The sequence below is a fragment of the Marmota flaviventris genome, chromosome 6, assembly GCF_047511675.1.
Source record: "Marmota flaviventris isolate mMarFla1 chromosome 6, mMarFla1.hap1, whole genome shotgun sequence".
Classification (NCBI taxonomy): Eukaryota; Metazoa; Chordata; class Mammalia; order Rodentia; family Sciuridae; genus Marmota; species Marmota flaviventris.
Genome location: NC_092503.1, coordinates 87,557,032 through 87,701,210, shown reverse-complemented (window position 1 = coordinate 87,701,210; position 144,179 = coordinate 87,557,032). Strand labels below are relative to the sequence as shown.

Sequence of the window (144,179 nt, the reverse complement as noted above, 5' to 3'; positions counted from 1 at the left end):
GAGAGAGAGAGAGAGAGAGAGAGAGAGAGTCAGTCAGTCAGTCCTAGGAGAAATGAAGTACATTACCTATGAGATAGTATTGTCTAAATTAATAAATGAATAAATAAATTCAACTATATCTGATCAAGACTTTAGGTTTAGGACTTTTTCAGGAAGTACAAAGGGAGAGAAGGAATGTAGATCAAGCTATGTGAACACAAATAACAAAATTGGATCACAGGAAAATCTAGGAAGGTAACCTAACTTATTTAACATATTTCTTTTAAAAATCTTTTTAAATTTTAATTTGTTATATATGACAGCAGAATGCATTACAATTTACACATATAGAGCATAATTTTTTTTATATATCTGGTTGTACACAAAGTAGAGTCACACCATTTGTGTCTTCATACATGTACTTGGGTACATTCCAAGTACATTCCACTGTCATTCCTACCCCCATTCAACATATTTCTTTAAAATAGGAAAATAAAAGAGATGGAAGGAGAAATAGAGATTAAGTAATTAAATTACCTTAAATTTATAATTACCTTGAATTTAAACTTTATTTAGATACTTAATTCTTCAAAGTAAAAATAAATTATAAAATTAGAGAAATGGGAATCTTGGGTATTTTATATTAAAGATTAATTTTTGATTTTTTAAAATATAACAATGATGTTATATTTGTGTTAACAGAAGAGCAATTTAATATCATCTGTGATAGTACTGGTGGAGATGGGGATAGGACTGTTTGGGAGGAATGAATAAGGTCTAGACATGGAATGATTGGTTGTATATTAGTAAATATTGAATCTGAGCTCTATGGTATAGTACTTGTCTAGCATGTGGGAGGCCCTGGGTTCAATCCCCAGCCTTCCAAAACAAACAAACAAACAACAAAAAACAAGGCAAAATAAATACAAAACAAGGGGGAAAACCCCTAAATCGTCCCCATTTCATGTAGTGATAGAAAGAGTACAAAAATTAATTATTCCATTTACTATCACAAGGAGTCTGATGTAACTCACACTTAATTTATTTATTTATTTGCTTGTTTTTGTTTGATTCTGGGTATTGAACCAGGGGTGCTTAATCACTGAGCCTCATGCCCAGCCTGATTCATTTATTTAAAAGCCTTAATCATAAATAAAGGAAATGATAGGAAAATGTAAAAAATTCAGTAAAATAAAAGGTATCATACATGCTAAAATACTTTACATTTATCAATAATAAAAAATAGTTTAAAAATTTTATGGAAGAATAAAAAGCCCAAGATTATAAAGGAAATTTTAAAATTAAGGGAAGAGAAAGTGCTTTATCAATTTGGAGCTCTTTTAGTAAACTACACTGAGTCAATGTAGAATTAGTGAAGGACAGACAAGATAGTGGAACAGAATAAGTGAAGCAATCAACCCATATGTTTTAATATATGATAAAGGTGGCACTGTGGATCATTAAAGGAATGATGGACTTTTTGATACAAGATTGACTATTAAATAAATTATCAATTTAGAAAAATAAAATCAGATATCAGATCCCTATGTCATACCATAAACAAAAGTAAAGCCCAAGTGAATATTTGAAATGTCTATAATATAATCTGATATAATGTAATGTAAATAACATAATTTAAGAAAATATAAAAATACGTATATGATAGTTTCTACATAAGAAAGGTTGAAGATTTAAAAGACACAAGACAAAAAGGAGAAAGATTGATTAGGTTTGACATTGATGTTTTTAATCAAAGTGACAGGAGATTATATTTATGCCAAGATTTGGGTGTTGAGTGTCTCCCAAAGGTTCATGTATAAAGGAGGTGGTGGTATTGGTAGGTACTGTGAATTTTTAAAAGGTCAAGTAGAAGTTCCTTAAGTCATTAGAAGCACAGTTTTGGAACCCTAGTTTTTTTCTCCCTATGCCTCTCTGTCTTTCCTCCATTATAAAGTGTGACTGCTGAATCCCATATACACTTCTGCTGTGAAGTGCTGTCATCCATGACCACTATCAAGGCCAAATAAAAGAGACTGCCTGATGTTAAACTTGAACATCCAAAACTGTGAGCTAAATAAACCTCTTCTCCTTATAAGTTAGCTTCCCCAGGTGTTTCATTATACTAAAACAAAACTGACTAATATAATTTACAACACACATTAGTAATAAAATCAATATGAATAAAATCAAAATGAATCAATAAAATTGACAACTTATCAATAAAAAAACAATTACATATAAGTAAATGAATCAGCAACTGACAGGAATCAAAATGAAATGGCCAATAAACATTAAAACAAAAACCTCAAAAATAATCAAGGAAATTAAAAATAATTTTATACATATCAGATGATATCTCATTAATTTATTTTATCTACACATATCATATTAGCAAAAATTAAGAAAGGCTGCAATTCCAAATGTCAGTGAAGATACTGAACAACACTGACCAGAAATCTACTTCTAGTCATAACCTATGTAAAGAAACTCTATCAGATGTATGAAGAACATGCACAATATTAGAAACAAATGTCCATCACAAGCAAAACTAATAAAAATTGTGTATAGTCACAATAGACTATTAGCAAGCAATGAAAATTACATTCACAAATGTCAACATGGATAATTCTTATAAACATAGTATTAAGGAAGAACACCAAATCACAGGAAAAAACTTACATCATGATAATATGTATATCAAGTTTTAAAAATTTCACAAATATATATAACAAAATTGCTAACTATAAAATATGGCCTCACATTGCTAGACATAAGATTCAGAGTAGTTATAAGTTGGGAAGAAGTGTGCATGTTCATAACAGGTTATAAATATTTTGATAGTATTTTGTTTCTTTGTGTGATGGATACATCATATAATATTTTCTTATGTATCAAATATTATATAGTGAATAAAATCATTAAGAAATGCAGGTAGAAAAATATAAGTACATGCATTGAATTTCTTAAAAGTTCTGTGTGCCATGTCACATACTAGAAAGGAACACCATGTTGAAAAAGAAAGCCTAGGAAAAAAGTTCTTAGCTTTACAGACCTTGAAACCTATCTGGAGAAATAGACATTAAATCAATCCTTAACCACTCTTTGGATGATTAGTTATTCTTCCTTCTTTCTTCCCCTCTCTTTCTCTGTCTCTCCCCCCACCCCTTTGTGTGTGTGTGTGTGTGTGTGTGTGTGTGTGTGTGTGAATTCCTATTTTTCATGAGCTTTCCTGCTTATCTCTTGACCATCTTCTACCAAATAGGTCTCAGATTATACTTTTCCTTGTTGTTTCCTGGAAGGTTGAACTTGCCTTTCTCTCAGATATGAACATACCCTGCCCCTTTCTACTTTCGTAATTGCAATTATTAGTTCACTGTTTTGTCTTTGACAAAATCTATGAGCTCCTTAAAAGTAAGAACTACATACTACCTAGTCAACATCATGGCACATGAAAAGCAGATAACAAATGTTGAAAAGCTGTGTGAACATATAAAAAGTGAAGTGCTGAGGCAATTATGTAGTTAACACAAAATTCAAAGGAAAGCAATATCCACAAATCTTTTGCCTCAGAAATGAAAATATTGATGGGTAAAAGTTATATAGACATGGAAAATATAAGCACATCACAGTTACCATTAAAGAATATTTTTTGATGTAACAGAAAAGAACCCAATTCATTTTAGTCTATTATCTCTCTCTCTCTCTCTCTTTTTTTTTTTTTGAATCTTCTTTGTGGAATTATTAACTTTCCTCTGTGCATGGAACTTTATGTTCCATTAAAATAAGGAGGTAAATTTACTGGAGAATTCAGAAATTTTTGATGAAAATATTGTTTTTCAAGGACATGTTTTCGATTATGAATTTTGTTCTTATTGGCCAATTTGCCTGGAGAAAATACTTTTCTTTCATTTCAGTAAGCAAAACCATTAGTATTTTATGAGTTAGTGTTTCCCTCCTCAATTTGATACAACATAAGAACTTCTCTTAGAGTTGCTTCATGTATATGAACATTTATATCTTTTTATAGCATGTTTTAATTAAGAATTTGGTTATTAGGATAAAGTGCTACTTAAGCTTAACTTTTTTTTCACCAAACTACCTTGACAGATTAAGTCTTACTAAATAAAAATTTCAGAAAATCTATTCAATACATATCCTGGGTAACCAGTGATTAAAAAGACCCCAATACAATATTACGTTCATTTGTATGCGAAAGCAACTGATAATTGAGGTGATAGTCTTAGTGCAATATGTATTTTACCAAAACATAATTAAATTCTCTGCTGCTCTGTGACTAATTTTTTTCAATTTACCCTTCACTAAATAATCTCCAGTCACATACACATTTAAGAAGAAACTGAATCAAATACATTAAAACTATAAAAACATAAATTTAGTTTATATTACCCCACCAGTAACTAGAATCTGGCTTTTGCTCTAAGATTTGTTCTCACAAAGGTATGTCCTATTTCTATTACCAGGACTTCGACAGCTTTTATTAGGCTACCTCATCAACACAGAGAGTGGAAGATGGCAATTTGGTACATGTAATTCAAAAGAATTTCTTCAAGACTTCTTTGAGGTAATATAAGGAAGTTCCTTTGATTTCTACCTTAAAAGAAAATTGGATCTTAAATTTAACTCTGCAGAAACACATCTTTTGGAGTATTTCAAATAAAACAGGCTTCCTGCCTGGGGACACTTGCCTATTGTTCTAGCAGATTACTCTCACCATTCTGTGGAAAATGAAACACTACTATATCTCTGTTTCAAAGATTGCCCCAAGAAGGATACCTGCTATCTCCACTATTATTTTGTGTTAAATTGGGATTATTGGACAATGCATTCAGACAAAGAAGTAGGGCATCAGAATTGAGAAAAGTGAAGAAGTAAAACTATCCGTATATGCTTTGGATGAGAGAGTATTCTTGGAAAACTTGAAAGAATTGATAATGAAATGATCATACATAAATACTGTGGGGTAACAAGATATGATTATAATGTACAAAAATCAGTAATCTGATAGACATATACAAGCAGTTTGAAGATATAATAAAAGAAAAACTCCAGTTATAATAACAAAATATTAAATATTCATAATAAGGCAGTGAGCAAAATTTATATAAGGAAATCTTCAAAATATAACTGAAAAGTACAAAAGTAGATTTTTAACTAATGTAAAGAAATTATTGATTGTTGGACAGAATGATTCAACATAGAAGGTTAATTTGGAGATTCATCACGGCAAATTAGAGGGACCCGGTACTTGCTTCTTCTCAACAAGATAGAATCAAAACAATAGGAGTGTAGCTTATAGTAGAGGTGGGTGACTGGGAGAGTACTGGAATACAACGGTGGAGAGAGAGACTTTCAGAAACCCAGAGTTTTTGAATAGTGGAAGGTTAGGGACCAATTGCAGGGGAATGTGGAAGAGAGAGGAAAAATCCTCCTTAGGATAGGGATGTAGGTGGAAGAGGAAGAGTCCCAGTGAGCTCCACTTAATGCAGGATTCAGGACCCCACAGACACATAATTTAAACTAAAAAGACACCTGAAGTCTGTATAGTGAATTAGCTCTGGAGAAATTCTTCACACTTCCTAGCGTATTCTCATGGTGCTGTCACTGGGAGCCATCTTGAGAAGATTCTTATGGTTTAAGCTTGCTGCTCAGGGAGTCAAAGGCCCTGTATTTCCCTATCTCCCAGACCTCTGAGGAAATATCACTGCATTGGTCCAGCAAAAGACGGCTCTGAGAGTCAGTTTGGCTCTGAGTATAGACTCTTGAAAAAAACCCACTGAGAACTCTACATGGTAGGAAACAGAGTCCCTAATTGGAGGCCAATGGGGGCCTTCCCTTTAAAATAGAAAGAAGTCCAGCTGTCTGAGTCTGGGAGAGTGAACATTCAAATAATTTTTCATGAGAGCCATGTCTGGGATCTTCAGAATTGTGGGGAGTGGATTCCATGATCCAGTTGACTCCCTCCTGATCAGTTCTTTTGTGACTCCATTACCTCTCTCTGCCCTCAGGGGCATCCAGAGATAGACCTCAGAGCCAGGGTTAGCCTCATTCTCAGAGAGCACAACCCCAAATCTTTGGGGAGTTCTGCCTTCTGCACTAGCTTGCTGACAAGCTGCACGGCATTGGGGTTAGCCCCACCCTTGAATTACACAGCCTAGAAAAGCTCTGAAGAGAATAATTGCTAGTGAATTCGACATTCCATGTTAGATGATTATCATGCTGCAACACTGGCATTTTCTCTACCCTTGGAGTGTGTAGCCCAAAGAGTTCCACTTTCCATACTAACTCATCCCAGAAGGCAGAGCAGCCTAGAGGGATTCTAACTTGCTTCAGCTATAACACACTCCCACTTGTCATGAGGCAAATATTACAAAGGAAAGAAGAGTGGGGGGAGTCAATAACCTCCAGCCTTTTTGCTCTATTTATGGGGTACACAGCCCAAGGCTCAGAGAGAATCTTTGATCAGCACAGGTTGTGAGATCCACTCTTGTCCCTTCATTTGAGTACCTTGACGGGGAGAAGATTTTTATTTTCTTTTAATACTTTTTTGGTTGTTGCTGTTTTTATGTGGTTTCTTTCTTTCTCTCACCTTTTTAACTTTTAATACCTTTCCATTTTCACCTGCTTTCCTCTTTTTTCTTTTTATTTCTCCCTCTTCCCTTTCCTCCTATATTTAATTTTAACTGTTTTTTTTTTTTCTGTAGAAAGTAAAGTCACTGAGATAATAATAGAACATTTCTCAAACCTTGGGAAAGACATGAATATCCATGTACTGGAGGCATTTAGAACCCCAAATGAGGGAGATGTAGAAGGCCTTAGGCATTCGGGGCAAGATGGTGAGTGAGAAGATCAGGGGCAGAGCCAAACAAAGGAGTACGGCAAGGGTCTTCTGGCCCCAATCAGACAGATACTTTCATACTCATGCTCCTAATCAGGGGATCCAAGAGAAAAACTAAATCAGATGTGTGAACAGAGGGAGCATCAATCAATAATAGTGAGGAGAATATGAACAGGGGAGAAGATAAGAAAAGGAGGAAATTCCAGAGACCATAAAAAGAAAAGGCCAAAACTCCCCACTGGATTCCAGTACTGTGGCCCCGTCTCTCTGGAGAAGTCTATCTCTGTTGCTTTTGCAATAAAGCTCCTTCTTGCTTGCTGTAACTGTGTCCTGTTCTTCAATTCTTAGCTGAATGAAGACAACAAACCCAGCACCCCTAGATGGTAACACAAATAGACAAGACTAGGAAAGAATCACTCCACAACATTTTCTAGTTTTATTGCCCAAAGTAAAGAACAAAAGATAGAATATATTTTAAAATGGCAAGAGAAGTGCCAAATCATATTTAAAGGCAAACCAATGGGAGATGGGGCGGTGGAGCGGATTTCTCAGCAGAAACTCTAAAGGCCAGGAGGGCATGAAATAGCTGTCAACCATGATTACTACATCCAGCAAGTTTATTCTTTAAAATTGAAGGGAAAATAAAGATCTTCCAAGATAAGCAGTTTATCTTATCTTGAAGGTAATTTATGATCTGTAGACCAGCTTTACAGAAGATACTTGAGGAAACCCTACACCCAGAAGAAAAAGAAAGACTCTCATAATCATGAGAGCATGGGAAAGAATAAATCTCACTAGGAGAGTAGCCATGCAAATGATAAGAGGAAAGAATCAAATATCATCAATACAGACAAACCATCAAATGTCTAAGATGAATAAGAGAGTGTTATGACTTGGATCTGGACTGTTCTCTAAAGACTCCTTGTGTTGAAGGATTGACCCCCAATGTAGTAATATTCAGAGGCTTTTGGGGAGATGATTGGATCATGAGAGCACTAACTCCCTCAAAGGATTAATCTACTGATGAGATGATAGCTAAATGTTCTATTAGGAAATGGGGCCAAGTTGGAGGTCACTAGGGGCATGCCTTTGAAAGGTATAATTTGTTCCTGAAACCCGCCCCCCACCCCCATGCTGTGATATTCAACTAAGGTGAGCAGCTTTGCTCCACCATGCCCTTCTGTCATGATGTTCTGCCTCACTACTGGCCTGAATTAATGGGGCCAAGCAACTATGGACTAGAACTTCTGAAACTGTGAGCAAAAATAAATCTTTTCTCCTTTAAGTTGTTTTTAAAAAAGTATTTTGTCACAACAACAAAAAGCGGACTAACACAAAGAAATGAACATGATATTCAAAACCACCAGAAGAAAATCAGCAAAATGACAGGAAAAATCACATATCTTTCAATAATAACTTTGAATGTAAATGGTCTTAGTATACCAATCAAAAGATGCCAACTGGCTGATCGGCTTGAAAAGCAAGACTCAACAGTATGCTGCCTGCTAGAAACTCACCTCACCTGAATAGACATGCACAGATGGAAAGTAAAAGGATGATAAAAGATATTTCAAGCAACTGGATGCCAAAACCAAGCAGGAATAACCATACTTATAACCAATAAAATAAACTTCATTACAAAATGAGTTAGAAAAGATAAGGAAAAGCATTACATATTAATCAATGGAATAATTTAGCAAGATGATATAATGATTATAAATATATTTTCATTAAACGTCAGAGCACCCAATTTTATAAAAAAACACAACATGACATTAAGTTAGAGGTAGGACCCAATATAATAATAGCGGGTGACTTCAAATATAACACTTCATCAATGGATAAAAAAGTGAAGAAATATCAGAATTAAATTATATCATATATTAATTGGACTTAAACAGACATCTACAGGACATTCTATCCAACAGTTGCAAAATACACATTCTTTTCATTAGCACATGGAACTTTTCCCAAAATAAACCATATATTAGGCCATAGCAAGTGGCCACAATTTTTTAAGTGAAATAATTCTTGCACTTTATCAATGGAATGAAACTAGACATCAATAGCAAGAGAAACTATAGAAATTATATTAATGCATTGAGAACAAACAACACACTTTTGAATGAATAATGGGTCATAAAGATTAAAACAGAGACTAAAATAGAGACTAAAAGTATAATATAAAGGATCCATGAAAAAATAGTTAATTCTTTAAAAAGATGAGCAAAATTGACAAACCTGTAGCTAAACTAACCAAGCAAGAGGAAAAAAATTAATAAATTAGAAATGGAAGAGAAATAGTCAACAGATACCACTGACAATCAAAGGATCATTAGGGAATATTTTGAAAAATCATATTCCAATAAGTTGGGAAATCTAGAAGAAATGAATAAACTTCTGGACATGTCTGACCTACTAAATGAATGAAAAGTATATTAAAAACCTAAATAGATCAATAACAACTAATGAGATTGAAGCAATCATAAAAATGTCTCCCAACAAAGAAAAATCCACAACCAGATGGTTTCACTGCCAGACTTTACCAGACTTTTAAGGAACTTACACCAGTGCTCCTCAAAATATTCCATAAAATGGAATAGGAAGGAACTTACCATTCTTTGAAGCCAGTATTACCCTGCTACCAAAACCTGAAAAAAATACAAAAAAAAAAAAAAAAAGAAAAAAGAAAGAAAACTATAGTCAAATAGCTCTAAACTAAATGCAATCATCCTCAATAAAATACTTGCAAATTAAAATCAAGAGCACAATGAAAAGATCATAGACTATGATCAAGTTATTTTCATTTCAGGAATTCAAGAATAATTCAACATACATGAATCAATGAATGTAATACAATACATAAATAAAATCAAGAATAAAAATCACAAAAACATTTCAATAGATGTACAAAAAGCCTTTGATGAAGTTCAATATGCCTTCTTGATAAAAGCTCTGAATGAATTTAGGTGGAGAAGGCTCATAATCCAACACCATAAGGGCTATTTATGACAAATCCATAGCAAGTAAGCATCATACTGGATTGGAAAAAAAAACTGTAAGTATTCCCTCTAAGAAATGTGTCTACTCTTACCATTCTTATTCAACAGACTACTATAAATTTAGTCAGAGTAATTATGGAACAGAAAGAAATAGAGGGGACATGTGTAACCTACATAAAATTTTAAAAAATGAAGCATAAACATGAAAATAAGAATATGAAAATAAGAATATGAAAGACCTTTACAATGAAAATTACAAAACTGTGAAGAAATAAGTTGAAGACACAGGAATTCAGAAAGACCTTTCATGTTCTTGGATTAGAAGAACCCTAATGTGTTAATATTGTTAAAACTCTAAGTGATCTGCACGTTCAATGCAATCTCCACCAAAATATCAATGAATATCTTCACAGAACTTTAAAAAAATCCTAAAATTCATATGGCAGAAAAAAGATCCCCAAATATTCAAAGCAATCTTGAGCAAAAAGAGTAATCCTGAAGACATCGTAATACACTTATTTCAAAATATATAACAGAACCACAGCAATCAGAGCAGCATGGTATTGGCATATAAAGACACACATAGACCAATGAAACAAAATAGAGAATCCAGAAGTAAATCCATGCATCTGCAGCCTATTGATTCTCAACAAAGTTGCCAAAAATATAAATGGAGGAAAAACAGCCTCTTCTCCAAATGGTGCTGGGGAAAATTTCCGTATGTAGAAGATTGAAGCTAGACCCTTTCTCTCACCCTGTACAAAAATCAACTCAATAGTCAAAGACCTGCAACTCTGCACACATCAAGATATTGGCACAAGGAACTTTAATAGCTCAGGAAACAAAAGAATTGAAAATGGGATTACATCAAATTTAAAAGCTTCTGCACAACAAAGGAAACACCAATAGAGTGAAGAGACAGCCTACAGAGTTGAAGAAAATCTTTGCCAGCTATTCTGTCTGACAGAAGATTAATATCCTGATATTTAAAGAACTGAAAACTTAACAGTAGGTTATGTAATCTAATAAAAAATGGGCAAATTATCTGAACAAACACTTCTCAAAGAAGTACAAATAGCCAAAAAATACATGAAAAAAAGCTTCATATCTTTAGTGATCAGAGAAATGCAAATGAATGCTACCTTGAGATTTTATCTCACCCCAGTCAGAATGGTTATTATAAATAAATAAACACACTGGCAAGGATTGTGGTGGGGGACCCTTATACACTGTTGGTGGGAATATAAATTGTCTTGCCAACTATAGAAAACAGTGTGGAGGTTCTTAAAAAGAAAAACTAAAAATAGAACTGCCATATGATCCAGTTACACTATTTCTGGGTAAATACCCAAAGGAAATGAAGTCAGCATACAAAAGAGATAATTGTGTACCCATGTTTATTTTGACATAAACAATAGCTAAGATTTGGAATCAACCTAGGTGTCCATCATCAGATGAATGAATAAAGAAAATATGGTGTATATACACAATGGAGCATTATTCAGCCATGAAGATTAATAAAAACATGTTGTTTGAAGAAAACAAAAATGAATGGAACTGTAAGGCATCATGTTAAGTGAAATAAATCAGACATGGAGAGTCATGTGTTTTCTCTTATATGTAGAAACTAGAAAAATAATGTCCTGGAAGTAGAAAGGGGGCTATCGGGGAATTGGAAGGGGACCAGGTGAGGGAGAGAGAAGAGGGGAAAAGAGTAAAAAGGAGGATGAACAAAATTAAGGCTTAAGATATATACATGTATGGAAATGTCAGAGTGAAACCCATTAACTTGTGCAAATAATATGTTAATAGTTTTACAAGATAAAGAACATGAGAAAAATAATTTAAAAATAAAAAAGATAACATTAATTCTCAAGTTAATATATGAATTAAGTTCAGTCCAGCAAGTTTTATTTCTAGAGATATACAGGTTGATTCTAAAGTTGCAAAACAGATACACAAGAATAGCTGGGGAAATTCATTCTGAAACAGAAGAGTAATTAATTTTGCCAATTATGAAATACATACAAACTTCTGTGATTAAAATAGAGGGTAATAGTGCATGAAAAGACACCTTAGTAAAAGCAACAGTGTAGTAATTTTAGAAATATAACAAAGTATATAAAGATATTTTATATATGATAAAAATGACATCTCAAATCATCTCAGAGCAAAATGTGGGATTTTTAATAAACTATCTTGGAATAATTGGAAAGGGCTTTTGTACATAGAGTTATGAGGAACAAATTCTCAAGTATTTTTGACAGGAATGCAAAGTGCTACAACCTCTATGGAGGTAATTTGGCATTCTCCTGCAAAATTACATATTCACTTATCCTTGACACAACTGCAGTTCTTACTTGTGAGAAGTTAACCTAAAGATACACTTCCACAAATGTGGGGAAAAACAATAACATATGCAGAAGGTATTCACTGAAGCGTTATTTGTAATAACAAATTATTGGAAACAATCCAAATGCCCAATCACAGGAAATTGGTAGGATAAATTATGCTAAAAGAATAAATTATGGTGCATTCACACATGGAAAGCTATTCACTATTAAAAAAATTTTTAAAAACCCATGAAGAACTCAATCTATTGATAGAAAGGAATTTCCAAGATGTATTGTAATTTGAAAAAAAACTACCCAAATATATTTAATATACTACCTTTAGTGTAAGAAAATGAAACGAGACTGTATATACACATTAGATGATAGCTTGAAAGATAAGGGTGTGTGCATGTGTGTGTGTGTGCACATGTGTGTGTGCACGTGTGTGTGTGTGTGAATGCATGCTTGTGCATGAGTGCACATTGCAAAACAAATACTGGAATGGTAAACCAAAAGCTAATAAAAGTTATTACCCAAAAAGTGTGTAGGAATAAGGGGAAGGGACAATATTGGGAGTAAGAACACTTGGATCATACCTTTTTGTATAGTTTTAAAGTTTTTAATAATAGAAATGCTTTGCACATTCAGAAATAAAATTAAATTAAAAATAATTTAATAATTTAAGACAACCCTATAATATTGTATAAATGAAAACAAATGAACTTAATTGCTTATAAAATTGGTAAAATCTTATAGTAAAGAAAAAAATCATTTAAGTAAATTTCCAAGAGTACCCTAACTGTATAGCATTAGTATTTTTTTTCCTAAGTAAACCTTGCAATTTATTGCTAGTTTTGTTAATGATGTTAGTATTGATGTAGTGGTCCTGGACCTGCATTGTAGAGAGAGAAAATTCATGAATACACTGCTGTTGGTAACCACTGCTTTTGCTGTAAGACATAAAGAGTAATCAGAGATTCTATGGAAATGGTTCTGAGAAGGGATTGGGAAAATGTTAGGTGAGCCTGGGACATCTTTTGCCAGAAGTATGGGGACCTGACAAAAGCACCCAATAGCTGTCCTAAATGGATCTCAGTTGCCAAACTGGGGATAATTAGTACATCAAAAAGAACAATGTAGATAGTGGATTACTACACAATGAACAAAGTAACCATAATGATGCTCATAAAAAAGGCAGAAGATTATGAAAAGTACTTATTTTCAAAAGAATGCCAGCCATTGAATGTCAAAATAATAGAATCAGCAATTTTTATTTATTTTATTTATTTTTTTAAAGAGAGAGGTGAGAGAGAGATAAAGAGAGAATTTTTTGATATTTATTTTTTAGTTTTCAGCAGACACAACATCTTTGTTTGTATGTGGTGCTGAGGATAGAACCCGGGCCGCACGCATGCCAGGCGAGTGTGCTACCGCTTGAGCCACATCCCCAGCCCCCAATTTTTATTTTCCAAACACCAATATAATAATTTATTCAGGCAAAACTCATCAAAGAATGATAAATCCTTGTGATGAAAAGTTGTTGAGGGTGGAATATTTGCATGCATTCCTCCAAAGTATTCTCCAAAGATGACATATTAGTTTCTGAGTGCAAAGCATTCTTTTACAAGGGTGAGACCCGGGAGGCACAATCATCACCAAATGATCCATGTCAGCATTATCAATAATCAGACAAATGCATTCTATATTTCCTGATGAGAAGCAGTGGAAAGCATACCTATGTGGTATTCTTGCCAAAAATTTATTAAAGTGAATTAATCATGATGAAATGGACAAATTGAAATGTGACAGTCTATTAAAGACCTGATACACACACACACACACGCACACACACACACACACACACACACACACACACACACACATATATATATATAGTCAATGTAATGAAAAAAGCAAAGGGGATATTCCAGATTAAAGACCAAGGAAAAATGAACACAATTGAATTGAAAGGTTTCTTATTAAGTCATGAACAAACAAAATGATATGAGTTACATTAGAATAATTAAAGAAACCTTTAAATTTGATAGTATGATTATATTAGTGTGAACTTCCTGGTGAGTCACAGTCCTGTGGTCTTGCGGTTAGGAAGGAAAATGTCTTTGTTTTTAGGTGACACATGCCAAAATGCTCAGTGCAGAAAGATCATGATGTCTGCAACATATTTTCAAATGATTCAGCAGAAGAAAAAAAAAATAAAGGAAAGTAAATGGGAAGCAGCAAACATGGCAAAATGCTTGCAACTGGTGAATCTAGGTGAAGAGTATATAGGTATTTATTATACTATGCTTTCAACATTTTTCGTCAGTTTTAATTTTTAAAATTAAAAATTGAAGAGAAATAAACCATCCTGCAACTCCTCTCTCCCCACACCAAAGGTGTTTCTACTCCATAGAGCATCTGAAGACAATTTTACACCATTTACATTCAAGTTGGATGTAATTCTGAAACTTTACAGCAACTTTCCCTTAGGAACTACAGTTAGTTGGCCAAATTAAAGGAGCAGAAGCTCTTATTTTTCTTCTTCATCTACAACAACACCCTCTTCAACTTTAAATGCCTGTGTCTACCTGAGGAGGAAAACTCCTAAAATCACAGAGGCTTTGTGTCATGCTTCCTAAAGATTTTATGTCAACAACACTGAGGAAATGATCATTGAAAAAACAGAGAAATATGACTCAGAGTGGGAAAGATATTTTTGAGTGGGTCAAGCTCTTCTCAGGTGCCTTAAAAGAAAATACCTAAATTTAGAAAAAAACAACAACACTTTTGACTCATAACACTGATATTGATTTAATTATACTTGTCTCTTTGATGCACATTATTTCTTATAGATAAGGTGCAATTAAAGGTGACTAGAGAAGTCGTTTGCTCTTGAGAAAATCATGAGCTGCTCCATGGTGAATTATGGTCCCTGGGTATCTATATTGTCTTCCTAACTTTATTTCTCCAGCCATTTTTCTTAAATGCACTCATTATTTCTCCAAATGGTGAATATGTGACTTGAGGTATCAAAACCTATCCAAACCTACATAATTTATGACCAAGGCCAAATTTGTGAATGTGAAGAGAAGCAATTGTAATTAGTGACCACTAGCTTGGCCAGTTAGGTCCACTACCAGGAGATACACCACCCTTCAAAATGTTCTCTTGCCCTGATCTTCTGTGAGTCAATTTTGATCATTTTTCTTGTGAAAATTTAGACAAAATGCAAAGCATCATTACTTCAGAACAGTTACTTTTATTCCTTCTAAGTTCAAAGTTTCCATTTGTGTAAATAAACCAGAGTCTCAAAGCCTGGTAGGGAATGGGGAGAAAATATCTTCTATTTTCCCTTTTAATTTTGCTCAGGATTATGGTAACTTCAAATTAGAAGAATGTCTGTCCAGGTTCATGGAGCTGTGCAGTCACCAAGAACACTCAGATTTTCTAGAGCTTTAAATTTACATCAGGTACAAATATGAATATTTACTTTGGATCACAAAGAAGGCACATTTTACAACTTTTAAGATCTAATAATTACCATAAATAGAAAAATCCTAAAAAAATAATATATATTTTACCATTCAACTGTCTACTGAATGTTTTTATTTTTTTGCCTGTAATCTCTTGATTACCCTTTCATAAAACATTGATTTTGTAATATTTTATATAAAGACAAAGGAAAGGTAATTTAATCTTTCCTCAAGCATGGTTAATGAAAATTCATAGAATTCAATTGCTCAGAAACTCTCTGCTTCAACATCTTGTTTTTGGTAATGTCATGAAATTTTAGGGATTGTTGCCAAATTTGGAAAAATCTCTACCAACTGTCTTTCATATAATATTGCAGGCTGTTACTGTATTTAGGATAGAAAAGAATTTGGTTCTGACCAAGAATCCATAAAGGCCAAACTCTCACAATTATATGCATCTGATGATTAGAAGACTCAAAGATGACCTTAGGTTTCCAGATAGTCAAATCTTATTTCTCCCTCACCATGCACATAATTCTGGGGCTAGGAATTGTGGGTACCTTTTTGTGACATGCTGGGTGAATTGTCATAGGAGATGGGAGGAGGTTTACTGGAAGCAAATTCTATGCAAGGTAGTGAGCAGTGATTTTGCTATATGTGGAGATGAGGAAACCGTCTATGTATATTACACTGAAACAACCCTCTCCACAGTTGCTCCAGGACTTCCAAGCAAGGGAGAAAGTACAGTGGGACAAATCACCATAGAAATGACAATAGTGTGAACTGATTACAATGAAACCATTTTACTTCAGCAAATTTTATGAAAGCATATACCCACATGAACACCTTATTGAGGATTAATCTTCATTTGTTTCATAGCTCAGCAACAGTGAGGTGCTAAGTAATTCAATGAGACCCTGTCTCTAAATAAAATAAAAAACAGGGCTGGGGATGTGGCTCAGTGGTTGAGTGCCCCCGAGTTCAATTCCTGGTACCAAACAAACAAACAAGAGGAAATATGTGTTCACTTTTCTGTTAGTACATCTTTATATGCATTTGCCCACATGCAGCAGTAGGGATGAAAGAAACTAACAAGGTTCTTGGGGTGTAGTGGTAATGGTCATGTAGCCTAATAGAATATTGGGTAGCCTTCAATAGCAAATTACTGGGTGTCTCATAATTCTTCAGAAAAATAGTTATAAGAATGTTTTCCAAAGTAATAAAAGTTTAAAATTCAACCAAAAAATTATTGGGTGGAAGGGATTAATTGTGATATTAAAGTGGAAAGGATTTAATATAATGTCCACAAAGGTGAAATAATGCATAATGGTACAAAATCCAACAGAAGGATTTATAACAAATAAGGGTAAATATCCCTCTGTAACTTTTCCCTTCCTCCTGGGGAAGAAGTTATGTAAAATAGAAAATCTAATGGGATATTTCCTTAATGAAGGACATGGCAGGTGGCTGCTTTTTGGAGTATGAAAAAAAAGTAGAATCATTTGGTTGTAATACTGAAAATAATTAATCAAATGACAAAAACAAAGTTGAGAACAATTTTCTCCATCTCTTGGAAATTTGGGAGGCATAAATTTAGGAAGGTACTAGAATGGGAGGTGATAAACTGCATCTCTAAGAAATAATAATTGCTAACATAAAAGAGATGAATTGCTGTATTTAATAATAGAGACAGTGAAAAGATTTTTGTCTTTAAAAACATGTTCAACATAGATTCCTTCATTAGCAGTTAATTACCTGTGTCTATAAAAATGATTTATACATAGATCTTCAGAAGCACATCACATACAATATTAAAATATATACTTATAGCCCAAAGAAACTGACAAAGACCACTTTTCAAACTGATATTTGTTAAAAGTCTGATAAATAAATCCAAATCCTTTCTGATTTCTTTATGTGTGTGTGTATGGGGATTTTAAATCAATAGATTAAGAATCTGAAAACTTGTGTTTGATTTAAAATATTTAAAACTATTTTACCCAACCTTAGTTTTGTCATCAGTATTGTGAAGATTGGGATATATAATATCTAAAAAAATTTTTGAGTTACAACATTTTATGAGACTCTACATGTCTGATTCAATATTATTGCTCTTTTACTTAGAGAATAGATTGGGCAGAATCTATGTTGCTTAAAAATGATTATAAAGCAAAATCAGGTATGATTAAGATTACTGATTTTGTAAGAAGCTAGTTAATGAGTATTAGCCCCCAAGAGTATTTTAGGTTTTCACTGAATGCTCTCATCATCTCTGTCAATCATAACTTTCTGCCCCTTTTCTTTCCTCCCTCTCAGCAGATGATCTTGTCTCCTAATGTACTGAAAAAAAAAAACAAAAAACAAAAAACAACAAAAAACAAAAAACCAAACCATCAGACCTTGTCTTTCAACACCGAGGCTACAAAAAATATTTGCACTTGCAACACTTGTCTTCTTCTTTCCTCTTGTTCTGATGAATGAAATGTCCCTTCTCCAATAAAGAGAAAATCCTTCTACCTGGGCTTTTAGCCCCTTCTCTCTTGCCTCAACCACCTCAGTGATCCTTAGTGAAATAGCTTCATACATCCTGACAGCTTTACAGCCCATCTATTTGATGACAAATGGCAAATTTATATATCTAGCATGGTCTTTTCTGTTCTAGTCTATGTAAGAAACTAACTGTATGATTATTACTTATGTTTCTCATACATTCAAACTTAGTCTATATAAAGCCAAACTCTCCATCCTACCACAAGCCTCTCTTAACTTGGATACAACACACTCTGAGGCTATATGCTCAAGTGAAAAACCTGAACTTAAGTCCAAACCTGAGCTCAAGTGAGAAAACTGAGTTTCATCCTGATTCCTCCTATACCTACCACCAATGATAGTTAAAGCCAGTCAGTCCTTCTTCCAAATTATGGCATGGACCAAGCCACTGGTCCAGTGTAAGCATCCTAGTACACACCAGTGTTTTTCTTCACTTGGGCTTGTGTAATCATTTAGTGGCCTTCTTGCTTCCAATTTTGTCTATTTATATCTCTTTTCCCTGCCAGGATTCAGAATATACAATAATAATGTTAATGTTGAAAAGTGACATAAAAGTATAACTTATTCGCGAAATACAGAAAAATACAAAGAACAATGTAAAAACTCCTTAACTTCCAACTTGGAAAACTTCCAATACCTGAAAATATTAGATGGATTTTTAAAATAAACCTTTCCCTAATACATTTCTTTAGATTGGTGGATAGACAGCAAAAATTATTTGATAAAAGGAGATGTTATTTAGTATCATAATATTTTTCTAATAGCCGTTTCTTTAAAACGTATCTTGATATATGCATGTATAGTTATAACAAAATTTTGTCAAAACAAGGGGAAGACTGTACAAAGAACAAAAAACACAGAGGGCTTTCTATGAAAAGCAACAGATATTTTCACATTCCCTCTCTTTCTCAGTCTATCATTTTACTTAATGTGTTCTATTTTTAGGTTTAAGATTCTATCTTGATATCACGATGTTTTTGATTACCTATTTTAAACATTCTTTTCCTGCCATGGAAAATTAGAATTTAACTCTCTTCTACTTCTTTAGATGCTCCTCTCTTTCCTCTTCCAGCAACTATTTTACTACTTTTAGCTCCTATTTTGGTTATATATTTCTCTTTATTTCTTCCTTCCTTAGTTAGAGACAATCTATTTAGACTCTCTACCTTGTAGGGTGCACCCTCAATCCCTCACTCCTTTCATTTCCTTACTTTACAAGATTTGTTTTTGCTTTTGTATTAACCAAAAAAAAAAAAAGAAAAGAAAAGAAAAAAAATAAATAATAACCCATAATAAAACAAAACAACCACCCAGATCTTCTGTTGTGTGACTATAGTTAAATTTTTCATTCTTTGTGTTTGGATTTTAAAAGTGAAAAGTCATCAAGCATCCTTGCATTATCTGTGTAAATGTGGCTTGTTACTGAGCCAAGCTGTGATTCATGATAATAAGATTTTGTGTACAGGGCCCCTTCCCCACAACTTTCTACTTGTCTTTTTTTCTGTAGCCAATCCTCAGGCTTGTTTTGAGGTTTTCAGGATATTGTCAAATGGATGGAATCTCCCTCACCCACCCACTGCCCTGACCTTTTTCTTTCAATGCCTCTTTACTTCTGAACCTACTTTGGGATTGACTTCACTGCATCAGTTACCCTGGATCTTCCTGGTTATTATGATGCCAGGTTGGTTTCTGTTTCCAACATCTTCCTCATTCTTAGTTACTTTCTTGTTTTCTCTGACCCATCTTAAGTAACCTCATAAAAAGGCATGCATGGGAGATAAATTTTCTGAGCCTCTAAATGTTTGAAAATATACTATATCATGCTTGATGAACCCTCTGGATAAATGAAGACGGTAAAGTTCAGAATCAGTTTTCATCAGATTTTTGAAGGTAATGCTCCTTGCATACCGTCAGTGTTGTCAACTTTTCTCTCTGAAAGCTTTATGTTCTTTTTAATCTCAGTGTTTGCAAATCTCTATATTATATTTCAGAGGGAGTGTTTATTATACTCATTGTGCTGGGCATTTCCTGGGTCCTTGTGATCTGCAAATCTGTAACTATATCAGCTGTAGAAGATTCTTGTCTATTATTCTTGACTTGCTCTTTGGGCTGAGTGGATGAGGGATATGGGATGTGGGGTGATTTTCATCTTCATTTTTGTGGTGCTGAGAGTGAAACCCAGGGCCTCACACATGCTAAGCAAACAGTGCCATTGAGCCACATCCTCAGCCCATATCTTCACACATGTAATAAATACTTTTTGTTTTTATTGACCTGAGGGCTATTTTTCAACCCCAATAACTGGCTTCTTTGTGTACTGGAAATACTCTGTATATACTTCCATTCTTCTGTCTGCTTTTTGGACTTCCAGAAACCTTATCCTGTTCTCTTTGATTTTTTTTTTCTTTCTTTTTTTTTTTTTTTAACAGTACTGGGCATTGAACTCAGGGGCACTCAACCACTGAGCCACATTCCCAGCTGTATTTGTATTTTATTTAGAAACGAGGTCTCACTGAGTTGCTGAGTGCCTTGCTGTTGCTGAGGCTGGCTTTGAACTCACAATCCTCCTGCCTCAACCTCCTGGGCTATGGGGATTATAGGCCTGCACTACCACACCTAGCTCTCTTTTATCTTTTTATACTTTTACTATTACTTTAATCTGGATTTTGTAGAAATAAGTGATCAACATATGTACTCAGTCTGTCAACTAGAACCACCCTCAGAGTCTATGTTCCATTTTTAGTAAAAAACAATAAACTGAATTTTACTTAAGAAAATACTCAAACATTTAAAAATTTTAAGACAGTTTTATTATGTTTTGTAACCATTATTCTCACTGTTTTCTTAGATCTATATTTAAACGTAGTGCTTATTATCGAATTTTCAAAACTATATCTTCATTCTTAAGTTCTAAATTTTGATTCTCCTTTTGTTATATGGATTTTATTTCAAGCAGTTTATGAAAAATACTTTGTAAATGCAGTATTCCCCAAGTTATTTCATGCCTGAGCAGATTGTGTGTCTTTTGCCTTTCAATCTGAAGGACCACTTGGCTGTTGTGGAATACTTGGGTCACATTTGCTCCCTTTAGAGCTGTGACATTAGTGTCTTTAAATATTCAGTATAGCAGGAGCCACCCTTTACCATGGTGTCTCTTATCACTGAACTAAATAGATTGCTCCTTGATCTCTCTCAAGAAAGCAAATATATGCTACAAAATCTTAGCATTTTTTTTCATATTTAAGAAAACCTGCTTGTGGTTTTTACACTTGAGTGGAAACTTGGCTGGATATATGTTTCTGGGTCACATTTCTTGTTCTTTAGAGTTTGTTAGGCTTTGCTGCATTGTCTTGTGGTCTAGAATGCTCCTCCAAAAAAGACTCAGGTCAGTCGGCTTTAGTTTCCAATTATGAGAGACTATTTGTCTCTGAGTAACAGTATTTTTCTTTTATCCTTGAAATTTAGTAACAACAAGAATATAATTTAGAATTGATAGTGTTGGATATATTTTTGTCTTGGAGTACGATATGTACTTTTGAGTTGCAATGACTTATTCCTCCATTTCAGGATTATTTTTCCACTTTCTATTGTGATGCCTTTTCTGATTCAGTTATTGGTTTTTCAATTCAGGGACACCTATATTCATTACCCCTTGTATAAAGTCATTTTTGTCACTTCTTCATACCTATTATCTTCTCTGTTTCCATTAATCTGTTAATCTTTTCCTTTGATTTTGGTGTGCCTATCCCAAGCCTTTCTCTGCCTAAGTAATTTATTTTTCAACCATTCAATTCCTTTCTGCATTTAATTTATTTATTAGTTCTATAATGGTTTTATTTTAGTTTCAAATTGTTTCCTTACATTTTCAATTTTCATCTTTACCTCAGTCTGTGTGGTTATCATCGTACATTTGCGCTCATAAATTTTTAAGAAGCTTTGTTGTGGTGTGAAACATTGGTGAGATGTTCCTGGGATCTTTAGGCCCTGGTTGTACTGCATTTCTTTCATGCTTATTTTCTTTTCTGCTTGCATAGTTCGCATGTCATTATTTTTCCATCTTGTTCATACTGGCAAAGGACTGTACATCCTGATTTTGTTTTGTATTCTGGTAAAGGATGAGTGAATTCTCCTTAAGTCCTTTCCCATATTCCCTGTGTCTGAGGGTCTTTCCCTACAAGATACAGCTTTAGGGATCGTTATTGATTTCTGTTCTCTTCTGAGTAGCCTGAGGATTTCGGTTTGTGTATTGTCAGTTAGGTAGGAGCAGGGAGGGGGTTAAGCTGGGACTGAGTACAAGCTAGTAGTTCAAATAGTCCACATACTTCTAGCTTTTTCTATTTGATCTGTTTCTTATTGAACTCTTAACATCTTTTTCTATAGTTCTGGAATTGTCAGGTTTTTTTTTTTTTTTTTTTTTTTTGTAATTGTGTCAGTTTGCTTTGTCTAGTGCAATGGTATGTTTAGATGCATACAAATCAAAAGTTATTTTATTTTCTTGAGAAAAATTCTTTATTACTTTGTAATGCATTGCTCTAAAAACTACTTAGCTTTTTAAAACTTTATGTTGAAATTTTCTTTTTGGTTTGGTATTAGGGGTGCCTTTTATAACCTGAATATAGCTGAATTTACCTTATTGTTATTCCATCTGATACTCTTTCAATAGGTGGAGCTTTACCTACTTACATTCACTCTGTTATCTTACATATTTGAGCTTAGAGCTTATGTGTGCCATCTCATTTTGCATTTTCTGTTTACCATTCTTTTTAAAATTTTTTATTCCTTTCTTTCTTCTTCCTACTCTTCTTCCTTCAAAAACTCCTATCCTTCCTCTCTCTCATTCATCTGGTGGTTTGGATGATATCAAAACAATTTCTATTTACATATTGGTTATCCTAAGGTTTGTCTTTATTTTTCTCTTATACATAGCAAATATATAGAAATTAGCATATTTATAAGTGTACATTTTAATGAATTTTCATGAAGTAACTACACCTTTGTAACTATAACCCAGATCAAGAAATAGAATATTACCAGTCCCCTAAATCCCCCTCATGCTTTAAATCCTTCTCAGTCTTTCATCTTCCCTTCCTTGGGTTAACCTCATTCTGTCTTCTTTACCATACAGTAGCTTTGCCTGTTTTGAATTTTATGTAAGTGAAATAATGCAATATGAAATTTTTGTCTAGCTCCTCTCAATGTTGGCTGTTAGACACATGCTGTTGATTGAACTGGTGACCCATTTACTTTAATGGATTGCAGAATCCCACTGTATAATTATACCACAATTACTTATTTTTCCATTCTTCACTTGCTGGACATTTTTATTCTAGTGTCCAGTGATTATAAATAAAGCTGTTTTGAACATTCTTTCATTTATTTCCTTCTTTGAGTCTGTCTTCTACTCACATTTCATTCACATTTGTGTTTGGATATATAACAAGGAGTGAAGTATTCTAATTATTGGATTTCAGGATACACATATGTTCAGCTTTCATACTTATTACCGGTTTTCTGAGGTGACTGTACCAAATTAATATTTCCATGTATAGTTCATGAAAGTTACAGTTGCTCCATGTCCTCATCTTATCCTTACCTTTAGCAAAACAGTGCTTGTTTCTTTAGATTTTACCTGTTATGTGTACATAGTTTTAAATTTCCCAATGAATAATAATGTCGAGCACATAATATGCTTATCATACTTTTATGTGTTCTCTCTCATGAATTACCTATTTAGTGTTCAGGTTTCTGTCAATTTTTCTATGGCTTATCTCTATTGCATATGGCTTCATAGGAACATTGTATATATTTTGGGGTAATAATCTTTGGTCAGGTAAAAATATTGACAGTGTCAGCTTCAGCTTGTGGGTTTTTTTATTCTTTTACTGAAGTCTTTTGATGGACATAGTTCTTAATTTTAATTATGTCCCATTTTTATTAATATTTTTCTTTAGAAACTCATTGCTAATGAATATATTGATATTTCCATGTATAGTTCATGAAAGTTCCAGTTGCTCCACGTCCTCATCTCATCCTTACCTCTAGCAAGACAGTGCTGTTATCATCTTGATGTTTCATTGTTATTTTTCTCATAGGTATATTATACTCTTGTCCCTGAATTTGTCTGTTTGTCTGGCCTTGTGCTCATGCCGAACTGTCTTAACTATTGTAGTTTTGCAGTTCATCTGATAATTCTTAGAGCAGGTCTTTCAATTTTGTTTTTCAAAACTGTCTTCTCTTGTTTTGGTCCTTTATCTTTCTTAAATAGATATATTATATTCAATTTGTTTATTTCCACAAAAGTACTTTTAAGTTTTTAACATACAAAGGTATAAATTGTAAATTAATTATAAACTATAATTTTAAAATATCTGAAATTATCTAGTATTTTAATTCTCCTCTCAAATATAACAACATAAATATACATTCATTATGGGTGAAATAGCTACTTTCCAGCATCTTGTTTTTGTTGCCTGATTATACAGGTATAATGTTCTAAATGTCCAGTTCCTCTGACTACACAGAATATATTTCTTTTTTGTTTAATGGCATCTGTACTTACTGGTGAGAAATACACTTGATTTAATGTTTTATTACTAGTCCTTGCTTATCATCTTTCTCCTGGTCTGGTAAGACTCTTTCCTAATTCTTAATATATTCCAGTTTTCCTATGGTGAGTCTAGATGTGAATATATTTTTCTAGATCTCTCTTGGTTCTTACAGTTCACTTTCAATTTGTGGAGCTGTGTCTTCATTCAATTTTGGAAAATTCACAGTTCTTTTCAAGTGGTGATTCTTTTCTACCCTTTCCCAGAGACAGTACTGTTTGTCTTTCAGCCTGTTCTATATATGTTTCTTAACACTTGGATGATCATATAATTTATTATTTAAACTGAGATGAATTTGGAAGTTAAAAGAAGTTCCTCTAATAATTACATTTTTAAAAAAGATGTAAATTGGAACTTTTCAGACATATTGGGATGTACAATCTCTCTACTTAGTAGTCTTTTTCTATTTTATTCTATCATCTGTAGTTTGGGTGAATCCCTCAGTAGTATTTTTCATTTTTTTTAATCTTTTATTGTCTCTGATTCAAAATGTAGCCCATGTTTTGAATTTTTTTCTTCAATTGGTAGGTTTTTAACCTGTAGTGTATTTAGTCATTGTGTTTTTTAATTTACTTGACTTGTTTCATTTATGTTTTTCACACATATCTTTTAATCACATAATTTTTCTTTTCTTTTTTCTTTAAGCATTCAAATCACACCTATTCTAAAGTTTTGGCTAGAACAGTTGCATAAAATTTTACTGGGAGTGAAATTATGTTCCAACTGTTGCCTTCTTTCAGAATTATTTTAACACCGTTAGAATTCTTCATGTGTTTTGAAATTTTGTTTCTCAGTCTCATTCTGAACTTTCCCTTCTCTTTTCTCTTTTTTCACACTTCTGTCTAGTGCTTTTGCATCTTTCTTCTCTTGGATCCTGAACATCATCTTCCTTCTCTCAGTTTCCGAATTCCCTCCTCCTAACCAAGTATTGTTAGTCATTGCAGAGCACCTGCCCTTGGACTCAGCAGGCATATGTCATTGTGCTTCTGGCCAGGGCACTTAGCCCAACTCCTCAAAGGTGAGGTATGTTTAGTTTTCTGGTTTCTGAAGCAGCCTATAAACCCTAGTCCTAAGGACTGATGACTATAGAGTTTCAACATCCTTTCACCAGAAGCAGCCCCCTAGTCAGTTTTCAAATCAGACACCAGTCTGCTAATTTCCATGGAGCATCCTTAATTCTTCCAGCTGCCACTGCCTACTTCAGGACAGGAGCCCAAGGTGGATGCAACCTTAGCTATATTCAACCTCACATTTTTTCTTGTTTCTGGTACATAGGGATACAATGGATTTTAAACCCAAACATGTATTTTGGGTCTTTCCTTTTCCATTTTATATATTTTTGTTATGTGTTGGATCAGTGGAGGTACACTAAAGTATAAAATGACTGCTCTAGTTTGATCAGCGTACATAAAATGAAGAAGCAAATTGTATTTATCTTAAATGATTTTAAAATATCCAGATTTACAAAATTTGGAGTTCATTCGGCAACAGATTTTCTCTGCTCAGATGTCTGAAATATTTTTGTAAATGCACAATATAGTGGTAGTACTAATGGAGAGGATGGAAACTTTTGTCCATAAGATCATTTAAAATATTTTCTTTTTGCCAATCTGCAATTATTGCTCATCTCTAAATTACTTTTAAAAAGGAAATATTCTGTGAAGCACTTTTTTGTTTCTATATAACATTGTGTCTTGGCTGTTTTGAATTGTACCCAATTTAAAAGACAAAAAGATTAAATTTTCCATGTAAAAATAATTGTGTAATCTGAAAAAGAAATAGGGTGGGGAGAAAAACAAAGAAAGGCATACTTACTCAAGTAGTTTGAATAGTGTTTGTCCCTTAGTAAATATTTTTGGAAAAATAAATGAATAAGTATCTGAACCACACTTCATTGCTGGTTAACACCCTTGGAGCAAAGGGAAGTATAATAGAGCATATTGTGGGTGGGGGGAAAGTATCAAGGCTCAGAGATACTGGGTAACAAACAAGGTGAGATTGAGAAGTAAAGGACAGAGTTAGTATAATTTTCAGGGTGTTTGTTGTTTTATAACCTGGTTGTAAAAAACAGTACTTTTTAAATTTTGACATTTTTATGTGGTTTTGAGTTTTCCGAATCACATCAAAGCCATTATGTCAGCTCAGCCATGTCTAAACGTCTTGCTTCCCATTTTGAGCCTATTACTCAGTTCTACCTGCCACTCAGAGATGGGAAGAGACAGGCTACAGAGTGAGGTTATGTGTGGATGTCCCCTACACTATGAAGTGAGCCGGTTTGAAGGAAAGAAGTACTTGAACCATCCCTCTGGTATAGTTTTGATTGTGAGTCTTAAAGAGAGTGTCTGTTCAAGGCTGAGAATGGATAGTTGTGTTCCCAGCACATACAGATTTATCTCATCCAAGTCCCCAGAGGAGAAAGAGGGAGTAATGTTGGGTGTTAATGAATAAAACAATGTGACTGTGGTCACGTTCCATAGCCTCAGCCTGCATTCTGCTCCATACCAGCCCCTGAACATCCAAGCAGGGAACCTTCCTTTTCTAAACTGCTCTATGGAAAGCAAGAATCTTTTAGATTGCTTATTCCTAAAATCTAGTTGAATAACCATTGACTCAACTGCTTGGCCATATTAAAGAACATTTCATAGGGGGAAAGAAATATTGTGATGAGTAGGTCTCACTCGGCAGTTTTCTCTGAGTAACCATACACTCCAAGCACAGCCACTCCATAGCTGAATGTTTCCTTTAATTCCTCTTCACTGATTTGCATTCACTTGCATGTTATCATTAACCAAAGATGCAATGATAATAAAGAGAACTTTGAGAAATCTCTTGAATAGGTGACTAGGTGAAAAACCTGTTCCAGAAGGTTCAGGTGACTCCTATATCTTCGAAGGTGTTTAGGGACTGGAAATATTGTGTAAAGAAGCTAGCCAAGACTAAGACTCCATAGAAGAAGGACAGGGAGAGGAGTTGCATTCCAACACATAATTTCTGTTGGTCTATTGCTTTAGCATTAGTTTTGAAATGGGTCACAGTTGCTTCTTTTATTTCCATGCCTTTGAAAATGATTTTCTAGGGAAATAATTTCTTATTCTTTGTGATTCATATGTTTCCAACAGGGAGGAAGTGAACTTACTTTGACTTAGTCCCTTGGGCATGAAATTTTCCTTATCTCATGAATACTCTTGAGATACAACTTACCTTCTTTTACATATAAGTAAACTCTAGATCTGAGTTAAGTAACTTGGCCAGTGTCATCTTCTGTAAGTGAGAGAGCTGAATTGAAACTCATGAAACCCACAGAGTATAATAGATAAGAGGGTGAATGGCTAAACCCAGCTCCTAGTTTCATCTCTTAACAGTGCAGCTTTTATTAAGTTGCTTAACCTATCTGTGCCTCTCTTGACTCAGTTTCAAATTGGGAATAATACAACAGCAAAAGAAGTAGAAGGCAAGAAATAATTAAAATCAGAGCTGAAATTAATGAAATCGAAACAAAAGAAACAATTGAAAAAATTGACAAAACTAAAAGTTGGTTCTTTGAAAAAAATAATAATTATTCCTTCTCCTAAGGTTGTTATATGTTAGCTAAAGTATTTAGAATCCAGTTTAACACATAGCCATTTTTATTTGTTACATGGGAATATAGCTTAACCCTGTTTAGGATGGAGTTTAGTATTTTGGGTAAATTTTTAAATGTGTCTTTCCTTTGATCCAGTAATATCAATTTGGAATCTTTTCCTCTAGATATAGCTACACGTATGTACAAAAATACTTATAAAAGATGTTCTTTTTAACATCTTAATAATAGTGGAGGCTGGGAACATTAATAGAAATGTCAGTGGGAAAGAAGTTAACTTAGTTAAGATCCATAAAATGCAATGTACTACCTCTAAGACATATTGTTAAATGAAAGAAAAGATGGTGCAAGATGTGTATGTACTATACGGCCATGTGTGTATCATACAAGCATTGAGTTGTGTTTGCATTGTGTATATCTTGAATTATACACAAGGAACTGTTCAACATTGGCAGCCTTTGGAGAAGGGGAGAGACTTTGGGACTGAGGTCAGAAGGAGAATTACTTTCCATTGTACTGTTTATTATTATTATTATTATTATTATTATTATTATTATTATTATTATTATTATTTTGCTTTTTTTTGCACAAACAAAAAATTTTTAATATAAAAGAAGTGATTTTGAAAATAGCACAAGATAACTGGAGTATAACTCAGTGATATACCACTTGCCTAAAATGTGTGAAGCCTGGGTTCAATCCCTGGTACCCCAGAAAACACTATACAACATTGAATTATTGAATTGAAGAGACTCAGTACTGACTCATATGCAGTGCAGAAGGGTTGAGATAGTCCCTCATTCCTAGCTTGCAGGACCCTTTTAGTGCCATCTGGGGGCTTGTGAAAATGGAGCTGCCCAGTGAGGGTGTCCTGAAGTTAGTCACCTCTGAGATTGAGGGCACACTTTCCTTGCGTGGAAGGAAGACTTGGACTTATACACTTCCATCAGTAGCACATTTGGGATCTAAAACACAGTTTTGTATTTCTTTCGTTTTCTAAATCTCACCATTTTTTCAGTCCCATTTCTAACTTTCATTTGAGATAGAATGTTTGTAGACCTTATTAATGTTTATAGATATTAACTGTATTATCAGCTTGTTGATTTCTAAAATTTTATGAAATTTTCTTGTTTAGCCAACCAAATGCGTCCCTGTGTTTCTTCTATGGAGTCTGTAAGTCTTGGCTAGCTTCTTTACACAATACTTCTAGCCCCTAAACACCTTTGAAGATAAAGGAGTCACCTGAACCTTCTGGAACAGGTTTTCTCACCTAGTCACCTATTCAAGAGATTTCTCAAAGTTCTCCTTATTATCATAGTACATAGTCTTAAACCTCCTGCTTTGTCTTAAACCTTTAGGTCTGGCAGAGAGGTAGTTAGGAAAGATTATCTTGGGTCATATGTCTACTCATTCCTATGTACTCCAATTCTCTCCTTAATGAGTTCTCCTCAGAGAGACCTTCCGGAATAATTTAAACAGGAAGCACCCCACTCTTACGCCTTTAACTATCAATGACAGTGTTAACATTCTTTCTAAGCATCTATCACAATTTGTCATAATGATTTTTTTACGTATTTTTTTTCTTGATTTTATTACTTTTCTGCCAAAATCTAAGCTCTATGTGGACAAGAACGGTGGCTATTTTGTTGTTCACAAATGTGTCCTGGAACCCAGCACAAGCACCCTTCAATATGAATCATCATCCTTGGACCAAGTAACAACACAAGAAGGCTGTGCATTTGGACAACAACATCTTTGTCTGCTTTTATAGAGCTGTCTCTCAATTTTTAGCCTTTTTAAAAAAAATCTTAGGTTGCTCTCAAAACTAGACATGCAAATTTACCTCATCAATATTTAGAATATTACTAATAATATCTCTTTCCCTCTATTGTCACACAGGGACTGTTTTTACCTGGGAAAATTTATTCTGCCAAATATTTAGTAAGTATCTTAAATTAAGATAATGATATAAATGTCTCATAATTTATGAAGAAGGAGGAAGCTTCAGGTTCCTTGCATGACCATAGCCACTTGACTGATCCTTATGATTAGCAGGTCTTGCCCCTTCCCTGTTTGATTCTATGTTGTTAATCTTGTTGCAAACATCAAATACATTTTGATAAGATATGATATGCATACATTAAATTACAAAAACAAATGCCACTCTTTTCTATTTGTGTTATTATTTTTTTATTTCTCTTGGTCTCTTCAGCTAAGATTTGAGTCCCTGACATATTTTGGGTTTTGGCTCAATACAATCACCATCTGGTCTCTCTCTGCCCTTAATCCTTTTCCTATTTTCTCCTGTTCCCTCCTACCAAAATGCTGTCACCAAATACATCTTCCTTTCCCATTATGCTACTCATGCTGCTGCCTCCTGCCATCACTCACTGTCCCCAAGACTGTGCACTGTGCCATCAGCCGCTACCCCGTTGGCTTCTGCCTACTGCGCTTCCTCTTCTTGTCCTACTTATCGCATCTTCTTGGCCTCATCTTTTACTTCACAGTGTCTCTGATGCTCCTGTAACACAAACTATTAACAATATAAAATCCCATGTCATTTGTTTCCCTTTAATAATCCTTAAAAGACATTTACTTTTAAAAATTCTTTTAAGCCTCAGCAGTAATATTCATCCATCACTACCCAGAGTTTCTGAATTTGTAAATTGTGTCATAATTATAGTGCATTATTTCATTTGTTGTATTGGTAAGTGATTCTAAGTAGCTGTAAATACTTCATCAAAGCTAGTCTCTTAATCCTTTCTGCCCAAACAAAAAATATGATTAGATAATTGATTGTGTGTACGTGTATGTGTGTGTGAGTATACCTTTTTCAGAGTCCTTCCAGGATGATGTAATATAATAAATTTAGCAAAAGAGAATATCAGAAAGTGAAAAGCAATTAGAAAACTGGAAAAAAAAAACCCAGCACTAATGGGGCCAGTGATTAACTACTTTTCTGTTGACTAAAGAATGATAAGTAAAGAATCAAGTCAGAGAGGAACTAAGTCTGAATCTTTGGCATTAAATTTCCTCAAATTTGCAGGTATTAGAATGAATTATAACTGGGCATAGTGTTCCAAATTTATTACTTAGTATAGAACACAGCAGCTACTAAATGGAACTGATGAAACCAAAGGAGATATTATTAGGAAAATAAAGTAGAGTCTTGTAAAATTAAAGACCCAGTTTTTCATATAAATTGTTTAGCAGAAGCTGTTTGACTAAGAGTGTGGAAGAAAATTAGGAAGTCCCTTTGCCTTAGAAATGGTTGTATTCACTGACATGCTTCAACCTGGCAATAAATCAGCCTGGGAACATTTTACATAGAGATGGCACTATAAATTAGCTTTCTCGTTTCTATCTTAAGTAGTATCATCATAAAATATTTAATCAAGACACTAAAACTGTCAAAGGAGGTGAATAATTTGAGTCCTGAAGTTTAAAAAAAATCCATTTCTTTCATGTGTAGTTTTTTTTCTTTGTATATAATTTTGATCTGTGAATTTATCCAAACCTGCTCTATAATCAATAGATAATTTGTTCACAGATTATAACTATCACAAATGTTGGCAATCACAGATGCTAATTAAATACTTTGGCTAGAAACTAACTAATGAGAAACTAACACCAAAATGCTTTGTTCTATTTTGTTCTGCCACAAAAAGTAAAATATTCTCACTGTGAAGTTATTTCTTTTCCCAGAAATTTAAAGGGTTCGTTCCATATATTTCTCAATTACATAACAAGTTTTAGTAATTATAATAATAACAATATGTTAGAATCACATAAGAATGAATTTAATGTTTTCATATCCTTATTGGTCAAGGAGAGCAGGAAACAGATAAAGAAGCTGAAGCCTAGGCAGGTCACCAAGTGTCACTTTGGCCCTGGATTCTCACACTTCAGAAGGCAGCAAGAGCTCATCTTCTTGGCTCTCTCCCAAGAATACCATCTTGCTGGCCTCTTCTTGGTAGCAGGTCCTTGTTTTCATTTTTACAGGCTCTTTGACCTACAGATTGTACCAGTTAACTCTTGCCTGCCTCGGGGTTTTCTTGCGTTGGTGACTGGGTTAGCATTTCCAATTCTGACCATGGGTTTCACTGTTTGCTTGCCACCTCAGGCATGATAAAGGCCTTTAGAGCTGTCCTGCCTTCTGCCACATCTCCCAAGGCCACTTGAGCCAGTCCAGCTCTGTTCAGTCTCTCACCTTGAGAGAGAGAACAGACCCCCAGCAAGAAAGTAGTGAAGTCCAAATGATAGCTCAAGTGAAAATACTTTTTAAAGATATCATTCAAATTGCCCAAAATGACAGCCTTCACAAATTCCTGACAGTTATCAGTTATTTTCAGGCTGACTACATTGATTAAGAAAATACGGTTACAGTGAAGTCACGCCTCTGAATTTCTCTTCCTTTTTAAAATCGGAGTAATAAATTCCCCAGGTGTAGACTTCAAACAGCATCTGTTGACTTAATTAGAGTGAATGCTTCAAGGATGAATTCTTTTCCTAAACTCCGTTGTCTTTTTCGACAGATGATACAACTGAAACAATAGGTGGGGAGCAGCTGTGTGGTGGTCTGAGTGTTGACTTGCATTTGACAAAACTCTGACTACAGAGTGAAGCCATTAGAGATGTTGTCAGTGAGATTGATGATGCTATGCATTTTGAAATTGTCCTTGACAAATTATATGAAATGTATAATTCTTCTCCAAAGACACATCATAAGTTGTTGCAAAATGCAGCACATAAAATACCCCTTTTCAGGGGCAAGGATTTTATTGGTTCAGTGAGGCACATCCAGATTGAATTAAGACAGGTCTTTGAAACAATTTCACTGAAATGTGTCATTATAAACAGTTTAAGGAGTCAAGTACAAAGAGAAGCATGATTGAGCTGACAGAAAGCTGTTTAAATAATATCATGAACTTTTCCTTTTGTTAGATTTACTCATTTTATATGGGGTAGGGACTTAGTGTGTTGGAGAAAGGTGGCCTTGCCGAAATATGTTCCCAGGCTTATAAGAAGACCATGGATAATAAACCCAAATCCAGTGCCAGTCCAAGGGAGAGACTTGGGCTTCTTAAACTAGAGTGTTTTTGCTCCATGCATAGGAAGAAACCAGAGAAACATTTGCCTAGGTAGATTGGCCAAGATCTTCATCCCCTGGTAACTGATAATTTAAAATATTATTTTATATTAAAACAGGTATAATATGAAGTACAGTTTTTTATTCTACTATGTTTTTCTTAAAGAGAGAAAGAGAGAGAGAGAGAGAGAATCTTTTTTTGTAGATGGACACAACATAATGCCTTTATTTTTTTTTTAATGTGGTGCTGAGAATCGAATCCGGGTCCTGCCCACGCTAGGTGAGTGCTCTACCACTGAGCCACAATCCCGGTCCTCTACTATGTTTTTAAGATGAAGAATAAAATTCAGAGCAATCTGTGTTTGCATTGCTTAGCTACCCCTCTAGTTACTGGTAGGGATCTACCTGCCTTCAACTTAAGGATACTAATCTAAGCATGGTAGACCACAAAGTAGGTATCAGGGTGGTGCTAGCTAGGCTGGATCAGCAGAAGTACACACTTAGAAATTTTGGAGCAATTCCGGAGACCAAGGCTGAAATCCATGTAAGGTTGAATAAATATGTCAGGTCTCTTTTTATTCCTTCCCTGTCTTCTTTGTTCCCATAGAACTAAGGCAGAGAATGACTGAGTTTCAGAGTTCAGAGGAATATTTTTAGAACCACCAAGTCCAATTGTGTTATATAAAAAATTCCACAGGAGTCTTAAGAAGTGAGTGTCAAGTGTCTTCTGGACTGCTTTCAATGACAGGAAACTCATCACTTTGTCAGGAAGCTCTTTCTACCTTCTAAGAAAGGGAGTTGTGAGGAAATGTGCACTCGGTATGAACCATGGTTTCTAAAGTCCCATTGTAAGAAGGAAAGTCATCCTTAGAAACTTACTGATTTTTAATTTTCATTCACTGCTCTTTTCTTAAACGTTAGTAGATATTCTTGATTTTAAAGTGACCAGGAAACTGGCTTGGTACAACTCTATGAAGGAAGTCCAAATTCAAGCCAGGGAGGAAAGAGCAAGTGATTTCACAGTGAGTTGTGAAATCTAACTCAGAGGGGAAATATGCAAAGCTAGTAACCTCCCAGGACAGGGACAGGAAGTTCTTACTCCACTTTTAGATCACAGGACTTGTTTACTGAAGAATATTTCCTCCTTTCTTGCTCGTCTTCCCTTCCCAGGTTCCAGAATTTGCAGATGGCCCAGATACACCATTAGGTCAGGGAGAAACAATTTAAAAATCCATTTTTCTACTCAGCCAGATCAAAGAAGCTATAATAAATATCACAATGGAACATATTATCCATTTGACTCCCTGGAAGGAAGAATGAAAAATACAGGAAAAATAAAAGGCAAATACCTTTGGATATTATCTCAACCACATCCTTTCCTAAATGAATGTCTTATGTCCTAACAAACAAAATGTACTTTTTCATAAATGCTACTTCTGCCAGCTCCTGTACACCCAGCCTCTATCTCTCATCCCCTCAGCATTTGAGGAGTAGGATCATCTTCTCCAGTCTCCCTAAGGCTTAGGTAGGTGAGCCAAACATGGCAAACTTTTCTCCTTACCATCTGTCACAATGGCAAAAGACTCGACTTACGCAGTCAAGGGGGAGAAATAAAGAATGTCCACGTGCTTCTGCCTTTGTCAATGCTGTATTCACTCAAATCACTCAATACAATTTCACTCTTTAGGTTCTTAATCAAGAAAATGATAATCCTTATTGCTAGGCACTGCAATAGACATAATCAATTCACAGCAAACAATTCTAGATTAATTAATTCACAGCAAACAATTCTAGATTAATTCTAAGCACTGCAAACACATTTAATCATGACAGGCTCATGACATTCCCTCTGCATGCTAAGTCAAGTGTCAGATCAAAAGTCTCAAGCCTTAGGCTTTAAGTCCCAATAGATTCACACTCACTCAGACCGTGGTGATCAGATCAGGAACCAAGGCAGGCTTTTCACCAAAGTCAAGAGGCTGCTGTAGAGTTTGAGAGCAGTGAGAACAACGCAGGGGATCAGGCAGATGAGAAGAGTTGGAATGTCAGTCCAGGTCCTCATCAGGCTCTCAGGCTTTGTGTGTCAGTGTCAGCTGGCTGAATGTCTGTTCATTTGCCCCATCATTTATACTAAATTTGGGGGCTTTTGACCACCCTTTCAATCCCTATAAGCTGCCACTGGGTCTCTCAGTGACATCATTTACCCTGGGGTTAAAGCACCTGGTCTGGTGGTTCCCACCCCGATTTTCTTGCCTTTCCCCCTTATCGGCAAGAGGACAACCAGACAGAGACTTCACTCTAAGTTTGTCAGGGTGAGGAGAAGTGACTTGTTTGTGCCTGAGAGCCATACTGGAGGGCTCTGTTAGGCATGCCTGGTGAGACTGCAGGTTTCACACTGGAGTTTTAAAATGGAGTTGTTTAGGCTCAGGCCTAAGGCCATCCTCACACCATTGCATGCTAGTGTGGGCACATGTGTGTTGGTGATAGAGGGGAGCCATGTGACCCCACTTTTGAGATTCTTCTCCCTAACAGCACATAGAATAGGTCACAGGCTCAGGAAGCCCTGATGCAGGCTGTGCTTAATTCTTGTGGATCCTGAAAAACTGAGTGTAGAGCAGCTGTTTTTGGCAAGAAGCCTCATCAGATTAGTCAGGGAAGGGAGATGGCTCCACAACCCAAGTGGCTTCTTCCTCCTCAGAATAGCCGTCTCCCTCCAGCTCAACTTTGTTTCTGTGACAAGGAAGAATTGCAGTAAGTGAAGAAAGATTTGCCCTTCTCCGTTTGCCACCCTACCAAAGGCACCCGGAGTCCCTGTAGCTTTCCCCTGGGTTCTTTGAAAAATTCACTGGGTATCATAGGAGCAAATTCTTGATTGACTACTATTCCTGGACTATATTCCTCTTGTCCAGACCACCCCATTTCCTCAAAGTCTTACAACAATTTAAAGACTTCTGGATTCAAAGAAAATTTATCCATATTCTCCGCGATCTCTTATAATATGTCTCATGAAATAAAATGCATGTTTAATACTCAGTTAATCCACTACTAAGTTCAAAAGGGCTAGGCATCAGAAGACTAAATGTTGTAGCTCAGATATTTGGTTATTATTGGATTTTATTAGCATATAAGAAGAATATTTTTAAGTGATAGCACTCAATTGCCAGATAATTCACACCAATACTTTAAAGGCAGAAAAATATGGTTTACAGTTAAAACTAAAGAGAGGGAAAGATGAAAAAAATCTTACACAACTATACCCTGACCTCCTCTTCCAAAACTTCTACATTAATTTAAATACTGCTGTGAGAACTATCAATTTCAGACTTTCTTTTTATTCATGTTCTTTCTAGATATACACTAAAATAGAGTGTATTTTGACATATTATGGATACATGAACCATATTTTATTCTAATTAGGATCCCATTCTTGTGGTTGTAGTTAATGTGGAGATTCACTGTGGTGTGTTCATATATGAACATAGGAAAGTTGTGTCTGATTGAATCCACTGTCTTTCCTATTCCAATACCCCTTCCATTCCCTTTATTCCCCTTTGTCTAATACACTAAACCTTAACTCTTCTGCCACCCTTGTTGTATGTTAGCATCCACATATCAGAGAGAACATTCAGCCTTTGGTTTTGAGGGATTGGTTTATTTAACTTAGCATGATAGTCTCCAGTTCCCTCCATTTACCATCAAATGTCATAATTTTATTTATATTTATGGTGGAGTAAATATTCCATTGTTTATATATACCACATTTTCTTTATCCATTCATCTGTTGAAAGGCACTAGGTTAATTCCATAGCTTAGCTAATATGAAGTGATCTGCTATAAACAATGATGTGCCTATATCACTGTAGTATGCTAATTTTAACTCCTTTGGACATATACCAAGGAGTGGTATAACCAGATCAAATGGTGGTTCCATTCCTAGTTTTATTGATGAAACTCCATTCTGCTTTCCAGAGTGGTTGTATCAATTTGCAGTCCTACCAGCAATGTATGAGTATATACTTCTCCCCACATCCTTGCCAACATTTATTGTTATTTTTGTTATTGATAATTGCCATTATGATTGGGGTGAAATGGAATCTCAATGTAGTTTTAATTTGTATTTCTCTAATTGTTGAACATCATTTTTTCATATATTTGTTGACCTTTTGTATTTCTTCTTCTATGAAGTGCCTGTTTATTGATTGGGTTATTTGTTTTTTTTTTTTTTTTTTTTTGAGCACTTCATATATCCTAGAGATTAATGATCTTTCAGAGGTTCAGGTGGCAAAGATTTTCTCCCATTCTGTAGGCTCTCTCTTCAACTCTTGATTCTTTCCTTTTCTGTGACACTTTTTATTTTGATGCCATCTCATTTATTGATTTTTTATTTTATTTGTTGCACTTTAAGAGTCTTGTTAAAGAAGTCAGTTCCTAAGCTGACATGATGGAGAGTGGGGCCTACATTTTGTTTTAGTAGGCACAGGGTCTCTGATCTAATTCCTATGTCCTTTATCCACTTTGAGTTAAATCTTGTGCATGGTGAGAGATAGGGGTTCAATTTCATTTTGCTACATATGATGTTTCAGTTTTCCCAGCACAACTTGTTGAAGAGGCTATCTTTTCTTCAATGTATGTTTATGGCACCTATGTCTAGGATGAGATAACTGTATGTATGTGGGCTTGTCTCTATGTTTTCTATTCTGTTCCATTGGTCTCCATGTCTGTTTTGGTGCCAATAACATGCTGTTTTTGCTACTATACTCCTGTAGTATAATTTGAGGTCTGGTATTGTGATGCCTCCTACTTCACTTTTCTCGCTAAATATTACTTTGGCTCTTTTGTACCTCTTATTTTTCCAAATGAATTCTATGACTAATTTTTCTATATCTATGAAGAATATTTTTGGAATTTTAATAAGAATTACATTATATCTATATATTGCTTTAGGTAGTATGGCCATTTTGACAATATTAATTCTACTTATCCAAGGACATAGGAGATCTTTCCATCTTCTAAGGTCTTCAATTTCTTTCTTTAGTATTCTGTTGTTTTCATTATAGAGATCTTTAACCTCTTTTTCTAGATTCATTTTATTTTTTTTTTTTGAGCCTTTTGTGAATGGGACAGTTTTCCTAATTTCTCTTTCAGTTTATTCATCATTGGTGTGTAGGAATGAAATTAATTTATGGGTGTTAATTTTATATGCTGCTACTTTGCTGAGTTTGTGTATGAGTTCTAGAAGCTTTCTGGTGGAATTTTTTGGGTCTTCTAAATATAGAGTCATGTTGTTGGAAAATAGTGACAGTTTGAACTCTTCTTTTCCTATTTGGGTCCCTTTAATTTCTTTTGCCTAATTGCTCTGGCTAGAGTTGCAAAGACTATCTTTTTAACATGTTTGGTGAACTATCTTTTTAATATGTTTTTGTATGTGATTTTACAATATTTTATTAAGAAGTGTTGAGCTGGGCATGGTGGCACATGCCTATGATCCCAGCAGTTTGGGAGGCTGAGGCAGGAGGATTGTGAGTTTAAAGCCAGACTCAGCAAATTAGTGAGGCCCTAAGTAACTCAATGGGACCCTGTATATAAATAAAATACAAAAAAGGTCTGGGGATGTGGATCAGTGGTTAAGTGTGCCTGGATTCACTCCCCAGTACCAAAAAAAAAAAAAAAAGAATTTTTGCATCTATGTTCATCAGGGATATTTGCCTGAAGCTTTTTTCCTTGAGGTGTCTTTGTCTAATTTTGATACCAGAGTTATACTATGTTCATAGAATGAGTTTGGAAGGGTTCCTTCCTTTTCTATTTAATAGAATATCTTGAGGAGGATTGGTGTCAATTCTTCTCTAAAAGTCCAGTAGAACTAAGCTGAGAATCCATCTGGTTCTGGGCTTTTCTTTGCCAGTAGGATTTGATGGCATCTTCAATATCGTTGCTTGACACTGATCTGTTCAAATTTTCTGTGTGCTCTTGATTAAATTTGCCTAGGTCATATGTCTCTGAAAATTTGTCAGTATCTTCAAAATTTTCTATTTTATTATATAAATTCTCAGAATGGTTTCTGGTTATTTTGTGTATTTCAGTAGTGTCCATGGTGATATTTCTTTTTTCATCATAAATTTTGGTAATTTGAGTTTTCTCTTTCTCTTTGTTAGCTTGGCTAAGAGTTTATAAATTTTATTTACCTTATCAAACAACCATCTTTTTCTTTCACTGATTTTTTAATTGTTTTTTTTTTCATTTGTTTGTTTTAATTTCATTGATTTGGGCTCTGATTTTAATTATTTCCTGTCTTATACTGGTGTTGATTTGTTCTTCTTTTTGGGGGGCCTTGAGATGTAAAGTTAGATAATTTATTTGGTAACATTCAATTCTTTTAGTGAATGAACTAAATGCAATGAATTTTTCTCTTAAAACCACCTTCACAATGTTCCAGAGATTTTGATATATTGTATCATTATTTTCATTTATCTCTAAGTATTTTTAGCTTCACCCCTGGTTTCTTCTGCTGTCTATTGGTCATTTAATAGTGTATTATTTAGTCTCCAGGAGTTAGAGGGCTTCTATTTTTTATTTTATTGTAATATTCTAATTTTATTCCATTATGATCTTATAGAATGCAAGTATTATCTCTATTTTTTTTTTTTTGTATTTGCTAGGAGTTGCTTTGTGGCCTAAATATGGTCTATTTTAGAAAATGATCCATGTGCTACTGAGAAAAAGTGTATTCAGTCATTGATGAATGAAATATTCTATATATGTGTTAAGTCTAAATTATTAATTATATTGTTTAGATCTATAACTTCTTTAGTTAGTTTTTATTTGGAGGGTCTATCCAGTAGTGAGAGAGGCATGTTAAAATCCCCAGAATAATTGTGTTTTGACCTACTTGATTCTTGAAATTGAGAAGGATTTATTAGATGTACATAGATGCTCCATAATTTGGGGCATAAATATTTACAATTTTTATGTCTTGTTGATATATAATTCCCCTAAGCAGTATGAAATGACCTTCTTTGTTCCTTCTTATTAACTTTGTCTTGAAGGCTACTTTGTCTTATATAGAATAAGAACCCCTGCTTGTTTATGATATCCATGCTAATGATATGTTTTTTTCTCCTCCTTCAGTCTGAGGATGTCTTTGTCTATGAGGTGAGTCTCTTGGAGACATGATATTGTTGGGTCCTGTTTTTTAATCCAATCTGCCAGTCTAAGTCTTTTGATCCATCAATTTAAGCCATTTACATATAATGTTATTATTGAGAAATGATATTTATTCCGTGTCATTTTTATTTTTATTTTTTGGCTTTTAGTTTGAATTAGTTTCTCCTATTCTTTCAGGGTAGCTCCTCCTTTACTGGTTTGTAGTTTTATTTTTCATTTCTAATGCATGAAATATTTTATTGAATATGTTTTGTAGGGCAGGATTTCTGCTGTGAATTCTTTTAACTTTTATCATGGGAAAGTTTTTATTTTATCATCAATTCTGAAGCTTAATTTTCTTGAGTGTGATATTCTTGGCTGGCATTCATTTTCTTTCAGAGCTTGGTATATATTATTCCAAAACCTCCTAGCTTTGAGGGTCTGTGCTGAGAAATCAGCTGAGATTTGGATTAGTTAACCTCTAAATGTAACATGGCATTTTTCTATAACAGTCTTTAAAATTGTATCCTTTTCCCGTATGTTAGGAATTTTCATAACAATGTGCCTTGATATGGGCCTATTGTAGTTTTGTATAATTTGAGTACTGTTAACTTCCTGTATTTAATTTTTCCACTTCATTTTTAAGGTTTGGGAAATTTTCTGATATTATTTCATTGAAAAGTTTGTGTATTCCTTTGGTTTGTGTCTCCACACCTTCATCTATCCTGAAAAATCTTATATTTGCTCTTTTCATGTTATCCCATATTTCTTGAAAGTTCTGTTCATGGTCTTTTAACATCTTTTTCCCATGGCCAACTTTATTTTTAAGATAATATATTTTGTCTTGGTTGCCCTAAAGTCCTTCTTCCAAGTGGTCTAGTCCATTGGTGATGCTTTTCATTGAATTTTAAATTTGGTTTATTGATTTTTGATTTTTTTTCAGAATATTTGTTTATTAAATTGATCTTTAATAAATAATAAGTTTATTAAACTTCCTGTATTTTCTCTGTGATTTTACTCCTTATATCTTCCTTTACCTCACAGATCAGGTTAACTATAAACTTTTGAAACACCTTCTCTGACATTTCTTCTACTGTTATGTCAATGGATTCTGTTATTAAAGTATTAAAGTATTTTGGTTCATTTGGTAGAGACTGTTTCCTTCCTTTTTCATGTTGTTTATATGTCTACCCATCTAACAGTATGTATCTGAAGCAGTAGAGTTTCTGCCCTATGGACTTGTAGTGTCCCTGAAAATTGCCAATACCTCACTAAGGCAAACAATTTACAGCATTTAGCCAAATAGTTCAATAAATAGTTCAACCAAATAGTTCCTGCTGTGGTAAATTCTCACAATAACCAGAAATGATATGACATTGCCACAGTATAAACAGTAAGTTTGCAAATGTTTTACAATTTCCAATGGTGAAAGGGAGAAAACAGAAGAGATGTAGGATGATGATTATGAGGGAGGAGGAGAGATAATAGAAGTAAAAAATTAAATGAAGATTGAAAGAGAGAAAATAAATTTTGGATATTAGCAGAAGAGAAAGAGAATCAAGGGAAACAGATAAGTGTGAGACAAATATATTAAAAATATAAAAAAAAAAGAATACCAAACAAAACCAAAATAACTAATCAAGCATCCTAGCCCTCTAAAGATTGAGCCATTAAAAATACCTGCCTGCAAAAAAATGCTAGAAATGAGAAAAAAAAAAAGAGACAAATATGTACATGAATAAGTATTCATGAACCATTCAGCTCACAATTAAACAAAGAAAAGAAAAAAGTTTTTGATGAAATGTTAAAGAATTATTTCCACTGGAGTTCAAAAAATTCAAATCTTCCCTTCTCAGCAGTGTTAGATGGGATGGGCAGGAGTTCGACGTCTGCTCCGCCCTCAGGGTGGGGTTGCTGGAGTGTGAGAGGAGATCCCGAAGCCAGAGCTCCTGGAGGCAGGGTTTAGGCCTAGGAAGGTTCCAGGTTCTTCCTTGAATGGTGAATTTTCTGAAGATTTAAAATCAGCACACCTTCAGGGCCCAGCAGTTGCCAGTCCATGGCTGGGAGACTGCACCCAGGAATCTCCTCTGGGTTCCACTTTTGTAGAACAGGGGTCAATCTTTGTCCTCTCTGTCACCTGCAGACCCTGTGTTTGCTGGTCTCTTGGGTTTAGTCTCCAAAGTCAGTCACTCCCCACTCCTGCTCTTTTGAATTCTCATCTGGTGCATCTCTCCCAGCTGATCCTGTGAGCCACTAGCCTCAAGGGGGAGGGCAGAGTGGGGTGGGGTTTTCCATGACCTGTATTCCCCTGGGTAAATCCCTCTCAGTGTCTAATTTTCTCCTGGTCACTTGAGCATGCTCTATGTCATGCAGTGTGGGTTTGCCAGGCCTGTATTCTGGGCCCAGCAAGGTTTTGACAGGAATCAGCTCCCATGGCTGCTGGCCCCTGTGGTATGGTTGAAAAAATGGCTCCTTCCTATATCCTCTGCTAGCTACCAGGAAAGATGTGGCCACTTTCTCACACAAGGATAGATGCAGCAAACCTTTCAGGTTAGTTGAGCAGTATCTTTGATCTCTGATTTCTCCAAACCCAGATGTACCACAGGCCTCCTAAAAATGTGGGTTCCTTTAATTCCCTTGTTCCTCCACTTTGCTCATGGGGGACCGCTGCGGTTGGTGGTGGTGGCAGTGATGGTGGCACAAGGCATTTCTACCTTATTTTATTATATCTAAACTCCTGAGTCCTCAATCTGCTCTGAATATTGTGTATTAATTCCCAGTAAATTCCCCCGCCACCCCCCCACCACTTTATTATTATTTTTTTTAATCTATCTTGCAGAAAAGCTGCCTGTCTCCTTTCTTGGTTTCCTGCCATAGAGCAGCCAGGAAAGTGACCTTCCCTATTCTGGTATCTTGACTTCCCTCTCAATTATAAACTTCCTTAACCGAAACCACTTGTAAAGTATAGTGAAGTTACCTCAAGGGAGGAGGATAAAGTTTACAACATTTCCTCTAATACTAAAAAGAATGTTAAAGACATTAAAACACACACACACACACACACACACACACACACACACAGTGATTCTAGAATTACCATGAATTTTAATGAGTCAACTGCACATGTAACTTTAAAAATTTCTAGGACATTATTTCAAAGTGATTAAAACGTTTCATTCAATTAAGCAATTAATTCTTCTCTCTTATCAAGGGAAGAACTTCTGAAAAGATTTTATTTGTATTTTATAATTTCTTTTAATTATACTTACCACTCTAGTATACTATCACCACCACCCCCATTTAATGCCATATTAACTGAAAATCTATTTTAAAAAAAAGAAAAGAAAAAGAAAATGTTGTGTATAAAAGCCATCCATATTTGGGAATCCACAGTTTGACACTCAGTTTCTACTCATTAGTCCCTAAAGTGAAGGTTTGTTGTGAATGTGCCCCATTCTGGCAATGTGCATGAAGTCCTCAGTCAAAACCTTTCTCATTAGAGAAAACTAGGAGGGAAATAATTCTCCTTATACAATAGCAGAGGAAACCCTTCTGACTTAAACCTTTTAAAATATGGATGGACAACCAAGGATCAGGAGGAATGTCAAAAATACAGCCGCATTAGAGAGAATTTTAAAAACTTACTTGAAAAAGTAGACATAATGATCTGAGCTATAGACTGTTTAAATATAATGAGTTCAATCATTATAACAGCTGAATAAAGTAAGTACTGTTTTATTCCACTTTACAGATGTAGGAATTAAGTCACAGTTTCCCCTGTCCCCACACCTTTGCTCAAAACCAGGCCCAGAACTGTGGATCAGGGAACAATATCCCCAGGGAATGAGACCTTTTCCAAAGACTCATTGCCAACAGATGCCCAGGCCTGCTTTGTCCAAGTAGTCTAAATTCTCTGGAAGGAAAGATGGCACCCTCATGTTGAGCACAGCACAGAAGGGCTGTTTTAGAACTTCAGGTGGCATTCGATCTTTTCAATCTCAAAACTGGAAGTGTGACAGCTGGTAAGATTATGAAAGCAAAGTTCATGTATACATTAGAAATAATTAAGAATCAAGTTATCAAACAGTCATGTCTACAACTAAGAAGAAAACCCCTTCAAAATACATAATGATATAAAAAGATGTTAGCATATACTCCTGATTTTGTTAAAGAACTCTAAGAAATGATGGAAGCCACTGAAAATTCAATAAACACTTTAGAGGAAGAATAGAGGGTGATATGTGAAAATCTTAATAAAGACCCTCCTGTCTGCCCCCTCAAGTAAGACTGATAATGAGTCAAGAGTTGTATCTAGAAAAATTGACACATGGGTTTTGGAACGCCTGGAAACAGTTTTCAGAGAAATGCCAAGCCAAGCTCCTGTATACAGAGGACTACCAAGAAAATGGCAGTTTGAAAACTTCCTTCAGCAAACAGAATGGTGTCCAGAACTGGATAATTATGATCACCAGAACTTTGTAAAAGTGAGAAACAAACATAAAGAAGGCCAGTTCGTATGGTGGAAATTTTGGAACACTATCCTAGAAAAGCACAGGATAAAATACAACAGTATGAGAATCTGAACCAAATTTCTGACTCTAGAAGAAAGAGAAAAAATTTAAAAACAATAAAAAGAAGAAAAATTTCAAGTTACAGACACATGTAACTGTGCCCTTTCATAATAAGCAGAAATATGATCAAAAGAAAAAATTAAAGAAAGACCAATGAGCAGTTTAGGCTTTGGAAAAAACAGAAAAGCATATATAGTATTTTCTCCTTATCCAATGTTTCACTTTCCATGGCTCCAGTTATGTGCAGTCAATTGTAGCCCCAAATTATTAAAATTTTTAATTAAAAATAATTAAATATTAATATTTAAAATTAAATATTTAATAATTAAAATTATTAAATGAAAAATCACAGAAATAAGCAATTGAATAATGGAAATCTCATGCCAGCCTACTCGAAGCGACCTTGGATGTGAATCACCACTGTTCAGCATATCCACACTGTATATGTTACCTTCTCATTAGTGCTAGTACCCATCTCAGTTATTAGATCAACAGTATTGGTATCAGGATGCTTGTGTTGATGTAACCCTTATTTTACTTAATAATAGTTCAAAAGTGAAAAAGTAGTAGATGACAATTTGGCTTTGACAAAGAAAAGCTACAAAATGCTTTTTTGAGTGAAAAGGTGAATGTTCTTGACTGAATATGTAAAGAAAAAAAAACTTAACTTGCTTAAAAAATTATTAAAATGAGATGTTTTTAATAAGAGAAACAACCTTTATATAACTTTTATTGTAGCATATATTTATAACTATTTTATTTTATTATTAGTTGTTAAAATCTTACTATACTTGATTTATAAATTAAACTCTATCATATGTATTAGGAGGAAACATAGTATATGTGGAGTTCACTACTGTAAGCCAATGAAATATGTTTACATTTAAAAGTAAAGGAAGAGAAAGAAAAAGCATCAGAAAGAGCATGAATGTCAATTCAAAATGAAATTACCATCAGAAAATTATACCCAGAAGAAAAAAGAACTGAATTTTTGAGGCCTGAAAAGAAGATAAAAAGCAGAAAAGAAGAAAATGAAAAACTGCTGTGGATGAAATTTCCAGGTTTCAACAAAGAAGTTTACATATACTGGAATTGAAAATTTGAGATAGATAGGCAAAGAAAGATGAAAGGCAGAATAATAAATGAGACTGGCAAAAAAATCAAAAGACCGAAGACTACATTAGCAGACATGCCTCTAGGCTCTACCAAAGGTTGGGAGATATTGGAAATTGAACCAGCAAGTTCTGGGCCACTTCTGCACAACCCACCCAGGGCTGTTCTAACCTGAAGACAAGAACATAAAGAGTAAGAAATAATAAAATTGGTATTTAGTTAATGAGAATGCAAGTATTTTCAATTATTCTGGGAGTCATAGTGACTAACCATGTTCTTTAAATGTCATTAATATAGTCACATTGATTTTAATTATATTGTTATGTGAACTGACATTTCCATGCTTGTTTTAGTATTTCCTATTTATACTAAGAGAGTTTTTAATGTATATGTTGTTTCTTACTGATATAAAACCTATTTAAATTTAAAGGTTTGTTCTACATACCTTTAAAGGTTTTTTATAACTTTATTTAAACATGAATGCATAACCAAGGATAAGGAGGAATGTGAAAGATACAGATACATTAAAGAGAATTTTAAAAACTGACTTGAAAAAGTAGATATAATGATCTGAGTCATAAACTGTTTACATATAATGAGTTCAATCATTATAATGGCTGAATAAACATAATAATCTTTGTCAAATTATAAAAAATTGAGGCAGAGTGATATTTTTAATAGCAGCTCAATGCACAATAGCTAAACTATGGAACCAACCTAGGTGTCCTTCAATAGATGAATAGATAAAGAAAATGTGATATATATATTCAATGGAATATTACTCAGCTTTAAAGAAGAATGAAATTATGGCATTTGCCAGTAAATGGATGGAGTTGGAGAATATCATGCTAAGCAAAATAAGCCAATCCCCCCAAACCAAAGGCTGAATGTTTTCTCTAATATGCAGATGCTAATTCAAAATAAGAGGAGTGGGGCACTAGAAAAGAATAGAGTTAACTTAGATTAGGAATAGGGAAGTAAAGGGAGGGTTGGGAAGAGGATATGGGGATAGGAAGGATTGTAGAATGATACAGACATTATGTGACTGCATGACCAATGTGATTGTACAACATGTACACTCAGAAAAATGAGAAATTACATCCCATCTATGTGTGATATATCAAAGTGCATAAATGCAGTCTACTGTCATGTATAACTAATTAAAATAAATATAATTTTTTTAATAATTGCAATTCATACACCTTAGAGTTAAGTTAAAGTAACAAAAAACGTGAAGATTTTTCAGTTATAAATTTGGTAAATTTAATAAATTAATATTTTTACATTTTTTGCGTAATAACCAAATTGTATATGTGTGAAGCAAAAAAGGAAGAAAGGGAAAAGAAAGGAAGAAAGGGAAAAGAAAGGAAGGAAAGAGGGAAGGAGGGGTAAAGCAAAAAGCAAGCCTAAACTAAAATCAAAACAAGAAGGGGGGTTGAGAGGGAGAGAGAGATGAAGAAACAAGAAAAGAAGCTGTTAAGGTGGAAAAATATATTTTTCTTCTACCTATGGCTGGAAATCCTGTAACCAAAAGACAGATTAGCAAGAGAAAGCATACAATTTTATGTCAAATACATTTCATGAAAAAATGAAGAACCAAACAAGCAGTTACACAGAAGCCTTTCTATAACAGGTTTGATGAAAAGCAGATGGTTGTGGAGAAACATGGTAGACAAACAGTACGAGGTGAGTGAGATGAACGGGGAACTTGGCCAGGCCTGTTTGCTTCAATTCTTGTCTGTGTCGCTTCATCTTCAGAAGGAAGGATGCTTTTTTCCTCCAAGTACAGGATGGCATTTCTCACCACATGAGGGTCTTATGACCTCCTTCAGGGACAGGTCAGAAAAATCCTTCCTTCATGCCGCAGTCTGGCTGGGCACAAAATCACGAGCCACCACACAGCTTGTAGATTCAAACAGCAACTCTTTATTCCCGAACTCACACCAGCCGTCTACAATCACGTTCTGGGGAAATCCACGTTCTCTGCCCAAATCCACCTCCACTGGGCTTCTCTCTCCCAAAAAATACTGTCTGAATCCCGTGAGAACTCAAGGGGAACTCAGGCAGCAGGATACGCCCTATTCCCAGCAGGAATAATCTTAAACCTTAAACCTGGAACCTAAACTGGGAACGCCCTAAACCCAATTATCTTAAACCAGGAACACCCTAATCCGCCCTGGTCCTTGAGCAAGGTCACCTACATTCAATGTCACTGCAAAATGTCAGCAACATGGGGTACACTGGCAAGGAAATTGTCATACCTACTTGGCTAATGGCTCCCAGCACCTTCATGGTCTGCTTCAAGGTAAAAAGGCAAGGGAAGATCAGAGGAAACTTCTTGCTGTCCCCTACCCCCCCACACCACCACCCCCCCTTCCCTCCCGTCCACTCCCCTTCCTTCCTTTTCCTTCTCAGGGTTGGGGATTAAACTCAGGGCCCCACACATTCCAGGCAAGTGCTCTACCACTGAGTCACATCCCTAGCCCTTGATTCTACGGTTTTCTTCATCAGTACACTAAGATGTTATAGTTTTGTGTACTGTGTCCTAAACTCCATCAAACTAGGTCCCAGACAAGTTCCCCAAGGTCATAAAACCACCGCAGAGCTGAGACTCAAATCTGGGATGCCTGGCTCCAGACACACCATCTTAACTATACCAACCATCTCCTGATAGAAGAAAACTTTGAAAATCTAATATTCTATGGGTGTCTGATAAAGTTTTATGGCCTAAATGAACAATAGGATGTTTAGGAAAGTAATAAACATAGACTAAGAAAGAGCTCTTAGAGAGCTCGGAAAATGTGAATGAGCAAAATAAAACAATAGAAGAACCAGAAGACAATTTCCCAAAGCTGTCACGGAATTTGGTTTATCCACCTACACAGGTCTGCGGTGATTGCTGAATCTATGGACGACAGGCACTGTTCCTATGGCTATGGAGTCAGGTTGCTTCTTCTGCTGATGATTCTTCAAAGAGGCCTGTGCTGGCAGCTGCCTTTGGTCCCTCGTGCCACCCAACCTGACAGCATCTTGCGCTCTGCCCCATAACATCTTTTGCCTCTGACCCTGGGGATTCTTTATTGTTGCTGAGGACCTTTTTGCATCAATCAATATGCAGCCAACAAATGTACAGAAGTTAACCATGGAGCAATCTTTAACCTAAAGTATCTCCAAAAGGAAATGGGACTGGGCATTACAATACTCTTTTCCCTTCAGAAGAACTCTGGAGAGACACAGTTTTAAACTTCTTATCAATGCCCTGCAAGGCCTAGCAATCATCTTTCCATGAAGATGTGACCTTCTCAGTAATTCTTTTCCTTCTTCTTTGCTTCACTCTCCCTTTCTCTCACTCCCATTTCTCTTTCATTATACAAATCTCCCTCCAATAAGCTTTTACCTCAGGTGATGTTTACTGGAAACCAAGTCTTAGAAAATTGCCTTCAGGTTGGAAGGGTTCACTGTGTACCCAGGAACTGAAAGGAAAAGGCCCATCCCTAGACAAAGCAGCATCAAGTTTCAATCACCAAATAAAGAAAAGAGATTCAATGAAGAAAAATAATATAGCATTATACAAAGGAGATATAGTCAGTCTGACATCAGTATCCCTGAGGCTAGATAGAAGCCAGGGGAAAAAGGCCTTCAAAGTTTATAATCAGCCAAACTCAGAACCAAGAGTGAAAGTAAAACAAAACAAAAATTCAGATGTATATAGAATCAGACCATTTGCCTCACACACATCATTTGAAAAGAAGTTTGCCTGGAGAGTGTATTCCAGGAAAACAAGAACATATCCATGAAAAACAAAAAAAAATTGCAGACAAAACCAGGAGACAGTAATGTCCACCTGGAAGAAAAGCTCTAAGATAACAGGCATGCAGAAGCTAAAGACAAAGCCGAAGAGACTGGCCAGGAGAATGGAGGTGTGGGGGTAAAAAGGGACTTCATGGAGGACTATGATGAAGAATCTGAAAATGACAAGAAAATGGTAAAAGCAAATGACAGGACTAAAGAAAGGAAACATTTTAGGTAAAACCTTATTAGAAATTTTGTGCAAAAGTATATAAGTAATTCATTATTTAAGAATGATGAAATTGCATAACTCTAAGTAATCGGGGAGTATAAGAAAAGGTAAAAAAGGAAATCCATTTGATCTTGATGCTCAGAATCATCCAGCAGGGGAAAGGGGCCATGAATTTGAGGAGAAAGTGTTATTTCATCTCATTGTTTGTCCCATAGTGACAAACAATGAGATGAAATAACATTATTTCAATGTAATAGCAATATAAATTCTGTTTTTATTTAATAAGAGTAATAGCAATGCTATTTTTTGTTTCTATCTTTTAGTGTGACTTCTATATGAAACAAAATATTTGGTTGTGGCAGGAAGGTAGAAATAATAATGAAGTACAAGTAGTTGACAACATGTAGGAGGCATAAAGACAGGAAGGTAGTCTTAGCATAAGAAACAGGAAATTTATTTGAAAGTTAATGAAAAAAATAGTGATTTAATTTTTATTATTTAAAGCTACAACGATAACATAAAGTGATACAAATTGTAGATACTAGAGGGGAAATAGGGAATATGTGTCCCTCACCTTTCATGTTGTGAGGTCAGTGGACATTGCCTACGTCCACTATTGGACTTTTGGTTAGGGTTAGGGTTAGGGTTAGGCTTAGATTCAGGCTTGGGGAGGAGTATAAGCACTTGAAGCTTATACTGAAGGAGATTAAGCACACTACTTAGAGTTATGGAAATAAACAATATGAATGAAGATAGCAGTGCTTACAAGAGGGTGCTTCTGGTGTGTGAGGCTCTGGGTAGAGAAGACTTATGCAAGAGAGCACAGATCTTTTTTTTTTTTTTTTTTAAATAAACCTTCTGAGGTCTGATTTGTTTACTATGCATGCCTCACTTTTATAAACCTTAATATAAAATCATCTTAAATATTATCAGCATGCAAATTAAAGAAAAAAGAATCGACTGAACTACCTAGAAATAGAATGTAGTGATACCTAGGAATAGGTTCAGAAGGAATATTAAAAGGTCCGTGTGGCAGAAAGGGCTCATAGAGGTACAAAAAGGGAAGCAGGAGAGCAAAACTGCAAGGTGTGATAAGGAACCTGGGGAAGAGGATGTGCTCAAGTGTATCAAACCCTGCTGCAAGAAGGAGAAAGTTGCTGAGGACCAGAAGCTATGAAAGCTTGCACTCCAGAGCCCAGTGGCCAGATCTGCAGAAATCAACCCTTCCTTCCCCCTTCACAGTGGCAGAAGGCTGGGGCAGTGCCTGGGCAGGTGGACACATGACATGATTTGTAGAAATTCCTGTCCAAAAGCTTCTAATTCTTCTGTGAAGGAAGAGGCCCCTGTTGAAAAAAAAAAAAAAAAACAAGTAGACTAGAGCTAGTTTTATTGTGTGTTTGTTTTTCACTACTAAGCAGGGAGGCAAGACAAGCAGAGAGCTGGATTCAGCCAAGATTGGAGTTTTGCCAGGTAGGTGCAAAAGTTAAGTAGATATTTTCTAGAAACACAAGGGAAAGAAGGCAGAGGAAAGGCAGTTAGCAAAAGGTGAATTTGTCAAAAGCCAATTCTATAAATAATGAAAAGAATTTCAATTATGTAATGAGCAATCTTTTTTATTTTTACTGCAAAACAGCACACAAAAGGGTTGTATGGTACAGTTCAGATAACTAACACAGCACAAGTTGTATTTATTTTCAGGATTTATTAACTTAACTCAGGCTAGAGGAGAGCCCCAAATACCCCATACGAAAGCTGAAGCAATTGAGATTCCATAATGTAGGGATTCTCTCCCACCAAAACTCAGTCTGAATGGAGAAGAGAGAAGCATCCTAGAGAAATAAGGTAGGCATAAAAGATGAGTCCATTTAGTGAAGAAGCTTCATATTTAGCTGCCAATTAGGATGGAAAACTTGGTTGCAAAGTATTGTGGAACTACCCCATTGTGGTGGGAATGATACATAAGAGAGCATGGATTATTCTGGGAAAAGTTTGAAATTCCTGGAAGCAGCCAACTGGACACGTGCACACCTAGCCTCAGCTCTGCTCAGCTTTTCTGGGATGGACATTTGGCAACTCAGCTCCCTTCCACAGTCATAGGTAGGACTAAGGCCATGATACTTCATCAAGAATAGGACCTTCCCAGGTAATGGTAAACTGTGGTCTGAGGTCACTATCTTTTTGCATTAATTCCAAAAGCTACTTTTGATTGAGCTCCTCCAAGAAGACCTGACAGTTGGAGTCTGTGGCATGAAAACAAAGAGCTGCCCATATGTTGGGGGATACAAGGAGTTTGGGCTGTATAATGGCGACCACTACTGCCCTACACAGCATAAATAGACCTAACCAAAGTACGCTTAGTATTGGAAACTAACTCTGGCCTCTTCTCTTTGCTGCTGCTGCCAACAAGCTCAGGAACAGTACTTAAGGATGTAATGACTCATGCTTTGTGTGCTAGAGGTGGAGCTGAGATGAGAAGGGGACAGGATCTGTGTGACTCTGGGCTGACAGAACCCCCAGAGGAGACTGTACCACAGCTTCAACTGTGTCTTGGTAGCTACTAGGATAATGGCTTGGTTATGGACTGTGTCTTTGCTCCTTTGAACTGACAACCACAGAGATAGTTTTTCCTTTGTTTGCCCTTTATTAATTTGTTCACTTTAATATTTGTTTAGGATTTTTATGTGCCATGCACTGTGCTAGATAAAAAAGATGCAATATTTAATAAAGACAAGGTCCTTATTCATGAAAGCCAGGGTTCTACTTACTTTTATCCAAATCCCACAGATAAATGTAATCTGTATCTCCCTTGAGATTTTTCTCTTCACTTTGAACCATTGTAATTTATCTAAATGTCATCTCTTGCCTTATATTTTTGTCCAGAATTTGCAAAATGATCATGGTGAGTAGATTTGATATACATTTTTTTTCTTTTTCCTTCAGAGAGAACTTAAAGAAAACAAACAAACTAGAATTAGTTATTACGTATTAAAAAAACCAAAAAGTCCTCACATAAAAATATGGATGTCTGACTTCTTTTAAAATATCAAAATATCTGTAACAAGGTGCAAGTTCTCTTATCCATATAAACTCAGTAGAAGCTATCTGTTTCAGACCAAGCATGACCTTTCTAGTATACCTGTGTCAGTTAGCTTTTCATTATTATCATAAATGCTCAAGATGAATCAACTTGAAAAGAGGATAGCTTTGTTTGGGCTCACAGGTTTGGAGGTTTCAGTCCTTGGTCTGTTGGCCCATTGCTTTTGGACTGGCGGCAAGGGGGTACATTATGGTGGGGGAAGCATGATGAAGCAAGCCTATAGTCTGATGGCAGCCGGTAGCACATAAGATAGGAAGCAGCAAGGGTCTCAATATCTCCCAAGGGCATATCCCCAGTGACCAAAAAAATTCTCAGTAGGCTCTAACTGTAAATAAAATTTCACCACTTCCCAATAGTGCCACAGGTTAGGAGCCAAACTTTCAACACACAGGACTTTGGGGGCTGCATCCAAACCATGGAACACCTCAGTTCTCACCCAATGGCGTTGTCCATTTAGGATGATTTTATTGCCCCTGGAAGCCTTCAGACTGATTAGGAGAACAGGATTGGCGAGTAAATGTGAATCAGTAAGCACATGGACTACTCTAAGTTGTGGTTGAGAATAAACACAAAGAGAGGAACACAAGAGAGAAAATATAAGGAAGACTTTCCAAGATTTAGTGAAGAATCGGACATGGCCTGACAAGAATCGCAGTTATGACCCTGTGTGGTCAGAGGAGTGATGGTGTTTGTAGGAGGCATGGTTTGTAGCCAGCCAGTGCCTTTTACCAGGTGGAGCATACTTCCCCTAGATGCTTTGAGAGTTGCTGATAGTGGCTCACAGTGGCTCCCTTCTTCTGAAAATTACCATCCACTGAAAGAATGGGAGCAAAACCGTGGGGGAGATGGTATACAGCATGTGCCAGGGAGACAGGCATCTACCCTCAGTGGTTAATTGACATGAAGTACCAAAGGCAATCCTTCTTGTCTCAGGGTGGGGCCAACTCAGTGGCACAGTTTATGTTCCAGAGCTGCCGGTGGAAACAGGCTAAAGCTGAACTCCAGTGGGGACCACAGCCTTATTTAGTTTCTTCCCCTGCCCTTGCTTGCTGACCTTGTTCCTTTTATCCTGAGAGCTCTCTCAATAAATCGTGCACAATGGTGTCTCAATAAATCACATGCTTCTTTGCCTATCTAGCTTTAGATAGTTTTATAACAGAATTAGGTAGTTTAAAACTTGAGCAATGGTTAATGGAAGGGAGACAAGATCTGGGAGCTCCTCCGGGTAGGCTTCCTTTCATGATTATTATTTTAACTCTAGCTCAGCAGCACAGAACCTGGTATACACAAAGTGTGCAGAAAATTGTATTTTCTTTGACAAATGAATTTGACTTGGAGACTATTGACTGTGAGGAAATAGCAAGACATACAGTATGGAACATGGGTACTAGAAAACGGCTGAGAATTATGTCTTTCACAAGGAAGGGAACAATTCAAGGAAGAGGCAGTAATTAGTGTCAAGCGCAAATAAAATCTTGAGTCTTTTAATGTAAAGCAGCCAACATATGTCTTCACCTCAATTAGGTACATAACTCTAATTACTTTCAATCAATGACTTACCATCTTTTTAGTAATGTTTAGGCAAAATTCCAATTAGTGAGTTTTGCTCACTGCTAGTAAGTGTGGTGAAAAAGAAGAACTTTAGGTTGGAGAAGTATTTATAGACTTCTGTAATTCTCTTGCCAAATGATTAAATGATCTTCCTGTGGATCTCTTAGAATAAGGAAGTGTGCAAAACAAATAAATTAATTGATTTTTATTGTACCTACACAGAAGAGATTTATGTTTATTTCTCTTCATTAAATTGATTATATTTTCTAAAAAATAGAAAGTGGATAAGCACACATAAGCATTCAAGTCTTCCAAAGGTTACTTATCTTTTCAAATACAGGTCTTCATTATCCCAAGGAAAGTGGTTTTGAATGCTTTAAACCTTGGTTGTCTAATTTCATCCCATAAACTGTAATTATAGCTCTTTATAGCATGCTAAATAATTCCTCCTCCTACTGGATGTTTATACCTTTCAAATATTTATGGGCTGTCATCATTCCTTAGTCATCTCTTCACAAAGTTGCACATATTTTGCTCCTGTAATATTTTTCGTAAATCAGTTTCCTTAATACTAAGCTGCTTTTCTTAGTTCTCTATTCAATTTGTCTCCATCTTCTGATATAGTGCTAATCAAAGTAAATGAGATATTTCAGGCACAATTTATCCTAAGGTTGTTTGAAAGAGCTTAAAATTTCCTCTTACTGGTTAGAATCCCTCATTTATATGTAGCTCAGAATAGTGCTGAATTTATTGGTGTTTTTGGCATTTTACTTTGAAAATTCATAATTAATTTCCCATGTAATGGCATTCAAAAATCTCTATGCCATTACTGTTTCTTCAGCATCATGGAATATGTGGGAATTAAATGAGTTCAGAATATGTTTCTGTAATTTGTTTCTTTTAATGCAATATTTAAACTACACTTTCATGTTATTTACATCCATCCATAAACTATTATTTCTCAGCATCCTTTCAATATTTGGAAACTTAAAAAAGATACTATTTTTACTCTAGGGTGTTCAAAGAGATATTGTTTCCTGCAAATTCATTTTTAGTCTTTCAACATAATTTCTAACAAATTTTCAGTTGGTCAGGCTACATCATTATTATGACAAGTGGTTAAGATGATTCCTTTTTTATTATGCATTGAGCATCCCATTTGATACCTTTATTATGTATAAACCCCAAGTGTCACAGATATTGTATACAAAGGTATGAAATGTTCAATGTTTTCTTCCTCAAATAAGATTGCTCAACAAGTATACCCTATATTTATACACAATGTTTTAAAATATTTTCACATCCCTTCTTAATTAAAAAGCCTCATTGGGCTCACTGGTGACATAAAGGATAATAATGTAGGTCTGACCTCTGAAGGTCCCACTCAATCTGACCCCACTCAACCGCTCTAGGCTTGGCTATTTTTACTGAGCTCCACAATGTCTATGCTTCGTTGCATTTTTTTTTCTTTTTGTCTGTGAAGCCGTTTGAAGGATCCCCACAGAATTAATTGTTCCCTCCTCGCAGTTCTTACTGTTTAATTTGTACCTCTATAACAGCACTTGTTTCACTCCAAGATTTACTGTTATTTGTACATCACTGTCTCCCACTCATCATTACATGAGTTTGTTTTCCATCTGCCTAGTGCCTCACAAGAGTGATATTTAATTACTAACTGTTGAGCAGTGGCAAGTGAGGATTTTACATAGGATTTAGGGTGAGAGTCCAGTCAGAAACTAGGAGACTAATCCTGACACTGGATACATTGGCGGATCAAGCATGTGGCCTTACTTGGATTGTTTATTTGGGGTGGCTTTGAGTGAATTGAGAGAGATCATGAGGGGCAATCAAAAGAGGAAGGAATCAAAAACAGGACTAAAATGATAAAATGATGCACAAAGGTCACCCCATCAGTGATTGGAAATTAGAATCCTGGGCTCTTGTTTTCATTCATGCTACTGTTCCCATGATTCATTATTCCATTTTGTTCTGGGTGTTTCTCTTAGTATTCACTTCTTCATTCATATCTACATTGGACAGAGAAGATGACTGTTTTCACTTTGATGCAATCTTTTTGAAAGAAAGAAACACCTCTTCTCACCCTGATCCCATATCAATCAGTGTTCACTCAGGAAAACAGAAAACTACTCCAGGTATTTTAAACATAGGGGATTTCACACAAGGAATTGATTTCAAAAGCACTGGAAGGACTGAAGGATAAAATGGTGTACGGACCTTTAACCAGCAACTACCAGAAGTTCTTACCAGTCCTTACAGCAGATCCTACTAGAGGCAGAAGCTACACCAGTGCCCATCTTGCTGACAGAGTCTCTGCAGCAGTGAGAGCCTTGGAGGGTACAGCTGGCTGGCTTCATTGCTGCTTTTCTGCTTCTGGTGACTGGGGATGGTGTTGGAGCCAGAGAAAATCAGTGAAGCCTGAGGCTGCCTACTGCTGTCAGAAGCATTTAGAATTTTTTTTTTTTAAATGAATTTTTCCTTTTCTTTCATCTTTCCAATATCCTGCTATTGCCTCTTTGTGGGAGACTCCTTATTCAGAAGTCATTTGGTTGAGATATTTGGGAAATTTAATTTTCAGTGTTTCAGCCCCAAAGCGTGAAAGGACAGAAAAGAAGCTAAGAAAAAAAATGGGCAAATGAATATCATCTATTCTATACACCAAATCTTTGGTATAGTTCCAATTCTCTACTTTCTCCTGTATCCTAGGGGGGAAAATTATAGTAAGCTATGTTTAAATAAAATACTGAGTATAAATAAAAATACTTTAACATTTATAACTTGGAAAAAGTAGTTTAGCATATTTAAACTTTCTAGGTATTTAGATCAGCATTTTCTACCATGTATTCTATAGCATACATCCTGAAGAAAGGACCCAAGGACAAATGAGTTTGGGAAACTGACTTTATACCCTCCTCTTGGAATTTCACATTTCAGATTAGCATGTTAAAGGCTCTAAGAAATCCTTTAGTCTCAAATCACATTTGACATTGTTTGACTTAGCAGTGGAGATAACACAGTGAACAAAACAGGCAGGGTTCCTGATACCTAGAGTTTGTCAGGGAATGGCAGAGAATAAAATAAGCAGCGGAGTAAGAGGGGTGTTTGTGTGTGTGTGTGTGTGTGTGTGTGTGTGTGTGTGTGTGTGTGATTTGTGTATATGTTATGAATGAAATAGAGTTTAATGCTAGAAAATACCCAAAAGAAAGAAGAACCTAATGAGATAGCTTTATGTCTGTCATGACAGACTTTTAGAAGAAACGTTATTTAAGCTGAGATCTTAAAAAAGCAGATGGACTTAGTTATTCACACAATACTCAGTAGCCCATGAGTAAGTCCCCATTAGCAAACTGTTCCTGGGCCCTAATTAGATCCATGGAGAGTAAACATTTGTAATTTACAGTACATGTCTGTTAAATTTAAAAATAAAACATTAAATTTTTTTCTAGTTGTTGACTTTTTACTATATTTCAAAAAAAGATAGAGTTGCAAGAAGAAAAAGAAGATTTAGTCCTTCAACCACAGACAGTATGAGAAGCTCTGCTACAGTAGAAATAAACCACAATTGCAAAAGCTCTTTAAAAGGAAAGAGGCAGCCAAGTTTGAAGAACAGACATGAAGCTTATGCCTGGGAATACAAGTTGTGTGCAGAGATTTGAGGACAAAAATACAAAGTGACTGAATTTTATTCTAAATAATGAAAAGCCATTGAAGAATTTGAAAAAGATACATTTATATGATTTAGATTTTTAAAATAATTATTCTTGCCAGTTAATGAAGAATGGGTTAAAGTAAATTAAAGAGTTAGTTCAGAACTTTTCAAAAGTTTGTTGGAGAAAGGATGATGGCTTGGACTATGGCAGCGATGGGCAGGGGTGAATTAACTGGGGGAGAAGTGGAAGAGAGGTGTCATGTGTGTCCTTGATGGATTGGAGAAAATTGTGAGAGAGAAATAGGAAAAAGGATCAGGAAGATGCCTGAGTCTTTCTGAGAACTCAGGAGTGAACAATGCATTGTATTAAGATTTCATAGGCATAGGGACTACTTAATTGAAGTCATAGCAAAAAGAAAAAAAATTCGAAGACTCAGTACTGAACCCTGAATACATTTGAACCTTGCAACACCTTGAGAAGTCTAGCTTGAACATAACTGATTACCTCAAGGGCATGTTAATTTGACACATTCAGATGTGTGTCTAGATATCTCTAACATTAAATTCCATTCAGTAAATTTACTCAGTGCCTGTATTATGTAAGAGAGCACAAAGAATGTTGTAAAAGATAAAAGCCAAATAAGATATTCAAGAATTTGCTATCTGTAAGTGTCTGTAAGACATATAGAAAAGTACAAGACAAATTGGACAGATGCTATAAGAGAATTATAAAGCAAAATGGAAATCTTCCAAAGTCAATCTTGAAGTCTTCACAGAAGAGAAGGCATTGAACTGATCTTGAAGGAGGAGCATGGATTTGAATAACAAGAGTCATGTGTGTGTGTTGGCACCATGCATACACACATATTCATTTCCATATCTATATCATATAAAGCTCAAGAGGGAAAGGAAGACAACATGTAAGATCAGAAGAATAATTTCAAGAGAGAGACGGAGACCATAAGAAAGAATCAACCACATTGAAATGCAAGAAATGAAAACCAGTCACAGAGGTGAAGAATGCTTTCAATAGGCTTCTCAGTAGCTGTAACCAAAAAAAAAAAAAAAGTGAATTTGAACATCAGCCAGTAGCAATTACCCAAACTGAAAAACAGAGGGAAAAATTTCCAATCCCCCTAGGTATTTTCCCAAGAAAATTTAAAAAATGTTCACACAAAAATCTGTGCCTGAAGACTTACCATATGTCTAAAATAAAGCATAGATGTCTTTCAACCAGTGAGCAGGAAAACAAAACATGATACATTTAACACTCAAATACTTTTTGTTATTAGAAAGGAATGGACTATTGATACTTGCAACCACATTGATGACTTCAAATATATTTGCCAAGTGAAAGTAGCCAGATCCAAAAGGCCACATATATGAGTGTTATTACACTTATACAATTTTCTGGAAAAGGCTAACATTGAGACAGAAAACAAATGGGTGTTTGCCAAGGATTGGAGATGAAGGCAGTGGTTCTCTGCAAAGGAACAGCAGGAGGGCCTTTGGTGCTCCAAGACATGACTGTGGCATCAAGATACATGACTTTAACCATTTGTCAAAACACAAAAAATTATATGCAACAATGAATGAATTTTAGTCTCTGTAAACTAAATAAAGATATACTAGGATGTGAAGTTACCAAGATGGAATATAGACTCTTTTGTTACTATCCTAGCCTATAAATAATTCCCCCATCCTATAACAGAACAGAACTAACCTAAGCAAAGTGAGTATTTGAAGTGAGTATTTTGATTGATATTTCTAAAGCTAAAGGCAAAAAATATTGTACAAATATACTATATTCTAGTTAGTGTGTTTCTCACCGAAGAATGAGTTAATAATTATGAATCTTCTTGTGTAGAATAAAACTGAATGAAGAAGTAAATCTTGTTCTGTTGATGACTTGGACAACCTGTCATATAACTTGTAATTGAGATGAGGTAAATTGATTGTATGCCTGGGAATGTATATACCTGACTGTTAGAATTCTAGTTTGAGTTTGAATTAGGAGTTAGCTATGTTCCATTCTTTTCCTCAGCTGCAGTGTTGACATTCAGTGCCCCCCAGGCATCAAATTCCTACAGTGACATTGTGTTTCACTTTGCTCAATGTCTACTCTACCCTAAACTTTAGGTTTTTCTTTTGCACTGTACCTCAAAAGGTCTGTTTCTACACTCTTGGTCCTCTTTCCTGCAATATTCCATTGCTACTTTTTACTTATGATGAGGAGAAGTTCTGTGTTGTTGTTAAGCCTGAGTGTTAGGCAGGCACTGGGGCTGGTTGTTGTGTTCTTCTCAGTCCTTCTGTCCTTCCCCCAGCTGCCCTTGTGGGTACATCAGGTATTCTAGACCTTACCCAAGGTTAGAGTGACCAAACATCCTAGTTTGTCAGGGACTTTCTCAGTTACAGCACTGAAAGTCCCATGTTATTCCTGGATACACTAAAACTAGGAGTGCAAGGATTATTTTCTGTTCCTCAGGGGGAATGGAATGGGTTTCCCCATTGTCCTAGGGTGATGTGTTTGTTGACTTCCCCATTCACAGACAAAAACTCTTGTTCCATAGGAGAGATGAAGGGAAAAGGTCCTCATGGGAGTTTCTTGACCTTTCAGCAGAGGCCACTACTCTGCACCTCAGGCCTGCATGACTGGGGATGCTTTCTCAATAAGGTCTCAGTGGAGTTTGTGGATAAGAGGCTGCAAGAGGGAGCAGACTCTTCTGTTTCTAAAGTTCCCAGGGGCTACACATTCTCCTACCAGCCCATGTTTAGCCTCTACTAATTCCTTAATTATTTGATTAAGTTCTTTCTCTAGTGCTGTATCCACCCAGGTTAGTAAGTGGTCTTGTCTTTCTTCTCCCTTTCACATTTTAGATTTGGGGCCAGTTGGTCATCCTGAAACATCAGCCCTCTGATGGGCTCAAGAAAAGAAACTTGCAGTTAGTCTGGCAGTGCTTTTTGCATAAATGACAATAAAGGGACATTCTTTCAAGCTCTCTACATGTCTGAGCCAAACATTGGATTTTTAACATTTGTAGTAATAAAAAAAATCAGTTGTGTGTACACAATGTAAGCATATGTGCATGTGCACGTGTACACACACACACACACACACACACACACCAATGAATATGTTCAGCTCATAGCTGCCATCGTTGGTGAGTATACTCCTCATTGGCCTTATTAATTGGTTTTCCAAATTAGAATAGGCAATGGTAGTTTCCATGGACTCTCCTGAAGAAGTATCATTTCCATGGTTGGTTAGTTTGTTTTACATGCAGTCCAGGAATATTGTGTGAAGTTTCTTTAGCTTCTAGAATGTCACCCATCATATTGACATTTCATCTCTCTGCACACTGGGCCTTCTCTTTTCTTCAAAGATTGGGTTTGTGTTGTTTACTTAGATTTGTTTTCATTGCAGATTAATTCAATAAATACATAGTGGGCATCTGAAGACAATATGTACTTATTGAATTAATAGAGATATAAAGTGTGTGTGGAGTTTTTATGGAAAATCCTGAGAGCTTAAAGTTTGGGGCTCAAAGATATCTTGTAAGTTGATGTCTTATTATTTTCAACTCTGTACAAGGCTTTGTATTGGGACAACTTGGATAAGAGACCTGTAGAAATTCTTCTATTCGCCTTCTCATCTGGCTCCTTTCCACAGTAGCATTTCCTCATATATGTACAGGTTCTCTTTATAATCTCAGCCTCATTAAATCATTAACATCACATTTTAAACTAACTGTGATAGTAATTATACTTACAATTGATTGATTTATTTTTTTTTTTTTTACAATTGATTTATTAATTCACATCTATTTTAAAACCACCATGGTAATTAGTTTGTTTTATTACCAAGTATTAGACAATGATTATTTCTGTCTCATAATTATCATCTTTGACTCATAAATATTACACATGCCATTTTCTGCCTTTTGTATATACTTAAAAACTGTTTATTGAATTGTATGTAGGAAGCTGCTATAATCTCTTACATGCAAGTTTATTTTGTGAACTTAAATTTTATTTCTATAGGTTAAAAGGGATTGTTAGGTCATATGGTACTTACATGCTTAACTTTATAATATCCTATCAAACTGTTCAAGAATGTCTTTAAAATTTTAGATTTTCACTAGCAATATATGAGAGTTCTAGTTGCTCTGTAACTTTGTCAGAACTTGGTACTGTTTTTTATTTTATTTTTTTTCTATTTCATAGGTGTGGAGTGATATCTTATTATAATTATAATTTTTATTTACACAAATGGTTGATGATAGAAAGAATCTCTTTTCATATGCCTATCTGACTTGTTATTCGACCATCTATATATTTATTTTATTCTGATGAATTCCCTATTCAAATATTTTGCCCATTTAAAAAACTGCATTGTTTGGTTTCATGTTATTGAATTTTGTGAGTTCGCATTTAACCTATAGAAATAAAGAGTTCTTTGGATATACTGCATACAAGCCCTTTTCTGCATATATGATTGTGTAGCATTTTCTCTTAATCTATAACCTGGCTTTTCATTTTCTCAATGGTATCCTTTGCAGAGCAAAAGTTTTAAATTTTGATTAAAAAACAATTTTTGACTTCAAAAATGTTATGGATCATGCTTTTGATTTCATGTGTAAAACTTCTTTGCCTAGCCTAAGATGTCTGTGAGAAGACAAATCCACTGAGAGCAGACACTGATAAATTTGAACAAGAAATAAAGGTAGACCAGCAAAGCCAACCTCCTATCTTAACCAGTTGAGAAATATTATAGGCATTGATCAGGAAATGAGGGAATATTTTACATTAACTTTTATGGATGATTGGTCTGGCAATCATATACTACATGGATTGGAAGAAGGAGAGAGGACAGAATCATAATGAATAGCTGGGAGATTATAGAAGTAAGACTATAGAAGACTATGAAAAGGGCTATTGAATTTTGTAGTGCTAAGGGCATAAACTAGTATTGTGACAATATGCCATGAAACACAAAGGAATATGTGGATGCACAAACATTTTAAAGAAAATAATTTCCCGAATATTTAAAATTGATCACTATGAGAAATAAGTAAGAAGAATTAATCCAGAGCAATGCCAAGGTTTTTAAGAGAATGATTAAGGGAATGGCAGGAAAGTTGAGAAAGGCCCTGATTCCAGAAGAAGGAAGAATATGAGTTTATATTAGGACCTCTTGAATAGGGTTATGAGTCATTCACCTTAGTATCTTAGCTCCTAGTATAGCACCTGATATTCAAAACATATTCTTCAAATAAATGGCAGTGAGATTTTGAGATAGCAGGAAGTAATTAAAGAGGAATTATATAGCAATCAGTCAAAGACGTGGAAGTATAGTATGGTCACACACTTAGGAAACATAAGAAAATGTGCTTGTTAAATGGTTTATCATATGTTGCAATATGGATAATGACATTATGTGATAAAGTCAATGTATTGGCCCTAGTCAACAATCCATTGTCATTGCAATGTTGCTATGAATAAGGTGCAGTGCAGCCTTTCCATCAATCTCTGCACACAGGTATGCATTTCCTCAGAGGATGTATGTCCCTGATTCTCACCTAATAGGCCCCTATTTTTAATTTGGTAAGAAAAAGCAATCAATAAAGTTCAACCTGTGTAAAAATAAAATAAAGATCTGTTTCTAGGGCTGGGGTTGTAGCTTAGTGGTAGCGTGCTTATCCAGCATGTATGAGGCACTGGGTTCGATTCTCAGCACCACATATCAATGAATAAATAAAAAATAAAGGTCCATCAACAACTAAAAAACATTTTTTTTTTTTATAAAAAGATCTGTTTCTAGACTTCTTGTCAATAATAGAATGTCCATGAGAGGACAAAGCTGAAGATACAGAAGGGTGTCCATCACTACAAAGATCTGATGTTTTGAGGTTGATATTGATAATAACTGATGAATCCCCAAAGGAGTCAGTACACAGAGAGAAAAGAGCAGGTGGACAAGGAAACTCGAAGAATACAAAGTAAAGAATCAGAGATGATATGAGAAGAACCAGGATAGTGTGGACTCCTGAAAGCGGTGAGTAAAGGGTCTGAAGGTGAATTAGGTCACCCAAGTGGCAAATACAGCAAGAAGAATGGCATGTCACAGAGATTATGAAGCATATTCAAGAACTTCTGGAATTTTCAGAAGAGCACTAGGGAAGTGAAATACAGACAGCACTGGAGAGAATGAATAAGTGAAAACACACAGATCACTTGTCCTTTGTATAAGTTTGGTGGTAAACAGGAGGTAAATATAGTGAAGCAATTAGTGTAGCAATCTGTGTGTGTGTGTGTGTGTGTGTGTGTGTGTGTGTGTGTGTGAGAGAGAGAGAGAGAGAGAGAGAGAGAGAGAGAGAGAGAGAGAGAGGAAGAGGTAGAACCAGTGAAGAAGCAGAGATGGACAATGTTGAGAAAAAAAAGAGAGAGAGAGGTGCTGAAGCAAAGCCCCTCAGGACTTGGCTGGAAGACAACTGCAGAATTCTGGGCAGCATGAAGAGATTCTACTTCCTACCTCACTCTTCACCCTTATTCTCATTCTCTGGACTTGTAAACCAAAGAGCATAACTGTTAGAATGTTTATATTTTTCCAAAAGACTGCTAAAAAGGTCTGAGATACAAATGTTTTAATAAGTAGTATTGATATTTCTGAATCAATTTCCTCTATTAAATTTCCAGTTTTGCTTCATCTTTCCTTAAAACATTTTATATAATGATTTCAATCAACATCAATTAATATTTATTGAGAACCCACCTCCCACCTGTGCTTAGCATTATAAACAATGTGGACTGATTGGGCTCTACCATAAATATTTAGAAATGATATTCTTACTTGTTCAAAGTAGAACCTAGAAAATGGTTTCTTGGGAGTTATCCTAATTAGATGTCCAAAACTCTCAAGTGAAAGTCCAGAAATCCATTTCATTATGAATGTAAATATAGAAGATGAAAGGAAGGAAAAGGATTTCCATTCAAATGGATTACTAGATGCAGCACTATATGAATTGAAGGGCTGGTCACAATGTTTCATGCAATTGCTTCTGCAGGGAAAATAGCAGGATGATTTAATATTCATTTTTAAATAAAAATACACTTATTTCTTAACAGATGCAGTTCACATACATGGGATCAGACCAAGTTATGTCTGTAACTTCCCAATGATTCCTTAATGATCATACTTGAAGCACAAACCCAATTAAAAGTTCATGTCAATGACCTGTGAGAAACTGTTAAATTTTGTTTTTTGAAACACAAAACAAAAATCACTATTTACATTTTCATAACATCAAAGACAGCTAAAGATAACATGTTATTAAAATCAACAAGTAACTATCATATGTCATTGAAGTCTATGAACCACTAAGAGCTACCAGGGATAAGTAATTGGAAAAGTTATCTGTGCATTAGCACTCTGTTCAGAATTAAAATTTGGTGGCTATAATAGATACCTGTTCACATGAACATATCCCTAGGTTAGGCATGTTTGTTCATTCATCTAGAAAGCACTTAAGGAGTGCCTACCACATCTCACCTATTATAAAAGACTCTGAGGAAGAAAGACATCAATGCCATTGCAATTTGCTAATCTTTATTACAGTTCATACTTGGGTAGTAATAGGATATCTTCAAGAACTGGGAATAAGTTTTAACTCAGCATCCAAAGGATTCAGATTGAAATAAGAAGTTACCACAAAGAGAAATTGCAGCTTCAAGGCTTCCCAGGCAGCCTGGGCTCGTACAAGAAGAAAATTGATAATCAGTATGCTATCATTAAAAACTGAAGTACTTAGATCCGGTTGCTATTTAGTTATGACCCACAAATCGCTGGTGTTCCTCCTCTCTCTAAACCAACTGAACATCCCACAATCTAGCAGCAGCAGAGCAGGGAGCCTCCAACAATCTACCTTTCTACTGGCATTCTACTTGGCTGAAGCACAAGATGTATGGCTTCTTATAGATTTGGATTATCCTGCCTGAATAATCCATTCAAGCAGTTCAATCATTGATAGAGACTCAGAAAAGGCAGAGTCTAATGGGCATGATGTGGTGGAGGGTACAGTGCTATGATCCTCATTATTAAACAAAACAAACAAACAAACAAACAAACAAAAAAAAAAAAAAACACGGAGGCTGTGGACTGTGGGGCCTTAAGCTCTTTAAACATGTGCATCCCATAGCATTCCCTTATTCTGATTTCATGCTCACCAAAATGGGTGGGCAGACACTGAAGCACACCAGTCTTGTCAGTTACAGTTCTCATTGTGAATTAAGAAGTGGCATTGTGGTTTATGGGCCAGTCTCTTGAGACATTCCCCAAGAGCTAGTTAGTGTGTATGAATGAGCATTGTCAAGTCAGATCAACTCAGTAGCACTGGCAGTTAAAGGTTCTGAGCTTGTGTGACCCAGGGGAGTCCCTCTACTTTGCTGAATTCACTATGGCAAATGCTACCCAGTAATAGATGGTAGGAGCCAGCCAGTCTGTCCAGTGACCCCTCTCAGCTTACGCAGGCTGAATCTCGGCAATTCTGCAGTTTTCTACATTCATACATCATGTCACCGTCTTTAAACTAGTATAACACTCGTGAGAGTTGTTGCAATCTTCTCTAATTTCATTTTAATGTTAAAAAGCAACTTCCTATAGATAGGACTAGACTAGGAGGTGGCAAGTAAGATGCCCATTGTGCAAATTCCCACGAGGCATTCACTTGAGGAGATTTCAAGTTCCCTGAGCCTGTTTCTAGTCAGCTTTCCTGTCTTGCCTAGATCTCCAGCTCCAGTGGAGAAGAGGAAATAAGCTGCAGGTGGTGAAACCAATAGAGCAGATGGAAATTGAGAAGGAGAACAAAGCTCTTGACCTTTTTTCTCCTTCCCTCTGCCACTAACATTTTTGAAAACATACATATGTTCTATACCAGCAAATCCTCTTTCCTCTTTCTTTTATTTTCTATTTTTACCATTCCATAAAAACAGGTCTCACCAAAATCACAATATACCAAATTTGATGGCCTCATTTTAACTTTCCTCCAATATGTTATCTTCTCAACTTATGATCTTCAGGGCAGGATTGTGTCGTGTTCATTGTATTTTTACAGCATCTACCACAAACCATGGTGACTGATGCTTAGAAAATACTAAATACATATTTATTGCAAGAAAGAATAACTCCTCTTATTGATGAAGGAAAGAGACTCTTTGCCCTTTGTCATAGTATTTTGTTCATATGCTCTTTTATTGTCATTTGTATTAACTCATGAATGTTCCCAAGGATTGAGAGCAACAACTATGTCTTTGTATCCCAGTCTATCAGAGGGCCTGGCATATTTAATAGGTACTCAATAAATGTGTGGAATAAATGTTGATGACTAAAATTGACTCAATGATGATGCTCTAGGTACTCAAATAATTTGCAATAAATCACCAAAAAAATGTAGTGACTTAAAACAATAATCACTTATTTTCTCTCACACATCTATTGGTCAGGAATTGAGAAAGGGGTAAGCCAAATAGTGCTCACTGTTGAAGTGTTGAAAAAAAAATGTCTTTTATGTTCGTGCAATAAGAGGTGAGCTGGAGTGGCAGGGATCTGATAGTTTGACGAGTATTGGAGGACTCCCAGGAGACTGACAAGTTCTGCTGTCTGTTAGCTGAGGGCCTCTCTTCCTCCCCTTGTGGGAGGGAACTGCTTGAACATTCACTTCCATGGGACTACTTGAATGTCCTTACAACATGGCACTTGCTTCCCTTAGAGCCAGTGATTCAAGAGACCAAGGTGGAAGCAACAATGCCTTTTAGGACCTAGCCTCAGAAATCATGTGCCATACATTACCATATTTTGCTGGTCATACAATCTTTTCATTCACTGTGGGAGGGGATTGAATTTCAGGAAATGAGAATCATTTGGGCTATCTTGGAAAACCAATTGTAAGAGAGATTAGCCATGGGAAAAAAGTATAAAATTGAGACAAAGCTACTCTATATGCACCCTTCTATACATAAATACAAACTATGAAGGCTGGAAGAAGTAGTTGTTGCCTAATAGCATGGTCTCTTTCTTCGAGGTATATCACGCATACCTATACCTTTGCTCTCTCCTGATGGAATTGCTGACAGTCTGTAAGAATTACTTTTTAGGCCTCTAAAACAGAACACCCATCTTATAGATGGCCAGACTAGTGTCTGAGGTTGGTTTAGACCTAAGCAATCTGGATTCTTCTTTGGGCAGGAACATACATGACTTGGTTTCTCCTGTGAACTAAGGCTGAAATTAAGTCCTAGGGTAAAGTGTCAAATGTCTTTAGATCCTGGGCCGTGTCCCAAGGCTCAATGACACCAGGATTGCTGAGTCTGATGTGTTCTCATAGCAACGTTGCCTGGAGGAAACTCACTCCTTCAGGAGCTTGCAACAAGATGAAGAGAAGGGCAGAAACTCTGAGGAAGCCTGAGGAGAACCCCAACTTCTCAAACAGAAACCAACATTTCATGTAATTATTTGATTAAAGAAATTATGAGACATATGTCTCTTTTTATTTATGAAAAATAAGCAATAACTTTGGAAGTGAGGTGAAAAAATTCCTTTTCCTTTTGTTTTTTGTTTTTTGTTTTTGAGATCCTTCTTGTCTCATACTGCATATATGACTTTTTAAAAGTCAAATTATGGTCTAAATGCTGCTGATTTGCTAAAGAAGGACTACCAACATTTTTGTTAATAATTTCAACTTTATGGCTCTATTTTTAGTCTACATTATGAATTTATTTGTTTAGTTATGCAAATGATTATTTATCACTTAGTTCTTATCAAATTAACTTCACCTTGCCCCCACTGATATTTTATTATGCACTAATTCAACACATAAATTCTATGACACTTTTTTTTTGTACCTTTGCTTTATTAATAACTTCAGTGTGATTGGTACTAAGGACTTCAAGCTGTGAAAATATTCAATAGGCTCTGAATCTAGACTTGGTCTTTGAATTATGAACTAATTCTTAGGGATAATTTAATGCTTTAAAAATATTAAAATTTCCCTCTTAGCAACCCACCATACTGTGTGGATCCTAAAAGAGATAATTTTTCACACTTGACCATTCTGGCTGCAGGGGTGAATTTTGTTTTTGCCGCAAGCTTTTGGTCCACACTGGACCCTTGGCTAGAAATCCCCTTCTCACTGATCTCTGTTGTGCTAACTTCTTCTCTCCTATTTGAATGTAATCTCCTTAGAGAAACCTCCCCAACTCTCTAGAGTAAAGCCAGAGCCCTGAGGTCTTGCTTTGCCTCTATTGATTGATTATTTTTGAATTTCCTAAATTGTTGTCTTCCCTACATACATTCTGAACCCTTTCGGTCAGGGTGTCTGCTTTGGGCACAGTGGCTACCTATGGTGAATGCTGGTGAAACAAATTAAGTGGAGTGGGGAGACTGAAACAAACCAATTTAAAAAAAAAAAACAAAAAACCAAAACCCAGAAGTAAACACTCATCATAGTATGTCACTTTGATAAATTAGATGTGGAATGTTTAGAATACCCCAGGGGTTCATCACAATCTTGGCAGCACTTTGGGTGCAAATGAGGCAATTGAATCCATTTGTTACCAAAATGTGATAGCAAAATATTTGATATTTTATATCAATAATTAAAAATACAGAAATATCTTTACCACTTGCAAGTTCTGTTTAGATGAAACTAAGATGTATGTGTATTTATTTCTGCATCTCATTTAAAGCAACCTTAAGAACTTTGGTTCCCGTATACAAAAGTTGAATTGCTGGTCATATTTTGGGGAATAAAGATAAAAGAAGTTTAAGAAAAAGGTAACAGATTCTAGAGATACTTTTGCAATTAAGCCTTGCAAAGATAAAAAGAATATTCAGAAAAAAAATTAGGACTACCAAATCACAACATCTGAAGAGAGAGAACATAGACTTTTGTAGAAGGGGTTATGGTGCTGGTGATAGTCAGGGAATGTGGCAGGAGAGATTTTAAAAAAGTGGGAGGTAGGAGTCAACATCTCATAGTCATACAAGAAGAAAGGTTTAGAACATTTGCAGGGAGGAAGAAGCAGAAAAACCCCAAACATTTTGTCTTCATAAATTAACACACATTAAGATACTCCTGTCTTACCTACGCATACCTACACCTCTGTTAAGATACTCCTGTCTTAGGAAATTTTCAGCAAGGCTGGCCTAGTCAGAGACTCCATGTAATGTTGTGCAGGCTGGGATGTGTTCTGCATAAAGCTGTCAATTTAAATTGCCGTGAGGGGTCCAGCTCAACAAACCCTAGAATAAGGTGTGTGATATTCTCAAGGGCACAAAGACCCCAAAGTTGTTAGCAAAGACCCTGACTATGGTTAGTGAAAGAGACTGTATAATGGTTTGGTTATGAAGCATCCCCCAAAAGCTCATGAGTTAATGCTTCCTGTGTTAAAGCTTCTGTGTTAATGTTAATGCTTTTTAGTGTGACATGACTATATTATTAAAGTTGTAACCAAATTAGTGGATTAATCCATTTAGTGGATTAATAATAGTTTGAACAGATTACTAGGTGATAACTGTAGACAGGTGGGGTATAGTTAGAGGAAGTGGGTTACTAGGGATGTGCCTTGGGGATTGTGTATTTTGCCCCATCTCCTTGTGAGATCTCTCTTTGCTTCCCCCACTGCCATGAGCTGGGCAGCTTTTCTCTATTATGATTTCCACCATGATGTTCTGCCTCATCTCTGACCCAGAGCAATGGAATCCACTAACCATGGTGTGACCCTCTGAAACAGTGAGTCCAAATAAACTTTTCCTCTTCTAAATTGTTCTGATATACTATTTTGGTCACACTGATGAAAACCTAACCAAAACAAACTATTATAATACATTATTGTTTATTTAAGACGTTTCTTTGGAATGCTATCTTTATTATTTTTAATTTTTAATATTATTTTTCCCCAGAAGTTTTAGGTTCCAGGGAGTTATTGAGGAGTTAACTCCTGAAGTTGGATAAAATGGCCCTTGATCTGCCCTTTCCTTTTATTTGAAAAACTCTCAAAGGAAATTAGATAACAACAAACCTTCTTTGTTAATGTCCCCCAAACACAATTCACTATAAAAAGGACAATGCAAGATATGCCAGATGCATTTGGGTTTCATCCAAAAAAAAAGTTTGGATGAAGCACAAGTCTGAAGCACCAGTTCTTCCTTAAGCTGACCTCACCTTAAAGGCTTTCAAAACAAAGTTGACAACAGAGTTACCATGGGGCAGGGCTATATAGTATCTGCATCATTTAAGAGAGAATCTGAATATAAGTAAGAAACTAAATAGTTGTCCTTTTGATAATAGATTTTTTTTCTCATTCCATATTTATTTATATTATTGATTGAATCCAATGTTCTTCAAAGACACATTGGATATATACTGATTAAAACCAATATATATTGATACATGGATATGTGCCTGGTAATAAGACTAGGTGGTGAGTTTTTTGTTTGACGAAGAGTCTTGCTATTTTACCCAGCCTGACCTTAAACTCCTGGGAATAAGTGATTCTCTTATCTCAGCCTCCCAAGTCACTGGGACTACAGATGTATGCCACTACTCCTAACAAAGTGATAAATTTTTTAATATGTTGCAAAGACACATGTCTCTATTGTCAATTCAGGAATGTTCTATACTCTTGAAAATACCAATAATGAAAAAGATTGGTTGTTGAGGAAAAGTAATTTCTGTGTGTAGAACCTAAGGATAAGAGACCTACAGAATGGAATTAACTTTATTAAATGTATAGTGTGGCTAAAATACAGGCAAGCTAATGCTCTAGCCTTTCTTTAAAAAATATAACATCAAGTTGTAATTTCATTTACAATTATGTTCTTTAGAAAATATATTGCAGAAATTCACACAAGATCTATAGCCTCCCGCCACCTCCCCCCCCCCAAAAAAAAACCTGATATATTTGCTAAAAGGTGTTAGAAATGGTAAGGATTTAGTTGCAGCATTTACTTATGTATTTATGTGCACAAATACATATAAGCTTACACAGATACTTCTTACTGTTCCATTATCTAAAACTGTATAATAAACTACCAGAAAATTCAGTGACCTAACAACAGCCACTTTGTTACATTTTACTGTTCTGTGGGTCAGGACTTTGAGAAGGGCTCTGCTGGCTGGTTCCTGTGTTCTATGTAGGGTCAATGGAGGTCACAGCCAAGGTATTCAGCTGATGGATAGATTGGTCTGGAGGATTCAATAAAAAATGACTAGACTCCAGGAGGGGATGCTGGAAAGTTGGGCTCAGCTGGGACAGGTGACTAGAGGACACATGTACCCAGTAGCCTTTTTAGTGTGGTAGTCTCAAGGTAGTTGAATTTACATGTCAGCTCAGGGATATCACAGTGAATATTTAAAAACAAAACAAACAGCAATAACAACAACAACAAAAACCACTGGAAAATGTAGGTTCCTTATGGTTTAACTTTGAAAATCTCAGAATTTCACATTTTCCAGATTCTAATTTTCAAGCAAGTCCCTGAGGTCAGACCCAATTCAAGAGTTGGAGATAAGACTATGTTATGGTTTGAATGTGAGGTGGTCCCCAAAAGCTCATGTGGAAGACAATGTGAGAAAGTTCAGAGGAGAAATGATCTGGTCATGAGATCCTTAATCCCATCAGTGAACTGGTCCCTTGATGGATTTAACTGGGTGGGAACTGAAGGTGGGTAGGGTTTGGCTGGAGGAGGTGGGCCATTGGGGGTGTGGCTTTGGGTTATACATTTTGGATCTAATGAATAGAGTCCTTTTCTTTGCCACTGATCATTATGTGAGCCGCTTCACTCTGCCAGTCTTCCCCATGATGTTCTGCCTCATCTCAAGCTCCAAGGAATGGAGCTTGCTGTCTATGGACTGGGACCTCTGAAACTGAACTTTTTTCCTTTACAATTGTTCTGGTCAGGTCTTTTAGTTGTATTGGTGGAAAAAGCTGATTCAAACACGATCTTAATGAAAGGAGAACAAAGAAAGTATGGTTATCTTCAATCCACATACACCTACGACCAACTGAGACAGCACCAGTAACTCCCTAGACTCTCTATGTTACAGGCCCTGGAATGCTTCAGGCTGGGTGGATAGCATTTACTTTTACAGGGTGTTCTAGTCCTCTGCAGATGGAAGATGAATCAAATTCCCAACTTTTAGTGTTGGATTCATATGTTTTGCAGCTGTCACACATTTTCTTCACTAAGCCATTGTCAACCTAAATAACAATCAGAGAGAAATTGTCCAAAGAATAATGATATTTATTTGGGAATAGCAGAGCATTGCAATGGGAGTCTGATGCCATAGTGAGCTATGGGTATATTTAAGAAAGTTGAGCAAGAGGAAGTTATTAAAGGCAAAAAGGGAGGAAATTTACATAAGATAGAGTTAATTGGTCTTGGCAATGGGAGGAAGGAGTGGCTATTAGTTCATAGGGTGAAGTACTGTTTCTGGGAAAGTATTCTGCCAGGTTTATCTTGTTTGTATTGTTGCAGTCTTACAGAACTTTAAACTTTGTTACAAAAATCTGTTATAGTGAGAGAGAGGTGCAAAGCACTTAGTTTCTGTAGAACTCTCCTGTGAGCCTTAGAAAGCCCTTGAGAAAGTATTTACCTCAAACAAGCAAGGACTCTGCCCCTTCATTACTTCCTGGCTCTAATTTTGTCTGGGTCTGATGAAAGCAATTTCAGTATACATCATCAACTTTCATACCATATGACCAAAAAGCCTTTTCATGTATCATGTGTCTACTTATTAGTTTTAGAGCTTTTCCCAGTAATAAGACTATAAAAGGTCAGAACTGGAAGTCACTTGGGAGATAGAAATCTGGTCCCATTTCATAGATGAAGGGCTGTCATTGTGATGCTTAAAGAGAGGCAATCCTGACTTAACTGTGTGATGGATGGCCTGTTCCTCTGATCTTCTTCCCTTAGAAATAGCCCATCTCCCTTGATTTGGCATCCTGTTCACCATGAAGCATTTAAAAAGAAACCATCCATTCCAAGTACAACTGTCCAATCGTATTTATGTACAATTTCTGGTCCAATTTAACAATGTTTACTGAGTGCCTACCAAGGTTGACTGTGGTCCAAGGCACTGGGCTATAGTTGAACCAGTACTTTAGAGACACACACAGAAGGCTCTGACTCCTAGAGGCTTTCCTTTCCCTACTAGTTAGAAAGTCAGGGTACAAATTCTATTATAGTCATTTTTCTCTGGATGACTTATTTGATGATGTTGTTTATCTTTAATATTTCTTAGTGTGGTTCCCCCTCCTCCTTTCATTTATAGAACAGAGCATGGAGCTAAAGATTCTTCCCTTATAATCAGCCTATTTGTTCTAAGGAGGAATTTTATCTATACAGAGCATGGATTTGGAGGAGGTGTTGGGGTAATACTATCAGAGATCAATGTGCTGGTCCATTATTGCTCTTTTTGTTTCAAAAGACATTTGCTTTTTAGATGAGGTGAGATCCTTATTTAGATCACAGGGATTCTAGGTGACTGCTCTAAGGGCAGTCAATAGTTGCTTGGTCTTCCTGTTTATATGGTGCCCAGTCACCATTAGCTTTTTGTCTTCTTCTGCTGCAGCTCATTTATCTTCCTCTTGGCCCAGAGGGAGAGGAGGTGGGGGGTATGGACAGCTGACAGTGACACCCCCTTGACATAACTTCCAACACTAGCCCTTGACTCTCAGAACTCAGAGGGATCACTCTCCTGCTCAGCTAGGAGGTGGTTCCCTCCATGGTGATTCCTGGCCCCAGGTGGGGAGGGGGAGCCCCAGACCCCTAAGCGCTCCAGGCAACGCCAAAGGCCAAACGATGACAGGCCTTCCAGAGCGGGGAGTGGAAGTGAGGCGCTTCACCCGGGACCAGGAAAGACGGCCGGGCCTGGGAGTGGCAGTGCGCTCCCCCGGGCTCTGGGCCGACACTGGCTCCCGCCGGTGGGGAGGAGAAGGAACCAGATGGGCGGGTTCGAGCGTGTGCGGCGGCGGTCCTGGGGCCGCCGGCTCCTCCCCGCGAGTGTGCCTGTCTGCTGCTCTCCGCGCTGAGGCAGTGCGGCGGCGGGCGCGCCGAGGCTGCCGCCCAGCGCCCTGGCCGCGGCCATGCCCGGGCCCTAGTGTGCCTGCCGCAGCCCGCGCCGCGCGCCCAGCAGCCCCGCGCCCAGCAGCCCGGCGCCCGCCGCCGCCTCTTCAATGGGCAACCTGCTCGGCGGGGTCAGCTTCCGCGAGCCCACCACCGTGGAGGACTGCGACTCCACCTGGCAGACGGACTCGGAGCCGGAGCCGGAGGAGCCAGGGCCGGGCGGCGGCGGCCAGGGCCCGGGGCAGGAACCCGAGGAGCCCGCGCAGCCTCCGGAGCGAGCTGGGGGGCGGCCCCGCGCCAGCCCTGCGCCGAACGAGGACGCCGAGGCGGCGGGCGCCGAGCAGGTACGCGGCCCCCGGTGGCCTCGGGCCGGGCTCGAGCGCCGGTGAGAGGAGCGAGCGCCGAGCACCCCCTCGTGCCGAGGGCAGGGGTGCTGGGCGGCTGCTGGTCTTCTGCGCCCCGACCCCTCCGCGCCCGCGGCTGTCTAGAGGCTCGGCTGACCCGAGAGGCCTGCAGCGGCGTGGAGCACTGGGGTCGCCCGCCGCTGGCCTGGGCCCTGACTCTGGGTACGACAGGGAAGTCCCTCAGGGCTTAAACCCAACTTGAATGGGTTTTCTTTGCCTCTGCAGCTGGGTAATGCGAAGGTGGGGTGGGAGGAACCTGGCTAAAAATAGAGGATTGTGAAAACTCGACTAGTGCGTGTTATTGGTTAAAAAAAAAAAAAATGTATTACGAATAAAATGGGACTGCAATTGCCAAGCAGCTGGCAGTGTCTCTTACTGTGGGGTCTACAGCCATTAAAAGTACTGCGGAAGCCTCTCATCCGAAGTTAAACTTCGTAGTTCTTATCCCAAGTAAGGCCTTTCACCAAGTTCAGGACATTCTTCAAAAGTGTTATTTCGCCTAGAAGACTTGTTGATCCAACAATGCTTAAACCATTCGACTAATACAGTTTGGACGAGAGGTTAGTAAAGAAGTAAATGGCATCTTTAACTTCTGGATTCAAAAAATAATCAGAAACTTGAAAAAGGAGGAACTACATATTCTTCACCTTATGAAGAAGTGTGCCTCGTGTTTGAGGTTTGTGGTTCCCTATTAGGCCTTCTATCAGTTACCGGGCAGCAGCGAGAGTGTGAAAACAGAGTCCAAACACCAATGTGACCTCCCGGTTTTAGGGGAACCACCACCTACTTATTTCTGTGAGTGCTGCCCCATCCATCTTGATGATGATTCTGCATAGGTAGGGAGGAACCTAACTATGTTTTCTTAGTGGAGGATCTGACCAAACATGCTATTTAAATGAGTTGCAATTTCAGGGTGAAATTTTTCTTTTAGTTTTCATTTTAGAGAAAATTGAAGCTTGCAGAGAATGAAACTGCCCAAGATCATATAGGAAGAGAAATATGCAAACCCAAGTACGTCTGTTATCACAGTCAGAATCTTGGACTTGTTGGAATCCTGAGTATACCTCTCCTCTGCCTATTGTGCTCTGGTTGGCTCCTCTGTCATTTACATTGCTAATTTAACCTTAGGGAAATATTAGATGCTATTCTGGTGTTTTCTCCTTCTATTTGCTTCCCAATTAACTTCTATAGAACTTCTTCAGAAATTTGGGATATCAGTCTAATTAACCAGGTCAATCTGTATGAAACAATGTAATTGAAGTTTCAAACAGGTAATTGCAACCACAATAAACAGTAGGCCACATGCACCCTTTCATTCCCATTTAATGGTTAATTCTCATTGGTGTCACCATATAACTTCTTAAAAAAAAAAAAAATACATACGAATTCAACCTTTTGACTGTCCACCCCATTTGTTCCCCACTAACAGTCAATCCATTTGCAAATACTATTGGAGCTACCTGTAAAGTACATTACAGACTGACTACTTCTCACCACTTGCACTGTTGTCATCCTAGTCCCAGTGAATATTGTACAAATGATGGTATCATTAACTAAGATGAAAAAGTTCAAGGAGAAGCAGCTCTGGAGGGTAAATCAAGGTTTTTCTTGAGTTTAATATCCTTTTAGATATCCAAGTAGAACAGTTGAGTAGTTAATTTTATTTATGAATAGAGCATTTAAGATCAGAGATAAAGTCCAAGAATATAAGAGGTCATCCAGGAGTGGGGAGGAATGAGAATTAAGTCCTGGTTACTCCTGTGTTCAGAGACATAAAGAGAAGGAACCCCAAAAGGAAGTAGACAAAAGGGATAAGTGAGACAAGAAGTAAACCAAGAGTGTGGTATCCTGAAAACCAAGTACTAACAGTGTTTCAGGAAGGATGGAGGCCTTCACTGGGTCTGTGCTGTTGGGAGGGCACCAGAGATGAGCATTGAGAATTGGTTTGGCAAGATGGAGATTTGTCTGCAAAGTTCCTAAGAATCATTTTGAAGGGGTGCTGAGGATAAAGCTTGATTGGGGTGGAGAATGGTGAAAGAGAAGAGGAGTAGGAGTGATTCTTTGATGATTTACTATAAAATTAGAAATAAGGATCTATAATCAATGGTGGCCTTGGAAGGTGTTGTGTGTTTATTCCAAGATTAAAGATGTACAGTATGTTTGTTTGCTGAGAAGACTGATCCAGAGAAGAGGGAAATTTTGATGATCCAGGTAAGAGGAACTATATGTTAAGGAGCAAGACCTTGTTTGAGCAGGAGAGGGGGTCAGGACAGAGAGTCCAAAAGAAATAGGGGCTGAAGGTGCAGTAACAGATACTGCCAAGCTGATACACTTAGAGGCTGGAGGGTATAGTCATTCTCATGATTATCCTGGGAAGCAGGTATGGCATGAGTCATTATCTCCATTTCATAGATGATAAAACTAAGATTCAACCAAGTGATTTACTTAAGTCCTCACAAATACTAAGTAGCAGAATTAAGACTCACCTTAGTCTGACTCCAAGTCTTGGGCTATTAATCTTATACTAAATTTTCCATATATCCTTCACTTTTAGTGCAACTGAAGTTGATTCAGACCTAATTAGTTGGGCTTGGAACCTGCCTGATTCTTGCACTGTCACTGGGCCCTGGGTCTTGTTCAATTTCCCCTAACCTCAGTTACCTTGTTTCTAAGATGGAAACACTAATCATTGTCAGCCAGGTGTGTTGCAAGAATCAAATTAAATAATATACATGTAAGTATTTTATAAATGAAAAAGTGTTTTCTATACAAGTGTAAGATGATGATTCATATGGTTGTAGCTCAGGCTAAATGGATTCAGAAACTTGCTAGGCAGAGCCATTTTGAAACGTGTGGCAAGGACCAGACTTTAAACTTTCCCTTGCTTATGTAACATGACGGAGTAACTAATGTAAAATATCAGAGGATTTGGTATTAAAGCATCTTTGTACTTGTAGTAAGAGTGAGAATCACACCACTTCAAAGATGTGTGAAAATTGCTTAGAGGATGTCAGTCTGTCAACACAGAGGGGGGCAGGGACAATGAGAAAAGAGTTTGGAGCAAAGCTCATAATGAGTATTCAGTTCTAAACATTGTAGTTTTCATTATTTTTGTCATTCTCATTGTCTTTCAGCGTGAACTGGACACAAAACATATTTTATAACAATATGTATAGTTAGAGAGTGCAAATTCATGATATTGACCTGCATCTTTACATTAAAAATGGGGGGTAGGACCTTCATGGGAATAAGAATTTAGCTTAGGATGTAAATATTATGAGTGAGCTACCACATGTAAATTACTTCAATCTGATGTTCATTCCATTTGAGAACATTTTATTGAGTGTATATATTTTAAATTTGCTGATTTATGTCACCTCACATTATCATTGAATGAACAGATGATTATCCATGCTTTTGTGTACTTGTTATGGTGCTATAAAGGATGGAGTTTAGAAAGCTATTTAGTTTGTTTTAAAATCATCCTTTCATAAATATTGCTTGACTTCTGTGCACAACTAAATGTTGCAAATTTAATGACAATTTTTCTTTGTAAAATTGATTTATCATTCTAACTTTTTTAAGTATTATCTAAAGTATTCTAAAATAAGCTTTGTCATAGGATCATTTGGGTAACAGCTGGTAAAATACATGTTTTGAATTCATTTTGAGTTCTGTTTCTGATGGATATCAATCCATAACATTTGTCCTCCAAAGGCTTTAATTTAGTAATATGCCATAGGGCAAAAATTTTTGGTACAAGTAAGGAAAACAGAATAGTAGCAAATGTTACTACTATTACTAAAAGACAATTATAATCTTTTTATTGTTCTGGGCAAGTTGAAAATTTTCAGACTTTCTTTATGGGTGTTCATTATTTCAAATTTGTTCTGGAAATTTTGTAGTGAAATTTTCTTGCATCAACATGTAAATAGAGTTTCACTTTTTATTTTAGGGTGGTGATTCCTCTGAAGCAACTGCCAAACCAAAGAGAAGTTTTTATGCTGCAAGGGATTTGTACAAATACCGACATCAGTACCCAGTAAGAGTGTAGGATGTTTTTCTTTTAAATGTAAAATATTTCCCTTCTGTTTTCCTAATTTTATGGTGCCAATGAGAAAAACATCAGAAGGGTCCTTGTGCCTTTTTTTGTATTTCCATGTACTAGAGATTGATTTATTTTTTCCTTTAGCAGAACTTCAAAGATATCCGATATCAAAATGACTTGAGCAATCTTCGTTTCTATAAGAATAAAATTCCATTTAAGCCAGATGGTGAGTAATCTGCTACTTTGGTAAAAAGCAAACTTTAAATAATAGCATACACCTGGGTATTCTTTGTTTATTCCATGGTTAGTACATTTTTATTGCATCTGTAAACTGACTTTACCATTCAGTCAAATGTGTCTCCAAAGTCCTAGGCTTTAGGATTGTGGACACACTTGGTAAATTCTGGAGGAGTAGCTATTTGTTAGTGATACCTTCCCACAATTTGTATATCATCACTATTATCTGAAAGGTACTAGGGGCAATGTTTTGTGAACAGAAAAGACATTTATAGATTTATAGAACCATAAAGTTTTAGACTACTAAGGATTTTAGAGGAGTTCAAATTCAGCTTTCTCATCTTAAAAATGAGGTCAGAGGGAGTTCAGTGATTGACTTGCTGGGTCACTCAGCTAATTGTCTTGTTAGGTCTAGGTTCTAGGGTCCACTGTTCTTTCCAGTATGCCATACCCTTAAATTATTTAGAATGTGAGTGAAAATGCTGTCTGTATTTGGAATTATCTTTCCTGTCAGTTTCAGAGCTATGGGTCAGGAAGATACAGCCATCCCAGTTTAGTGTTCCAGGATCCTGGGAAAGGGAGTAAGGATGCGGTAGATCTCCATCTACTTCTGCCAAAAAAATTTGTCTCCTTCACAACTCTACAGTTGCCCTTGTAGGATCTTTTTCAAACCCTTAGGGAGAGGATGCAGCTGCTATGGTAATTTGACCACAAAATTGCATATTTCATTGAAGCACCACACTGTGGTTCATGATGGGCAGCCTCATTTTATCCAGGTCAAACCAGGGAAGCTGAAGCCAACTTCTCTCTTTAGAGTCCCTTTCTGTTTGAGATGACTATACAGTTTTGGTTCTTGCTCCTTGTTCTTCATGGAAACTGAGCCAAATCCACATCAAAGTGAGTCAGGAAATGAGGGTCATGGATTGTAAGACTTTCAAGGTGGCAAGATATTGCATTCTTTGGTAATCTGGAGGAAAGAGATCCTGCTTTTCCTCCTTGAACTGGAGGAAAGAGATCTAAAGGCTGGATTGGGTATTAAGAGGAGGGAGTCCCAGTTTGTGTACTGAGAAATGTATAAATTGGGAATCAAGTGGCCACATCTGCTGTTTTCGAACTTTCTGGTGTCCTAAAAGCCTGCTTGAATTTGAAGGAAAACCTCTGGATAAAAATGCACTTTCTGTTTACTAATGATAGAAATATGCTGCTTTTATTTTAGTCAATGGAAAAATATTAACTAAATTATTAGTTTTGTTAGGACTTGGTGTAAGAAAACCTTTTGAAGAAATGCACATAGTTTGTTGATTTGTCTCTAATTTGAATGTCATAAAACTCAGCTAAAGAAATGCCTTTAAGTGTTAGAAATAGTGAACATAAATTTATGACAGTATTTAACTCTATTTTTACATTTCTAGTGGTGAATTTATTTTTGAGTTAATAATTTAAAGCTCTGGCAGCTTCAAGCAACACATAAAATTTTTTGTATTTTATCACAAAATTTATTTTGAAACCTTAGATAATGGGGGTCAAAAATGTTAGCTAAGGTCACATTAAACCTTATTCTAGTGTATTACACAAATGTGTCAATTCACACACTTTGCTCTCCTGTGTGCACACAAATGCACACTTGCCTGTAAGCATAATTTGCTGTGGTATATTTTACTTATTAAGTGGGAACAGAGGTCATTGGAGGGGAAAACAATGACAAAGGCGAATGGTTTTAGCATTTTACCAAGTACGGAAATGGTGATCTCTGGAGGAAAGAAGGAAGTGAGCTATGTTTAGAGAAGTACTATGCTTCTATTTTCATAAGATTGACTAAATGGCTACATAGTCAATTGTAAGGACCTTGAGTATCAGGAGGATTTTACCATAGGAAGTTCTTGTAGGGGAACACTGGGACATGGTAAAAGAGTATACTCTTCAGAAATAGAAAGACCTATGTTCTACTCCCTAGATTTATTTTTTCACTAGTGTGTGAGCAGCAAATTGCACAATTTCCTTAGGAAAATGGGAGAATACTGAGAATTTTTTCTTACAGGGCAGGTAGTAAATATTTGTATATTAGCAAGTCTCTGTTGCCAGCTACTCAACTTTGCTATTATAATATAAAAGCAACCATAGATAATACATAAATTAATCTTTGTAGCTGTGTTCTGATAAAACTTTATTTATAAAAGAGCTGGCAGGCCAGGGTTTGCCAACCTCTACTGTAGAGTACATTGCCAAATAGAATGTTCTGTGATTTGAATACTATTAATTTTTTTGTGCTTATAACTGAGTATATGGATAGGATATTCTTCTTTAAAAAAACATTATTCTTGTGTACTATTTTTAAATTTTAAAAAGTTTTAATATAAAACTCAGGTAATTCAAATCTTAAAATGCCTTTGCAGTGTTTTAATCCTCTCTTTCATTTTCTAAATATTTACCGTTTAGGTGTTTACATTGAAGAAGTTTTAAATAAATGGAAAGGAGATTATGAAAAGCTGGAGCACAACCACACTTACATTCAATGGTCAGTTACATTTTATCTATCTTGAACCATGTCCTATTTAATTATGTATGCTTTACAGACAATGTTAATAGAAAAAATTGTATTTTTTTTTTAAAAATAGGCTTTTTCCCCTGAGAGAACAAGGCTTGAACTTTTATGCTAAAGAGCTAACTACATATGAAATTGAGGTAATGCAGACTCATTTCATTTTATGTAAAGTGGCCAAATAATAGTGTCATTTTATTTTCCTGGTAGCTACTAAGTCATGTCAGCTGACCCTTTTTTCCATTTTTCTTATTAGGAATTCAAAAAAACAAAAGAAGCAATTAGAAGATTCCTCCTGGCTTATAAAATGATGCTAGAATTTTTTGGAATAAAACTGATTGATAAAAATGGAAATGTTGCTCGGGCTGTTAACTGGCAGGAAAGATTTCAGCATCTGAATGAGTAAGTAAAGCCCTTGTGATAAATAAATGGTATTTTCCTGTAGTCAGAGTTCTCTGTGGAACATAGGAATAGCTAGCAGTTGGGCCAATAATTTATGTTCAAAATTCACTCTGAAATGCATTTTATTCTTTGTTCAATATTCTAAAATAAAACAATAATGAAAAAGAACTAAATTCCAAGTAGAAACACAGCAGTTTAGCTTCAGAGCTGTTTCTTGCTGAAGTTCCCACGTGTGGCCAAATGAGCTTCTTACCCTCTTCCCACCACAGTATTTGGAATTTATGGTTATTGTTTACATGCAATCTTCTGTTTTCCTTCTACTGGGCTTCTTGGGTCACAGTCAATTTCTAACACCTTCAAGCTTGATGCTTCTTAGATTAAATTCATGATTTAAGCCTATGGTGTATAGCAATCATTATATAGAAATGAGATGTACCTGTGCCTTTTACTAAAACAGAGGAGATATTATAATTATCTTTACTATTTAGGTAAAATCAAAAACATATGTTTTAGCTACTAACCCCCAAAACCTACAAAGAAAAATGTAACATAGCTTATTTGGATATGTTCTGCTATTTTGTTTTGCTTGGATATTTATATCTTCCATCAATACTTATAACCAAAAGCTTATTTTTTAAAATATTTTCTTCATACGCAAACTGGCTTTTTTTTTTTTCTTTTAATTATAGAGTAACTTATAAGAGCTGGACTATAAAACCAACAGTTTTAAAACACTTTTTAGCACATTATAATTAGCTAACTGGGCAAGTACTAAGAGGAAAAAAAGAGAACAAACTTAAGTAATTCAAAGTAATTCTTTGGTCAGAACAATGTGAATTTTGGCATCAGTTATGTAAATGATTTGTCTTCTAGGACTTTTGTCTTGCGTTGGTAAAATGGGTATAAAAAAGTTGAGCCTTCTTTTTCCTTTTTAGTTATTATCAACACTATTAAAATGGTAACTTGTATGAAAATACTGAGGATATGTGCATAAAGATTATGATTCTGATTAGCTAATCCCTTAACTCATAACTCAAATTAAGTTTTGATGTGTGTGTGTGTGTGTGTGTGTGTGTGTGTGTGATCTCTACCTGAGCAGTGCAGGTAAGTATCTCTGGACAAAGTTTCTAAGCACTTAGGTCACGCTGTCAAAGAAAGCTGTATGCTAGTAGCCTATTGTTAGGAAGGATGGTTGAAGTAAGCCTTTAGAAAGGGTCGGATAGGGCCACATTTTTTGTGTACTCACATATAGCACTTCAAAGCTTCTTCTTTTCAACTTGGTTTTGGTCAGAATAGCAATCTTATTTAGTAAATTTTTGTTGAATGAATAAATCATGAACAAAATGTGGTTTTCAGACTCAAATCCTCCTTGGGTTTTATTGTCAGATCCTCTGATTTATAGCTATAAACAGGGCCCTTTCTGAAGGCTTTAGCTGAAAGATCTCCTGTCTTGAGTCAGGGGAGGGGAGTCTGAATTAACAGTCCTTCTCAATCTGCTCCATCTAGCTACCTTTCCTCTACTGTGTATTGTCTCTCTTTGCCTTTCCAGTTCTGGATTAACTGTCTTAGAATCTGCCAGAAAACATTTCCTCTCTGGTTTAGTTGCCAAAAATTTTGTCGACTAGATTTGAACAAATCATGTGGGATGATATGAAAATGTCTATTCCATCTTCTTCTTCTGTTGGGTCCTTTTCTCATTTATTCTTAAATGTCACAGTGTATATGTGGTTTAATCTGTATGGCATCTTAAGTTTTCTAGAGTAGGCAAAGAACTCAGTATACTTATAGTAGCTAAGCAAAGGAAAATTACTGAATCAAAAGAAATGAAATAACATGGACTAAACAAGTGACCATTTTAAAAGAAGTGAAATACTTCCAGTCATGAGAGTACAGAGATATATACCAACCACTAAGATGTAATTATGATTTTATTTGTAATCAGCTTAGATTACTGAGCCATACTGGGACATATGTTAGGCCCAGAAATCCCTTCTAACTTTCCTATTTTCTGGTTCTTGCTTTTTGTGTGTTCTCTCTTCACCTATCTAGTTTCCTGGCCATGTCCGACTGTTTATTGCCTTTACGTCTGTTGAAGCCCAATTGCTTTTCTATGTGTTGTACATCCTCAAGACTGCTTGTAACACTAGTGGGTTTTAGCCACTCTCCTCTCATTCATTGTGACACTTACATCAAATCATACTGAAACACCCAATTGTTCTCTTCCGTAATTTTATTTCAAATCCCTGATCATCATTTTCTTCAACCCAAGTTTTTGTCCTTTTATACTGTAAATATATTAATTGGAGAATATGTAGATAAAGATAAATGTGTACAGATATTTTAACTTGACCATTCATTGAAGATTAATTGTATGAAATTGAGCTGGTTGCAAATACATATTCATTTTGTCACATAGCATCTCTTGTAAACATTCTTTCACCTTTCCATATATCAATTTTTCATAGACATGTGAAGCAGATGTTACTCAAGAGTTTTCTCACTAAGTTGTTCAAATACACAAACTCCATACAAATGTAACAATTAAGTCAATTCTACCATTGGTGACACATTGTCTTAACTTCACCCAGATTGTACTGTCTCCAAACACTCTTATTTCTTAACTATGAAAAAATACAAATTCATAAAACTAAAACATATCTGTGCTATTTTTTGCCCTTTAGGCTTCAAAGAGTTGGATGTAAAGACACTACTTAGTATAACAATACTTAGTATAATACTTGGTAAACATCCAGAAGGATAGAGATGTTAAAAATTGTTGTTACACTTGTCTTTTCCAGTGTATGGTTAGCCTGAATCATTAAGATTTTGTTTTGTCCACATTCTTTCATTAAAATATAAGGCCATGGGAAAACCCCCTTCCATACCTAAAATTATTTGTCAATATCCTTCTCTACCATTCTCAAATAATTTCCTAGTTATTCCTAAGTGAAGACTCTGAGTACTTTTGGAAGCTAGGACAGAACTTTGTAAAAAGGGAAGTGTCTGAGCTATAAAACAGGTTTCAGAAAGTAAGAAATTTAAGTGCTGGTTCTGGTTGTGTGGGAATGTTGGATAATACATACCTGAGCTGTTGATGACACACATGATTAATATGTGTAGCTGAAGACTCCTTTAGGCTTTGGTCTGGCCTGTGTAAGGCAAGGATTGAGCTGAATGAATTTGTGGAAGTAGAGTACGAATAGTGAAAAAACACACTGGGAAAGCATTAATCCAATAATGGCCTTAGTTTTGAGATAGAGAAGAAAGATGTTAGTGTAATTTGGGGAAAGATTGCATCTTTGGAATGAAGGCCCACAGAAATGAGATTTAAATTTTTCTGATAGTGTAAGAGGAGGTGAGAGTGACCAGGATGGAAGAGAATTAGGTTATTAATTTGGAACAGGTACAAATTTGGTGGTTCTCAATAACAAATCTTTAGATATAATGATAAGAATAATAATGTTAAACAGTATCCAATATTTGTTGAGTTTTTCATGTCCTGTATATCTATAAATTCACTTGATCTTGATTTTTACAAAAGTCCAGCAAGTTGTGGGATGTTTTCCCCATTTTATAGATGAAGATACTGAGACTAAGAGAGTCATCATGATTTCACATAGCTGCTAAGTGACAGAGCCAGAGTATGACTGACTCTGAGGCAACTGTTAAATGATGCTCTGTTAAATAAGTCATTTTTGCATCCTTTGTCAGAATTGTTCTAGCCAGGTAGAACGGTTTTTGCTGCTTTCCTTGTGAATTTGACTTACGTGGTGGATTTTGCTGTTTAGTTGACACTATTAATAACACCATTCAGCTTTTAGATAATGTTTTTATGTTCAACCCTAGCTACCTTTGATGAGTACTATACATCATTGGTAGTGTTGCAGCCACAGAAGTTACCCCTTATCCACATGGTATAGGTTCCAAGCCCCCAGTGGATGCCTGAAACCATGGAAGGTGTAGAATTCTATGTATACTATGGTTTATTCTTATACATACATGCCTTTGATATAGTTTAGTTTGTAAATTAGGCATGGTAAGGGATTAATAATAACAACAACTAATAAATAAACAGAACAGTTTTAATAATATACTATAAAAATATTATGTGAACATGGTCTTTCTTGTTTTCTCAAAATATTTTATTGTACTGTACTCACCCTTCATATAATGATATGGTACTATGCTATGGCTGGTTGTGGTAGCTCCTGTAAATGCTCTTTTAAACCACTTGTCCTCAGTCCTTGGTGAATTTAATAAATAAACAATTTAATACCAGGGGGCATAAATTTAAATCTAAATATTTTTCCAATACAAAGAGCTAAAAGGGCAGAGTTTGTTTTATACATTTGAGTTTCACATAGATTGAGATTACATTGAGGTGTAAAGTTTTCATAAAATCTTATTCTTTTTATCAATATTTAAGAAAATCATTACAAGGCATATTTCCTTGTCTTACACTTCCATAAAAAAATGTTTTCCCAATAGTTTGTATTCTCCTGCTTTCTTCCCCTTAGTTCCCACCATCCACCTCATTTTATGCAATCCTCTCTTCCAGGTCCCAGCACAACTATTTAAGAATCACCCGTATTCTCAAAAGCCTTGGTGAGCTTGGATATGAAAGTTTTAAATCTCCTCTTGTAAAATTTATTCTTCATGAAGCTCTTGTGGAAAATACTATTCCCAATATTAAGCAGAGTGCTCTGGAGTATTTTGTTTATACAATTAGAGATAGAAGAGAAAGGAGAAAGCTCCTGCGGTTTGCCCAGAAACATTACACGCCTTCAGAGAATTTTATCTGGGGACCACCTAAAAAAGAACAATCAGAGGGAAGCAAAGCTCAGAAAATGCCGGCCCCTCCTGCCTCTAGTCATAACAGTCAAACGTCTATGCACAAAAAATCCAAGGACTCCAAAACTTCCTCTTCAGCTGTTCATTTAAATAGCAAAACAGCTGAAGAAAAAAAAGTGGCACCAAAAGAGTCTGGGGAAGAGACAGACAGGCCCAGCCCAGAGCCCAACAATGAAGCTGCCAAACCAGAAAACACAGAGGACAGTGATACTGAAAATTCAAATGCTCAATCTGAGAAAACAGTTACTACTCCAACAGAAAGAAAGGAGAGTTCATCTCCTTCTGAAAAAGAAGAAGAGGGCGAAAATCATAACAAAGACTGTGAAAATCCTGGAAATACCAGTTGCCATGATGAGGTACTATTACAGTGAATTATGAGAAAATCAAAAGCCAGTTTAGGTTAAGGGAGGAAAAAGCTACTGTCTAATTTATCCTAAAGAACAGAGATGATGTCATGTTTCCACTGTTAGCCACCTGTTTGTGTTTTCTCTTGTAAGCATTTTGTTGTTATTTGTTTATTTTGGATAACAATGAATTGGATATTTAATGAGAGGATTTAAGACCACATCTAATAAATGAATATATTCTGTAATGGTTTTAGGATGTGAGTTTTCAAATTCTGTATATAACAATTACTTTAAACTTATTTTCAAGGTATCTAGAAATAATCATGTAGTATTTGATATGCATGTCAAATATGTTCTTTCAAGAGACTACAGATTCCATGAAAAAAAATCAAGACAACATTTTCATTGTGTCTCCATACTTTTACCTGATTTTTAGATTAATTTTTGAAGTAGGAAGAAAAAGTTTAGTTTTTCCAGATATATTCAGAAAATATTTTGAATTCTTTGATCCTAATGCTTCAATGTGTTTATTTTTAGATTCTGATAAGTGAAATGGAGGTCCTGGGGGAGCTCTGACCTCCCCAGCTAATCTGTCAGTCCTGCTGTCTTCTTTCTCCCTCTCTCGCCGTTGAGCCGCCATCTTTGTCAGCTACCAAGTGTATTTATAGTATAAATTAGGATAATCATCTTCTTGACATCTAAATGGAACAGAGGGCAACTTTTAACTGTATGATTTCAGAGTATTCTTTAAAATAATAATAAAAATATTTTCTGTATTAAGTGCTTAAAAACAAATTTTGGTGCAAAAGTCCAAAAAAGAACTTTACTTAAATGGCTGTTCCACATAAATTTGGTGGTTGATTCTGGATGCAGATGACTGAAGAATTAAAAAAGGAAAAAAGGAAATTATTCATTTTTAAAAGGCATGCCTCTTGCACTATCAATAGGCATATCTCTTAACTCATTAATATATCTCAGTGATATGTGGATTATTAAATTACTATGTTGTTTATTCTACAGTGTATCTTTTAATATATACATATATATATATATATATATATAGTTTTGCATCTTTAATTTATCAAACTTTCAAATCGAGAATAGTTTGAAATTTCATATATTCAGTTCTAGTAAGAACTTAATTTATTACTAATACTTACTGAAAACAATTTTATTTCCAATAATATTATACTAATTACTATTAAAATCAGAAAATAATCAGAAACACTGTGATGAGAACTTCAAAACATATACACAAATATGGAAAAAGCAATGAATATATAAACATTTTCACATTATATCACTTAGAAATAAATTGACTTTTTTTTTTTTTTAATCTCTCTTTCACTTTTAAGAAAAGTTCTATTTACTTTAGTCCCCTGGAGGATTTTTTTATATGGCCTATTTCATATCCCATCATATCGTCTTCTGTTATATTTATTGATCCACACTTTAAGCAGTGGATTTCTAGAAAATAATCACACTGATAGTATGTTTTTAGAAATATGATTTTATTGCTTTGAAATTTATGCAAAAACACCCCACTTGCTTAATCTTGATTTTTTTCATGAAAGTCTTAGTAGCACTCATGTTTTATTTCATGTTTCAATATGTAGAATATAGAATACCTTATCATTTTTAGTTCCTATAACATGTCAAATTGAAGTACTAAGAATTTGAGATAACAGTTTAAGTGTGTTATTTCCATTTTTTTTTTTTTTTCTTTTTACACGCAGGAAATACATGGATCCTCTGACATGGTGCTTGTCACAGCAGTGTCCCTGTAGATCTTAATAAACAGTTCCACAGAGTTTAGTGGATAAGAGTGAATTGTCAAATTAGGCTGAATTATAGGAATAATATTAATTTAATTCAAAATATCTTACTAGTTGTGTATAGACAGTGTATAGACACTTTCAGACTGCTTTCTAAATGCTTAATATTAAACATGTGACCAGATTAGTATCTGGTATCTATTAATACTTTTAATATTTTAATTTAACTTCTAATATTTTTAACAGTTACAGATACTAATCCGGTCACATATGTTTAATATTAAATGTTAGTAACTGTTAATAGATAAGTAACTGTTAATATTTTAACAGTTACCATTACCAGATACTAAAATAAATGAATATAATCTGAACTACTTAGAAATTACAGCATATTAAAGCCCTCAGAAGAAAAACATTTCATTTAACAGTTTAATTTTTAAAATATTATTCTTTATGAGGGATTTTGTTACATTGTGCTACTTTATTTGAGAATACTTAGTATCAAGGGGAGAACTTCCTGGCTTCCACCCAAAATAGTGGCCTTTTTCCATCATGTGTTTTTTAAATGTATATTCATATGTGACTATAGTTTCCTACATTTAATCTGTAAATAACTAATGAGAGAATTATTAAGTGGATAAGTAGGGATGACATTCCTTTTGCAGATAAAAATTAAATGTCTAGAACTTTTTATATTAAGAATACTTTGTATATTTAATGGTTTTTTAAAATAAGATCTATAGATATGTGTTTATGTGTGTCTTAGATATGAAACTGCCCCCTGGGTTTAACTTCTGTTTTGTATTTTTAAAAACTACCATGTGCTTGCAGAAATTTACAGAGAAGCTGTTATAGAAAATTCAGTGAAGCATGGCCAAATAGCTAGAAACATTATTGTATATTTGCAAATATAGTCTTTATTGTTGTACTACAGGCTGCAAGGATAGTTAATATTGGCTATTAATAAAATAGTAACTTGAATTTCATGGCAAATAGATGTTATATTGCTTGTTTAGTCTAGTATATTTCTAATATTTTGTGCTTTCATATATCAAAGGAGATAAAATATGTGAAATTATTTTGAAATACTGTAAAGTGATATATAAGATATATTTCTGTACAGTAGAGAAGTTTCTAACATTAAGATTATTGCACCATTATACATTATCATTCTCAATCTCATAAAAAATTCAAAAGAATCATAAAAGAAATGAAGATATATCTGCTTTCTCTAAATCAAGTCAGTTGTCACTTTAAAAATTATATTGTAGAGTTTTGTTTTAGATTTTGAGAGTACTTTTTTTCCCAGCTTCAAAGAGAAAATAAAATTTACAACTCAGGAGTTCTTAGGGAAGTTCTGGTATTTTTTGCTAAGTATTAAAAATATAAGCATAAAAATGGCATAAAACCTGTTATAGTCATTATGTTTCATATTTTGTCATAAAATTACCTATTCTGCTTCTAGCTTTTATACTTTAACCTGAGTGAAAGTATGATGAAAAAGGAAAAACAGTATAATATATCTCTGAGTTAGTCTTTAAAACATCATTTTGGTAAAATAAACCATATCAAATTGTCAAAATTTGGTTAGATTGATGAATAAGAGAATATTTGATTAATTGTTTTAATGCTAAATGTCCCAAGTCAATAGAGTTATGGCTGAGTTTATAATCCACTGAGTAACTAAGTCAAACATTTATTTTTTAAGAAACTGTATTAGAGGTTTTTCTAAAATCTCTGTTATGTAAACCAGGAACAGAAAGATGTTGCTTACTTTAATTTAATGACATCTACAAGTCTTTAATGTCCTTTGAGGTAAGTAGATCCCTTGTTACAGAAATGTTTTCAGGATTTCTATTTTGTTTTCCATTAGAAAATTCCACTTTCTCTTTGCATGTGCGTTCAATATAAGGCAGGAATTAGACATGTTAGGGTCATTTAAATGCAGGTGCAGTTGTAGTGAAAGATGATCTGAGGAAATGTTGGACTTAGGAATTGTGTCTGTCCCCTGACTTCTTTCAGTATTGAGTTCTGTGTGGCTCATTACAGGAACAGATTTGTGTGGGCAATCTCTAGGGTGACAGTGAGTCCTGCCCTGCCTTCTGCCTTGTTCTAGTTATCCAACCCACCCAGCAGATTGTGTTCAGGGACAAACTGTAGAAATCTCTTACTACTGAAATTAATAATCTTATAGTTATGAATGCCTGGAGGTGTCCAGATGTGCCTTAATGAATGTAAATGGTTTTCATTCCAATGTTTACACTTTTACTCCATTGTAAAATCTTGTCATAAGGAACTATTCAAACCATGTATATCACATCAGTTATTTTAATGAAATTTACTTTGGTGCTTTATCATTTTGGAGAAATTGTCATTTGGAATAAGAGCATAAGTTCATAAAAAAGTGTACTCACCACAGTCTATGTGATGTTTGACAAGAGTTTCGAGGAAGAAAGATTAACCTGTATTGTTTCATGTGTTCATGCTTTTTCTTTGCTACATGCTCTAATTTTCACTTTAACCATTCCTTAGTTACTACAAGTAATATTTATCTGTGTTTTACTTCTTTCTTGTTCTTAGATTCAGATGGATGCAGAAAATGGTGTTATATAAGAGAAGTCATTAAAACTTTAATCTCAGTAGATGTTTGTAGGAACCTAAAATTAATTTGAAAAACTTATGCTATAATCTTATACATTTTTTAAAGCCCTGTTCTTTTTTTTTCTTCCTAGATTAGAGAAAGTGTTCTGTGTCATCAACTTTTCCTATTTTGTTGTGAAGTTTTTTGTTTTAGTTATTTGTGGGAAATAACTACTTAATATGTTGTTTTCCTGGATCAAAGTCTTCATGTTGGAGACTCTTATTAATTTTTTTGTATTATGGCCCAAACCTTGGCTAGAGGTGGAGGTCAGAGAGGGAGAGGTGACTAAGACCCCAGCAGATACTTTGGGGAAATGGAGTCTGCACTGGGTTTTACCCTCTTCATTGACCTGCTGGGTCCTCAGGGCATCTTCTGGATCATGAGCATGTTGAGCCCTATGATTTCTGACCTCTGGGGAGGATAGGCTGCTTTGCACTCCACACACAATTTTAATGGGTATCAGTTTTGACAAAATATCTGCTGTAATTTATTTGCCACCACTTTGTAGTTGTTTACAAAATTGTGAGTAATTAGGATCTGCTATATAAATTGTGACTCTTTATAATTATCTTAGGAAGCATTAAAATGCCAACCCTGCATGCACCCCCCCCCCAACCTTTAATAAAAATTTGGTTTGCTCTTTCAGAGTAACATACAAAAACTTTTAATAAAATGATTAAAAGAAAAGGTAATAATGCTCACATGTTATGCTAAAAGATCTTTTTTTGTAAATCAGAACACCTTAAGAAAAATATTTAAATTATGATATTTATCATATTTTCATTTTTTAAATTTTAAAGGAGTTTGTGTAGCAGTTTCTATTCATTAGGAGATTAGTTACATATAAGTTTAGGTCCAAGAAATGTTCAACTTTTGCACTCATTGGTCAATTGTTTTGTTTTCTCCAGTGCTAACAGATTTAGTTTCATGTGGAAAAAAAGAAAACTAATGAAACAAAAAATTAGAAACAGTAATAAGAAACCACAGAAATAAAGACCACAAATTATAAATTTGTACAAGTGTCCGTATTATTGGAAGTAAGTGAGGAATGGTCTAAAGAAGGTCAGTGGTGGGATTTGCTCTGAGAATCATCTCTGAACTATTTGTGCCAAGGAGATCAGGGATTGATGTGGAAATAGATCTGTCAGTATACTCACTTAAACCACAAATTTTGCCTACTCCATGTTGGAATCTTCCCTTAGACTGATGGATTTAATCAATGATCAGATACCAAGTTTAATTCCTTTGTCTATGTGTACCAACAGTCAGTGGTTTTACCAACTAGAAGTTTAATTGAGGGACAGGCTGCAGAGCAGGAGAAGGACTCAGTGACAGGTGGGTTGTTAAAGAAGTACTGTTTCCCACATGGTCAAGAGCTGCCAGCACAGTGATCGTGGGGCATTACCATTCAGAGAAGCAAGTGAGAGCAAAACCTTAGGTCCTCTGACAACTTCCCCCCCCCCCTTTTCTTAAAAAGGGCTTTTACCTGTTTCCCAAGTAGGATATTGTCTTATCTTTTGTATTATCTAAGACGATCAGTCTGGCTAAGTGTAGTCACTACTTAAAGTTGGAAACTATCGTGTCCTTTATATTTTGAATATTTAGGAAACCGGATATGATTCTTACAAAGAAGTGTTTTACTTGTCACATAAGCTCTGATTATCCAGTGGCCACTGGGCCTTCTCTGTGCTCTGTATTCAACTGCAGTGTGAACTACAGAATGCTATGCATGTTTGTTAGTACCAATACCATGTGTATGTGGTAGAAGTTGTAACCAGTTTCTGGATCTGTATGGTACTATAAAATACTTATTTTATAATTCTGTAACTGTATGGCAGTGTTATGCCAAAAATGTATAAAGAGCAATAGTTTCTGTTGCTTACTGCTGTATTTTAAAATATTGTTTCTAAAATAATATATTTAGAATTCCTTTAGAGTAATTATTTTTAATAACTATTGCCAAATATACATCCTGTAAAGCTAATAAAAGCCAATTCATCTTAGGTAACATTTTAGCATTGTTCTAGAGTCCATTATGTTGATTTTGCATGATTAAAATATTTTTAGAGCTGGAAAAAAAATGACTTGCTGTTTTCCTGTGATTAAACATTTTTATGATTAACATAGAAGGTTAACATTATTTCCTTTATCCTCTGAAATAAATATTTTATTGCAAAGGGTGAAATCTTATTTACATATGAAGTTATTTGTATTGTGAGGTTTTATAAGACAGAAAACGTATAAATATACTCAGGTGTTAATTGTTTTCTTTTTTAACTTTTCCATGCAGATTTTTAAGGTATATTTTATATAGATTAATGACAGTGAATAACTAATGGAGATGGCTTTTTTTTCTTCATTAAGCAGGCTAATGTTTTAGGAAGTCAAGTTTTTGATTAAGAAAAATGCAGTTGTGAGCTCAAAGAGGAGAGGTTGCTCTGGGAATCTCAGGACAATGGGGACAGAAAAGAGGAAAAGCAGGACATTTTGGTTCAAGTACATTGACCTATCCAGGCAGGAAAATAGAAGATGAGAGAGCTAAGGGTGAATTGTGCAAAGAGAGTAAGTTCACATTGGGCATAATTGAGAAACTGATAGAAAAAAAAGTAGCCATAGTGGTGATTGAGCAAGGTTTTAACTGAAAACTTTTGGATGAATTGCTTAGTAGAAAAAGGAACACACAAAAACAATTATTGTCATAGAGGAAGAATGGAAACATTCTGGTAGCAGAAGATAGAAGGGTTTTCTTTTCTGCACACAGTGAGTATCTGAAGGCAATTTAAAATCTGGAGAAAATGGAATTTCTCAGAATAGTGAGAAATGCAGGACTGAGCTTGCATTTCTACAAGAATGTAAAATTTAATAAGGGAGAGAATATGGAAAAAAAAAGATTTACAACATTTCCGTTATTTTAAGGCTCAAGTGCATGCAAAGCAGGCTTGCTGGTGTTGCAGGAGTGGAAGGACATCCCAACCTGGATGAAAGTGCTGATGGGCAGTTGGTTCCTGTGAGTGAATTTAGGTTTTGGTAGTGGTGGCTGAGTCGTCAGCCTATTAAAGGGAACACACATGAGGATTATCTTGCTTTTGGGATTATCCCCATGAATATGTAGGATTAATTGGAACAGCATTTTAAAGTAGGATACTAAAGAGTCAGATTAGAGAGCCAGCATGGATTTGACTTGACTTAGTGAGACCAAGTTTATTGATTTGTCTCTATTAGTATCTTTCTATTTTTTATAACCCTGTTGCAGATTAAACACTACCCAGAAATATAAAAATATTCTGTTTCCAAGTGGCATATGGTATATTTTTACTGAAGTTGAAGTAGCTGATTTAATCTACTCTCAGCTTTGGAAAAGGAAGAGGCTAGAGAAAGAGTAAACAGGAAAAATGGTAGGCAAGGTGAGTCAAATGAGATCTGACAGCAATCCTTGCACAATGAGATTGTTTGACATCTTTAAGTGGATGATTTAACGGTGTAAGAAAGTTCAAGAAAAAACCCGGAGCTGAGGGTGGGGTGTGAAGTAAGGGCAAAGACATTTTGTTTAATGGGGATAGAACAGACTTTGAAGTCAGATGGACTTGGGTACACATGGCAACATCATTACTTTTAACAGACTGTGTGGCTTTGGGCAGGCCATGTAAATTCTCTGAGTCTCTGGGCTCTCATTGGTAATAATATCTACTTTGAGAGTTCTTGGAAAGATTAGAGAAGGTGTGAAACCCCAGGGACATATTTCAGACACTTGATCATAGTTAGTTGCAGGTATTCTAGAAAATAATGCGATGTTTTGTCATAAGAGGAATTGTAGAACATTTATATTAATGGAAACCAATCTAATCTATGTTAATCAGATTTATAGATTGAAGCAAGTGTAGTAAGTTTCACTTGTAATTTTAATGTAATTTTTACCAAAAAAGCTATCAGTTATAGAATTGAGACATACTGATATTTATAAAAAATTTCCATCACTTGTGAATGTAATGTACCAAACAGCCATTCATTACTTTCCTTCACTATGTGTTTATATATATATACACACATATATAATATATATTTTTTAATGATTCCTTGTCTACTAAGAGAATAGCTGGAATATAAGACAGAGGTTCAGTCTTTTAATCAATCAGGAGACCTATTTATTTCAGGATAGTATCAGTTGGACTCTTACTGAAGGCAATAAACTTTAATTTTTAAATTAAAGCCACTTAAAAGTTAACACTATTTAAGAATGTATGTGACTGATTCTTTGAACACACGGCCTAATTGCCATTGTTTTCTTATAATCAGAGCCAGACAGATGACATGCTAAATAAATATTCAACTTTCACATTTCTAAACTGCAGGTATTTTCATTGCATGACATTAAAATGGGGTCATTTCAGATCTTAGATGATTGTCTTTGGCAGCTCTTTATCCCTCAGAATGCCACATATGTACTATGAATGAAATATGAAATAAACTTTGACTTGAGTAGAAAGTAAATATGTTTAATTTCTTTAGAAAATAAAAATCTAGATTTAATTCAAGCATTTTCCCTAATTTTATCTGTTTCAATGTCCAGACACAGGAAGAGAAATTACAGATTTTTATAGTTAGGAGAATGTGGATCTTAATTGGACAGATATGAAGCTGAGGTGGGAGAGGTGTCATGACCTCCACCCCTCAAAGGCTGCTGTTGCAAGAATCTGAGGTAGAACTTGGCCAACCGCTGGGGCTTTCTACTCAGTGGACCTACTGTGTACTGTGTGTGGCCCCTTTTAACTCAGTCTACACCCTGTTAATCAGAATGGATTCAAGAGCATCAATCCAGGCAGTAGGTTGGCATATACTGTTGTAGAAATTCAAGACCAGAGTCCTGTTCATGAAAGAGGCTTTCTCAACACTTGGCACATGATTACCAGATTCTGAGATGTGTTCAATTGTTCTCACTTGGGAAAGAAACTTTGGGCTTGGAAATAATATTTGAGCACTGCTGGGAGCCATTAGCCAAGTAGGTATGACAATTTCCTTGCCAGCGTACCCCATGTTGCTGACATGTTGCAGCGACATTGAATGTAGGTGACCTTGCTCAAGGACCAAGGCAGATTAGGGTGTTCCCGGTTTTAAGATAATCGTGTTTAGGGCGTTCCCAGTTTAGGTTCCAGGTTTAAGGTTTAAGATTATTCCTGCTGGGAATAGGGCGTATCCTGCTGCCTGAGTTCCCCTGAGTTCTCACAGGATTCAGACAGTATATTTTGGGAGATAGAAGCCCAGTGGATTTGGATTTGGGCAGAGAACGTGGATTTGGGCAGAGAACGTGGATTTCCCCAGAACGTGTTTGTAGACGGCTGGTGTGAGTTCGGGAATAAAGAGTTGCTGTTTGAATCTACAAGCTGTGTGGTGGCTCGTGATTGTGTGCCCAGCCAGACTGCGGCATTTGAGCCCAGCCAGACTGCGGCATTTGAGCCCAGCCAGACTGCGGCATTTGGCGGCTCGTACGGGGTAAGTGAAATTGCTTGCCCCTGAGGAAGAGCGAAAGAATGGGTGACCAATTCAAAAAACAATGTTATTGTTTTGATTTATCTTGTTTTTGTTTCAAGCTGCCTATCCCTAGAAATTTCTCAGGCAAACTGGAAAAAATGGTTGACTAAAGGTTTGAAGTTTGTCGGCCCTGAGGAAGAGAAAATTGATACAATGATTTTTTATTCCGTTTTTGTTTCATTCAGTTTCGGCTTTGTTTTGTGCTATCTTATTGGGTTGCGTTATCTTTATAGTAGATTAGAAATAAGTAAAAAACAAACCAAAAAGATGTTAAGTAAATTGTTAGAGGTTCAGACCATGGAGAAAGACATTTTAGATCAAACAAAAGAGAAGGTCTCTCGAGCTAGTCAGACAGAGGAAGAAAATTTAAAGGAAAAGGGGTTGTTAGGAAAAAGGCCACAACAGGAGGCTGTTACTAACTCCGTTTTATCACAAGAGGGCGTAATTCAACCAACAGCCCCACCGATGGAGACAGCTGAGTGGCCCTCAAACCCCGTAGTTGATAAATGAGATCCTGAGACAGGACCTCAAAGATTAGCATGCCCTGTACTTGAACAGGCAGGAGGGCAGCGAATTCACCGTGCATTAGATTTTAAAACAGTGAAGCAGTTAAAGGAGGCTGTAACAACCTATGGTCCCCAAGCTCCCTTCACGGTAAGCATGGTTGAGTCCATTACTAACTTGGACATGACGCCAGCAGATTGGGCTAGCATGTGTAAATCTGTACTAAATGGAGGACAATATTTGTTATGGAAGGTTGCCAATGAGGAATTTTGCACGGAGACAGCTAGGCGAAATGCAGCAGCCGGTTACCCTCAAAGAAATCTAGATATGTTGTTAGGAAAAGGACCTTATGAGGGTCAACGGCAACAAATTGAATATGATCCTGCTATATATGCACAAATTGCTGCAGACGCAGTTAGGGCATGGAAGACTTTACAAGGACATGGAGATTTACAAGGTCAGCTATCTAAGGTAATACAGAGAGCTAATGAACCTTACGCTGACTTTGTAGATAGGCTAATTCAAACGGCTGCCAAAATTTTTGGGGATACAGAACAAGCAATGCCATTAATAAAACAACTGGCTTATGACCAAGCAAATCGTTGCTGCAGAGAGGTTATTAGACCATGGAGACATGAAGATTTAAACACATATATTAAATTATGTAGAGATATTAATGAACAAGGGCAAGTCTTGGCAGCTGCAGTACAACAGGCTTTAGATGCCAGGCCAAAAACATGCTATGATTGTGAACAAACAGGACATTTTAAAAGGAATTGCCCCATAGGAGGAGGGTTTAACAAAAGTAGGTATCAAAGGAATAGAATACCGGGTATTTGCCCACGATGCCGTAGAGGGAGACATTGGGCTAATGAATGCCGTTCTCAAACCACCATAGAAGGTACTCCCTTATCAAAAAATGGACAAAGACCAGGTATTTATCCAAGATATCGTGGAGAAAGGCATCAGGCTCCATTGCCAAAAAACGGACAGGGGGGCCCAATGCTCCGGGGCCCACAACCACAAATATACGGGGCAGTGGAGGATCCCAGAAACACCATCAGGGTAGTGCCCAGGACACATTGTCCATTAAATCCCTCATCAGACAAACCCGAGGGAGCGCAGGGTTGGACATCTGCGCCTCTGCCAGAGCAGTATTAACTCCAGAGATGGGAGTTCAAATCATTCCCACAGGAGTAAAAGGACCTTTTCCCCAAGGAACAGTAGGCTTATTACTGGGACGTAGTTCATCTACATTAAAAGGACTTATGATAAGTCCTGGGGTAATTGATCCCGATTATGTAGGTGAAATAAAAATTATAGCTAGTTCTCCAAGAGGTATATCAGTAATTTCACCTGGAGATAGAATAGCACAGTTGTTAATAATACCCAGCCTACATAATAAATTTCCTAGTCATAGTGTAGAAAGAGGTTCCAGGGGATTAGGCTCCACAGGTGTAGATTGGGCTATGTTGTCTTTAAATTTAGATTCTCGCCCAATGCTAAAACTAAATATTCAAGGTCATGAGTTTAATGGGCTACTGGACACAGGAGCTGACCTTAGCATCATATCTCGTCAACAATGGCCAAAACATTGGCCATTACAACAAGCCACTCAAACGCTTCGAGGCCTAGGAGTGGCGACTAATCCCCATAGAAGTTCTATGATATTAGATTGGAAGGATCCTGAAGGATGTGAAGGAACTATACAGCCATATGTATTGGATCATCTTCCTATAAATTTATGGGGACGAGATGTCCTAGATCAATTAGGTTTGACGTTAACAAATAACATCAATCCTAATGCGCCCACTAGGGCTAGACAAGGCTTTAGGAAAAAAAAAGATTAGGAAAACAAGGGCAAGGTATAGCAGCACCAGTACAAATAGATCAAGGAACAGACAGACATGGGTTGGATTTTCAGAAAGGGCCACTGAGACAATCAAAATTACTTGGAAATCAGAAAGACCAGTGTGGGTTCCTCAGTGGCCCCTGACTAAAGAAAAGACACAAGTAGCCCATGATCTGGTCAAACAACAATTAGCGGAAGGACATATACAACCTTCCATATCTCCCCATAATACTCCCATTTTTGTCATCAAAAAGAAATCTGGTAAATGGAGATTATTGCAAGATTTAAGAGCCATTAATAATGAGATGGTTATTATGGGACCTGCTCAATCAGGGATTCCTCAATTGTCTGCTTTGCCAAAAACCTGGCATGTTTTAGCTATAGATATTAAAGATTGTTTTTTTTCAATTCCAATTCATCCCGAGGATAGTCCACGTTTTGCATTTACTATCCCTGCATTAAATCATGAAGGTCCTGATCAGAGATATGAATGGAAAGTACTCCCTCAAGGGATGGCTAACAGTCCAACTATGTGCCAAATATATGTTAACAAAGCAATCCAGCCACTTAGAAATCAAAATCCTGAACTACAAATATTTCACTATATGGATGATGTATTATTGGCACATAAAGATAAAAACATATTGCTGGAATGTTATGCCACACTTACAAACTTATTAAAAAATTATAATCTAGAGATAGCAATAGATAAAGTACAATTAAATTTTCCAATTAATTATTTAGGAGTTCTATTATCCTCAACCATGGTCCGTCCACCAAAAATTCAAATACGAGTAGATCAACTCAAATCACTTAACGACTTTCAAAAGTTATTGGGAGACATAAATTGGATAAGGCCTTATCTAGGTATACCAACAGGAGAGTTGGGACCTTTATTTGATATTCTAAAAGGTCCATCAGATCCAAATTCACCCCGCATGTTAACTCCTAAAGCAAGAAAGGCATTAAAAATTATTGAAACATATATGGAAAATATGCATTTGGATAGAATTGATATAAGTTTGCTTTTATTATTTATTGTACTACCAACAAAAAATATTCCTACAGGAGTATTTTGGCAAGAAGGTCCATTATTATGGATACATTTATCTTATTCTCCTAACACTATTCTTACTAGGTATCCTGAGGCTGTAGGACAATTAATACTCAAAGGAATAAAAGCAGCGAAGGGAGTGTTTGGAATTTCTCCCAATAAAATTATTACTCCATATACCATGGATCAAATTGATGAGTTAGCTAATGAGTTAAATACTTGGGCAATAATCATGTGTAAATCTAATATTTCATTTGATAATCATTTACCATCTAATCCTTTGTTGTATTTTTGGTCTAAGCATCCTGTAGTTTTTCCTAAAATGACAAGAAAAACACCTATCATGAATGCTCCAAATATATTCACTGATGGGTCTAATAATGGTACAGCAGCAGTAGTTACTCCAGATCAAACTTCTACATTTTTAGTACCCAAACAATCAGCTCAAAAGGTAGAGCTTAATGCAGTTTTACAAGCTTTTTTGATGTTTAAAGATTCTGTATTTAATTTATTTTCTGATAGTCAGTATGTAGTTAATGCTATAGTATCTCTTGAAGATGCTGGTAGGATTTCCCCTTCTTCTACTGTTTTCTCTTTGTTTTCCACTATACAAAGTCTAATCTGGGACAGAAAAGATCCATTCTTCATAGGACATATTAGGGCACATACAGGATTGCCTGGAGCCCTTAGTTTAGGCAATGATTTAGCAGATAAAACTACACATGACATACATATTTTCTCTACATTTGAAGAAGCTACAAATTTTCATAAAAGGTTTCATGTTAATGCTAATACTTTACAAAAGCGTTTTAAAATAACTAAGGAACAAGCCAGACATATAATAAAACAATGTCAAAATTGTGTGACATTTTTACCACAAGTTAATCTTGGAGTCAATCCTAGAGGACTGATACCTAACCATATTTGGCAGATGGACGTCACACACTTGCCAGAATTTGGAAAATTAAAATATTTACACGTTACAGTCGATACTTCTTCTGGATTTTTGATGGGCTCCCTTCATGCCGGAGAAAAAACTATAGATGTTATAGCTCATTGCTTACAAAATTTTGCCACTGTGGGCGTTCCTAAACAGTTAAAAACTGATAATGGTCCTGGCTATACCTCTACCTCTTTTAAACAATTTTGCTCATCATTTGGTATTACTCATATAACAGGAATCCCATACAATCCACAGGGACAAGGCATAGTTGAAAGAGCTCATCAAACTATTAAAACATACTTATTAAAGCAAAAAGAGGGAATTGGAAAGGGGTATATATCCCCCAAAGATAAACTTAAAATAACGCTTTTTACTCTAAACTTTTTAAATTTGGATTCATCAGGACTTAGTGCTGCAGAAAGACATATGTATCCAAAAAATGTACATAAGCCTAAAGTACTTTGGAAAGATATTCTAACAGGACAATGGAAAGGTCCTGACCCAGTGATTGTCTGGAGTCGGGGGTCTGTTTGTGTTTTTCCACAGGGAGAACAGCAGCCCATTTGGATTCCAGAGAGATTAACTAAAACAGTCTCTACAGATCGAAAAGAAGATGATTTGACTCAAATCCATAACAGCTGATATCCAGAACTCCAGCTTGGCCATTCTTACATCTGCGACAGTGATTAACCAGGATGCTTTTTTCAATAGCTATTTTATTATTGCATTTTTCCACATCATAAGGTTCTATTTTTATTTTTTGAGCTCATACAAACCTAGGTTAATGTTTTTCTGATCAGTTTTATTTTTTGACTGTGGAGTTTTTAAACATTGCAATGGAGATTTCACCTAGGTAAAGCTACAAGGCCTTTACTATTTTCTTATGTGTTGTACGTTTGTGTACACTCTTGTGTTTTGTGTTGTATGTCTGTATGTGCGTATGTCCATATTTCTTATATGAGGAGCGCTCATGAAAAAATGGATCCGAATTATTATTATTTTTATTCACGTGATTTAAATGGTTTAATTTAAATTAGGTAAACAGCTGTTAAAGATTGTTTTTAAAGTAGGTTAACAGATCTGTTTGTTTACTTTCACCTTTCCTTTTCATTATATTTAATAATTCTTTTCAGGATAATGTCTTTTTAGCATCATTGCCAGAATTCCCATCTCCATCCCAGTACCGGTGAAGACAGCTTCTATGATAGCTATCACAGTAAACTGTATAAACTGATGCATCAATGAATTTAACTCAACAAGCAAAGAGTCAACTTACTTTGGGAGGAGACGGATTTTGGGAGGAAATGGACATATTGATAGATTCCTCCGCTTTGAACTGCTTGCAGAACTTGCCTGGACTATGTAACTATCGTTTGGTGCAGCGAATTGTGGTAATGCTGGCATATCTTTGCTGATGGTGTCACTAGTGATGCAATTTTTATTTCCTTGCCAGCGCACCCCATGTTAATTGTGGTAGTGCTGACATATCTTTGCTGATGGTGTCACCAGTGATGCAATTTTTCCCAAGGAGCCGTCAATTGGCTTGGTGTCGTGGCATTTCTGTATCCTCCCCCCTTCTGCTAATGATGGTCTAAAATTTGGGGGCCAATGGCTTATGCTGGACCGGTAGTCAGTGACGGGTATGATCCAATTGCAGTGGTATCAACCTAAGACAGGAGGCTGACGCCTAAAGGTCAGTTTTCCGATGACGGGTAAGAACCATATGTTGAATTGGACAACCTACCAGGCACGGTCCATAAGCCACATTAACCTCACTCCCCCACTGGCACCAAGGCCAAATTTGAGGGCCAACAGAGGTGAGGCAAAGAACCTCACCCCCCCACTGGTGCATAGACCTATCCACAAGTATGGCTGTATGCTGGACCGGTAGTCAGTGACGGGTATGATTCAATTGCAGTGGTATCAACCTAAGACAGGAGGCTGACGCCTAAAGGTCAGTTTTCCGATGACGGGTAAGAACCATATGTTGAATTGGACAACCTACCTGGCACGGTCCTTAAGCCACATTGCTTGTTGTTTAATTAATCAGAAGGGGGGAGATGCTGGGAGCCATTAGCCAAGTAGGTATGACAATTTCCTTGCCAGCGTACCCCATGTTGCTGACATGTTGCAGCGACATTGAATGTAGGTGACCTTGCTCAAGGACCAAGGCAGATTAGGGTGTTCCCGGTTTTAAGATAATCGTGTTTAGGGCGTTCCCAGTTTAGGTTCCAGGTTTAAGGTTTAAGATTATTCCTGCTGGGAATAGGGCGTATCCTGCTGCCTGAGTTCCCCTTGAGTTCTCACAGGATTCAGACAGTATATTTTGGGAGACAGAAACCCAGTGGAGGGGGATTTGGGCAGAGAACGTGGATTTGGGCAGAGAACGTGGATTTCCCCAGAACGTGTTTGTAGACGGCTGGTGTGAGTTCGGGAATAAAGAGTTGCTGTTTGAATCTACAAGCTGTGTGGTGGCTCGTGATTGTGTGCCCAGCCAGACTGCGGCATTTGTGCCCAGCCAGACTGTGGCAGAGCACAATCATCTCTGACAGAGTGCCTCACTGTACACAGCAGCCCTTTTAGAGCTTGTTTTGGGTAAAATGGAGCCTATACTGTGCTGCCCTAACCTGTCATTTCCTAATCTCATTAAATGGCATTGCCTGATCCTCACACTGGAGATCAGGATATTTTCCTGGCTTTATTCATCAACTTACCCAATTTGAAAACAAATTCCACTGATTTTACTCCTTGAATTTGTCTCTAATCCACTGCTTCCTCCTCACCTTCACTGCCTCCATAGACTTTGTCAATTGCAGATGATTCTGGATCCGTCCCTCTGCCCCTAAAGGAGAATGGGATCTTCAAAAATTCCATAGCATAACTTGATATCTATGGGTGTCTAGTATAAGGTCTATCATAAACACTCAATAAATAGTCCTTGAAGTTAAAAAAATGTTTAGCAATAATATCTATCAACAGATATATATGAGTGAGGGCAGCTATTTCTGATCTATTGCTGAAAGAAGATATCTTCCTCAAGACAAACAGTTTTAAAAATGAAATGTTTAGGGCTGGGGATGTGGCTCAAGCAGTAGCGCGCTCGTCTGGCATGTGTGCGGCCCAGGTTCGATCCTCAGCACCACATACAAACAAAGATGTTGTGTCCGCCGAGAACTAAAAAATAAAAATATTAAAATTCTCTTAAAAAAATGAAATGTTTATGTGGCAGTAGAAAGATTTATATTGGAACCTTTCATAAGTACTTAGTATTTGTTTTGCAAACTTAGATCATAGCCCTTCCTGGTTTCTTGTGTCAGGTAGCAACAAATATCGTTAGTTGGCTCTAAACTCACCGAACAGAGGTCAAAGTCAAGATTAAAAAAAGGGAATGGGGGCGTGTGGTTTCACATTTGCTGCTTGGCTTGAAATTTTGAAATTTTAAATAATGTAAAAATCATATTCAGTAGATCTACAAAGTACCTCCTGTTTCAGCGACTGCCTGAATGCTGCATACAGAAATAATCAAGTGTGAGCATGAGATGGAAGTCTCTTTGTAGGAAAATCACCTGGAATGTATGTCAGAATAAAGGCAATTCTCTTGACAGTTCAGAGCAAGCCTGATTTTTTTTTTAACAATTTAGACAATTCTGATTGACAGTAAAGGCTATTCGTTTTTTGGTACTGGGAATTGAACTCAGGGGCCGGCCACCACTGAGCCACACCCCCAGCCCTATTTTGTATTTTATTTTATTTAGAGACAGGGTCTCACTGAGTTCCTTAGTGCCTTGCCATTACTGAGGCTGGCTTTGAACTCACAATCCACCTGCCTCTGCTTCCCAAGCTGCTGGGATTACAGGAGTGCACCACCATGCCCAGCAGTAAAGGCTACTCTTGAAGGAATAGCTTTTTTTCCTTCATGTTTAATGCTTCTTTGATTTAATCCTTTCTTTTTTCTGCATGTTGACAACCAAGTTGAAACTAAAAACTCACTTTAAATTTCCTCAAATGAAAGTCCTAAGGAAGTTTTAGTGTATGGAAGTAAATGTTCACTCAAATTCCTTTAGCTTTCATAAGTTTCCTTTATAAGCCACCCTAAGAAAGGCTCTTTTTATAGATAGACTTAGAAAACAATTGAGCTTAACTTGACTTTGTGAAAAGGGTGGTTCCTCATTTGTTTGTCCTTCTTTAGCTTATGATAATGAAATAGAAATATAGAGTTCAGTGAGGCACAAAACTCAGATACCTAGCCGGCATGTGCCTGTAATCCCAGAGGCTCTGGAGGCTGAGATAGGAGAATCTCCAGTTCAAAGCCAGCCTCAGTAATGGCAAGGTACTAAGCAACTCAGTGAGACCCTATCTCTAAACAAAACACAAATTGGGGCTGGGGATGTGGCTTAGTGGCCAAGCGCCCCTGAGTTCAATCCCAGGTACCCAAAACAATAACAACAACAAACCCTCAGATATCTAAAGGAAATGTAGCACCTGTTTCCTAATAGTTCGTCTAATTTTCATGAGCCCCACCCTGCTGATTGTTAAGGACATTTTAAACTTAACAACAGTAAGTTTTTGTATGACTTCACATTTGTGTTTCTTTTAGTTTAGACATCCAGACTATTCAAAAGTTGATTCAGAGCCAGCATAACAACTTTTTTGGAAATAACCTGTATCTTTCAATAAATTATTAGTCACTTAGATTTTATACTGACTTCTCTTTTCTTGACCAAGATGGCTTTTAGAGGGGCATTCAGGAGATTTCATTGACTATTTAGGGCAGCAGAGAAAAGGTAAAAAGATCTATGTCCTCTGGATATTCTCTGGTTGCAATGTGGAGTGGCTGGGCTTGGCTGCTCCCTGGACTGATATTATGGTTTGGATCTTTAATGCCCCTGGAGAGCTTATGTGTTAGGCAATGCAGGCATGTTCAGATGTAAAAAGATTAGATTAAAGAGCTATAACCTCATCATTGGATTAATTTATTTGATGGATTAATAATTTGGACTAATGGGTGGTAATTATAGACATAGCTGGAGGAGTAGTCACTGCGGTGTGGCCTTGGATCAAATGTGTCCCTGGCCACTTCATCTCTCTCTGTCTCTCTGCTTCTGGTTGCCAAGAGATGAGAAGATTTCCTTTGCTGTATCCCTCCAACACGAGGTTCTGCCTCACTTCAGACCCAGAGCAATGGAGCCCACCAACCATGGACTAAACCTCTGAAACCATGGGCCCCAATAAATTTTTCCTCCTCTAAGTTGTTCTTGTCAGGTCTTTTGGTCAAAGTGATGAAGAGCTGGGTGTCACAATTGGTAACCACTAAAGCTTGACTGGTCTCATCTGACTATTTGGGCTTAGATCTGATGGTGTCCCTGGTGGAGCTTATAGCCTTAAGTTTTGAGGTTCCTACCAACAAAAGCCATGTCAATTAGACTCTAAGCCCCTATAGAGCCACGTGCCTGATAGGAGGCATCTGTTTAAGGAAGAGAGATTTGGCTCTGAATTGAATCTCATCATCTTAATATGACTTTGTGATCTTCAGAAAGCTACTAACACTATGGGTTTCAATTGTTTGTAAAAGTGGAAATAATAATACTTTGCAGGGTCTTGAAAGTTATAGAATTACAATATTTATTTCTGAACTAGAGTAAAAAATATAACTACTATTACTCCTAGTATTTCTTTAATATTGGTGGTTTTATGAGTGTTCTCTTAAAGCCCAAAATCAAAATGAGGAGAAAAAGGAGGTAAGGGAGATATGGAAGAAAGAAAAGATACTGAGCCAGGTTTTTATGTAATATTTTATATAGAGTTTGTTTAGTTTAAGAGTTTGTTTTCTGATTGGAGAATATCCAATCCTTCTTTATCTAATTTAATAGATATGAGAAAAAATTAAGATCACAAATAGAAGAAGCATTACATAAGTTAACATGGCATTATATTTATTTATAATTTAATTATTTCAAGAATTTTGGATAATCTACTTTTCAGATTAAGGAAAACCTATAAAATACCCATGAGGGGATTTGGCAAGAGAAATAATATGATGTTTAAAGCTTCAGAAAGTTAGTTTTCTCTTTATCATCAATATTTTTGTTTGGAAAGCAAAAAGATCAGTGAGGTAGTTAGATTTCCCAGAAGTGTTTTTAAGATAATTTTGTCTATCTAGGTAAAACTCTGCTGATAAAACATTTCTACCTACTTTGAATCTTTAGACTTCCTACAAGCACTCCATAATTGCACAAATGCACTGCTGATTCAAACTAAAGTATGGGAATTCTGCTAAAAGAAATATCCAGCCCTAGGAAAATCATAGTACCCATTAATGTGATAAATCAGATAATTTTTAAGTGGAAACTATATGTGCACTGGGTAATCTATAAAAAGAGCTGCTTTCTGTCTTAAAGACCTAATTATCTTGGTAAGTAGCTCCATAACTGACAGCAGGGAGACCTGTTCACTTATACAATTTCCCCTGTGTGTGTATGTACTGACAGTCTTGTAAGTTGGGGTTGAGTGAGATTTCCTATAGTAATTTCTTTTCCTAGTATGGCAGGAAATTATATTCTAATTGGAAATGCTTGTAGTTGGGAAATATCCTTCCCCATTACAACCCCTCTTCCACTATCAGAAATGAAGAAATTGTTATTCTGAGAATTAAGCTAATAAAACTGACAAATAATGGGTAAGATTACTTTCTTTAATAGTCAATTTCTAAGACAGCCACCTAAAATGTTTAAGGATAAATTTAACAAAATATTTGTGAGATGTGTACATTGAAAGCTACAAATTATTGTTAAAAGAAATTTAATAGACAAAATAAAAATATACAATATTTTGGATAAGAAAACTTGTATTGTTAAGGTACCAATTCGCCCCAGATTTATATATTCAATGCAAGCTTAATCAAAGTCCCAGAGAATTTCTTTGTAGAAATTGCCAAGCTGATTCTAATAGATATATGAAAATATAAAGGACCTAAAATATCAAAATAATTCTTTTTAAAAAAATATTTTTTAGTTATAGTTGGACACAATACCTTTATTTAATTTATTTATTTTTATGTGGTGCTGAGGATTGGACCCAGTGCCTCCCACGTGTTAGGTGAGTGTTCTACCACTGAACCACAACCCCAGCCCCTCAAAGTATTCTTTTTTTTTAAGAGAGAGAGAGAAAGAGAGAGAGAGAGAGAGAGAGAGAGAGAGAGAGAGAGAGAGAGAGAGAGATTCTTTAAATATTTATTTCCTTTAGTTTTTGGCGGACACAACATCTTTGTTTGTATGTGGTGTTGAGGATCGAACCCGGGCCGCACGCATGCCAGGTGAGCACGCTACCGCTTGAGCTACATCCCCAGCCCCCAAATAATTCTTAAAATGAAGAATAAATTTGGAGGACTTCCATCTCCTGATTTCAAGCTTTTTTTTTTTAAAGCTACATAATCAAGTTAGTGTGATTTGTGATATAGTAATAACTCCATGGAATGGAATAAAGAGTTCAGAAATAGACCATCACCTACAGAGTCAGTTGATTTTTGACAGAGGTACCAAGGTAATTTGGTAAAAGGATAGTGTTTTCAGTAGATAATGCTAGAACACCTGGATACTCAAATGGGGAAAAATGAGAATTGACCCTTATTCATACTTTTCCAAAAGTAAACTCTAAGTGAATTATAGACCAAAGTAAAGGCTGAATATATAAAACTTCTAGAAGAAAAAATTTTCAAGACTTGTGGGAAAGCATAGATTTTGTAGATATGACATAACGGTAACCATAAAAATTTGACAAATGTACTTTATTAAAATTGAAAAGTTATGCTTTCCCAAAGATATCACTATCAAATGAAAAAGCAAGCCATAGACTGGAAGAAAATGTTTATAGTATATACATACTTGACAAAGAACTTATATCCCAAATGAGTAATTTATTCTCACAACTCAAAAATAAAATATGATAGAAAAAAATTGGATGAAAGATTTGAGTAGGCACTTCACACACATACATACATACATAGACACAGTATAGCTACAGTGGGTAATCTGTAAAAGATTTCTGCTTTCTAATATATATGTATAGGTACACAGAGACACATACATACACACACTGAGGCCAATAGAATATGAAAAAAAAATTAGACAGGAATATATCGTCTATCATCATATCCTCAGGAAAGGGCAAATTAAAAATATACTAAGGTGTTACTGTAAACTGCTATAATGGCTACAATTTTAAAAGACTGACAATATCAAGTATTGAAAAAACATTGGGGCAACTGGAACTCACACACACTTCTGTTGGGAATGTAAAATATTGTAACTACTTTGGAAAACAGTTTGTCAGCTTATAAAATTAAACATACTTCCATATAACTCAGGCTTAAGTCATAAGGAAATACATGAAAAATTATATCCCAAAGAAATGAAAGCCTATGTCCACAAAAACACTGGTACACTAATGTTCTCAGAAGCTTTCTTCATAATGGCTCCAAACTGAAAACAACTCAAATATGCATTTAGAGATAAATGGATGAAAAGGCTGTGGGTTTTTCATAACGCTCACTTTGTATAAAATAGAATAAACTACTTCCATTTGCAATAATGTTGATAAATCTCAAAAACATCCCGAGGAAAAGAAGCCAGTTACAAAAGAATACCTGTTGTATGACTGCATTTTGGGGAAACTCTAGAACCAGCAAATCAACCTATTGGGACAGAAGTCAGGTCAGCAGTTGCCTGAGAAGGGCTGGAATTAATTGCCAAGAATTAAGGCGGAATTGAGTTGGGATAAGGTGTGTGGGAGGGATGATGACAGAAGTATTTTAGTGCTTAATTATAGAGATTACATGGTATATACATAATCAAAGCTCATCCAACTCTTCACTTAAAATATGTGCATTCTATTATATGCAAAATGTAGTTCAATAAAGTAAAAAAAAAAAAAAAAAAGGAGGGGGAGGAAAAACACTATTGCCCCAGTCAAAAAACATTTTAAAAATAGAATCTAAATGGTCCATCTAACTTGGAATAAATATGAAGGCCCTAGAGAGGGTATTAATTCCCTCCCCAGACCTCTCTTCTCTTACTAAGACAAACCTGCTCCTATATCATCCCCATTTCAGTTTTATTGCCTTTCTCAGCTTACAAAACAGTTAAAAATCCCATAAACATCAAATTAAGCATTAAATACATTTTTTAGTCGGTTCTTTTTCTGTTCATATAAATCTGAAATATTCTTTTTTTCTGTCATCTTAAGTGTTTTATTTTCTGCTTCATCATTTTTTGATTATAGCATCTCTAAAATAACCAATTGTATCATGTTCAGCCCAGGGAAAATAAGTCATTGAATTTGTTCCTTATTAACTATCTCTTCCACATCTGTTTTATTCTCATAGATCCCTGCCTAGTTTCTAACCAGTCTCCCTATGTCCAGTCCAGTTGATACCACTGGTTACTGATTCCCTTGAACAAGTTCTGCTCCCTCAAATGTTGAAGTATAACACTAGCAAGGCAAGCATAGAGTAGAAATTCAAGAAATTTTATTTAAAGACTAGTAAAATGGACTTCTCTTGGGAGGAAGAAGAGGACGGAAAGGCAGAATCCCTGGGATGAGGAAGTTCCAACCCTTTTAATACATCTAAAGTTTCCTTTGTTCTCCTGCTTTCATCTCCCTTATGTTGTTCATTCCACCCCCACCCCACCCCTGCATCCTGAGTTTGTGAATGGGAAATGTCCGTGGGATGGCCAGGAGGTGAGCAGGTGGACTGAAAGGGTCAAGGTGGAATGCTGGACAGGAAGGGAGTTGCAGCCCAGGGGCATTAACTAGCAGCTCCCTGTCTGTTCAAGGGGTGCTTCATTGACAGCCTTCTGGGAGGGGTGGTATAGGCAGGTAATCTGAGTAATCAAAGCGCTGTGGATGCATTAATATTCCAATTTCCCAAGCGTTGTCTCCAGCCTCCCAGAACCAAATCAGCCTCCATTTTCTCAGTCCAATGCAGCAACCTCTCTACACTGACTGCCTGACTTTTATTCTTGCTTCACAGTCACCCATGTGACTATTACCACATGAGTAATCTTTCTAAAGTCTTTCCTATATCAAATTACCCATTTTCAAAACCTTCAGTTTTAGTTTCCCAGGCCTGATTCCATTCTTTTTTTCTTAACCAGTCTCCCACTGTTCTGTGAATGATGCATGTTCTAGCTGAAATGGACCACCAGTCATTCCTTGAGTGTCTCCTTTCTACTTTCCATCTGCTTCCTTCTTTACATTGCAGATCTTTACATGCACCTCCTCCACCATCCCTCTCAACAGATGGGATCCATGTACCTAAGCATTTCTTGCAGTAGCTCCTATGTTAGATTATAACGTGTAGGGCTGGGCCCCAGTCTATGACATCTTTGTTTCTCCCTTGAATAATAGCAGGGAAATATGCAATTTGAAAAAATATGTGGAGGCAGTTATGCAAGTTCATGTGATTGAGAAGCAGAAGAGTGAGGATTAGATCCTTGAATACCTCATTATTCATTCTATTGCATTGTATACCGCAAGGGTTGGGAAAATCTCCTGCTGGATTTTGAATTGCCTCCAGGAGAAGGATTAGGAGAGCATATGACCCTAGACATTTAAAATGGAATCAAAGAAGGTAGTAAAACTTGCTTCAGGGAATCATCCTAGAAGAAAGATTAGCTTAGATTCCTTTTTAACTTCTAATCGCATATAGTAGTAGAACAAATGGACTGTAAAGTCCCCTTTGGAAATTGTGACTATTCATTAGATCTTTTATATACATACTTTTTTTCCTTTTTAAATTGAGCCTTATTGGAGGCTTCAGGGATATTTTTGTATATGGTCAATCTTTTGAAAATGGGTCTCAAATATTTTGTGTATGACCAGCTTGCTATTTCATTGCATGGTCCCATCAAAGCACAATCTATCTTTGGGGTGGCTTGACAGCCACTATAGCTCTTATACTTGCTCTCTTCTTACACCAAATTATATCTCAATATTCTCTTTGACAGGCATTACTATGAAGTATATTGTCTTGGTTGTAGCAAAAATACACTTCTTGTGTGGACAAAAATGTGAACTTTTGCCTATGACTTGATGTATATTTAGATATATGTTAAAAGGATCAAAGTTGAGGGAGATGGACTGAATAAATGTAGCATGTAATTAGCTCTTAGCTGTCCAAAGCCTATTCTCCTGGTTCATTTGATGAAGCTATAGCTTCACCTGGTTGTTCAGCTTAGGATGCATTTCACAGCCTCTTACAACTACACAAAGACTTGTAACCATGTTGTTGCAGCAGAGGTGAGACAGTGCTGTGTGCTACCCCTGGACTTGGGCCCTGTAATGTTGACCATGTGCTCTTTTCCTTTCACAGGCGGGAACTTAAATATACCGATAGTCCACCTCCACTGATCAGCAAGGCCAATGCCCTAGAGCAAGCATAGTCAAACTTCTCTACAGGGACAAATAGTAAATATTTTCAGATTTATGGCCACTCAGTTCCTGCCAAGTGGTGTGAAAACAGCTAAAGATGATATAAAAATAAATAGGTTTGGCTGTGTTCTAATAAAATGTTATTTACAAAAAAAGAGGTGGTAGTCTGGATTTGCCCAGGGGCCTATAATTTTTTTTTTCTTTTCTTTTTTAATGCCTATGCTGTGAAAGAAATTATGGAATGAAACTCAGTACCTAAATGACTACCTGAGGCAGAACTTCCATTGACTTCACCAAGCTTACAAGAGAGATAAACTTCATCTTCTTTGAGTCACTAAGCCTTGGGGCCTCTTTTGGCAGTTTGTCCTCTCTCCTACTTAGTGCTTAGGAGCAGGTGGTATTACCAGCTCATTGGATTCAGCTTCACATTTCAGACCAGAAAGTTCTACTCAGACTCCAACCATTTGAGAGTAAATCTTCACTAAGTCTTCTCTGCAGGAGACTCTCAAGACTTCAGCCATTTTATGTAGGGAAAATGTTTGTTTTCTCAGTAGCCATCTGTCTATCTGGCCTATTGTCCTACCCATTCTTGAAACAGGTATCCCCCACTCAGCCGGGGGAGTAGAATAGCATCTTGATGTAACATGTGAAGAAGGTAAAATTTGTGTGTGGGGGGGTCTTTTGTCCCTTCATTATCCAAAGCCTTTTCTCCCCTTCTCAAATGTCTCTTCTATGCCCTAGACTTGGAATATTGTTTCTTCTTAGCTATAAATTAAATTGATGCCTCATAGAATTTAATATGTCATCTCCCCTCCCCAGTTTTAACTTTGCTTTACTTTTCTGATTATTATATGACCTTTACAGAAAATTTGGACAATATGGAAAATCCGACAAGTGGGCACTCCCAATACAATCATGATTGCTATTTCTGGTGTATTTTGCATCCAATTTGGCTTGTATTTGGGCATAAGTAAATTCTTCAAAATCCAAAGGGATGAGACTCGGGAACTAAAAAATGATAGCCAGCTCAGTTATTTATTTGTGCCTGAAGATGAGTGTGTGTGTGTGTGTGTGTGTGTGTGTGTGTGTGTGTGTTGGGGGGAGTGTTCAATGCAAGCATTAATATTTCAGTTGACTCTTAAAACATAAGATTCTTGAAACATAGAGAAAAAGAAAAAGCATCCTATGATAAAAACATGGAGGCACTAAAGTGAACGTGTATATGAATAATTCAACGGTTGACTGTGGTCTTGAGGAATCTATTAAAATGTGCTCCAGTTGCCTTTATTATGCACTGAGGATAGTTAATATTTGTCTTTTATCATTTGTGAAAAGAGAATATGTTATGATAATCCATTTTCAAGTACTTTGAATTTTTCGGAGGAGTGGTACTGAAAGTCTGCAGCTTCATTGAAGTGTCAGAATTTTGTCATTCTTACTATTTATTGTGATTTTATTTGATAAAATAAGATGCAATAATTCAATTCTTCTAGTTCTTTCTATGAAAAGTTTGCAAGAAAAGGTTATCATGTGTTTTTAATTAATATTTGTTTTAGTTTCTGGATTTTTATTCACAAGGAGAAGCAATGAGAAAATAATACTTATCCTAGGTTATATGAGATGACATGAATTTTTCTTAGGTGCTTTTGATTGTTTTGACTTTAGTCCTCTCAATGACATACAAAATTATTTTTCACTTCAATCATTATTAATTTGGCTGTCCCCAAATCAGGCTATACATTATTCAAGTACTACTTTCTAATGTCAATAAAACAAATTACTACTGTATATTCACAAAATAAACATCTCAGTTGCAGACACTTGCAAATAGATCAGAATATCTATTAATATAATATCAGCAATATTTCATATATTTCTGCTTCTCATGTAAAAAAATGGCATCTAAGAAAGCAATGGATCAAAGATAAAATATTCACAAGTTATCTGCTTATGTACTCACATGGAAATGTCAGAACTTTACTCACTATAACCTTGGATAACTCATGTTTTATATGATAAGCATTATAACCCCTTGTTAGGTGCCATGTCAATAAAATTGGACAGGATTGCATTCAAAGTTAAGAGTGTAGGTTCATGTGGACCAAATAAAAATCTACTTATATAGATCTACCCAGGAGTAATTTGATTGTCATTTTGCAAGTTGTATTTTATAGTTTGGCTAATAAAAAATAGCCTTTTAAAAAAAGAACTATAATTCAGATATGATAGGTATAGCAAATAAATCAAGTGTATAAGAAATGTTCCAGTTTTCTTGTCTTTAAATCAAATTAGACAGACACTGACTCCCTCCCACCTCACTAGGCTTCTGGGGAACCCAATTTTCATAAGAATTGTGGTGGATGATTCTCCCATGATCATATTATTCAGAAAATCAAGTGGTGTGGGATTAGGAAAAAAAGGCCTCTAGTGGCTGGGTCATTGAGGTCTCAGATGACTTATCAGTTAAACTTCAAAATCAGTGATTCCTTAAAGTTGCATGATTCTCTGCTCCATAGCAAGAGGCTTTTTGCTAAGGCTTTTTGCTAACAGCTTTGGTGTCTTCTCTCTGGTGCACCAGGGAGCCATCTATCCAAAGTTTTGTTACATTTTTGCAGGGAACCCTTACACAGTGTTGTGCTTTATTTTCTGCCTGAAGTGCTGGATGGCGGGGCGGCGGGGGGGGGGGGGGTGTCCAGTGAGGAGCTTCGAGTCGATCTGCACCCTTCTCATCAGGCCCTGTGCCCTGACATGTTAAAATACCATCTAATCGAGCCATATGCCTGCTGGGTCACAACTGCCTAGAGGAGGTGCCTTTTCAACTAGTGCAGAGGCTTCATATACAGATTAGTTGTATTCAGTTGCTTCTGGCACTGCTGCAGAGCAAAGCACACATAGTACCACTCACAGAGGCCTCAGATCTCTTGTGCTTCTCCCATGACAGGAGAAGCGAATCTCTCATCTCAGCAACACTGCTTCTCAAAGATGTCATTCCTCTGGCTTCTTCCAGAATGCCCAGCAGGATCTTATGAAATAGTGCACAGGTCTTCAACCCCAGGTTGTTTGATCTCTGCCTGTTCTAAACACCTATGGAAAGAAAGTGCCAGTGCCTAGTGCCCCGCTTGGAATGGGAGACCTGTGAAAACTTAAGAGTGTGGCACAAACACAGATATCTCAAAATCCCCCACCACACATGTATTAAAGGGAAGGATTCAGTTATGATGTGTGGGATTTGTCCTGACTTCTACCTCCCAAACCAGACCATCATCTTGGACTTGAAGAATGCTATCCAGGATGAGGAATGAGGGGGAATCCAGAAGTCAACAGTTGAACATAAAGAATCAAAAACAGAAAAAGAGGTACACAGGAGAGAAGCCTCAGAATGGAAAAGAAGTAAACAGAGACGGGAATCCTGGGGAGAAAGTGGGGTACCTGCCTTAACAATGAAATAATAAAGAGCTGCTGTGAGGGTTTGCCTGGGAAGTCCTGTTGTGTGTGAGATGTCAGAATTGCCACCTCCCAACCCCATCTCCTTAAGAGAACTTCAGTGAAACCCTAGTTGGCTTTTCCAGGATTATTGTTATTATCATTATTATTACTTGGTGATATTTGTGCCTTTTTAGGCTTTGTCACTCTGTGGAAATTGTCCTCCAAGGTGGCCCAGAGTGGCTGTGCTGCTTTGTTATTCTGCATCATGAGAGAGTATGCTATGATTTGCAGACTTTGTGCAACAGAGAGAAGGGAAGAGTTTAAGAAATTGGATTTAGAAGTAAATCAGATAAGCTGATGCACAATTATGGGAAAGGCTGAAATTAAAAATCTGGAAAATGGCAAGTATTGCTTAGAATATGAAGGAACTGGAATGTTCATTCATTCACGGTGAGCTGTACTTTGGTATAACCACTTTGGGAAAATATTTGGCAGTAGTGGCTACACAGAACATACATATGCCCTATAACTCAGTAATCACCTCCTAGGTGAATGCTCAACCAGAGTATGTACATATGTGCACCAAAAAGCATAAACTATTCATCATAGCTTCAAACTGCCCAGCAGCAGGATTCATAATTATAGTATAATCAAGAATGGAATTCTATATAGTAATTATCATGCACCATCTACACCTATACATGGCAAGAGAGCTGATTCTTCAAAACAGAACACTAAGTGGAGGAAGTTAGACACAGAGTTCAGGCTCTATGATCCTGCCCACATCAAGCACAGACATAGCTCAAACATACCAGTGGGGTTAGAGGCTGGGATGGACATCACCTTGGTGGAGGGGCTGGTGTCAAGAGAAAAAAGGCGGTCTTGTGGATGTTGATAGTGTTTTATATCTTCATCTGGATGGTATTTTACATGGATGTGTTTAGTTTGTGTGTACTTTCTGTGTGTACTTCTTGGCATATATAGCATGCTTTAGTAAAAAGTAAAACCTAAAGGATGTTTAAATTTTGCCATATTTTTATACTGCCTTTCCATATAAAACCACACTTCTTTTGTGAAAATACTGAGTAGCATTGGAAATAAACACTAAGTTATTGTGTACCCATCAAACCCTGATACTAAGAACCAAAAAATATCATTAATCAAGGAACTTGGGAACTGGAATTATCTGTCCATAAAGATACCAACATCAGAGATCATTTAACATTTTTGTTTCTCCTACAGCAAAGCAAAGATTAAAAGCAAAGCTTAAATAGTATCATATTACAAATGACAAGTTCAGTGCCTGGACCTATCTTTAGTTATAAGGGCTGTAATTATGTGGTCCAAGCAGTGAGGCATGCATTTATCAAGACAATATATCGAGTTGAGCCCGAATGATCTTGCCATTCTGTACCTGAGGGCTTGGGTTGGATGGTATTCTCCCAAGTCTTGTGGTCCCAGGGGTGGTTTGTTGAAATGAGATTACTTTTAAGGAAACCAAATGAACAGCTAATGTTGGTTAACATCTTTTGAGTATTTGCTTTGTGCCAGGCCCTTTATTAAGCAGAGTTAACTGAGGAGAGAGGAGAAGCTGGTACAAATTACTAGGCTCTAGTGGTCTGAGCCTATTGATATGTTGATACTACATATCAATGCAAATCAGAAGGATTCTTTAGAAGATTGTATTACTTTTCCTTGGTTTCCAACCTTTGAAGTAGGTAGTATTATATTTTAGAGAAAGCAAAGTCATAGAAGGATTAATTAATTTGTTCAATATCACACAGTTAAAAAGGGACCTAGCCAGAATTTGAACCCAGATAGACAAACTTCAAATGCTGAGGCATCAGCAATTAGACCATGCTGTCTGAGTAGTGATGGCTTGGTTATGGTTTATGTTACCACATCCAACGAGGACAAAGGCAAGCCTCAGTGCAAGGGTAAAAGGATCTATATGTTGGAGGTTGATTAAGACCATGAATAATGTCTAGATTGAGGAGCCTCGGACCTCTAGTAATTGTTCTGCTGGAAGATTTTTAAAATAACCCAAATTCATTTAAAAGTCTAGCATAGTTTCTTACAAACCAAAAGTCTCCATCCTAATCAACTAGATACATCTGAATACTAAGTAACTATTTTAAGCTATTCTACCTTATTTGAAGAGTTTTTAATCAGTATTCTGAGAAAATATACTTAAGTTTTTCATAAAATTCCTTTATGACCTTTTTAATAATATGAATGTATTCTTTCCCTCATCAACAAACATTTAAAATATATTTCTTTCATATTAGTGGCATTTTATGTGCCTGTTAAGTACCATGTGGAAATAATCAAGTCCCATTATGAACCCAAAGCAAATTCAACATCAATTTCAAAGCAATTTACCCACTGAGCGTCTGCATCTGTGCACTTTTTGACTTACAGTTTAACTTTTTACAAACCTTTTACTTTTGAGTCCACTTCTCTGACATAGGTTACTTGGTTTGCCAGGATCTGGACTACACTGAGTTTAGAGCCCTGGGCAACAGCACTCACTACACCAGGTGGCCAGCCCTGGGTGACATTTGAAGTCATCAGAGGCTTATTGTTTTCTGGCTGATGATGAACTTTCTCTCCTTCCTTCTAGGACTTTCATCGAGTTTTTCAGATCACTCAGGTTCAGGTTGGGGAATTGTTTTAGTAATATACAGAACTAATGCAGATTCTCCAAGCACCTCATTCTCTTTCAGACCCTTGGCCAGGAATATCTGGTTCCCTTGATCGAGTAAGTAGAGATTGGCTTCCTGGCAATGTCCAACTTATTTTCTCCTCTCATCCCTGACCTTGAGTTCAGGTCAAGGCAATGCAGAGGCCTGACAAAGGAGACACTAATGAAAAGAAACAGAAATCCTCCTTTGGGGACTGAACACCTGAGTAATGACTGAACTGGCTTAAAATCACTTGAGAAATGAATTTGTTGGGATGAACCCAACTAATATGTATAACCATAAAGCTCTAAAAAAAAGTAAGTAAATTAAAAAGTCAATATGTCATAATACATTTAGAAGAATAAAAATACATTGAATAATAAATGATGTGTTAAATAATAATAAAAAATGACCTGAGAAGATAAGTATTGAAGAAAAGATATCAAAGATTTAAATGTAGGGCACCTCAGAACAGACCAACCAGACACCTTCTTGAAAAAAAGGACACAGTAGCATCAGCTCATGTTTTTAGTGCAATTAACTTGCAAACTATGCCTACCTAAAGGGGAGGGCTCGATGCCCCAGGCACTGGCCTCTAGCCTGCTGTGTTGGCTCAGGGCCCTCCCTCTTCAAGTTAAGTTTGAAAGGCACCATGGTCACTTGCAAAGGTCTTTACCTCATTTTCAGTGTGTCCCTCTTCGATTTCCACAGTCTGCATCCTCTGAGCAGCTCATTGTCTGCTGATGTGCTCTCTCTGACTATACCATAGACACCTCATCTGCTCCAGCTCTGTCACAGCCAGTTGGTCTTCCACGTCTGTGCTTCACTCTGCCTAGATTCCATGCATACCTAATTCTGTCCTGCTAAAAAGTAATTGTCTTTCAGAAACTAGGTCTCCTTTTTGAAATAAATCCAACAGTGCTGCTAAAGGAATGTAGAAAATGACATTTTTTCCAAGAACTTAGTATTAGGACAGATGAATGTTTTCAAGGAATAACACTTCCTGGTTAAAGAAGTAGTAGTTCATTTTTTTTCCCATTATAAAAACAACTCATGATCCCTCCATTGGGAAATGACAGGGAGAATAATGCTATGCTGAGCCCCGCACATGGTTATTCATTCATCCATTCAGTCCTGGGAGTAGAGCGGTAAACAAGATAGATGATCTCTCTGCTTCTGAGGCAAATAGGCAATAAACAATTAAATAAATACAAGAGTTATAGATAGCATGTCATTTGAGGAAATAATGCAGCACTGAGGGATAGTGTGATGCTGTGGGGTCTACTATGGAGAGAGTGTTTAAAGTGGCCCCAGAGTGCAGCATTGAAAATAAAACCTGAATGAGGACAAGGGGTAAGTCCTGCAAAGACCTAGAGGAAGAACACCTGGGCAGAAGGACAAAGAGGCACAAAGATCCTGAGATAGGAATGCACTTGGTTTTCTTGAAGAACATAAACCTGGCCAGTATTGTGTGCTAGAGGTCAGTGTGATAAGAGCCTGCATGCCAGTAAGAGGAGGGGTAAGAAGGACAGGCAAGATCAAGGTCATGAGAGCATGTAGGTGATAGAAATTAGCTCCACTCTTACTTTCGGTGCAATGCGGAGCCCTTGGAGAGTTTAAGCAGGGAGTGAAAAAATGTAATTCATGTCATGAATGATCACTTGGTTGTGGTGTGGATAATGGATTATATGGGAGCAGAGTGGAACACTTAGAGGGTATTCCTGAATTTCAGGCAGGAGATGATGATGGCGTTGATGCCTGTAATGGAGAGAGAAGAGCATGGTTCTATTTTGGAGGGATAGCTGGTAGGAATTGTGATAGATATAGGAGACGAGAAAAATATAGGACAGAGCAAAACTGAGGGTGAACAAGTAGATGAGAAACTGTAAAATTTACTGAGATAGTAAGACTTTGTTTATTCCTCAGAATGGCCCTTTGAGGTGAGTCCTATTAGACCATTATACTTATACCCATACTAGCTACTTTCTATGTGGCTCTATATATCTAACTTGTATCTATCCTATTTTCTACCTATATCTGTTATAACACAGAGATAAAGCCCTCGCCCTATAGAGTAACTTGACCAAGGACACACAATTAGAAAACAGTGGGCAGGGGTTTGAACTGTTTGGCCTGAATCCAAGGTCCTTATCTTAATCACCTTTTTAAGATTGCATTTTTTCTTGTTAGCCAGAAGCTATTATTGTGAACATTTTTATTTATTTTTCTTCAGCCATAAGATATATTTCAGTATTTTAATATAGACCATGTTATATAGCTTTATAAATTGTCTTACTCATTTGCTATTTTGAGTGTCATTAAATACTTTATAACATCACCTTCTATGCAAGTTATCTTTTAAATGATTCTTTTCAAGAGAATAAGACTTTGAGTGTGAATGTGTGGGGAAAGAAACAGGTATGTGGCCTAGGAAAGTTTCTTGGGGCAAGGGAGGCTGTTAGGGGGAGTGGGGATGGAGGAGGGGGGTGGCTGTAAATGCTTTTCTCAGTATGTGTTTCTCTAAGATCTTAATTGAAAATTGCTATATATATTTGAAAAAAACTATGCTTTTAGTATAAAGCATCCTGTTGCAAAGCATTATATTTATTAGTAAACTATTTTAAGAGGTAGTCTTATTCTTTAAAATAACCATCATGAGCTAGGAGTATATAGCTCAGTGGTAGAGTGCATACTTAGCATGCTTGAAATTTTCTGGGTTCAATTACACACACACACACACACACACACACACACACACACACACACACACACCTACCTCCAAACCTTCAATATCCTCTAATAGAATCTTTAGGTCACAGCACCAAGTGCCTAAGTATTTCACCTGTTTTTCTGTATCTAGTTTTGAATTAAGATAGGTATTCTGCCTCTGTTTTATTCTGGCTCCTTGATAAATCAAGCTAATAACACTAGTAATAGTTGTTTGGGGCTGTGTTACCTGGAATGTGGAGAATAAAGCCAAGAGGAATTTTAAAATCTGAGTTTTATTTGGGTACAAACTCAGAGGAGTCAGAGTGAGGATGAAGGGAAGCTGCAGTATCTGATAGGAATCAGTGGGATGAGAAAGACCTCCTGGATCCTGACTGGTGGCAGCTGTGACTGGACACAGCTGGTCATTTAGTAGGTCTACTAGGGCTTTCCCCAACAGGTCACATGGAGAAATTGCTTCGGAGTGACCCAGGGATGCAGAAAGGAGGGGGTTTAATCTGCCTGGCTCCCTCTCATCCCTTTCCCCTGGATCAGAATCTGCTCCCACCTTCAGATTTCATCAGGAGGCACCTGCAGTGGCTGTCAGGGGTATTTGGCTCTGCTGCCTGGAGTGGTCATGGGGAGGGCCTTGTATTCTTAGCAACAGGGCTCTGGGGTGGGGTGAGGATCTATGAGGGGAGGAGATCATCTGAAGAGGCAGATAACGTTTGTGTCTGATATATCAGAATGGCATTTTGCTGAATACTATGCTTATATTATCTTATTGAAACCTCATTGAGGTAACTATTATTAATCTCACTTTAGAGAGAAGAGCATTTAAATAAGTGGTAGACTGAGATTTTTAGCTAAGCATTTGGAACCTAGAGCCCACACCTGACCCAGTATACTTTTCTTTCAAAAGCTCTGAAAGAGTTGAAAGAGCTTATTCCAGTGATGAAATTCCAGGGCTGTTCTGGGAAGAATATATCATGGACTGTTTGGAGAAGCAGGGGTGGCAAATGGTCTGCCAGGGATCCAGGGATCTTAGGGGCTTGAACCCTCGGGGAATACATGCCTCTTTCTATGATTGCTAACTTGCCCTTACTCTGTGTGGAAGCCTCCCTTCCTCTTTACCTTTAACCAGTGCACAATAGCAGCCTTCTGACACTTTCTGTGCCTTCTCTGACCCTGATTCTACTCACAGCATCCACTCAGATGCTACTGGTGGTACACTGTGCCTGTGTCCTAGTTTTCTGTTTCCACGTATCCCCAGGGAACACTGGTCCAACATAGTAGGTAAGATGCAAACAACAGAAAACAACTCTATTAAATTCTATTAAAAATGAATTCATTAGAAACTACAGGTAGATCATAAGAATCCTATTTGATATTTATGGGACTTATGAATCTCCAGAAGTTTCTAGGAGCAGATTTTGGGTATATATCAGCCCTGGAATGTTCTCTTTCTTTTGTGCCTTTGTATAACCTGGTCTGAAATTCAAAGCCCTGGAAAAAGAGGGTGTGACTGGCCAAGTGTAAGTGAGATACCAGCCCTTAGATGTGCCAGACTATAACAGGAAAATTAGTCAAGAAGCCTTAAGTAATGTCTAGATTCACTTTCCCACCACGGTTGTAGACAATTGGGTAGAGAAGTACATGGGAGGGTATTAGAGCAGGATAAGGAATTGGGGGATGACTGTTGGGTGGACCAAACATGACAAATATTTCGAATGTCTTTTTCTTCTTTGGCTAGTCACTGCACAGGACTCATTGCTTGTTGGCTACTCTATCAATGGGATAACTGTGGCCAGCCTTGGTTATTTTCAAAGTGTATATATATATATATATATATATACATTCATATTATATATAAGATATATATAATATATAAGTGACTTTGAAATTAACCACTATTTTGAATTACCTATGCCATGACTTCCTTCTGTTTGCACATCCTACCACTTATCGTATTACAGCCTCTTATCAGACAATACTTTGGCACCATATTTCATTATTTACAAATACTTCTTTAGTCTCAGTCTTTTATTTACTACTGTGGCAGGTGCTATAAGAGAAAAACACTGGCTAAGGGGCTGGGGTTGTGACTCAGCGGTAGAGTGCTTGCCTAGCACGCACAAGGCCCTGGGTTTGATCCTCAGTACCACATAAAATAAGTGAATAAAATAACGGTATTGTGTCCAACTACAACTAAAAAATAAACATTTTTTTTTAAAAGAAAAACACTGGATAAGATGTGATTATTTCTTTCTGATTAAAATTGAATATAGGAAACTATATAAAATCACACAGATAAAGGAATATAAGGAAGGCATAATCAAAGATAAAAAGTATGTCTATATGTATGAGGGTAGCTTGGTTGAGAGTATAACTTGTATAGTGTACAAAGAGCTAGTGAAAACTTAAATCCTAAAAGAATATATTTGATTTGGGAAAGAGATGAATTTGTGGTGCGATTGCTAGCTGATCTATGTCCAGGCTATCTTATTTTAAATTACAATTTTTGTTTTTCATTTGTTCCAAAAGATAGGACAGAGATTGATTGAGTCACTATCTCTTCTTCTGCATGTCCCAGGGTCATTCCCCTTGGCCACATAGTCCTGCTAAGAAGCCCTGCAGGGAAGAGCTGCTTCTGTCATTTGTAAATGTCCCAGGCCTGGCCCACCTGTCTACTGCTATCTTTCCACTGTTAATGTCATGAAGTGCCTCAGGCAGCATAAATAACTTTATTACTAAGCTGTAAAGTAGAGCAAGTTATTAATATTGTATGAATTACATTCTATTCCACCCTTTTCCTCTAATGGGAAGAGACCTCACTATATTCGAGAAAGTATTTTCTTAAAACTGCTGAGTAGCATGTATTGAATGAACTGAATTAGAAAGTCCCATTGCTGCTGGAAATTTTGATTGCAAGCTTGTTTTAATAAGTTCAGCTTTGCTTCTGAGGTCCTCATTTTCTTTAGGAATTCAATTGACTAAGGCAGCCTAACTCTCAGCAGTAACTACAAGAAATTAGATTTTACTGTGAAGTATAAACAGGCCTGCAATTGATGATATGACACTCCGAGCATTATCAAGAGGCTTGTGGACTGCTTTGTTGTGGGAGGTAATTGACACTGAAAGCTTTTGAAAATTGAGGTTTACAGGAGCAGGCCCAAGTCAATGATGTTTTGTTTTATCCAAGGTATTTGAATAAGACATTAGTTGGCATGTTCTAATACCATGGTATAAAGCCCAAGTTTAGAAAAGATATTAGCTTCCTTTGCAGTAAGCAGAAGTTAAGTTAGAAAGGATAAAAATAAAATTCCCTCCAGATCAGTGTGATTGCTCTTTAAGGAAAGAGGGTTCTACAAAAATAACAACTTCATTTGATGTGGGTTTATTTCTCATGGGCCATTTAATAACCACATGTTAAAGTTTCTCCTTTTTTGCTGTTTGAAAATTGAAACTCCTTCCTATCCTTTTTATAAATTGATTTAAAAACAAAACCTTCTACAAAACTCTAGACACTGGGATACTGGGTTTTTTTTTCCCCCTACCAGCTCACATGATCTTCAGCCTTGATGTCCCCAGGACAAGAAACACTTGACTGGTGCTATCAATTTACCCACCCTCTCCCACAGGAGGCCCAGGGAGTGTTTGATTCCTCTTCTCTCTAGCTTAAGAAAGAATCCTGGAATGCAAATGAACAATGTGTCACAGGAATAATCATAAATTTGATGTAATTTGTGGACTAAAGTAATAATTTTCAAGTATCCCCATTTTATTATTAGTAACAAGCCAGTGATACACTTCCAAGTGATGGTGACCTACCAGGTATCTTCACACCTGGCCCAGATCTGCTGCATTCCCCATCTGATTGAACATGGATGAATCACTTAGTTAATTCTTCTGTGCTTTACCCTCCTGACTTTTAGGCTTCTTCTAGTTCTAAAATTCTACAAGTACTGTCATCAGCAGGAACCAAACCAAATGAGGTTATTCTCTGTATTTTTATATCATGCTAACATAAGAAATTTCTTTACTTATTAAGTTTTACAGTTCTTCCAGTGCCAAATTCTAAATTTGGTAATGGCACAGAGAGACGATTTGGAGTACAAAGCTATTCTCACTGGCATTTAACTAAAGGGTTATGGCTGTTCCTTTAAAAATATTTTAACCTTCTTTAACATTGGATCTGTCAACCACTACTGCATAATGAATGCAACTATATTATAATATAAATATTAGTGTGATAGATATATAAAATTTATACATAAAATCCATTCTAACCACTGGGACATTGCCTACAAATTCTGGGAAGTTCTGGACTATGATCTGGTTTATTCACTGTTCTATCCTTAAAGCCTGGCATGAAGGAGATATTCAATAATATTACCCAGTGACAACTTAATATATTAATAGGTATGTCTTTTATTTATTTTACTTAATTTTTTTTAATCCAAACTCTCTTTGTAACCTGTGAAAGAAACCCAACCTGAATGAACTTAAGCAAAAAGAAAAACATGCTGTTTGTATGGTCAGCCCCAGAATGAAAGGTGTGTGCCTGGCCTTACCAACAACACTGAGAGGCCAAAATGACAGGCTTTCTATCACAGTCTCTCAGTCCTTATTTGTTCCAGCGTCTTCCACAAGGTGACTCATGGACATAGGCAGCACTTGGTTCACATTTTGGTTTTCCCATCCCCTCCTTTCCGAGTTTCTGATTTTTAATGCTCTGTTCTGTTTTGTTTTGAACTTGATCTTACCTGCAAAATGCAGGGATCAGGGCAAAGTTCAGGAGGAGGTCTTTACCAAGGATTTGTTAGTTTATATTTAAAAATGGCTTCAAAAAGATGCTCTTAAACATTATATTGTCCCTTAAATTAATTTGTGAATTTGTTAATGTAAAACCAAGACTTTCATTTTATTTTGTTTTTCTTTGGTCTGAAACTTATTGAAAGAACCAAATCTCTCACGCCGTATTTCAACCATGATTTCATGAAGATTGGAGCACAGACTTTGGAGACCAATCTGAATGCAGAATCATTCCAGACGTTTAAAAATTTCCCCTTGATTATGTGTAGCGGTATTTCCCATAATTTGACAGGGTGTTTGTTTGTTTTGTCATTTTTCCTTTATCTGGTTTCCCCGGAAGCTTTCAGGATACATTCCACAAAAATAAAATTTTCATTTCTGCTATAATCATTTTATGTTTGTTTAATATTTAATGGAATTACATGCTTACAATAACTAGTAAAACTGGCATAAAGATGCGAGAATAAGTACGATAGACTTGATGGATATACAACTCAAGAGTGGGCAACTGAAGGATGCAGATATTTTGAGCGAAGCCAGCTAGCAGGAGTGTTTAGTGGGTCCCAGTACCAGCTGCTCTTCTTAGGAAGGAAACGAGGAGCATTTAATGCTCTGAGATTTGAGTTTAGCAAACATAACATCTGTCTTTGCATCTTCATAGTGTGTGGGAGGAACACACATGCACGTATAAAAACATATAATGCAGAATGTGGTAGATTGCATGAAGGATTTGCACTAGGAGAGCAAAGTACAAAATTCTGTCCAAGAGTAGAAGATAAATTGCAGCTGCTTCTTTAAGAAAAGTAAAACATGGGAAGAAAATGGCAACTACTAAAATTGGGATGTGAAAAAAAAAAAAAACAAAAAACATCACAGAGCTTGACCACTTTCAGTTGTTGGGGACCCTGGATTATTAAAGACTGAAGAAATGCAATATAAATTTATGAAAATTGTGATAATTTTAAATGTTTATATTTTACACCAGTAATAGACACAAAATGCTATTCAGAAGAAATCATAAGATTTATTTTAAAAAGCTATCTAAGCAGTAGAGCATGTTTAAATTGTGTGAATATAAATATCCTGTCAGTATATTCATGTGACTCTCTGTATGGTGTCATTTGGTGATAATGCCAAAAGCCTAATATTGAAGTGGTTATAAATGTTGAACCAAATGGCTCTCTGGGCATGCCTTCTTGCTCATATTCATGAGGATATGTATATTGGAGTGACTGCAAACTGAAAATGATTAGGGATAGATGATATGGATGGTGGATAAAGAACTACAAAAACAAAGCAACAATGGAAGATGAGACACATCAAGAAGGACCTTGCAGTTGAGCTCAGAATTCATAATGAGGGTGACTGATAGCTTTACAGTTTTCTTCTCTGGAAAAAAAAGCTATCAGCAGTGACAAGCCAATACCTGCATTTTTTCCTATTTTTTATATCACTTTCATATAAGACTGCATTCTGCTTCTGAAACTATTGAGTGAACTTAGAATTAAATACTAAAACATTGTGTACCCTTCAAGCTGGCTAACAAACATTGAGAAGTATTCTTATTTGAGTAACTTGGGATGTTGAATGAGCTAACCTTTAAGATGGAATTTGGGCTTATGCTGAATATGAAAAATGTTCACGAAAATGCTTGACACCGGGATTTGTACAAATTTTGATCTAGATAAAGCATCCTAGAATCCCACAGGTTCTGCTGTTCTTCTACAAGCTTCCACCATCATCACTCACTCTGACATAGACTACTAGGGATTTGGCCAGCAGTGTCTCTCCCTCCTCTGGCACCAGATCTTTACCCTGGCAGGTAGAGCTCACAGTGATAGATGTCATAAACATGCATAGCGCAAGCATAAAATGGTGTGTCTCAAGGAGAAAAAAATAGTAGGGAGAGTGATGCTGGTTGTCCAGAAATGTGATGATCAAGCTTATTTTCTCATCCTTGTTAGGTATTCCACACTTTTAAATGAAAAACATAGTACATGTTTAGAAACATTAGCAGGGAGAATAACTTTTAATTGAAGAAAGTACATCTGACAGTAAGTCACAGGTGAATTTTTAAGAGAAATGAATACAGCTATAATGAGCTCCTATAAAGTAGGGGAAAAAATCATGAGGTAGTTGACAGTTTCTCAAGCACTGAAACTTTCCTTTCAGCCCTGAGTCATAGAGTTTGATTTCTTTTCAGGCTTGGCCAGGCACTGACAAGGGTAACGTGTTGACTCTCAGCATGACTGACTGAATGAATTAAAGATGATTAAAAATATACCGACATGTCTAGGAACCATGCAAAGGTAAAATTGTTCGAAATTGTGATTTTTACTTATTTAATCTTGACTAATTTTATTTTTCATATGAAATTATAACATCTTATTTAAATGATAAATTATGGGACTTTAAAATTCAATTATTTATCAGAAAATAATAAAATATTGAAAAAGCCAGTGAAAAATGATAGATGGGGTAGAAGTAATGAAATATGAAGGTCAAACTTTGAGATCATCTTGTTAATGTTTAGATCCAGACACCTAAAGGAGTCCTGAGATGGCAATTTCATTGCCTTTGTTTAAAGGATGGAGTTGTACACCTGTCTCTATTACAACTTGTCTGTTTCAAGCTGAGAGTTTCTAGCTCTGCCCAGTTCTAAAATGGAGAATGCGTCTATTTTTTTATTAGACTCATAAAGGGATCCAAAAATCTTATTATAGATGTTTTCCTTCATTTATCCCTTTTCTAAGTTATTGTTTGATTGAGATAATTAAATTTTAATTATATTCTATATTGTGCCTGCCATTTACACACACTGCTTTACTCTATTTTTAGGTGAACATGGTAGTTCATCAAGGGAAGCAATTTTTACAATAACCCAAAATAAGTAATTTATTAGATGTGAACTGAATATATATAAATGCATAATATAAACACGTTTATAAAATGGCCATACATTATAAAATATTATATAGGGAATATTTATACAAATATTTCTATAATATCTATATAAATTATATAAACATGTGTGAAACAAAAGTCTTGCAAATCAAACTTTATTTTTACTACTAATAACATCCTCTGTCAGGGACCTATAGAATGTGTAGCGTTCCCAAATCAGTGTGTTGACATCATTCTGGCAGTCTGTTTTCATAAAATCATGTGAAGAAATACTGAGTCATCCAGCAAAAGTAATTCCCTCACAGGCCACCTCCTGGAACCAGGTTCCTGTCATGTGACCTCAGGATGATCCCATAGGCATGGGTATCAGAACTCTTTGGGCATCTGGTTGACTCTAGATGGGGTGGAGGGTTGTAGAATGGAACATCCCAAGCAGAAGAAATAGGAAACACGTCCCTGTCCAGCACGGAAGGTGCCAGCTGGTCCGTGGCATTGTGAGGAAGCCACTCTAGTACATGGTGGAGAGTAGGGCTGAGAGCACTACCCTACAATCAATTCCATTGCTTTCTTTCACAATTTAAAAAATGTCTTGGGGACTCTTAGATTGACAATTCCAGATCTTTGTGTGCCTTATTTTCTCTATTGGGAGAGAGAGTTTGATGAGCCAGTTCTGAGTGAAGTGGCCATGCCTGCACTAATCAGCTGTGGAAAGGGGGAATAAGAAACAGGATCTTTTGGTCCAGATATGACCGTTTCCCTCCCAAACCTCTTGCACAAAAGGGACAAATTCCAGCAGGCTAAGATCCTGTGAGTCAGGCAACCCCATAGATGGCATTTAATGGAGATAAAAATATCCTTAGGATTTGGGACCTTAGTTTTAAGTATTTGAAAGGCTGTAGTTCAAGGGACATTGATAAGTAAGAAGTGTTATCTGATTTTACTGGTGGAGAATCCAACAAATAAAAAGTTAAGTGATTTACTCAGTCAGACAGAGAGTTTGTAACAGATACAAAGTTATCCCACATCTTCTTCCTCCTGGTCCATAGCACCAAGTTGCTTATTCAATGCAATGGACTCAGAAACTTACTGGCATTAAAACTGCTTCCAAAGAAAAAAAAGCAAAGCAAACCCTCTACATAATCCTAGTTAATAAGATGTTTTCCAAAAAGCTGCATTCACTGCTGGTGAGGAGGCATTGCAGGGACTTGTTTGATCACTCTGGCACTGGTGCTCATACAAGACCAGCAGTCTGTAATTTCCAGTGACACTCCTTTTTCTTTTTTATTAGGCAGAAAAAGCATTTCCCTTCTTTCATCTTCAGAGATTTTTTGTGTGTCCTTTATAATTCCTCAAAGTGATTGAATAGTGGTTCTATAGTGACAGCAGTAAAGCAATTCGTGATCTTTCAAAAAGATGCACTGCAAGTAAAAATTATCACTCTGTGTTAACCAAGTAACATATGACACCTAATATATCTTATCCTGATCCTTATGTCTTTAAAATGTAGAAAACATCTTTATCCTTTTTTTTTTCAAAGAGCTAGCCAGCTTATGGCCAGTGGCATTTTGGGGAGCATTAACTGCCTTTGGTTGAGGCCATTAGCAGCTCCATTTCAAGCTTGACATTATTCTCTCTGAGTCTATGGAGGACTCTGATATAAAGGTTTTTTTTTTTTTTTTTAATAAACTAATAGAAAACAAGACAAAAGCCCTCAGCTTGTCTAAATCACTTTGATGACCATTGTACATTTGATGACTACATGAGAGCTCTGCAATGATGAGCAAAGTTTAAAAAGTGCCCATGTGTGCACATATTTGTGAATGTGCTTCATAACAGATGATTTAATCCAGGATATAGGTGAGAGTCCTTTCAGAAAAAGAAGGGTCCTGTAGAGATTGAAAGATAAGGAACTTAGCTAGTGATCAGGAAGGAAGTTAGCAACTCTGTTTTGTTAGGCATGTATATCTGGTTGTCATCTGAACTCTCTCAATTCTGCTTCAGAAGACTTAGTACAGTTTTATTTTAACTCCCCTCTGATGCTTATTCCTAGTACGTTGCTCTCCATTGAAATCATTTCAGATGTTTCAATGTTTTTTTTCTAAAACTTCCTGGATTTAATGTTACACTTGGTGTCCAAAAAGACAACAATCTACACAACTGTTACCTTAGTCCCACCCTGCAAAAAACTACTTCTGAATTTCAAGAATGAATTAGAGCTATGTCCTAAAATTATTCTCACAAATTAAGATTATCAAGCAAACATTTTTCTACCAAGGAAAGGGCCACACAGATTTGACATTTTTAGGGAGGAGAGGAGTGAGCTCTGAATCTGTTCTTAAGACTTTCCCTGCCCAAGAACCTTAGAGGAACCTGCTTGTCCCTTAGAGGAACCTGCTCCTCTTGCCCCTGGAAGGCTTTCCTTGGTGAGACCTGATAGTTCACTCTGGGGCTGTTATTTTGCTAGTTCTCTCTGAAAAAGCTCTTTTTTTCCAGGGCTGGGGCAATGGCTCAGTGGTAGAGCACCTGCCTTGTATGTGTGAGACACTGGGTTAGATCCTCAGCGCCACATAAAAATAAACAAATAAATAAAAATATTCTGTCCATCTTCATCTAAAAAAAACAAAAACTCTTTCTATGTAAATGGAGCAGAGAAAGAACTAGCATATGGAAGAAACCAGAGAGCTTGGCTGAAGTTGGTGGTAATTAGATGGGGGAAAAGGACAGTCAGTATAGATAATGAATGATTGTGTCAGGAAGAAGAGGGCTGATTCAAAAGGAAATAAAATGCTAATACCTCCAAAGCACTTCCCCCTCCTCTTACCTGTTTCCAAGGTTAACTGCCCCCAGGGAATCCTTCCTCCCATCAAGGAACTGTTAATGACTATCCCCTGGATAGATCTTTTCTTGCCATTGGTCACTCCAACTTTTGGTCACATAAGCAAGATAAGAGGAGGAAGGGGCATGAGAATAAAGGAAATCTGAAATCTTTAAAAGGGAGAATACATCCCCACTCCCTTGGGCACCAGCTTTGGACCCTCTCTTCTATGGCGGAATCTCTCTCTCTCTTTCCCTCCCTCCCTCCCTCCTATCCTTTAAATAAAACTTTCTTGCCTGGGTGTTTCTCGGATGTTTAATGTTCAACACCAGGGACAGAACCCAATCTTGATTCTCAAAACCAGTACCCTCTATGGGGGATCATCACCAAAATTAGTTCCTCTACACACACTCCACACACATCTTTCTGAGGTGTACCTTTCTATCTTTCTGGAGGACAATAATGGGCACCTGTTGGCTGATTAAATGCAGTTAGTGCAAGATGCCATTCTACATGACTTGAGTGATAGGATTCATGGCCTAGGTGGCTCCTAATCACCTGTCCTATGGATCAGGCATGTTGAGCTCTGCCAAAGCCATTTCTCACTATCCTATCCAAGCACATCTGGCATGAGTACACAGTGTCTCTAATCCCTGTCTGCCTTTCAATGTGTGGAGACAGCAAAAACTGTGAGATACTGGTCTGGGTCACTCCCCAGTGAATCTTAAAGGTTTCTTCCCCAACTCATCTCTTGACTGCCCTTATGGAGTATCCTGTGGTGACTGGTCAATCAAGCAGTGCTGAGCAAACACCCCAGTAACACATGCACCTCTGAATGAGCCATACTGCACTCTACTGTGTTCGCTCCTCTGGAGCACCCCATTCCCCTCCATGATCAGACTCTAGGGTTGAATATGGAGTGGTTCATAAGGAAATGCCTTTGCTCACATATTAAGCCTTTACAAGCCTATAGGGATTCTCCCCGTTGTTGTTTCTGTGCACCTATGTACTCTGCTAGCTTCTTTGACTGCAAATAGGGAGATTTATACCCACAGACCTCTGAAGATTACTTTGGCCCACAGTGAGCATAAACTCTTTAGTCCAGCCTTTATCCCTAGTGTTCTTCTGCTACCAACATGGTCTCAATTCCAACTCTCTAGATGATAGAGAATCATGGCCATCAGAGGGAAATATAAATTTTAATACCATTCTATAGCTCAGTCTGTTCTATAAAAAGAAGGAAATAGTCTGAGGTTTCTATGTGCAGATCTATGGACTTCTCACACCTTAAGAAACCCAAATTGCACCAAAAAATGTAAATTAGACTCAGCTATGATCTTCCATTCTAAGTGAGGCCCAATTTTCCCCCAAAAGTTCATTAACTAATAGGAGGCTCAACATAGACAGATGAAGATTCATTTCAAAAAGGGGTCTTATGTTTTCCCAGGGATTACAAGTCACATGGAAGGATGGATAATCAGGAGGCTTGTATCTTTTTCATGGCAATACATGAAAAAGCATATGAGTTATGACCACAGTTATGACCAGAGATCATGCATGGAAGGAGGGGCAGAAACTGCTAGATACTAGAGGCTCCAGCATCAGAAGACATCCCCTCGCGAAAGAGACAGTTCCTCAGTGCAGGATCCTGTACTCTTTCATTTGGTTTATGTTGTTTGTTTTCATGTTGCTCTTTAGAGGGGCACCTCATCCTCAAAAGTAATAGGAGATAATGTCTTATAATTTTCTGCATCCAGACCTGGCCAGATTATCAACTGGGAAAATGAAAAAAAAAAAAAAAAAAAAAAGGTTAAAATGTCCCATGCATGAGGTTTTGCTCAAAACAATGCTTCCCTTACTAAGCTTCTGCCAGATCTCTATCTCTCCAAAGCTTGCAGAGAACTAGTTTGAGACCAAAGGGGGGAAAAAGGTGTCACTTTTAAATTCAAGCCTCTGTGGAACCTAATTGGCTGACTACATTATCTGTTCTTAAACTCTACCATCCTTAAAAAAAAAAAAAAAAATTCCGCCCTAAACACTACATCTAGCATTTTCAACTGTAGAGGTCTGCCTTATATTAAGTCATAATGTAAAAATCTGATAGGCTCTATTTTAATTTCTAGAGGAGAGGTTAAATCTAATAAAGGCTTTAATAAACCTCTGTAGTGTTGCTTCTGATTTGTGGAGATCTACCTACAAAAAGCTACAAGGTCTCTGTTTCCTGTTTGATGTATGCATGATACACCTATGCATTGTATCATTGTCCATATATCATGTACATGGTATCAAGTGGCATGTGGATATGTGAATGCTCATAAGTTAAAATGTAAATGAAAAATATTCAAATACCTTTTATCTCACATGACTTTTAAAAAGTTCAATTTAAATTAAATAAACAAATGAGAATTAAAAAGTCTTTAAAATTATGAACTCAAAAGTTTTTCTAGGTTGTTAGGCAATTAATAGAGTGTTGATTTCTGTAAAATGTCTAGAATGTAATATCCATTGCTTCTAGGATTTTTCTTCAACAGGGAAGAGATGGTTAGTACTTTTAACTATACTTGTCTGGTATCTAGTTTTTTACAGTTAAAAATGAGCAAATTAGATTTAACATCAGTGGGATCAATCATAAATGTGTTTGTTACAGGAGACATATGATTAATTTACAAAGTTAAAGGGCTAAAACATCGACTACTAAATATAAAATCAAGTACTCTTATTAAATTTCATAAGGTAATATGTTAAAACATGTGTTTTTATAAATTGATAAATGGAAAAAGGTTTAAGATTGCTTTGTTTCTGTGTCTTCACTAAAAACAAGGTTACTAAGACTTAAGATTCTATCAGATGTAATTTTATATACAAAGAGTACAAAATATTTCAGTTGGGTTTCAATTGAAGTACCGTGAAAATAAAGTATTCCATCTTTTTAAAGTGGAACAATTTGTCTAAATTCAGAAATTTCATGAAGATTGCTTCAAAATATGAATTTAAAAACAGGTTAGCAGCTAGGAAAGAGATATAAGAAGGTTCTAGGTGTGGAAATATGTTTTAGTATGAAAGTAGAAGGAAAAATAAATGTTTCTGGATGAGAAAGTTGGTGTGGTATAAAGTAAAAAGTTGTAGAATTTCTAGTCTAAGTTACAGAAAGTTTGTGGAGAGTTTGTTTCAAAAAGTTTGTGTATAACTAAATTTGTTATATGTAAGTAGCATAATCAGGTAAAGCTATTCAAGGCTTTTCTTAAAGTCAAACATTAATGTACTGATATAAACCAAAGTTTAATGTATATGTTGAAGTAACTAGGATTTCTTTAAACATTAATCTGCCCTTATCTATCAAGGTAATATCTTGTGTTTGTTAAGTTTTATTATCTAGAGAAACTATTCTTAAGGGAATTAGTATTTGTAAAATTAGAATATTACACTACATTACTGAGTCTAAATGTTTCTTTAAGAGCTAAACTTGGTTAATATAAGAACGTCAGTGTAATCATGGCACTAGTACTTGCTTCTTTGTATACTAGAATTATTCTTATCTTCGAAGTATGAAAGTCTTGAAGATATAAGGTTTAGAAGAACATTTTATCAAGTTTATGTTCTTCAAACTAAAATTTAAAGTAAAAGTTTGGGATTATAAAAATCATGTTTCTTGGTTCATAGCTATTATACAAACGAAATATGTTTTTACTCTTATTAATTTCATTTTGTATTTTGCTTGTAAACTTTATAACTATTATCCGTTGGTGCCTTACAGAGGTACAACTTCTAATATAATAACCTGAGATAATAAGATATCATTTATAGGACAGACAGATGGTTGTAAGGCTAACTTCCAGTACTAATACTGACCTAATTAAATGGAAGAGGTAAATAATTGTAAAATTATAGACATTAAAGCCCAAACCTAGTACTCCTACTTTAAGACAGGTGAAGCTGGCTTGCTGGATGTTTAAGACAAAATTGGAGACTAAAGGAGTAAAAGAGCTAAGAAAGAAAATAGCAACTCAGGGTCACATGACTTCCACATCAGGGGGATTAATGAGACCCTGGAGATCAGAAAGCCAACCATTGCACATGCTGCAAAGAGAAGGGTCATGTAGAGGGAGACATTCCTGATGTTTTCAATGGAAGCTACATGATCAAGAAGACCCTGAGCCAGCCTGGCAGATGGCACTAGAGTGGCGAAGAGGCTGCTCAGAAGTTCCTGTGAGGGAATTCAGCTAATTCTTAATAATAGATAGGAACAAGATCAATTTGACCAGCTTGGTCTTAAACATCTAGCAAAACAAGTTATAACCAAAGTATAGCCATACCTGGGCATTTAAAAGAACAGAGGATAGTTCTTTTAATGTACCTTAAGATACATATGCAATCTGTACATGTGGAAAAATGAGAATTCATACCCCATTTGAATCAAATGTATGATATGTCAAGATCATTGTATTGTCATGAGCAACTAATAAAAGAAAAAAGATACATACTGTGTAAGCCACACAACAAGTAAGACTAGAGATATAAAATAGGAATTTCTAGACAGGAGTGTCTGATAGCTCTCAAAAGAGACTATTAGAATCAAAAGTTTGTTTTTTTGTTGTTGTTATTTTTAGCAAATTCAAGGCCTACAAATCTTCCTAACATTCAACATAAGACAGACTTGATTTGTTTGCTAGTATGACTAACTTACCTTAAGTAAAATAAAGGGATCTCTACTAAACACAGAGGTTATGCCAATAAAAAGGTATTTTACAAAAAAATCAGATGACATTAGATATCTTAAGTACATCTATGGGGACATCTGTAACATTATAGAAACTAAGTGTTGTATTTATATTCTTTAACTCTGGCAATGTAACTAATATCATTAAAGATTTATATTCCCAAAATAGAGGCCATGTCCTCACTGGCCTTGTTATAGGAACACTTCTTAGCACTTGTATCACCTGGTGAGAGATTACTGCTTTCTATCATTATTATGATATTCATTAACATGTTCCAGATGCTATGACATGTATTTTGTTTTAATCTCATTACAGTATTCATGTCTTTTTGTTTTTTTCATAGATGTACCCACCTCCCAGATGACTTTACAACCTGTTCTTTCTGAACCAGACTTTTACCAAGGACCCCTCGACTGACCCAAAACATTCCTAAAAAAGGGAAACCCAAACTGCTTGCCCAACATCACAGCCCAAAGCAGCCACAGTGGTCATTGCCCATTTCCAATGCTCATACTCCAAAGCACTTCCCCCTCCTCCTACCTGTTGTTGAAGTTACCTGACTCCAGGGAATTGTTCCTCCCAGCAAGGGGTTATTAATAAAAACCACCTGGATAGCTCATTTTCTGTCCTTGGTCACACCACCTTTTGGTCACATAGGCAAGATAAGAGGAGGAGGGGGCATGAGAAGAAAGGAGATCTGAAATGTATAAAAGGGGGAAGACAACCCCACTCTCTCAGGCACAAGTTTTGGATCCCCTCCTCTATGGAAGAATATCTCACCCCCGCTTCTATCCTTTAAATAAAACTTTTTGCTCTTGCCTGGATGTTTCTCAGGTGTTTAATCTTCAACACAGGGGGGCGAGGTGGGGACAGAACCTGATCCTGATTCCTAACACCAGTGTTAGTAATTTGTCTGTGGGTGTTCAGACAAATTATTAATCCCAACTCACCATAAATATTCCACAAGATTCAGGGGTAAAATTATTGCTTTCTGAGAACAGTTTCTTGTAGGGTACAAGCTGTGAGGGGTTGGCTTTTCACTGACAAATATTAGATGGTTCCCCAGGCTTGGAGGAGGAATGTCTCCCTGAGGAAGCCATTAATTCCAGGTTGAGCTAGCAGCACACCATTCCTAGGCTTTGGTCTAATTAAACTATACACATTTGGGTGGGGAGGAGATTCTGTAAAATAGAGTGCTGGCTTGCTGCACTAACAGTGCTGACACACATATTCTGAGTGTAGCTGATATGAATGGTGCTGACATAAACCTTCTCCTTGAGAACAGCTGCTGGAGATTCTTCCCCACCATCTCCCAGTGGGCTAGCCTGAAGCATTGCTTGGGCTGAGAGCTGAAATATCTTACATTGCAAATTAATCTCCTAATATAAAAAATTAACTTATTGATGTCTCAGTTACCTATTTCTTTCATGTGAGTAGCTACATAAATTAGGGCATGGCTTCTTTTAAAGTGTGGTATTAGGTGAAGAATGGAGTACTTATTATCTTTGTCCTAGAAGCTTAGTTTGCAGAGCTCCAAAGATGACAAAAGTTCACTTAGTTTGGGGTGGAAAATGGAGGCATGATTATTATTGCATAAAAAAGTTACATAACAGATTTCATGTCACTGTCACTTGTGAACTACCAAGTTAACTGGCAATTAGCTGCCACTGTTGACAATTTTTGTAGATGAATGTGATGAAAATAAAAGCCTTCAGGGAGATTTGCAAGCACACTCAACATAATACATACATATTCAAGGGGTTTAAGATGTTCTAAAGTCACCTATGAACCAGATCATGAAACTCCTGCATCAGGATCATTTCTGATCATTACCTGATCAGAAATGCCATTTGCCACCTACACCTACATTTGGGGGGTGCATTATTCCCAATAAGTCTTTTAGAAAACGACACCTACAGTGTCTTTCTTTAGTACTGATAATTGACGATTTTGTGAGTTAGCGGGCTATTGGGGGTATATAAGTTCAAGCCCTTTAAGAAGCTAACGCCAAGAAGGGGTTTGATATGCAAGAGATTTGTGAGGAGGAAACTACTGTGAAGGATAAAGGATGATGGAAGCATAGGTTGCAGATGAGCTTTCAGACGCGGAAGCATTTGGAATCCTGCTTTGGGCAGCATGTCCTGCTTCTAGTATCCTCACTTACTCCATCTTTGCTTGGAAGAAGCCTGGAGGAAGCAGGATGGACTAGAATAGGTAGCAAGTTGAGCTTGTCATGTTCTCCAGGCAGGGTCTCTTGAAACTCCTTTCTAAGCAGGGGTTTCTATGGCCACTCTGGGAATCTTTGTAGGTGCATGAGTAGCATGTTTCTCTTTGCCCTCCTTCCCTCCCTCATACCTTGATAGCTGCTACTTATGAGCCATTATGAATTTGCCAGGCAAAGTTTCACTCGGGGATATGAAAGATTATATTTTAAACTTTTGACTTAGTTTCTTATCTCTTTCAATACAATACAGTAGCCACTGTAATCGTTTGGTAAGGAGACAGGGTGGAGTGAACATTGTCAACAGAGCTTGAATGAATCAGCCTCTTACCACAACCTTTACCTTCTGTTCTGAGGCAATTCACAAAATAACATCATTGGAACAACTTGTAGTTTAAGTGTGGCACCTGCAATACTAACCAAAATCCTGCTGAATCCAAGCTATTATCAAGGGTCTCTTCCAGCTTGTGGTCTCAGTGGGAATAAGTCCCAAAATTGGTGTCCATTTTGAATTCTGCTCTCATTTCCAGCCAAGATCATGAGGATACTTTCCCTGTGTCCACCCCCTGAGGACAGAATGAACAAAAGACACAGGAGAGCAGAAGATGAGCCCACTGTGTCCCACAATTGTGTTCTTCAAGGATGTGAAGTGCATTATATGTACACTGGTTGGGAGAAGAGTGAGGTATTCTGAGAGAGGAAGGAGAGTGAACCGTTCCCAGGACTTGAGAGCTTTTAGATAATTAACTCACTCATGCAACAAATAATTAGGGAGCAGTTAGCATGTGATCAGGACACAGAAGTGAACAAAACAGATATTCTTGCCCTTGGTAGCTTAATGCTAGTAGAAGACACTAACATGTAGATAAGTAGTCAAAGAACACACAAGCAAATTATATCTAAATAAATATATTACACTTAAAACACAACTCTTCTTAAAAGTGGTTTTTTAGCAGGAATTGTCTCACTCCTATTGGAAACAAGTCTCCTTCCTCAGTTTTTTTTAGCTCCTTCAAGGTTTTCAACTTAGTTTCCTTTTCCTTCTTCTTGGAAAGGAACAATTTCCTTTGCAGAAATTCATCAAGTATGATTTCCAGAAGTGACTGATAGAGATGATCCTGAATATTTTATTTAAATAATATATCTTATCTCTGAAAACCCTGATTTTAAATTAAATTAAATTACTATTGTTGTTATTATTATTATTATTTGCAGTGCTGGAGCTCAAACCCTGGGGCCTCTAACATTATAGGCAAGCACTCTGCCACTGAGCCACACCCCAGCCCCTTAAATGGATTTTAACAAACTTCCCCAAACTGGTTCAGAAAATGTATCTTAAATATAATTGGCTAAAACCAAATTAAAATAGATGGGTCTTCAATTCTGAATTCAATAAAACAAACCTACTGATCTGGAAATGGCACTGGATAAAGAGATCCAGGAGCCTTAATGAGTACGATCTAAAATCCACAGATCTCTTTGGTAATAAATAGGGGATGAGACAATAAAAAGTGCTCAAGGAAGGCAGACATTTCAGTTCTCCCTTTGCTACATTAAACAATACAGCCTGAAATCTAGAGTGACAGGAGGAGAAAGCCAAGTAAGAAAGAATGACTTCAAGTGAATAGGCTCACAATTAAACCCCAACACCAGGCCTAAGCTGTCGAGCAGGTGCAATTCCAAACTGGATTTAATGGCAGCTTCTCTTTCCTAGGAAGAGACTCTCTAAGGTCTTCTAGATTTATCTTCTTAGGGAAAAAAAAAAAAAAACTCACAAAAATCAATTGATTCATATTAAGAATTAGGTGATCCTCTTTAAAAGAAAGCAAAGGTAAATCATCAAACTACTTTCCTACCTCAACCCCAGGGCTATACACAGATTCTATTTTTAACTTCTCAAATTAAAAAGCAAAATTTATCTTAGTCGCTTTGGACAGTTGAAACCTTAATGAAACTTGATTAAGTCGACATTTAATTAGAAGACAATGTAGGTCCAAACTAGAAGTAATCTACAGAATGGATAGCAACATCACTCATCCCTTTTAGGATTGATGCTTTTACGAGTAGGCCATGCTCACTGGTCTCCCTCATGCTCCCCATGACTCATTTGCCCTCTGCTCCACTCTTCTAGGAAGCTGCAGTCTCTGAGGCTACAATCACACTGGCTCCATTAGTCCTCACCTGGCTGAAGTGAAACCTTACACCTTCGGTCTCCTTTTCTGTCTCCTGTGACATCATGTTTTATTGGTGCACTCTATCATGTTTCTCATCAAATGACTTTATTTTCTTCTCTTCTTGTCCTTATTTCTTGGAGGAAGGGCTTCGCACCTAGTCATTGATCATTTTCTCTCCAACATCTTCCACTTCGTGGTTCCTACCATCATGTGCCAAGCCCTGAAATTTTCTTAAAACTTCAGTTCTGAATACACAGCTCTCTGTTAAACATCTACATGCAGGAGGTCTCCTGAATGTCAAGTTCAAAAGTATGAAAGATAAATTAACTTTATTTTCTTATTTTCTACTCTCCCCACATTTGCAATATCTTGTATGTTTTCTTGGTGTTTTAAACCACAAATCTTGATCACAATCATCTTCAGGTTCTTCTTACCTCTTATTTCTGTTTAATCTCCCATCTAATCTAACCTATTTCATTAAAATGGTGTTAAATTTTCACCCTTAGTCTCACCATCCATATTTAGGCTCATATAATATTTTACTGAATTATTAAAATAGCCTTCTGACTGGAATTCCATTGTACCTGTCTTTAAGAAATATTGATCTGGGCTGGGGTTGTGGCTCAATGGTAGAGGGCTTACCTAGCATATGTGAGGCACTGGGTTCTATTCTCAGCACCACATAAAAATGAATAAATAAAATAAAGGTATTGTGTCCATCTACAACTAAACAACATTTTTAAAGAAAGAAATATTGATCTATTTTCTATTATGTGTCAATGCTGTGCTAGAAGCAAGGAATACAAAAGGACTTAAACCCGCCAGCCTCTTTCTTTGAGGAACACACAGTACAATGGGAAAGGATGGCATGAATTATATTTGCTTCACAACGTGATGAGCATTAGACATATGGGCACAGCCCTAGGTAGCCCAAAGAGGAAGATATTAAGTGTGCTTGTAGGAAGCAGACAGAGGGAGTTGACAAGGACCTTAAACAGAGAAGGTGGCTTTGAGGCTGGGATTTCGGGATGGATAGGATTTCACCAGATGGAGAATCATGGGGAAGGGTTTCTGGTTCAGGAGGACATTATGTCACAGAGACATTAAGAGGTGTGTTGTGTATAGCAATCTGTTGTCCACTGAACATAGAGCTGAGGTGGTTGTGAAGGTGGAAGGTGGGTTGGGCCAGATAGTGAAGGGCTTCCAGTAACATGTGTGGGTTTTGTTCTATACATAGTTTGGAACTGTCAAGTTTCTCTACTTCGACTAAACGTCATTTTTTTTAGTAGAAACAACAAGCTAATACTTGAACCTAATTTATTTTATCCAGTTCCACTGACCTTGCCTTATTTCTAGCTCTGTTCTTAGACAAAGTCTAAGTGGACTTAGTCAATGTCCTCTTTATACAAATGAAAAC

General features: G+C 36.4%; 1 protein-coding gene across 7 annotated transcripts; it reads left to right on the top strand.

Moving 5' to 3' along the window:
* The first annotated feature begins 75,787 nt into the window (after positions 1-75,787).
* On the top strand, positions 75,788-139,191 carry Ogfrl1 (opioid growth factor receptor like 1). Of its 7 annotated transcripts, none has more exons than XR_004618684.2 (9): positions 75,788-76,093; positions 80,109-80,195; positions 80,349-80,427; positions 82,875-82,953; positions 83,054-83,120; positions 83,234-83,379; positions 87,938-88,586; positions 130,134-130,239; positions 138,711-139,191. XR_004618684.2 is itself a non-coding variant. In XM_027928076.3 (8 exons), the coding sequence occupies exons 1-8, from the start codon at positions 75,860-75,862 to the stop codon at positions 138,729-138,731; spliced, it is 1,365 nt and encodes a 454-aa protein (XP_027783877.2). In that variant the 5' UTR covers positions 75,788-75,859; the 3' UTR covers positions 138,732-139,191. The 7 variants fall into 7 exon arrangements, 4 of the variants coding, with proteins under 4 accessions (XP_027783877.2, XP_027783876.2, XP_071469364.1 ...); XR_004618683.2 differs by having other exon boundaries at positions 80,346-80,427; XR_004618685.2 differs by lacking the exon at positions 75,788-76,093 and adding an exon at positions 76,779-77,164 and having other exon boundaries at positions 80,346-80,427.
* The last annotated feature ends 4,988 nt before the right edge of the window (positions 139,192-144,179 follow it).

Excerpts from the sequence above, each read along its gene's own strand:
- Ogfrl1 (XM_027928075.2), top strand. The coding sequence starts at position 75,860 with ATGGGCAACCTGCTCGGCGGGGTCAGCTTCCGCGAGCCCACCACCGTG. Across the intron at positions 80,428-82,874 it reads AATTCCATTTAAGCCAGATG|GTGTTTACATTGAAGAAGTT; the intron begins GTGAGTAATCTG and ends TTTACCGTTTAG. Across the intron at positions 88,587-89,114 it reads ATACCAGTTGCCATGATGAG|ATTCTGATAAGTGAAATGGA; the intron begins GTACTATTACAG and ends GTTTATTTTTAG.